The 121,896-nt window shown below is 31.4% G+C and overlaps 7 protein-coding genes, 2 long non-coding RNA genes and 1 other non-coding gene across 19 annotated transcripts in view; 6 read left to right on the forward strand and 4 right to left on the reverse strand.

Annotated features, from left to right (window-relative positions):
- Positions 1–1,486, reverse strand: part of LOC126742811 (uncharacterized) — a 9,760-nt gene extending 8,274 nt beyond the window's left edge. The window contains exon 1 of the long non-coding RNA XR_007662728.1: positions 1,360–1,486. This is a non-coding gene — a long non-coding RNA (uncharacterized LOC126742811). The remainder of the gene's footprint in view (positions 1–1,359) is intronic.
- The window catches only part of LOC126742806 (sodium/potassium/calcium exchanger Nckx30C), a 151,971-nt gene extending 142,817 nt beyond the window's left edge, over positions 1–9,154 (forward strand). For 2 of the 5 annotated variants that reach the window (XM_050449608.1, XM_050449610.1), the window contains exons 4-7: positions 2,086–2,332; positions 4,781–5,033; positions 7,093–7,243; positions 7,626–9,097. In XM_050449608.1, the coding sequence (XP_050305565.1) occupies positions 2,086–2,332; positions 4,781–5,033; positions 7,093–7,243; positions 7,626–7,715 (741 nt within the window). In that variant the 3' untranslated portion in view covers positions 7,716–9,097. Of the gene's footprint in view, positions 1–2,085; positions 2,333–4,780; positions 5,034–7,092; positions 7,244–7,625 lie in introns of all 5 variants that reach the window. The other 3 variants (XM_050449611.1, XM_050449606.1, XM_050449607.1) reach the window with 3 other exon arrangements.
- Positions 9,155–20,352: 11,198 nt separating this feature from the next.
- LOC126742782 (abscission/NoCut checkpoint regulator) lies at positions 20,353–25,628 on the forward strand. The gene is made up of 5 exons (XM_050449573.1): positions 20,353–20,500; positions 20,559–20,734; positions 20,822–21,053; positions 22,360–22,575; positions 25,188–25,628. The coding sequence occupies exons 1-5, from the start codon at positions 20,453–20,455 to the stop codon at positions 25,434–25,436; spliced, it is 921 nt and encodes a 306-aa protein (XP_050305530.1). The 5' UTR covers positions 20,353–20,452; the 3' UTR covers positions 25,437–25,628.
- Positions 25,629–25,690: 62 nt separating this feature from the next.
- LOC126742780 (uncharacterized) lies at positions 25,691–33,202 on the forward strand. Of its 2 annotated transcripts, none has more exons than XM_050449568.1 (6): positions 25,691–25,937; positions 26,177–26,498; positions 29,120–29,366; positions 32,256–32,438; positions 32,687–32,931; positions 32,988–33,202. In XM_050449568.1, the coding sequence occupies exons 1-6, from the start codon at positions 25,720–25,722 to the stop codon at positions 33,153–33,155; spliced, it is 1,383 nt and encodes a 460-aa protein (XP_050305525.1). In that variant the 5' UTR covers positions 25,691–25,719; the 3' UTR covers positions 33,156–33,202. The 2 variants fall into 2 exon arrangements, with proteins under 2 accessions (XP_050305525.1, XP_050305526.1); XM_050449569.1 differs by lacking the exon at positions 25,691–25,937 and adding an exon at positions 25,944–26,120.
- A 43-nt stretch (positions 33,203–33,245) lies between these two features.
- Positions 33,246–73,210, reverse strand: LOC126742781 (uncharacterized). Of its 5 annotated transcripts, XR_007662718.1 has the most exons (10): positions 73,043–73,210; positions 72,602–72,980; positions 65,870–66,071; positions 65,584–65,652; positions 59,531–59,878; positions 52,847–52,972; positions 38,292–38,364; positions 37,092–38,237; positions 36,668–36,773; positions 33,246–33,348 (listed from the first exon to the last, which is right to left on the reverse strand). XR_007662718.1 is itself a non-coding variant. In XM_050449570.1 (7 exons), the coding sequence occupies exons 1-7, from the start codon at positions 73,043–73,045 to the stop codon at positions 41,834–41,836; spliced, it is 1,191 nt and encodes a 396-aa protein (XP_050305527.1). In that variant the 5' UTR covers positions 73,046–73,210; the 3' UTR covers positions 41,286–41,833. The 5 variants fall into 5 exon arrangements, 3 of the variants coding, with proteins under 3 accessions (XP_050305527.1, XP_050305529.1, XP_050305528.1); XR_007662719.1 differs by lacking the exons at positions 37,092–38,237; positions 38,292–38,364; XM_050449570.1 differs by lacking the exons at positions 33,246–33,348; positions 36,668–36,773; positions 37,092–38,237; positions 38,292–38,364 and adding an exon at positions 41,286–41,897.
- Positions 73,211–74,624: 1,414 nt separating this feature from the next.
- Positions 74,625–78,084, forward strand: LOC126742789 (protein FAM166C-like). Its single transcript, XM_050449580.1, has 4 exons — positions 74,625–74,897; positions 75,821–75,976; positions 76,030–76,139; positions 77,866–78,084. Exons 1-4 carry the CDS (start codon positions 74,736–74,738, stop codon positions 78,014–78,016), a joined length of 579 nt encoding a protein of 192 aa, XP_050305537.1. The 5' UTR covers positions 74,625–74,735; the 3' UTR covers positions 78,017–78,084.
- LOC126742790 (uncharacterized) lies at positions 78,024–85,990 on the reverse strand. Its single transcript, XR_007662721.1, has 2 exons — positions 85,158–85,990; positions 78,024–78,203 (listed from the first exon to the last, which is right to left on the reverse strand). It is a non-coding gene; the product is annotated as an uncharacterized LOC126742790 (long non-coding RNA).
- LOC126742788 (alpha-mannosidase 2) lies at positions 78,653–116,075 on the forward strand. The gene is made up of 16 exons (XM_050449579.1): positions 78,653–79,262; positions 79,319–79,512; positions 80,061–80,429; positions 83,131–83,432; positions 84,399–84,585; positions 84,650–84,827; positions 84,880–85,064; positions 85,127–85,312; positions 91,812–92,082; positions 92,157–92,323; positions 92,379–92,582; positions 92,645–92,826; positions 102,811–102,944; positions 103,232–103,510; positions 106,062–106,355; positions 108,437–116,075. Exons 1-16 carry the CDS (start codon positions 79,131–79,133, stop codon positions 108,578–108,580), a joined length of 3,408 nt encoding a protein of 1,135 aa, XP_050305536.1. The 5' UTR covers positions 78,653–79,130; the 3' UTR covers positions 108,581–116,075.
- Positions 98,915–98,996, forward strand: Trnas-uga (transfer RNA serine (anticodon UGA)). The gene has a single exon. It is a non-coding gene; the product is annotated as a tRNA-Ser (tRNA).
- A 2,382-nt stretch (positions 116,076–118,457) lies between the features above and the next one.
- On the reverse strand, positions 118,458–121,326 carry LOC126743264 (HSPB1-associated protein 1). The gene is made up of 7 exons (XM_050450264.1): positions 120,955–121,326; positions 119,606–119,752; positions 119,413–119,549; positions 119,235–119,353; positions 119,039–119,160; positions 118,870–118,983; positions 118,458–118,817 (listed from the first exon to the last, which is right to left on the reverse strand). Exons 1-7 carry the CDS (start codon positions 121,132–121,134, stop codon positions 118,497–118,499), a joined length of 1,140 nt encoding a protein of 379 aa, XP_050306221.1. The 5' UTR covers positions 121,135–121,326; the 3' UTR covers positions 118,458–118,496.
- Positions 121,327–121,896: the final 570 nt, after the last annotated feature.

The raw sequence follows: 121,896 nt of genomic DNA on the forward strand, positions 1-121,896 counted from the left end.
AAACTTCCTCTCCCTGGGTTTTGAATATTTTAAGTACGAGTTCTACTCATTGAAGAAGAGAAATAATAAACGTAAAAAACATTTTAGTTGGTTTATCTAAGTCACTTCAATCAACCATCGTCGACTTACGTCTATACTCTCTTCCTTAGTTTACCTGGGAGAGACCAATGATAATCGTCCTGGACGTTCTAGCACATCAACAACAGATGAAAATATTGAATAAATGAAATAATGATTCTTCCTCAAACATCACCATACATACGACTTTTTTTTATTTCCGTTACCGAAAAGTTTCCTTAAAGAACAGACGTTAAAAACGGAATTGCTAAAGAAATTAGTCTATGCCATCGCCTATAAATAACTTCAAGAAAAATAACTCGAGAAGATTAACATAAATAAATATTTTTTAACGTACCAAAACAGACTTTATTTAACAAACCTCGTTTGTTAAACTTGTGGCAATTTTAATTTATTACCTGAAATAAACTACAGTTTGTTAATGAAAAATGTTGGTTACAACTCAAAACCATTCAACAGCCAAAAGTGTTATTTAAATTTAATTTTATCAACAATCATTGAGTGAACATTTTTAAAATGGACGTGCATTAACTTGAGTCATTTGAACAATAAAAGCACACCCCAAAAATACAATAACGAAAGATAATTACAATAATTAATTTGTATTAGAATACTGTTAAAAATTAATATTTAAAATTTCATTTGTTTATCTTCATGGGAACCTGCTGATGATTTTCCATATCTATCTAGATTTACCTTGCATAATAGTAATTAGATTAAAATTATGATGTTTAAATAGAATTATCGTTTTATTACAATAACTTCAGAATTTTTAGAAATTTATTTTTTACATAGTTGGATTAGTCCAATGGTACCAAATAAACAAAAGAAATCTAATAATTATTAATGTCAAGTGATATAAACGTATTACGAATTAAAAATTTTTCTATCGGTAATTACCTGAAAAAAAAAGTTAAAGCTAAGTACTATAATTACCGAAAAAAAAGATGCGGTTTTTAGGTTTTTTCTAGTAAATTTATTCTAGTTTTCGATTCTGCTATCGAAATTATACCGTGCCGTTTAAACATTTGCGGAAAAATCAAAGTAACAGTTTTTAATTCAAATGACGCCTCCTACCAATTTCACAATCACAAAAATATTTCACTTCTTAACAAGCCCAAATTGAAGAAAATCGGATAAGTCTTTTAAGAGTTATAGCCATTTAAACGAATAGATTTTCACTACTTTCCTTTACTTTATGAAGGTCGAAACGCCAATGAGCTTTTGACCAAAATGATGGAAAATATTTGAAGGTTTTTAATTATGTTAAAAAAAAAGTACCTTAAGCTGACATTTTCCGGAGAAGATTGAATTTCATTATTAACCTTCCAGTTATGTCTCCTAGTGGGCAAATTTTGAACTGTAAAATAATTTCCGGTATTTTCTCTTGGACACTTTTATAATGTCAAAGAAAATCCAATGATGTCAGATTGACAGTTCCCGAGATTTAGGCGCGATCCACGCTTAGTAAAACACCCTATACAAAGGTTTGCTTCTTCTTTGAGATTTTCTAGTTTTTAATTTTTCTGATACAAATTTTGCTCACAATTTTTAATGCATTTTCGTCTCTGGAAAACTACTGCAAATTTCCAAGATACTTTATACAGAGCAATTCCGATAGTGAATTTTTAAAGTAGGGGCTGTCGAGAAGGAATTCATAATTTAAATGGTTGATAAATTGTAGTGTTTTTGTTTCTTGGTAGTTTTAAGTACAAATAAAGGACTACCTTAAGTTTTAAGACTTTATTAGCGATGGTCAAACATTTTTCAAAATTTATTAGTTACTTGCTTGTTTGCTTTACATTTTGTAATATTTAGTAGCATTCTATTGTAAATTTTAACAACCTCCTTCTAAACACGCTAAACCAAAAGTACACTCCTATTTTCTCTCCTTTCAACACCTACACCCCACAAAACTAGGCTTTTCTCACCCAGTGGTTCACCCACACATACACACTCACACAACAAACCAAACTGAAACCAGGAACCCTCTCTTTCTATTTCTAGAGACGTATGTCCGCTGTGCGCGCGCGCGCCTCGCGTAAATCCCTCAGCACTCACGCAGTCGTCTCTCTGCAGGTGGCGGACGGATCGACGGCAGGGGGCGCAGGCGTGAACGACAACGATGACCCTCAAACCGAGGCCATGGACATGAGCTGGCCCCAGGGTGCACGCAAACGCATCACCTACGTACTGCTAGCTCCGATTGTCTTCCCGCTCTGGTTGACCTTACCGGACACGAGAGCACCTAGAGGTAAAAGCAGAGCATTCAGTTAGCATTCTTAGTTGTCAGTAGTAGTTACAAGAATTAGTATCAACCAAGTTAGTTAGAACCTAGATCGAGCCCAAGGAGAATCAACTTTTGGATATATCATGAAGGTCAAATAGACCACCATTTTCTTATTACGCCCTCTCCTCACGAAGGTTGGTGATTTATATGGCTAACATTGTCCTGCATACAGCAGCTCTAAAAATCTCAGTCGAAGTGTACCCCAACTATCTTTTAATGTCTTTCAACCAGGAGTATACTGACGTCCTCCAACAAATCTTCTTTCCTGAATCTTTCCTTCAATTAGCCCCAATAATTTGTATTTTTCGCCTCTCATGATATGACCTATGTATCTTGTTTTTCTCTCTTTAATGATGTCTAATAACTCTTTTCACTTTTTCATCCTTTTTAATACCTCTTCGTTTGTAACTCGGGGAATCCATAAGATACGAAGCATCCGGCGATGTATAGACATCTCAAAAGCCTCAATCCTTCTCTCAATGAACGGATTGAGAGTCCAGCCTTCACAACCATACAATAATACACTAAATATGTAGTACCTGACCATGCGAATTCTAAACTCTAAGCTCAATTCGAGACTGGTAAAGAACTAATTCATTCTGGTGAAAATTTTCCTGGCTTGCTCTATTCCAGAATGTGTCTCCCACTTCGGGTCATACAGCGAGTTGATTATGGTGTTAAGATATTTGAAGAGTGATACAAATTCGATATATCTGTCATTGATTAAAACCGTTTCGGTGATCTGTACCTTAGACAAAACGGTTAATTTGGTCTTGGAAGTGTTTATGTATAATCCAAATCGTTCAGTGTGTTGTGTAATCCGGTCCATAATTTTTTGAAAGCGATTTGTTATCTGCTAGGATTTCGGTGTAGTCTGCGTATCTCATATTGGTGATGCAGACTCCATTACCTTTAATACCTCCCATATCTTGTACTAGACTTTGTCTGAAAATAGCTTCCGATAAATAAATATTAAAGAGGATAAATGTTAAACATGAGCGTAGACAAAATAGACCGGACCACTGCCCTACTCTTTTCCTTACTGACATGACATTCGAAGTTTCCCTGTCTATTCTCACCTCCCCAATTCGATTACAGTAGAGCTGTGCTATGATTATAATATCTCTCTTGTTAATGCTGATTGCTGATAATATCTCTACCATCTTCAATCAACTGTTTTACGATAGTCAATGAGACAAACGTATACATCTATGTTCATATCTCTACATCTCTAAATTAGCACTCTTTGTAACAGTAGATCCTTTCTCTCTGTCAACATCCACCTTCGTGAGACACATCGGCCGGTCATCATCGAACAGTTCCTCTACGTACTTCTTCCATCTTTTTAATTTTTCTTCAAACTCATTTATAATCTCATTATTCGTATTTCTAAGGACTCCCAACTGCTTTTTTCTCTTGATTCCTGTAACTCCTGTTACTTTCTTGTGCATGTTGAAGCAATCATGGAGGGAATCAAATCTCGACATTTCTCGAACAGATGCAACTCTCTTGCTTTTCTACACGTCCTGTTTATCTCTTATACTTTAGCGGTACTCCTTTGCACTTTCTGTTCTCCGTCATAAGTTCCAGAATTTCCTCTGTCATCCATTCCTTTCTTTTTGTTTTCTTTAAACCCAATGTCCTATTCCTAAACTTTCACTATCTTTCACTATCTTTATTTCATCGTACGTATCGTCTGTATCTAGTAGTTCTAGTATAGCAATTGCTTTTAAGTTCTTCTCAGGTTTTAGGCCTACTCTTGTTTGAAATTATATGCCGTTAAGTTTTATTTATTTATTTAAGGTGTTGTCTTTCACTTTTGTGAAACGTTTGATTCTGAAGTCTATAACAACATGGCTCTGATCACTACTGACATCTGTTTTAGGATATGTTTTTACTGATTTACCTTACGTTTTGATTTCGAGGCTAGTCATTATGTAATCTATCTGATTGACTAGAGATGATAGGATTATACTCATCGCAAAACTGTGCAAGCCAATCACTTCTTGCGTTTCTTTTATCGAGACCAAAAGCACCAACAGCCTATCTGCACCATATCCTACTTTATTATTTAGATCTTAGGAGTATCATTACTTCATGGATCGTGCTGTAAAGTTCGTCAGTGTCTGCATCTGACTTGTCATTGGTTGGCGCCTATAATTGAATGACGTTCCTAATACGATGAGATGCCTGAACTCTCTATCTCGTCTCTAATGAGTATTGCCGTGACTATAAAAAAAAAGACCATAGACTCACCTAAATCAAGCTATAACCTCTCTCTTGGTGAGAGTGAGTTTCACCCCCAAAATATAAAACTAATAATGGTGTTAAAGGTATTTTAAAGATCCTCCATACTGCTTTACTTCTAGATACAATATTTAGAGATAGCTGCTCCTTATTTGAATATTCCAGGTAAAAAGTTCTTCCCGCTGACGTTTCTGGGTAGCATCGCATGGATAGCGATCTACTCGTACCTGATGGTCTGGTGGGCAAACCGAGCGGGCCAGACCTTCGGGATCTCCCCGGAGGTGATGGGTTTGACCTTCCTGGCAGCGGGTACCTCCATTCCAGACCTGATCACGAGCGTCATCGTAGCGCGAAAGGGTTTCGGGGATATGGCTGTGTCGTCTTCTGTCGGCAGCAATATTTTCGACGTTACAGTCGGGTAAGAATCTTTATATTTTTATATACACGAACGGCCAACTCAGGGCTTGGATGCACAACTCGCTATAGTTTAAAACAAAAGTTGCAAGGTTTCGTGCAAATCACAAGGTCTATTAAAACGGTTTTTAAAAGTACGAAGCCTGTAATTACAACCAGAAGAAACTCAATGTACACTGTAAAGTATGACGAACTGTGGTTAAAAAATATATCATTGTGTCTCATTTAGTAAAAGTCGTAAAGCCTGATAATAAAATCGGTAGTAAAGCTTTTAAACTTGAAATACTCGCAGTACTAAAACTGTATACAGCCTTCGTAAAATATATCATGGAGCTTCTAATCACGTAAAGTTTTCCTATTTTTACACCGTCAAAACAAAGAAACTTCTTTAATAGGCTTCTACTGTGTACCTTTAAGACTCAGCTTTAAGTATGTTTTTATTAAAGCTTCAAACAGCTCCTTATCAATTTTTCTGACGTAAGAATTAACATTAATCCATAAGGAATGATTATAAATTATTAATCATCTCATACATTATGCACTCGAGCCCCAAATGGCGTTTGAAAGATTGATCGGTCCAGAGTATGAAATTTCGAGGCTCTTTATAGTCAAAACGGCGGCGCTTTAGAGTAGCCCTATTGTCGAGAGCCAGTTATTTATGAAATGACCATCCATTTATTATATGTTGGAAATTGATTAGAGGCAGCTAATGTTAAAGTCTTTTTGGTTAAGACAGACTGGCGCCCAATATTTTGCTTACTAATAATGTATGCTCAGAGTAGTTTGCGAAAACTGTTAAAACTAAGGGTTATAGTCACGAATATCAGAAAAATCAATAGCCAAAAAGAAACAGCAAAAGTACAATTAGAGGAACTAACCAGGAGCTCCTACGCTGTATTCCTCTGCAGTCATCTTCCATTTAAATGAAAATTAGTCGACCTGAAAAGCTACAGACTTGTTAGTCTCTTGTCAGGTATGATGAAGATAATGAAACTCTATCACGCTAATGGTCAGTTTTCTCAGGTCAATCGAAGTGCATTCAATCACTCACTTATCGACAGATCAAAAAGGTTGTTCCTTAAAAATTGCACTACCCACTTACCAGATGTCTTAGTTTACAATCGCACAGCACCATAGCTTCTAAATGAACTTCGATCAGATCCAAATATCAAGAAAATTATAAGAAGAAAATGGTGTCTACAAATAAATCCTACGAAGCAGTGACGATTATCAACACTATTGGAATTTATCATGGAAATATGTAGTTTAAATTGACAAATTAAAAGAGAAATAATAAAAATTAAACTAAAACACGTGAGATAATTAAAAAACTCTGTATCGATCAGCAGATGTGGCAATCTTACGTGGACTAGAAACTAGCAAAATGTGGATGCTTTAGATAAAAAGGAAATATGGTGTTCTTTTGAAAAGAAATGGTTGGGCGAAAAAAATTTAGATGAAATCTATATTTCTTTACAGGCATTTTCCATTTAAATGGATATAAGTAATGAATTTAAAAAGCTGATGGTCTAGTAGTCTCTTATCAGCCAGGGTAAAGATGATCGAATATTTGATGTTGCATGCTTTATATTTTAAGGATTCATTTGGATTCAGGTTCAAACATTAGTATCCACCTGAGCGTAAATTTTTGAATTATTTTAAGATCCTTGGACCCTAACCGATGAAAATATTACATCGAATAAGATCTCTCGACACATCAGCCGTATTAAAATTCGTATTAACCATATCTGCATTTTTGATATTCTTACCAGGTCTGTCTCCTTAAAGTTCAATAGCTACAAATTGAATAAACATGACACATCTTCGAGTTTGCAAATGACAACACCAGCACTATAGTTTCCAAACGGATTTAGATCCAGGTTTCTAGATCGACCAGCGGCGTTAACTTTTCAGCAGCAAAAATCATGTTTAGATCTATTTGTATTAATGCATGGAACACTATCCTATGAATTATTGCCTAAAATATGAAACACTAATTTTGTACATTGTTACGAATTATGATACATTAAAAGAACTATATTATGAATGTTATAATATTTCAGATTACCAGTGCCTTGGTTGCTGTATGGCATCATTTATAGCGAACCGGTAGAAGTCAATTCATCTGGTATGGTTTGCTCCATAACCATTCTGTTCATGATGCTGCTGTTTGTCATTATGTCGATCGCATTCTTCCGGTGGCGAATGAACAAGGTAGTGCTCTATAATAATTTATATTTTAACAATATTTCTGCTTGTTCATGGAAGTGCTTTATTTGTCCAAAGTTTGATACAAGTAAACAAATCTTATTGACAATTTTTGATGCCTTTCAAGCATCATTGTTCTTATATTTAAGAGTTTAATTTAATATCTTATAACGTTATCCAAGGCGATTGTGAACATGCATTTTTAAATTGGGGCAGTCATGTAGGATTTTATAGAAGTATCAGTTTACATCAATTTAAATACTAACTTAAATTAAGGTATATCCTAAGATTTGAAAGTTTATTAGCGATAGTTAAAACTGCACTTCTGCAAACCAATATTAAATAATAATGTTTTGATCATAATCAATATTTTATTTTTTGTTTTCAGGGCCTCGGATTCACAATGTTTCTTCTATACTTCGTGTTTGTAGCTGTTTCGCTTATGTTCGAATACCATTATATAACATGTCCGGTATAAGACAAATGCGCGTTGCTTTATTTAAAAAGACTTAGTACATTTAACAAAACAAATAATAATTTATTTAAATAGCAGTTTAAAATATGTTTGCGCGGATATAAATACAGAAACAAGCAAGAAATAATGATATAATTTGAATGTTAAATTAATATGAAATACTATTATCACATATTTAGGGGTAGAAAATAGATTTTGCTTGTTAAAATGTTTAAAAAACTAAATAATAAATAACAAAGGCTGACAAAGATCCACTGAAATTAAGCTTTTAAAAACTTTTAGTTTTAAATTCCTTCATTTTGTAATTTATTTAACACAGTAAGTTCCGAGTTCTCGTTTATTTTATAATTTTAATAACTATTGTTAAATCTATATTTTATATGTATTCATATATACCCTGTTGGGTTACCTAAAAATTTCATTTTTTTTCAGATTTATTCGTTAAGCTTATGATTGATTTTTACAAAATTAATATAAAAAAATTTAAAAAACGAAAGAAGTTAAAATTTACGTTTTTAATTGATGCGATGTTCTACCAAAAATGTGACTTTTTTTGAGTTTAGATTTCATTCATTTGAACAGAAGCAAAAACTACTTCCTCAATATATTTCGTTGCAATAAGTTTTTTTTTTTAAGAAAAATAAATAGTATAAATTAGCAACAAATTAGTAAATAGTAAAGTCTAGAATGCTCCCCTGACCATGAAGCAATAACTACATAATCCACCTAATATTCTGATTTTGCAGTAGGAGACATTCTTCTCGAAAAATTTTTAAAAAGCAGCAAATAAAAAAAACGAAATAGGCGACGAGCGTTTCTTTTTTACTTTAATACTTGATGGTAGATCGGTAGCTTAGATGAAAAAAATAGCGTTTTTTAATGAAAATACATTGTAATATTTATAAAAATATAGTGCGTTGGTTAAATCGTCTTGGACATCCAGAATTTGATTGTTGAACTTTACCAATTACGGGGCGTATTAAGCTTTTCATGGATTCAATCAAGAAGTAGGTGTCGTAACCATTTAAGTTATGCATAATTTCTAACTTTAAAGTTAATAAGGTTGTAAACGTCGTGTAAAATGAAAAACCAAAATGTTTTTAATATTTTAAACGTTTTACATAAAAGAAATGATATCAATACAAAAGTTAAAGTCATATGTTCAAAAATTGTTATGCAAAGTGTTCGTAAATTAAATAAGTAAATGGGAATTGTATCTATGTAAGATATACATTATTTCTTAATCTTATTTTAGTTTTGCAGTTTTTAGGAGTAATCAAGCGGTGAAAGTGATATTTCTATTAAGTTTGGGAATATTTACTAATAGTTTTACACAAATCTATTTAAAAACAGTATTTCCTCGGTTTTACCATATTAAACAATTATCAGATCTCTAAACTATTTTATTTTAATATTTAATCGATTTTGTGGTATCTACGTCGGTTCTGGTAAATTTTTAATAAAGTTCGTAGAAAAGTTTTTATGGAAAACACAGGTTTCTCTATTCTCTTATGGGAAATTCTTTTTATATCCTTATGCTGTACAACCAAACCTGTACAAGCAAAAAATTAGATAGATTATCTTTAAAATTTTAAAAATTCCAGATTTATTTGTTCAACACAAGATTTTCGATTAGGCTAATTTTTAAATTTTCCAGCCAACAACAATAAATGCCAATAACTTCCTTCTTGTTTATTGCTGGCAAAATTTGACGAAAACTTTCCCATTTTGTACTTACCGATTTTTTTTACTTTTTAAGAAAACTTCCTATTTTGCATCAAAGTTCTCATTATTTCGAGTAATTTTAAAATAAATCATTTTCTTCCAGGCTTTTAGTGAAAACAATTTTGTAAAAAAATTTACTTCTTACTGTAATGGAATATCCATTACGCGTACATCTTTACATATACGTGCATATAAGTAAAATTTGTATGTATATTTATATATTCCGTGACATGAATTCGTAATATTTCATTTTTCAAAGGTTTTAATTATGATAATAATATTCTTGATTATGTTTCTGAAAAGTGCTAAGATATAAATGGCAATGGAATCATGTCTATATAATATGAATAATTCGAATATACCATGAAAATTCTTGTAATATGACATTTGTGTAAATTCCATGATTAGTGAAAGACAGATCAGAGGATTATTTAATATAATTTGTAAATTATAATTTAGATAATAAATGCTGGGACTTATTAAAGAAGGAAAAATCCCCAATTAAATTCTGGATAAGCCGTAAAAAACTTCCCGAAAAACCTGAATGAGAATATAATAAAAAAAAACAATCTAGAAGTTTTAGCTGAAATATACATACATATCTAGCTGTAGATATTGATAGTGATTTAGATGATATAGATCTAGAAGCAAAACTTGTATATATAAATAAAATATTTGATGGCACTTGGACTTGACGTTCACGCTGAAAAGTGCCTATTGTTACTTTGTTTTAAATATGTGATAAGGTTCTTATATCGCGTATCATATAGCATAATCATTTTAATAAACGTATTACTAATCCAATTACTAAATTAATCTGGATTTTTTTAAAAATACATATTAGTATAATAAATTAGATGAAAATGCCTTATAATGTGTGTGTAATTGGAGAAATTACATTAAATTAGACATAAGCATTGTATCGGGTTAATATAGGTAATGGATTTGTACGTTTATTAATTATTTGTTAGGGTAATTAGGTAGTAGGCAATTTTGTCTTGGTTCTCATAGATTTTTTTAGAGAAATTTTAGGGAGAGGAAAAATCAGTTTAGAAGGTGGAGGGTTAATAGATAGACCTCGCTGGAACTGACAGAAATGTTATTAAACTTTACTTTACTTAAGATCACTTATATACTTAAAAAAGTACAATTTTCTATTTGGATGCAGGATGTCTGAATTAAGTCTGCACTATGAATAAGCAAAAATTTTACAAATTTAACCATCCTCATAGCTTCAAAAAGTCAACAATACGCTGTTGAAATATCGCTAGTGTCGCGCCCTCACAACCTTGGTTCGAAACATCTACAGTCAGGTGCTGTTATGTAAATGCCTTCTTTGACTCACAAGTCGCTGCTTTTTGCCTTTTAATAATTGAAACAAACTTTTAAAAGCCTTAAGCAAGAGACCTGTGATAATCAAAAAACAACTCTCAAGCCGTGAAATTCGATTTGTTTCGACCAAAGTCTATTAAGAAATATGTGTGAAAATCGCAACATATAGAGAACGTAGCATATGTCGGTTGCTAGCGACCTATTTATTTATCCGCACCCGCTGGTATTTGATCATTATAATGCCCCTATCTCCTAAGACCTCCAAGGGATTTTAATAAATTAATCATCTCGATTCATAGGGGTTCAACCGAAGGTTGTTTTTCGTGAGAATTTATTAAATATCAAAATGTTAATGAAATTAAAACAACGCTTCGTTTCACAACTTCCAATCATAATTATCTGAGTTAATTTCTGACATTAAAAACCTCTATAAACGAAGTTTTTTTGTAAAAACATCATTAATAAAACAAGCTTAAAATTGGTTTTTTAAATAACACACGTCTCTTGGTAAAGATGATTGAATGCGAATAAAATGCGTTTTTTTTAAGTCTCTCTAAGTTTTTTAAGAAGTTGCGCACCGACCGTGAGGGAGCGCACGAATCAATATGCATCAAAAGCGTCAGACTTAATTTAGATTCCCACCAAGATTCGATAACCCTTCACCAATTAACTTATATTTAATTATTTTATAATTATTATAATCAAATGAATAGAGGTGAAACGGTATGTTTTTTTATTAAATAGTTTTTACTTAACACCTCAATAAAATTGTCCAGTGCATAGAGGAGAAGAAATAGACAATTATTAAGCTTTTTAAAAGGCATTGTTACAAGACAATTATATAATTTTGTAATAATTTAATTTTATAGCGATTTACAGTTGTTAATGTACAATTTTTATAGAGCCACTGATAACCAATAATTTTCGTACAAATTTCTATTTCTATTTGTTGAATTATTGTTAGAAATTTATTTTCCGACTTCTCTTGATTTTTATAAAATACCTTTCTTAAATTTGCACAATTGTTTATTACACTTTTACTAATAAATTCTTTATCTTATTTACTTAAACAATAATAATACATTATATGTACTTATTGCTACAGTTATATAAATAATATAAAAGTGTGTATTTAAATAGCTGAAAGGCTTGACTTACATACAAATAGAGAATGTTACTAGAATTGTTTTAAAGTAGTATATCTTTATTTTACTTATAAAACGTTTTGTTTATAGCCTTTTGCAAAATATTACTCATATTGAGTGGTGTAAATTTTGTAAAAAAATGCTGAGTACTAGAAAAACTATGTTTTAAAAAATTGTTTTCATAGAAAAATGTTATTTCTTGTTAAAAATTATACTATATTATAAATATACCCTTACGAAATATCATCATATCAGGAATGACCCTACCTTTTGACATGCTTGGTGCTATTCCATGGTGGCCATCAATATGCGAACCTAAAACAAAACGGTGGCATTTCGAAAATTATCGATCTCATAATGGTAATGGCGCCAAACCATCATTTTTAAATTTTATTTTTACGCCAAAAGTCTACAATTATCACTATGATCCGCGTCCAAATTTAAAAGAAAAAGCGAATCAAAGGTAAGAAGGGAGTATTGGTGAATGAGTTGCCTTAATGTTTATTGTTAATTAAAGTAATTAATATTGTTTTACTCACTCTTATTGACTTAATCATTCTTTTCTTATTTCCACTGCTACTTATAAGAATAATTCCCGAAAAGAGTGACTGTTCAAGAGTTCCTAAATACGTCACTAAAGCGCTGCATTTGCGATAAGTAAAAAAATAGTTAAAATTTCTTTATTGGCAACTTCTGTAAGGTTGTTTGTGTTAAAGTCATATGTCATTATTGTTTGATTCCTGCTAACAATCAAATTAGAGGAACATTACTTTTATCTCACTAACAATGTGATGTGCACAGGACCATTTCGGTAGAAAATGACAGAGTAGACTTTATCCTTCTTCCAGCTATATTCCTTTTATATTATTTTCTGAACAATCTTTATCTTAAGCAGTGGCATTAAAATCACTTTAGGCAAATGTTTGCAACACTTTCTGAAGGTTCCAAAAGATTTTAGTTGGGTCTTCCACATCTGAAAATATCGGACTGTTTACTTTATAAAATGATATTACGTATCTTGATTTAACTGGGAGGTTCCTTATTTGCAGAAGAGACGACAATGGCTTTACTCTGACCAACCAAATCTTAAAGAAGCTGTTCTCAAAGACGTTCAAAAGCTCAAGTCCTCATGTGATTATAATCTCCTATAAGAAAATTTTTCCAAAACAAATATTTTGAAGAATTTTTTTCAAATGTCAGTCACTGTTAATATTAAATTTCGATAGAAGATATCATTTAGTGTAATGGCAAAATTAGTCTATTATGCCTTGATAGAATCAGGGTTGTGATATGGTCTTTGTTTTTAAGGGCCATCTAATCAAAACTTCAAAAAGTCAATTTTGGTGTTGTAGAAAAGAACAATAACCACATTTGTGGTCACCACAATGTCACATTTGTGACATTGTGGTGTGATCATCAAAAATTTTGCCCTGTGCGTGTGTATAACTAATGTTGAAAAATTGTTTGCTACACAATTTAAAGGGGTATTAAAAGCATTTCACGTTATTGTATTTTTGACTAAAGAATCATAAGCAAATAATAATATAATATAAATAACGTCTAACTTCTTTAAGTGCAGTACGCATGAAAGTGAATCATTTCGTCATCGAATAAGAGCTCAAGATATGAAGTACCAGTTTTCCTCAAATGTTCCTATCTTTTACGAATTTCACTTGAATCAATGTTGACAGTAATTAGTGAAAATGATTGTAGACCCTTTCAAAGGCTAGACGCCTTTGTCTTAATTCAAAATCGACGTTGCCAAGGATGACGTTAAAAGTATTCACCCGAAAATTATCACTACTTGACAACTAAGCTTCGCTATATTATCAGCCTGTAACTTTCTTTTTCTTCTTCTAGAAACAGTCGTCTTGACACTTTTGTTAACAGCATGCAATCTTAATAACAAGAAGTGCCAAAGGATCTGCATGAATACTGTTATGAGTGAGTAGTTAAATTCGAAGTCCTCAAGCTTCTTGTCGAGTAACAGAATCTTCTTCAAATAAGATCAAAGTTTAAATAATTTTCTCCAGCTTGAGTCTGTGTAGAGTTGTAAATGATTAACGAAAAATGAACGCTTGAACTATATTAAATATAGAAGCTGCTTCGGTACAACTTTTAAGAAATTCGAATTCTCTCTTGGGACGATCATTCAAACGTTCTTCAAGAAATGATACTTTAACATTTTATTGACTTTGAAAAATCAAACACGAATTCATTCAAATGAATATAAGTAAAAACGCTCCCAAGATCCATACATTACACTACATATTTAATACATAAGTCAAGAAATTCACTTAAGCGTTATAAAAATTTCCCAAATGTTATGGTTCAAATTTCGCCATCCTTACGATATCTGTCGTCCTATGCGCGCGCAACAGAAGCACTTAGTGTGAATCTTCTATTATTTATAGCGCAACCAATAGAGATCACTATATCCAATGTGTTTTAACCCTTTATGGCTTCCTTAACAGCTAGAATCAACCTAACAATGTCACTCATATGACTCGAAATGCTTCTGAATTGAAATTACCGATACCTCATTCATCATTGGTAAAAAGGTCCATTGTTTACGCGAGCACTAAAATCTGAAATCATCTAGCCCATGATTTGTGTACCATACCTTCCCTCAAAATAAGTAAAGTTAGGGGATTGCTAGCTGGTACATCCTTTTTCAAACATATTAATAAGTTTTATTGACAATTGTGTGGTATCATGTTGCGTCCATGTTTCACATACTTTTACTTCTGTTTTTATATTATATTTTAACCCATATTTTAATTTTTTGTCTAGTTGTTTTATATTTTTTATTTATATCTATATGTTAAGTTAACTTTTATGTAAGTACCTAGTGCTGTTATGATATAAAAATTTGAACACATACAACACACTTAAGATAACAAAGCTTATTTTCACTTGACTTACAATTAGTATCTCTTTGTTAAAGTCATTTGCTGTTATTGTTTCAATTGTGGCAACTACATAATTTTATCGAGAAAACAGAGAATGAATGACTCAAAATGCATTTTTATTTTAACTTCAAATTTCTTAGATTTTTGTTCTCACTGAGGTGACTACTTAACTTATCATTTCTTGGTCTACTCATTCAGAAAAGAAGTGGCCTGTCATTTTTATATTGCGTTGCATATACCATTTATGCCTGTCACATTCGGTTTGAGAGGTTTTGAGAATTAATTTAAAATTAGTCGAATGTATCTGAGATAAGTTTACACAAATTCTCATCTTAACCCCCGTAGTTAATTTTATTCTATTTATCTTAAAATAAGTAAGTTTTTCTTCTTTGTAAAGATCAACGTACTTCTAAAAAAAGTAATTTTTATTAGAAGAAAAAAAATATTTTTCCACCTTGCCATCATAGTAATCAGCAAATCTCACCAACGACTTTTCAACCTTATATTCCAACAACCAGTCGCCCATTTAAACTAACCGTAGTAAAAATTAATAAACATGATGACTTTTATATTAGTCGACATTAAACATCTTTCCATACATTTAATCCAAAAACAACGTTGGTATACCTTGGTTTTAGATTAAGCCATCAAAACGTCTTATTAAGATAAAAATGGTTACTTTAGTTATAATTCCTTACAGTACCTTTAAAACCAATGGGTTAACCGTAGATAAATATTTGGATTAAAGTGTATTGAAAGATCTCTAATACAGACTAACGTAATATAGGTCATGTCTCTTAATTTTTACTACGGTTAGTTCTAATGGGTGACTGGTTGTTAGAATATAAGGTCGACAAGTCGTTGGTTCTTGGTCAAATTTGCTGATTACTATGATTAGATGGTAATTTTTGTGCAATTATCACTAAAAGTCATATAAAAAAGTGGGGTCAGTTTTGTAAAAATTCGTTGTAAATGTAGTTGTTTCCAAAATCTACCATATATTACGTTTAACAAAGTCTTTTACCGAATGTATAATTCTTAATAGATCATTTGGATCCTTAAGGAAGGCAGAACAAAATTGTGCATGTCCTGCGGAAACTTTCTTTTTCAATTTTTTATATTAGAAACAATTTTTCTATGACTTTTACATAAATACTTCATGTCAAATTCAAGCTAAATTAATTTTAGTCGTAAAACCAACATTGGTGTTACCTCGAAACTCGGTCCTTGTCCTTGCCTTGGCTCACCGTTGTTCACCATCAATGCAAATGCTACTATGTTCTTATATTTTGTAATGGTATATTTGTAGACAAGGTAAACAAATTTTTTGAAAAGTATCAAGATACTTTATGTTGCACCAAATTAAGTGATAAACTCTTAAGATAGCTAATTGTAATAATATCGTATCAAATAATGGAAAACTAGTCCAGTAGAATAGGCATATTATTGTATTACTGAGAAAAAATCTGCTTGCGGTACCTTTATCTACCACATATGTGTAACTTTTTATCTTTAAAGAGTTCGAACAACAGTTTTCAAAGAAAAAATATCTGATCTCAATCTCTGTTACTTATAACGTCTTAATGAAGAAAGATTATGGCTGTTGTTGAACTCTACATTTAAAATATGAAACTTTTCTAGAAAGTTTTAGGTTACTTTCTAGTTTATTATCCATTTTCAACATGTTAAATTAAACTATTCTAGTGTTATTCATTTTTAGAACTTTAGTTGTTTCGACATTTTATCGTCAGTTTTAAACATATCTCGGTATCTATCACGTTGTTATGAAGCATATCTTTTAATCTGTGTTATAACATTATTGGTCCATGCTTTTATTAAATGTAATATTTAATAGAATATAAAAGTAACTTGTATTATTATTGTTATGTTGGCACCCAATTTACTTTTTTTTTTAATGTCTGTATAAATATATTAGGGTATTACATCTCCAATACATTTTATTTATTATATTCGACCCTTATATACATACCTTCTCATATCCGTTACATATTTATATATACTTATGTAATTAATTGTCGAAAATATTGTAATTTTAGCTCAATTTTCTAAGCATATTTGTTAGGTGTTTTTTGTCTTACATGTTTTATTATTTTCTACTTTTATTTGCTTTGTTTTGTATTAAATATTAACATACTGATATGATTAAAAATGTAAATGAAATTAAAATAATATAAACATTGTTAATGATGTATCCCTATAGATTGTTATTGCTAGAAAATTTTTATTATATCATAAAAATGTATTTACAGCCATTTTAAGTAATGGTATGTTACTTTTGCCGACAATATACTTATTCAAAAGTACTTGTGGTGGATTTTATTCTCTAAAAATTTCCAATGGTATATTAGTTAATGTGAATACAATTATTCAAATTCAAATTGTTTATTCATGTTAATTTTAGTACTTACACACGTCCTAGAAGATTAACAATGTACAAAGTGAAGCTTTTGGTTAGTAATAAAAACTATTTGAATTACTTATACAATAAAACCTGGCTACACATAATTAAAATACGATATAGTCCATAATTGAACTGAGATTTTAAGGCCTGTGACACAAAAATGTATCATATGAAGAAAATGATTGGGTAGTCAACAGATCAACCTGATTACCATTTTGAATTTTAAATAGGGCAGTGATCTTATTGGATTTATTGGATGGACATTCCAAAGTTTGAAACTCTGGTACCTATATCTCCTGTATCCACTATAGATCTCGATGTTGTACATCCTGATTGCTCTCAAAATTGTTTTCATTTCTTTTTATATACAGTAAATGTTCAAGAATAAACACGGATGGAAGAGTGGATATATTTAATGTTTGCGCTGGAGGCCAAATTTACGAGATGCCTGAGTAGCATGTCCGGTATAGGACAACAACAAGCAAGAACCGTATAGAACATGAGAGACTGAAAGCCTGCAAAGTAGACTGAGCCGACTGCGACCTATAAAATGCAATTCTTGAAATTGCGTTTTATAGATCGCTATAGGTGTATTGCGAAAGTTCTTTGTAAGTCGACCCGCCAGAATCTCCACATGCTCCTTCCATAGAAATGAAGGTCAAGAACGACCCCAAAAATTTATTTTTGAGAAACTATTGCAGTCTTCCAGGTTCCGCACGGAAAACACAATCCTATTTATCTTCTCTTTATTAGTTTGTTTGCTATGAACCATTCCTCAGTCAGTCGAATCTCCGGAGTAAAGATTGCAGAGATAAACGAACCATGATGCTGATGATATAAGCAAACAGTGTGAATTTGCTTTTCTTTATTATCAAAGGAAGATCTTTAATATATGCAGAAATACGAGGGCGGGTCAATAAGTCCGTGAGTTTTTGGATAAAAGACAGGTTTTTATATAAAAAGTTATTTTATTATTTAACATAGTCTCCTTTGAGTTCTATACACTTAGTCCAACGTTTCTTCAATTTTTTTATCCCTTCGGAAAAATATGATTTGTCGAGTTCATCAAAATAGGCATTTGTTTAAGAGATGATTTCGTCGTTGGAGTCAAATCTCTTTCCGCCGAGCCATTTCTTTAAGTTTGGGAATAGGAAATAGTCACTGGGGGCTAAATCTGGAGAATAGGGCGGATGAGGAAGTAATTCGTAACCTAATTCATGGATTTTTGCCATGGAAACTGCACATGTGTGGACCCTTGCATTGTCCTGGTGAAAAAGAACTTTTTTTTTTGCCAAATTTTTGCGTTCTTGTGACACCTTAATACACACTGCTTGCCAAAGTAATATTGAAATGTTGGTTAGTACCTTTACTTTGACATATGTTGGTTAATAATTTTCCACATTATTTTAGGAGAGTTTTGTGACAATTTGATTACTCAATTACCTTTTAGTAATTAGCCTCAATATAAAATTCTTTACACTCTCTATCCAAAATGTTATTCCTATCTTGCTTTTTGGCATCACCAACAAAATTATGATCTCTTTATTATCAAAGATCAATAATTTGTTAAAACCCTGGTCTAAGCGCACTACATATTGTTTATCTGAAAAAATGTTAGAACTTACTTTTTTGAGGAGGCATCCTCAAAAAAGTAAGCAAATTTAATAAATTTATCGGCCACTTTATAATTGGTATTATTAATAAGCTTGAAACTACTAGATTTAATTTTATTTTAAAATTAAATAAACCGTGCTAATTTATTGACCTAAAATCTTTTTAGATTTAATATTTTTATTCGAAGGTATATCTATGTTGATTTAGACCATTTGCGCTTCATATGGTCAGGTAAATTTGCATTAACGACTTCTGAAGCTAATACGTGAGATTCCTCATTCACAAAAATATTATCAAGGTTTTATTATAACTTACCACAAGAAATCCAAGGCGTTCCTGTCACCTTCACCAAAACGTAAATGAAAATTTCCCGCTATTAGAAGGTTTGAGTCCTGCTTAAGTTTATTTAAAATGGATTCTATTTCTGATAAAAATTTATTAACATTCTCAGAAGGTGATCTGTATATTACTAAAATATGCAAATCTAAATTAATTAAGTACACACAAGAACATTCAATCTATTTTTCTAACATAGGGTCATGGACATTTAAAATTTGAAAACTTGAGCGATACAATTCTTAATAAAAACAGCTGTACTATCTGAAAAAAACTCTTGCCTAAATGAAAAACCTAGTAAAGTGCAAACCTGTTGTTAAAAAATATATTTCCTGTTTTATGAGCCAGTGCTCAATTACACAAATTAAGTCACGGTTTTTAACTGATAAAAATGCTTCTAGTAAAGGAATTATATTTCGTTATATATTTAACACGCCATTAAATCTTTCATATTTAAGGATTTTTTAAAGATGAAGTTACGTTTTTGGCTTGAAAGCGCAATTATAGTAAAGTAGCTGCTTTAACTTACTTGTAACCAAACCAAAACCAAATTTAAACTTTCTAGCACATATGGAATTCTAAATATCCGCTTTTACGCGTTGCAATTTTTTAACTTAGATATTAGAAAAAAATAAAGTCAAATAACGTGTAGGCCACAGAAAAAATAATTTATTGCCCTACCCTTTTGTTTAAAAATACTGGGTTTTAAATTTAAAAATTTACCACTATTAAAACCTATATTTTATTTCAAAGCCCTGCATACCAAATGCCAGTTTTTTAACTCAATTGATTTCTCAATTATCGGATTTAGTTGGCCCTTGAGCAACCATGTATATTAGAAGAAAAATTAAGATCAAACACCTTGAAAACGACTTTGGTGTTTTTAAGAAAACCATTTAATGTTAAGCTCGTTACTTTAATTTATTCCCCTACGTATAGTTAAAATTTATTTTTTCTTAATAATTATCGGCAAAAAATTAAATCTTTACATATAAAAAGTCGACAAGACGTGCCAATAAGCGGTCAATATTTGAGCCAATAGAAACGATTCGTACTAGTCGTACAATCTTATAACGGATCTATGAAAATCCAGCCTTACGCTGCTGAAATTAATCAGCTGATCTATGTCAAAGTTCGTTAAAACCTAACCTAACTTCACTTTATTGTTTACTTATCTGGAAGGCTAAAATAATAAAATTTTTCACTTTCCATTTAATTATTTCTAGAAGTTCTAAAGACGCATTTTCCTTTTAAATGTCTTGCAACCACTGTTACTCAAAGTTCGGTTTCTTTAATAAGGAGGTATGTCGTAAGTATGTAAGAAAAACTTGAAAAGAAATTATCCTGGAAATTTTTATAGCTGGGCTGCACCAATTGTGGGCTTTCTCTATGCAGCAAATGTCTGCAGCAAAAAAGTAAAATTCCCAACAAAGGCCACGAAGAACATAAAGTGTGCCGAACGTGCTTCTTAACGATATCAAATGCATCTAAAAACAGTTATGAGACTTGCATTGTACCTCCGGACCGATTTCTAAAGTATGTAGTTCGTTAATTAGGCCCATTTTAGCTTGTCGTTTGATTATGTTTTATCGAAACATCGATTTTATATTTAATTACAACTAGGAGACTGGAAAATTTGGAAAATCCAGCTGCTCGACCCATCACTGTATACAAACACAATCAAAAAATGGATGCTTTACGCACAGGCTTATCAGAACAAGATCGAGAGTTGGTTGATAGGCTTGAAAAGCTAAAAGAAAAACAACCACCAGCTCCTGCAGATAGTGAAATAAGAGAAAGATTGGCTAAGCTAAAAGGGGAAACTTTTGCTAGTGGATCAGATTCAAATAAGCCCGTAAGTATTTTACTTATTTGTTAAATGTATCAACAGCTATGAAGCTTCTTACCGATACTAACTTGATAACTAAGATATAATGAAATGTACTGATGAAATAAATAGCAATAAAAATACAATGCATATAATAACCCAGAAATTACCTAGACCAATAAAATAGAATAATAAATATCTAACATATTTTTGGTCAGTTCAGTTCTATTTCAGTTAATATAGTATTATTGTCTTAAACTAACTCAAACTAGCTGAATGAATGTCAGAAGCATGTTAAAATATCCACAAAGTTTATAAATGGGAGAGCTTTTATAAAGGTTGGTTCATGTGTAAGCATGATAAAATACTTTTGGATGGCAAGTGTTCATTCTGTTTAAAACATAAGGTAACTGACTAAGATCCTCAGGACAATCTATTTTGGTTTTCAGCATTTTGAAAATAGTGCACAGAAATATTTTAATTCTTTTTTTACTCAAAGACAGTCTATCGAAAAATCCTAACAAATGATCATTATCACAGCCTCTCTAGGGATAAACACCTGATATTTATTATTATTTCCTGAAATACATGCACTTCAAAAACTTCCTTTGAACCCTTTCAATCATTGCTATCCACACACAGTACTGGGGGAACTAAATCTTAGACCCATTTTCCAGGTTTGGCAAAATAAAACTTCAAAAAGATGAACACACTTCAACACTTATGTAGCTCCTTGGTGGTTCTAGTAATAAATCCAGAGATTTTTTGGGCATTTTCTACTTTAGATAAAATGTATTTCAAAAATGAAAAAGGGGGGTAAAAAATTACTTATTCTGCTCTCTTGCTATGCTTCAAAGAGCACTCTTTGAAGTTGTGCACCATTTAAGGTGTAATTAAAAATTTTAAGATTAGGATTTAGGTTGAATATCAGCACACTTACTGACATTTAATCCAGATGACTCCAGATAAATGTACAAATTGTGATACTTAGCTATTTAATTTGTAGGTATGTACATTTAAGTAGAGTAGCAATTATTATTTATACATTAAATGGCAAATATTCCTTGATTGAGACTGTAAGTAGAGATCAATCAACTAAAATATGTCTGAGCATTTTGTGTTTAAACTGGTATGGTTTCCTCCAAATGTAAATATTTTTTAGTTAATTTTTGTGTATTAATAAGGAATTTTTGATTAAAGTAAATACTTTTGAGCAGAAAAAACATTTATCTTACAAATTTTGGGCATAGGTTTTTCATTCAACTCACTTTTCTTTAACACTCCTCAAGAAATGTTTACTTACCTTGTTATAACTCAAATTCCTGTATTATAGTTCTTCATACCACCAGATACAAGATCTGAACAAGAAAAAGTAGATTCACTCTTGGAGCAGTTCTCATCTCAACAAGGCATCGATGCAGCATATAAGCCACATGATGATCTTGCTCAGAGATTAGCTACTTTAAAAGGAGAGGAGCACAAAGAGAACAAGATAGATTATATGGAGGAGTCAGATTCTGAAGATGAAGTAGACAGAATCACTCAAAAGGTATGAATTTAATCATGGTTATAGATCATCCTTTTCATTTATTTACTTTTTTATTATTATCATTACTCCAAGTATAGAAATTCACAGAGTTCAGCACTCTAAATAGTACCTATAATTAGAAGGTCCATGAAAAACCACCTATATTTATTATTAACTTTATCTCTAAATAAATTTAGGTTGTACCTAAAAATGCATTTTAATCAAATAATGACAAACTTAAGTACACTCAACTTGTACTTAACTTACATAGAATAAAATAATTGTAATTCTTTGCTTTTTTTAAGGAACTTTGTAAAAAAGTTTACTTACTAATTAATACACTTAATTTTGTGCATGAATTACTTTATATTGATAAATTGCTAGGGCTTTCTCCCATCTTACTTTAAGGCTTTTAAGACCAGCCAATTGAATGTGGCCTGATATGTCCTGATATATATAAGTTAAGGTTGTTAATAACAATTATATGAAGGACACTATATGAGCCTCAACCTCAACAGTACGTTAATATGTACAACAATTATACAATGATTTTATTGCTTTTATATCACAAATATTGAAAAGTACGAATTATTACTTCCCTGATGTTTAGAAGATTTTTCGGTGGATTTCCTTCTCTCAGGATCAATTGATGCTTCAGAGAGATATACTCGAAAACATACTGTTTGCCTGGTGTAAGTATGATGAAACGTCATTAATGTTTTGGTATTACATAGACTGGAATACAGTAGTATTGTATGTTCTTGTCATACAACATTTTTGTAATACATGTTTTATAAAAAATTTGGACTATGTCCACCACCATTTACTTTTAAAGAAGTTTAATAGATTATCCTTAGAAAACTTGTCTTGTTTATAAAAATATAAGTATTAATATATAAAATCAATTCCGCAGAGCTTCATTCAGTACTCTCTTGGTTTGTAAATAATAGAAGTGTAAGGCAAAAAAAAAGACTTCTCACCTGGAATTTCCTAGAATGAGTTTATAAAATAAGTAAATATTTATAAAATATGTAATACTTTTGTTAGTTAATTTGGTTTGAATACCTTTGTAAAAATAATTGGGGATAGACTTTTTACTTCCTAGAATCAGACCCATTGGGCAGTGGAATTAGTCGATATTTGACACTTATGTAAAATACATACTAATTCCTAACCTATTTTGTTCTTATGTTTAGTTAATATGTATTAAAGATCTCTAGCTGTTGATATTGGTAAATAAATTAAGTATTGTGGGTTTATAAAGTTTACTCTTTAAGGGTCTCCCCTTCTTGTCAATGTATTATTGATGGTATTCCCTTTAAGCAGATTGGCCCAATTAAGGATTCAATGGTATCTTTTTGGACCCAAGCCTTACTCTTCTCCCATCAATTTGAACATACTATAAAGAGCTCATAAGCTGCTAAAACGTAACAGATCTCTTTTTAAATTCTCCAATATAATTTGGTCACCTCATTTTCTGATCCATATGTCCTATTTAAATATTGACTCCTTATTATGCAAAAGGCAGTTCTTTGATGTTTGCTTTGCATTTAAAGTTCTGAATGGTATTGTTAGAAATCCAAAAAGTGTGTACCTTTTTTCTTTACATAATATATTCTCTTATACAACACGAGGCACTTCTCCATATTTCCTTTTGTAGAACAACCTATTTACTAAAGATCTTGAGTTTTTGGTACAGCTTCAAATGTTAACTATTAATATGTACTTAAAATATTATATACGTGGACAAATAAAGTAATAATTTAATTTAATTCAATTCAAGTTAATAGCATGGGCTATAAAGGCAAGTATTCTCGATGACTTTAAAATATTTATGTTAATATGGAAAAAGCTTAAAGTTCTCAAAGAACACTTCATTAAAATGATATGCCACACGATTAAAAAAGGTTAGGAACAACACTGGGCCAAGGACGCATCCTCTGGGTAGTAAAAGAAGAAATTACTTATTCACAAAATTCCCAAACTACCCTCTGACACTGGCCATTTGACTCGTCGTGTAAATGATGTTCCCCTACCTATTCCTACGTCTTCCCTTACCAAAAACTCATTAATTTACATAAGTAAAAAAATTTACAATCATGTTCCTCTGTGTGTTAGACATATATCGGATGTTAAGAAATTTAAAAGAGAATTAAAGTCGCTTTTATTGGCTAAGGCATATTATAACCTGGATGACTTTTTTAATGATAAGTTTTAACCTTGGACATGTTGGAAAGTTTTCTTTTTTTTCTTTTTTCTTCTCTAGTTTTGTCAACATGTTTACCTTTATTTAGTAATTGATTGTTTTATTTAGTTATCTTTAATTCAAGTATGTTCAAAAAGTTTTGTCTTCTTGTGTTTAATTTTGTTCATTGTTTTGTCAATTTTTGAAATTGTATTTGTGTACATTTTCTTTCTTTCTTTCTTATAATTCTAGGAGAATATTTTTATAAAGAGACTATTCGTTTTATGTTAAGTGGCATTGTCATTGACTCTAAAATCATCTATCAAGTGTATAACTTATATTGTTTTCAATAAAATAGATGTAATATTGATTTTACTATTTTTATCATGTTGCTAATACATACTTCATTATGCTTGTACAGAAAATACAACCGTCGAAACATTTTCAGATCGTATCTCAAGTATCAATAGACGAGCGCTGTCCAATAGATCCATCCAAAACCCTACCAAACGATGATGACGAAGAAGAGTTCAAAAGAACCTCCCCAGAACTACCATGGTGTGTCCTCTGCAACAATGACGCAAAGTTTAAATGTTACGATTGCGGGGGAGACTTATACTGCGGCTCTTGTAACACTGAAGTGCACAAAAACTGGGGTGATACTGACCATAGGGTCGTTGCTTACAAACCGGAATAATTCCGACTAATTTTTAATTCACTATTCCTAATATAAATTTAAGAAAATATTCCTTATACTGTAAGATGCTATGTTGTATTGTTGTGCCTTTTTCATATTTAATAATAAACTTCATTAGTTATATTTATATTATAAAGCATAAATGTAATATATTATATTATTTTGCAAAATATATAAGGTATGATAGTTTAATATTTTTTTTAATGCTTAATTTACGTGGCAGGTAAAAATAAAACACCAGTTTATTTTTATTTTAAACATTATATGAATAAATTTTTCGAAAATGGAACGTTCCGTTCTCACCAAAAAAATTCAAAAGTTAAAAGACCAAATCGACGAAGTGAACGAGGGAATCAAAATCCTCTGTAACATCAAGAACGAGATAATTTTAAAGATCGAGGAATACAAGCAAAAAATTCGGAATTATCGACCTAAGAAACCCCGACGTAAAAACCATTTACCTCTTGTCTTAAAAGAAAAGTCGCTGTCATTGTTAGACAGGTGAGAATTGACATATTTATATAAGTTAAAATCGTTAAATATTGAACTTTAAAAAATGGCAATCATGATGACGGTACAAGAAGTGGTTCCTATTATGAGGGAGATTAAAAAGGATTTCGATAGTAGTTTATCCACGATAAATTTAAGAATTCTGGATAGTCAAATAAAGTTTGAAGTGCCCGAGTAAACAAAGGTCTTAATTTAGTAACTTAAAACACTAAACTAGCGCTTATTTGCAGAGATATAAGCCAAATCCAAAATTTGCACGATGTAATTATCCAGGACCTTGAAGAGTTAAAAAAAACCATATACACCCACTGTGGCATAGTCGAAAAAACCGAGCTCATCATGAATATTTTAAACTACAAACTTTACGAGATCCAGTACAATTTCAGGACCGAAGTGGACCGACTAAAGGCCAAAAAAGAAAGTTTATCTCTGGCTTCTTCGGAAAAAGAGGATCCGACTATAGCGCTGAAAATCGTCGAGATTGACGATGAGGTTTCTAGGATCGAAGAAACTCATCAAACCAATTTGGATTGTATAAAAGAACAAAAAATTGTAAGTATTTTCTACACTTGTGCATTCAATTATAAATATTAAAGAATAGGTTCTTCGGTGTTTATCCTGTATATAATCTGGTGTCTTCCTTGCATATAATAAGTCGTAACCATTTACCTAATATCTTTTATGCATCATGTATTTTTTTTGAGGTTTGTATGTATTAGTGAGTTTGTGATTTGCTCGAATGTGCTATTGTTCTTGAGTGCTGCTAGAGAGTTTTCTCTAGGCCTTCTCTTCGGAGATTTCGCGCACCTCTGAACTAACGTGCGCCATTTGTTTAGTTGCGAATTTTGCATATTAAACCTCCGTTCCTAATTGTTTCTTAAAAGATTGTTAAGTAGCAGGTAAGAGTTACGAGATATTAACCTTGCTACATTTTCCCCACTAAAAGGTGGCGCTTTGAATTTTTGATCGCGATTTCGCCTTCAGTTTTGCAATCAAAATATACACCGTTTCGTTAGTTACTTTACTGAAATTTAGTTTGTTCTGCCGCCAGGGTTATGCCATATACAGGCTGGTCCAGTTTAAACGTCATTAATTTTTATATGTGAAGTTTTATATGTGAGAATTTAAAAAGAAATGGATTGTCATTATAACATTTTTCTCAGAAATGTTTAGTTACAAAGATGTTAAAGTTAAGAATAATTGTTTATTGATCATAATTTTTAAGCTACCAGCTCAATTTTAATTAAATTTCGTATGCAGGTTATTGTAATGAATTATCAATTACTGATGAAGCCAATTTTTAAAAAAATTGCCAGTGGCTTAACATACGACTTGGTCCTTTTTTGTCTCAAATCTGCGAGGCGATAAAATATCAACTGAAAGTCAACTGTTAGAGTCTGCATTTAATTTGGAAAAAAAAGTTACTTCTGCAAAGTTATGATAAAAAGCACTGTTTTTTAAAATATCTTAGTTTAATTGTACAGAAGCGCCAGTTAAAATGGTGCAAAAACTTAAAAAAAAGAAAATTAGGCTCGAATCTTAAATTAAACCTGTCAAATAAAATAACTTTTATCAATATCTTTTATATTATCTTTTTTACAAATCCAAGTCCGGTTTCCTTTTTTTTTATAAATGTTTGCAACATTTTAGCACATATTTCTGAACAATTAAAGTAAGATATTTTAAAAATAGTGCGTTAAATCATAATTTTGCAAGAGTAACTTTTTTTTCAAATTAAATGGAGAATCTTTGATATGAACAGTTGACTTCATATAAAAAAATATTTTATCACCTCGCAGATTTCAGACAAAAAAGTTCCTCAGTATGTTACGCCTCTGGCAATTTTTTTAAAAATTGAACTTGTAGTTTAAAAGTTATGATAAATAAACAAATAGTTATTAACTTTAACACCCTGTATCTTTGTTATTAAACATTTCTGAGACAACTTTTATAATGAAAGTCTATTTCTTTTTCACGTATTATCACGATTCTCTATCACGTATTAAAATTAACGACGTTTAAACTGGACCACCCTGTATTTCTGTTTGAAGCACAATTGGAATAGCCCTAAATGCTTCCATTATGTTAGTGATCTTTAGAGTGTACGCCACAGCCCTCACCTGTCTTTTTTGAGTTTGCCGTTTGAGTAGTAAGTCGACACGTGTAGAATCTAAATTGTCGCTCCTATCTGTCGATACCTACATAAGTATTATTGCTGCGTAAACTGTTCACATTTATTCCATCGTAGTTGTTTGGACTTCAGAGATCATGCTAAATTAAGTGAAAAATATATCGCTTAACTTAGTGTAATGAGGCATATGAAGATGATCAAAGGCCAAGTCCTTTCTTTGATGAACTGGAAAATATGAGACAGAAAATAAATTATTGAAGATCTAGCTTGCTTAGAAAATTGACCAACTTAAAAGTTTATGTGCAGAAAAAGATTAAACCATCCTTGATTTCAAGAACAGATAGATGAAATGAAATCCTCTTATAATGAGGTACAAATTGCAATGAGAAGGGAATAAGGATACAGGATTTTAAAGAAGTTTCTGCCTCTAAGAAACAGTTATGAAGTGCATTAAATTCCGAAAGAGAAGAAGTCGTCGCTATTAGAAAAAGCACTGCTGATAATAATGATAAAAAATAGTTATAACAAGTGTATAAAATGATCCTTTTTCTATGAATGGAAAATTTGACAATTCCCATAAATAAAAAAAAAGATTCTGCACATGTGTAACATACAAACATTTTTTTACTATTGAAAAAACACTAAAGAACATTAAAAAAATCAAAAATACCAAATTACTTTACGCATTAGTGGGTAAAAAAACGTCAAATTTTTTTTTGATAAATTATTAATTAAATGTGAAATAAACGTCAAATTACTTATTAATTACGTATAATCTGTCGCGTTGTAAACGCTAATATACATATTTTACATACGCTACTATACTACCTTATAAACATATAACTTAGCGTTATAAATATGTAATAGCGTTATTATATGTTTATAACGCTATACGATTTGTTTTTAGGGGCACGCACGGTTCAGCTTTGTTTTACCGAGATTTACTATAATAACGACTCTTTTCTTTGGTTTCAAAAAAATAAGGTTTCTTCTTATTTATATTAATCCTTGCAAATAAATAATTATTTTAAATATTTATTAGGAAGCTCAAAAGGCATATGAAGATGCGGTCCAAGAACTAGACCAAAACTTAAATAAAATGACAGATGGTTTAAACAAATTGTTAATCCTTATTGAAGCTGAAAAGGCAACAGTTGGAGAATCACAAAGCGACTTGGTAGACGCAAAATTTGACCAAGAAGTGGAAGAGCTGAAAACTCAAATTGACAAATTTGCCGAGCTCCAAACGACCGGGTGGAAGGTGCTGTATCCAGAAGAGAAGATTTCAGGTAGCTTACGAAACCTAATTACTTCTTTTAAAGTTATTTGTGTTTGTTTGATGCAGAAACATGTAAGATTTTTAAAAGTTCGGGCCTCGTAATAAATTGTTTGTTGCTTTTTGTAATATTTTTGTTTTATTTAACAGGTTGACCCTTAATAAATAGAATAATCGCAAAAATGCCATTGAGATTAAACTTTTAGTTGTACTTAAACTAGAATCATCTTTCAAAAACTGCATTAAGCCAGTTTCAAATTCATGCTTTTTCACACTTAGTTACTTTCAGACACAATAAATTGATGAAAGTGCTTACTAGAAATAAAATTATATAAACAAATATAAATTTAACTAAGCAAACCTATAGGAACATCGATCAGAAAAGTCTGCGTTATCAACTAAGAATTCTTGCATCGAGTTATATGATTTCTATATTAAATAATGTATTTTGATTTGAAAGTTCAATATTGTTGCTGATCGAAAATTTTAGTTGCATTGTATTGAGAAATAAAAAAATTTCTCCAGAGGGTGCCTCAAATAGAAACTATGGCGTCAATGTTCATTTTTTTAAATAGAACGCCCTGTATATTATGACGTTTTACAATATTGTATGGTATATTCTGAATATGCTTTGTATAGCAAACCATATGCCTAAACTCAATGCTTTGTCGAGTATGACTTAACAGACTAACGAAACTTATCAAATTAAAACATAAAAATATATTCTAGATTTATTGCAACTAATGCTTAATTTGTTGACCATTTGATTCAATGCGTTGTTTGCAATGAAAATTTTGGTTATAGTGTCTTAGGTAGAAACTATGACGCCAACATTAATTTTTTTTTGTGATTTCTTAGAAAGTAAAAAGAGCTTATTATTTTCGAACCGTTTTCAATTTTAGAACCTACTTGATAACGGTTTGTCATATTAGTTGTCATTTCACGCATAATTTTTTTATTAAAATACATTTATCTGAGAAAGAACGAATTGAAATACTCATGATAATTGGTTTTGGAGACCGGTTGAGTACACAACAAGAGCGCTACTTGGACTTTCTACAGTTTGAGCTTATCCCTACTTTTTTTTATTCCCTGATCCACAAGAGGCTGACATACGAGCCTGATACATCGATGGGACCTGTATCGCTATTACCAATAATGTTTCTTTGAATATTGGTAAATTTTTGTATGCATCTAATTTTCGATTATTAACTAGTTTTACCAATTTTAACAATTTAAAACATGTAGAGCGAAACTTGATTTTACAACTTTTTCATATTTCCATAAGCTACAATGATGTTCTTTATATTAAATTCTAACCTATTATTAATGCAACTAATATTAATAATTATTGCAACTTTACCGAACAGATGGATGGGACAAAGAGAACCGATTGAATGACCACCAAGAACACCGGATATAACCCCATTAGATTTTTTCTTATGGGGCAATTTGAGATCCAAAGTGTATGTGAATAGGCCAAATAATGTCGATGATTTAAAGCAAATAATTCGACAAGAAATTAGACTAATCGATCCGCAAGTGATTGAACATGTGGAATTGGAAGTTATTTACCGGCTTCAAAAATGCATTGAAGTAAATTGACAACAAATTGAACATCAGTTGCAATAAATATTGTATACATTTTTATTTTTTAATGTAGTATGTTTCATTAGTTTATTAGGTCAAATTTGACAAACCGCTGACTTTAGGCATATGGTATTATGCTATACAAAAAGTATTCAGAATATACAAAAAATGTCGTATACAGGGTGTGCCATTAAAAAAAATAGGTTAACGCCATAGCCTCTACTTGAGGTACCCTGTATAAAAAACGTTTATTGCAAAAAACGCGCAAGTAAGAATGCTAATCGTGTCCGAAAAATAAACCTGAATTTGAAATTTATTTGTTCCTTCATCGTGAATGCACTGTATATTATATACATATAATTGTTATAATAACTAGTATTCAGTAGTATCTCAAAAACAGCTTTACTGATGCAAAACCATTTTTTTTTTACAGGAGTTAATAAACGCACCCCTAATTAATTTGTGTGTATGTGATAAAGAAAGGGGAAGTTTGTGAATGGTGAAGTGGTTCTGGAGAAATCTATTAAATTTCTGAACATAATTATGTTGGACAATTTAAGATTTTCTAGCCTTAGAGCATTAGAAAAAGTGTTTCTATGATCAAGTTATAAACCTTAGACTAAAATTAGAAAGGATTTTAGCCAATAAAAGAAATAGCATATAAGCAAAGTCTTAAGCTGTTACTAAAATGCATTTTATTCATGAATTATAAACGTTATGACTACAACAGGTTAAATTGTGCTATAATCTTTGGAATGCTTCACAACTCTTATTCTAGGAATCTGAGATAATTGGAAGAGTCCTCTAAACTCTTGAACTAAAACTCTCAATCCTCTTTTAGGCAATTGAAGATGAGTGAGCCAAGGTATTTCCTAATTTAAACAATGAGTAATTTGATAGCCTTATTCCAGGAACCTGAAACAACTAGCATGCTTGGAAGAGTCTTCTAAGTATTTTTACTTTTTAGTGCTCTTCTAGACAATTAAAATTAAACTTCTTAGTCTTAAAATTTTACTAAAATACATTACTACAAATTTTACTGAATACCTACCTAACTATAGTACCCAAGTACATCTGTAACATAGTGGTTAGCTGTCAGTTTACACTTGATGTACGTATATACCAGAACGTCTCTTTCATTCTTTAATATTTTCAATTAAAATATTTTCCTACCCGATTGACTCTAATCAGGTGTTATTTAATACAATTCAAAAAGTTATACTGTATATTTTTTGCTGAAAAGATTACCCTTGCTAGCCCTGTTATTATTTATTATTGTTTTAGAATGTTTTTATTACTATTATTCTTTTAGAGATGCTTCAGGAACGCGGCTTAAAAATCCTCCAAACCGGACATCTAATAACTGACGACGGTTTGCCAATTACATATCGAGAAGCAAAAGAATCGAAAATGCTAGAAAATCTTTCTCCGGACGTCTTAAAAGAATTGAGAACTCATATTCTAGGCGGCGGCGACGATTCTACAATCAGATCAAGTAAGTATTCAATTTTTAGTCAAAATATTGGTTACAGGTCATACCCTATTATAATTTTTATGTTTAGATTAAAGTAATAAAAACCTAAATCTTTTTTTAAAGAACACAGCACAAAATATATGCAGGGTGGCAATTTGAAAACTCACAATCTATATCCGAGCAACCCAAAAACTATCCAAGTTTTCAAATTGTCTCCCTGTAAAGATTCATGCAACCAATTTGTCTTACAATATTATTCTGTATATCAGCACTCTCCACGTTGTCAATCGGAAGTAGAATTTCCTCCGAAGACGTCAATTACTTAAAACAAAGCTTAGGCAAAGCGTTAACGCTTGCCATAGCAGAAATCACCGCGGTACAACCCAGAGATCCAATTCACTATTTGGGACATTGGTTGTTTAAGTACAGGTACAACCAACAAATGGAAGACGTCAATAGTGCAGAATTTGAGATTCTAAATGAGAAGAGGAACAAGATTGCTAAAGAAAGATGGGTAAGGCGGGCGGATATTTAACATCTGTCTAAAGTGTTTGAAATAAATTCTTTCAGCATAAATTTGTGGAGGAGGAGGCGAGAGCTGCCGTTATCGACATGATCATTCGAGCGGAGCAAATAGCGATTTTGAATGAATTGAGGAGGATTCAAGAAGAGGAAGAGAATGAAGAGCAAGTTGAAAATTACGATGATGAGGCGAGGGATATATTAGGGCCATTATAATGAAAACAAATGTAAATATTATATTATTATACAATTTTATTGGGAAATGGCTTTTCTTTTAAAAAATTGGAAAAGTTATAAAAACACGAGTAAGTTAAAATTCATTTATTTAGTAACCTGGTTAATATCAATAATTTCAATTTAAAAATTATCTGTAATTTATCCGATTGCTTGTTCCCTGATGATTGGTAAACTGAAATGAAAGAGAAAATTATATTACAAATCTATATATTTGTTTCTTCTCAGTTTGCTGGGCTGATACAGAAATATATAAATATAAGCCTATTTTTAGTTCAAATGTTATAAAATTTGGTGCAGAAATATGGTATATTTATATTTGAGCTTGAGTCTAAAATGAGATGCAAACTAGCTTATATAATTTTTAATAGGGCTGTTAATCAAGCAGCAGCTCCTAATGCTTTAGCAGGCAAATAAAAAGTTCCTATTTTAAGCTGGAATCAAATATATTTGCATCGCGTTGTTTTGTGAGCTTATGGATTTAATGTATATAAGGTTTTCTTGAGGGTTACACATTATGCAAGAGAGATGGTATAAAACGCCTATAATTTGTTTACGTACCAATGTACTTATGATACTCGTATTATAAATTGTTGTAAATAGAATCTAAAAAGCTACACACAATTTCATGTAAAACAATCCTATGTCCAGTTAATCTGGACCCAAGATACTACTGCACAAAAAATGTCGCGAATTATTGTTTCCTTACAAAGCTAGATACTGGGTGATCCAGAAAGTTGTTAATTTTCTAAAATAAAATAAAAAAAAACCCCATTTCTTTCCTGGCACTCCATCAAGCCGAGCCCTAAAATTTTCAATAACGCGTTGGCAAGTTTCTGGAGTTATCGCTTCAATTTCTTGCTGGATATTGGCCTTTAGATCATTAAGGGTGGCGGGTCGGTTGCTGTACACCTTACTCTTAAGGTATCCCCACAAAAAAAAAATCGCAGGGAGTCAGGTCCGGGCTTCGGGCGGGCCACTGAATGTCCCCTCTTCGGGAGATAATTTATTGGGAAAAAGCGCCTAAACGACTGAGGCAAAGACAGGTTGGAGGTGTGGCAGGTGGCACCGTCCTGCTGAAACCAAGTGTTTCGATTATATCCCTCCTCAAACTCCTGAAGGGCGGGAGCGAAAAATGTTTGAAGCATGTCTATGTAACGCTGCGAATTTACGGTAATTGCGTTGCCTCGAGCGTCTTCGAAAAAATAGGGATCGATTATTCCTGATCCCGACATTGCAGCCTAAACTGTGACCTTTGGGCTATGCAGGGGCCTTTGATGTTTTTGCTGCGGGTTTGTTGCACACCAGTAGCGACAATTTTGGGTGTTCACATGGCCATTTAGGTGAAAATGAGCCTCATCGGAGAAAAAAATGTTGTTGAATAGCTGAAATCGATTCATTACTTCGTTGGCGAACAAAAGTCTTGCAGGAGGGTCATTTTCCTGTAATTCCTGCACTAATTGAATTTTGTAATGCATGTTTAAATCTTTGTGAAGAATTTGCAGCACCGACGATCTGGAGACATTTAATGCCGCTGCGCGCTTGCGAGAAGACAAGGTCGATTCTCGGCGTATAGACGCTCTCACCCGAGCAACCGTTTCGGGAACTCTCGTTGTCCTTGGCCGACCCAAATTTCGTTTATTTAACGTCGAACCGGTGTCGTTAAACTTACGTTTACGTTACATTTTACGATCAGCTGTGGGCTTGGGCACTGGTTAATGTCATGCAAATCAAAATGTGCCCGATATCTACGGCGCACAATAGTGGCCTAATTGTTGTTACGGAAATACTCTCGTACACAAAAAGAGCGTTGCTCTCCCGTATAGCGCTGCATGGTGACTAAATTTCCCTGAACCAAGCTATCGATTGAGCACGCGCGCACGATTCTAGCCCCCCTACCAAATTTTATATGAAGCGTCAAAAAATGAACAACTTACTGAACCACCCGTTATATTAGATTTTATTTGCGTGTTATCTTGCGTTTGTTTGTTTGCGTCTTTACAAAAAGTTTTGTGAAATTATTAACATTTCACACGTTTTCAATTCAGCGATATACCTGCAAATATTTAGTTGTGAATTTAACATATCATTTCTAGTACCAAAAACAGACCAGTGTGATGTTTGTAACCGATATGAACATTCTACAGCTGATCAAAAAACTGAACTTCAAAATGAGTATAATAAATTCTATATTACGACTAAGATACGATATATTTACCGGACGAATAGTATACCTTGGTTCGCACTGTCAAAAGAAGTAATCCTCAATGTAAGGTTCAGGAAATGGCAAGAGTTTATATATTTAATTTAAAAGACTTGCAACTACAGACTTATAATAACGAAAAAGTAAAAGGGCAGAAACAGAAACTTAATCGTTCAAGTATGAGTTTAAAGCTTCAGAATATAATACAATAAATTTACTACAAAAAAAAAGGAAAACAATGCAGAAAACTTACTTAGAAAGCGATTACTTAATGAAACCCTTGCTTCAAACTTCACTTCCTATCAAAAAATAAAAAAAAAGTATGAACATCTCAATTTTTTGCAACAAACTGGTTACACCTTTTCAATACCAGAACTTTTTTCAGAGATTTCTTTACAGTGAAAATAAAAGCGATGAAGTAGATTCAGATTCTGAATAATTATACTTTTTCATCATTCCAGTTTACTATTTTCACTAAGGATTTTTGTTTGTTTGTTCATTTTACTTTGTTTTCAGTGAACACTTTGTTGATTTTTTTGTTTTTATTAGGAAAATAAGCTCTTTTCCTAATAACGTTACATACATTTTATGGTCCCTGTTTTTTTACACAATTTTTTACATAGACTATAATTGTTACAAAATCAGTCACTGAAAAAAGACATATTATTATGATACCATTTTGAATACAAAACTATGCTACGTTCCATATTTTAGATTTTATATACAATAAGGTATTCTATTATTAGGAGAATATTCAGCACTAAAAATAAAACAAATTGATGGTATTCAAAAATTTGAATATTAAACTTTGGCTAGTTATTTACTTTTTCTTGTCCTGTAAAAAGTACCAAAAGTGACAGAATACTTCTGCATTAACCCAGCGAATTAACTTTTTTTTAAGTTTCAGTCATATTCTAAGAATCGAAGACACTTGCAATGCCTGGTATTGTCTCCTGAGTACTCTTAATCATCTTCCAGGAAATTGAAGTGAGTTAGGCGAGTTAAGAACTATTGTTTCTCTTTAATTCAATATTCTGATCGGCTTGAGTTTTATGCTAGAAATTTGGTAATAGGAATGCCTGGAAGAGTATTCTTACTAATAATTATCATCCACTTTCCAGACAATTTCATCTTAATCAATCTTCCAGGCTTTTTTCCAATTCCACGCGTTTTTTTTGTCAGTTGAAAAAATATGCTTTCGGATAAACCCAGAGGAAATTGAATAATTTCAATTTATAAATGAACAAATATATATTAACAATAAATACTCACTATGGTACTGTATACTCACCATGGTTTCTGAAAAAAGCTTTTCACTAGCGGCAAACCAAACCATTCCCTAAGCGATACATTTTCTTTGTCTCACCCCCACATATTCAAAGCCTCAAGTAGGAAACCTAAGAAACCAATTAAAAGACTTATAAGAAATACTGTGTGCCAATAAGAAACATTAAAAATAAAGGCATTTAACATTAAAATAAGCGTTTAAATAAATTACAATTACTCATTATCTTCGCCGCATATGTATGTCCGCTTTACATGTATATTGACGGTTGTGCGCAGAACATCGCATTTTTTTCCTGAAGGTATATTAGCCGAATATATGTTTATATTAACAATAATAATAAAACCGAGACGTATGCCTTTATTTCAATGTTATAAAACGTTTACCCTCCAAAACCCTACAAAAATGTATCATTTCAAATCATCATTACCTTTTTTAATTCGTTGGTATGCCACGTATACCTGCGCAATGGGGCCAAAGTCGTACGCATAAGCATGTATTCGTTGGCTAAGTAGGCGAACGCCGCACATTATACGCATCATGTCTTCTTAACCTTCACGTGAGATGGCGCAATGTTAAAACGCTATTTTCTTCGCTGATTTTTCTTCGGCGGGGTGGCTTTCTTTATATATATCGGCAATAATTAATTCGCTTCGGGCTCGGTCTATCTATTGTGCCTACTTGTTTGCGGTCTTCTACTACGTTCCGTGACTTACGATTTTAAAATGAACTTGGAATAAACGGCATAGATCTATTTAGCGAAACGGCTTCATATTTTCAACGTTTACATAAAATATATGGTAATCTACCACTAGGGGATGCAAATAGGTACAGAAAAAAAACTTGTTAAAAATAAATCATTTTGGTATCTTTCCTGGTTATAAATTTACCCGAAAATCTGTTTAAAACTCAAAAATTATTTTAAGCATTTTCTTCACTTATAATACATTTTCGGAATGATAAAAGAGTACCGAGTTATAACCGAAGGACGAACTTACCGAGAGTGTTATCAAAATACAGGCGCATTTTATTAACACACAGGAGTAGGTAAACAAGTTTTATTATTGAAGAAAATGTTCGAAAACAGAATTTGTAGAAATATTAGTGACCAATACAATGGTAACACCAAAGAAAACTATTGAAATATAATATAATTAGGTCATTTTCAGGCTACTAGAATTGGAAACGGATCGTTTAAGGGGTTCAATGGGATTTCAGATAATAAGGAACATATTTATTACTACAAAAAATTGTATTATTTTATGTTTTTTTTGCGACTCCAATGCTATTTGCATTATTTTTTTTTGTAGGACTTAAATTAAATTAAAAATTTGTGTTCAATCATACGTCTGACCTATTTTATTCCCAGATTATTCCTATTTTACTATCACTTTTTACACACTCTTTTATCGATACAATTATAATGTTTATACACGCGCATGAACCTATTCTACGCACCGACACTTATGCGGGTCAAGAGGTGAGAATATGGACTGGATGAATAAGAATTTTTGGCAGTACAGACAGATCGCATAGTATCGGTACTGAGATATTTCGCTTTTCCCTGACACCTCTCCTGCAACAATGTTAAGTCAGAGTTTTCCTTTTTTCCTTCACTGATGAAATTTACCGTTTTTACGTTCACTGAATGCGGTGAAGAGGCGTATTAGACAATTGGAATAGATGTCAGGAACCGGCTTCTCCTAAAATTGAATAAGTTCTCTTTTTCTTGCCTTTAATGAAAATTGGGTAATACTAAAAACTCACTACTACCTATCAGTCAATAAGTCACCGTTATAATATTGTTTTTCTTTAAATCCCTTAGTCTATTTTATGCAAAATTGAGCTTTACATCAGTTTTAAACATTTTCGACCCTTCCCATCGAGTATTGTAGTCGGTCTCTTCAAACCTTGTTCTAGTTTCCCGTTATGCAGACGTTAGAAACCAAATAGGTTTTGCAAAAGTCGCGTATTCCCGGCTATGGGATAAATCAAATCTCGCTTATGCTACATCGTTCAGGGTGTTTTTTTAATATTGCGAAAAAATTCAGGAACGTGTTCCTTGGATAAAACGAACCAAAAAATCCTTATAAACCAATTTTCTTAAAAGAGCGGTATCAAATTTATCGAAAAAAACAACTTTACCACTCTGTACTTCCAAGATCTAAGACGTTTTAGGGGGAAGGAACTTTTTGGCTTCATGAACCAAGGAATCCCTGTATTTAGTCGCAATATTAAAAAAAAACACCATGTATACTGGTAGGAATAATATAATTTTTTCTACTTGGTATAAATTATATCTATACAACGTTCAATATTGCCGACTAGGCTCTCAGTGAAGCAAACATCAGATTTGACAAAAAGACCAGTGAGCACAGTGTGGAAAATTATTAGTCAACCAGTAGTCCCAAGGCGAAAGAGGATAGATTCCTTTCTGAAAACATGGAGAATGGAATACAGCAGTTGATGAATGGCAGGGATATTGTTTATTAAGATGAGACGTGGTATGACACTCACAAGTTCCAGATAAAGGCGGCGTAGATTCATTGGGCAAGTGCACAACCAAAGCTCCATCAAATAAACATAAGCGAATTAAGATAATTTAGAAAAATCTGGACAGATAGGTACATATACATTTTTGCATGTTTTCCAATAAAATATAGTAGCACCACATATATTTTTATTAATTCTATTACCAACGACGAGACGAGTCCGTCTCTGCCACCATTTTGTCAAAGCAAGCCTAACCTTATCAGTACTGAATATTAATGACTTTCTTAGATCTATTGTACGAATATGTGAAGCATGGAGGCGGCAACTGCATGGTTTAAGGCGCATTTTCTGGATTTAGCATGGGTCCCATTTATAAAATAGATGGTATAGTGGCCAGATTTAAATATCTAAAGATTCTGTCTAATATCATGCTTCCATCTGGAGAGGAGAATATGCTACTAAAATGGAGATATCAGTGATCGGAAGCGCACTGCCCAAATAGTAAAACAAATTCTTAATAAGCATACAATTGAAGTGATTAAGTGGCCATCCAAGAGCCCCGATCTCAATCCAATTGAGAACCTATGGGATATAGTAGGTAATAAACCAGAAATGTAATAAGAAACAACGGTTATGCAACTAACTATTGACATTGGAATAAGAATGATATTTTTTCTGTTTCTCTACTGTTGCTGCTTTAAATTAGTATAATGTAATGTAATTTTTTAAGAAATATGCCAATATATGTTTTGATGTGGGTAAAAAGGTGTAAAATTCTCTACTTTTGCCCCCCACTGTATATTCGAGATACAACAGGAGTATTGGAAAAAAAAGGTATATCGTTAAAAATATTAGGCAAAGCATTAGAAGCTTCATATGATACCATGTGCATGTACCGGCATGTGCCGTACCTAAAATAATAAAGCACATTGAAAATTCAAAAGATGATGTTTATAAGGACCTTTTAGGAACTACTCAGTAAAACCTACAGAGATGACTATGCTTAAACGTGGAAATATGAATGAGAATGAAGAGCAATAAATAAGGACAAGACTATAGAATCCAATTCGTTTTAACTTAAGCAATACATTGAAAGTAGTTGTCCATTTTATTTTAGTTTAAGTTTTTTTTTAAGAGACCTACTTATGACAAAAAAAAATTTTTGTCAAAAGTCTCGACCTTAAATTCAAATTGAGAATCGGTTACACGTGTTTCGCCTCTAAAGGCATTATCAGAGCCGATCAACATTTTCTCAGAATTACGAGTATCTGTAATATAGTACTATATAACGTTTTAAATTAGCTGTCTTTTTAAGAATGCAATTCTTAAAAGCTGTTGATTGGGTCTGATGTAACATTTGTACCAAATTGCGCTTTTCTAACTTTTTTAGTTTCCGAGATATTTGCATTGAAAGTTTTCAAATTGACATCCTGTATCGAAACCTCGCCAGTACTAAGTGCTTTGGGTGGCATTTGACGTTTCTATCTGAATATTTGACATTTTCAACTATTACCTTCTTTAGAACTAATAACTAACGTGGATTATCATGACATGAGAGTATGGATCAACTTACTTCCACTTTTGAAAATGAATTTCTATACTCACCGCTCTTAATGAATTCTGAATGGAGCATTTGTGTGCTAGAAATGCTTAGTAAAGTACGGAAAAATGCAACGAAGGATCGTTGAGACTCTCACATATTAACTAAAACAGCTAACTACCTATTTGATTAATTAAAATGTTGAGTTAATAGTTCATCCTCCGTACAGTCCTGATGTAGCACCAAATAACTTATTATTATTCCCGTGTATCAAGAACAAATTGCGTGGCCGTGTTTTCAAGGTACCTCAATCGGAATGGAAAGTGTTACGAAAATATATAAAAACAAAGTTGTTCCTTCCTCTACCTGAAATATTTGTACCCGAAATCGTGAGGTCTTACGAGTTAAATAAAACAGTGCTAGAAAAATCAATAATTCGGTTTTAACAACATCATAACAATTTCATAATAATGGCTACGAGAACTTGTTAAGGTGTAAACTATTAGTTTTGGCATTCGGAAAAATAATAGTTCGAGAAAGACAAAAACGACGGCATAAAAAGGAAAAGGGAACATACATACAACGCAGACGTAATTATTTACTAGTTTATTTAGAAACTGTAATTTTTCAATTAATTATCAAACTCATGTCACAATACGACGAAACACAATTTTAAAATAAGAAAAAAATGACACGCTTTACACAATGCGACGTACATGTATGTATTGAAAGTGAGTGGATACGCGGATTAAAACACTTAAAACATTATATTACTGCGAGAATCTAATAAGTATATATCCGCACAAATTCTAACTACGGTCCTGTCAATTTTTTTTTTGCGACCTTACGGCTAATTTGGTTTGGCACCCAATGCGGCGTTGCGTTTGGCAGTCGGAGTTTTAGCGCAAAACGTTTAAATTTCGCAATGTAGCCGTCCAGTTCTATTCCACTCTATTTGAAAATTGACATGATCGATACCAAAAGAAAATAAAAAAAAAAAACGCTACGCTTATCAAAGATTAATAATACTAAGGTAAGAAACTTGTTAAATGGATAAATATAACGGTAGTACAGCGCTTGGAATTTTTGTTTATCCAGATAGATTTTTTTTTTATTTGAGTGCGGCACGGTACGTTCGTTTAGTATCGTCTTCCGGCACCGCCGCCTCGGCCTGCACCGCCACCACCGCCGCCGCCTCCGTAGCTATAAATATAAAAAGGGGACGTGTTATTAATATTTTAACGGTTTGGACCCAAAGACAAATTTCTTTTTACATAGACCGAGAGATCGTGACAAAGTTGTTACCGTTTTAGTGCCTATTTATTTATTATTCTTTACATATTATTGAAATATTGTATATGCTTAAGACAGTTACACTATCTATATGTTTAACACCTTGATGACCTAAGATTTGTATGCGTTAAAAACAATTTAAATAATTCTTAATTTTTAACAAAGATAGATATGATTTTCTTTCATAAAATTGGTATCTCTTTATTACTGTCTTGTCTCTTCTTATCTGGAACGATTTGTCATTATTAAACGATTTATTGCTTCTTGAAAAAATGTCAAAGCCCGTTAATTTTTATATCGAAGAAGTCTTTTATATACTTCGTCACTAACCTCACGCAGGGGTGAACTTCATTCCTTAAATGAAAATGGCGTTAAACTTCATGTGATGCCTCCATTTAATAGTCATCAATTCTTTTTTTAACATATCCAACATCAACCAACATACTCGTAAAAATTAATGTTTTCTAGATTTATCGCTTAAAACTGTTAATATAAATTCTAACTTTATCATTTGAAGAAAAAATTAATACGTGCAAGTTTTTTTTTTCTGAAAATTGAGGGAAATCATAACTAACAAAATTTAAATATCGAATTAACAGAGTTTATTACACGAAACCATAATAGTTTTAAAAAGTTACACTGATAAAGTAATTCGTTAATTATTTTTGATTATCAGTTTACATAGTTGCGATTTTTCACAAAATTATAATACCCTGATAATTGACTCTCTTGTTTTGCAACTTTTTTAAGTTTTTAATTGCTTTTTTATTACTTATTGTGCCTCTTCTGCTCCTTATAGTAGAATAATATATTTATTTATTTACAAAAGAAAAAACCTTTTTTTCTGTATGGTAAAAATGCAAAAACTATTATGCAAAGCAGAAACTATAAAGAAAAAAAAAATTTTGAACACAGGCCCAATTTGTGGTCTTGAAAATTTTTTCGTTTCACTAGACAATTAATTATTATTCAAATGTTTACAATTAGTTCTATACATTATATATAACTTTTAAGTTTTTATGTATTCGTAAAAATGTCGGTAATATATTGTATCAAATTATTTATTTCAGTTTAGTATCGCGAAGTGTTTAATAATAATAATAATAATAATAATAATAATAATAATAAAGGTCTTTTATTGATTATAAATATAAAAAAATATACATTAATTGGGCGAGATTCAGGTCATTTGCTTATAGAGAAATAAATAATCTGTTCTTCCACCTAACCCAATAAACCGAACTGAACCTAAGTATACCAATAAAGTACATTAAGATAGAAAAATATTTAGTTATACACTTTTAGCACCTATGAATATTAATTTAAATATTACTTATAGAGAAAAAAAAGCAATAAAATCTATATGTAAAACGATGACGTTGTGATAAAAATAATAAAAGATGGTTATGTAGGTACATACATAAAGTTAATAAAAATATAATAAAGATTAAGGACTTGTGAAACTAATTAATAACTGTATAATATGTTTTGTTCTGCACAAAGATCATTACATATATTGGAAAGTAATTTTTATAATCTATTGTGGTAGCTTGTTCCATACACTAGCAATTTCGTAAGAAAATGACCGTTCAAAATGATGGATATAGTATCTTGGCATTGTTAGTCTTCCTTTGGACCAAAGGTTCAAATGGTTATGTCCGTCCTAAAGCCTATTTTCTTTTACAGGTATATCGGTAACTTTTTATTAATAACGTTAAAAAATAAGACCATGAGAACATATTGAGGCAGTTGGTCAATTTTAAAATATCACCTATGATCGCATTTACGTACTCCGTGTATAAGTCTTAAACAGGAATTTTGTAACGTCTGGATTCTACGCATTCTGACTTTTTTAAGCAAGGACCATAAATTGTATCACAATAGTTTATATGCGTCTAAATACTAAAATGGTTTATTCAATTGTAGAAAGAATATCGCTGATTGAACTGCATTGTAAATATAGGTAGATGTTCTAATGTTGCAGGCTCAGATATTTATTCAAATAAATCCAGATAAACATGTTCGCCGAAAATAAACTAAGGTTTAGGGAGACAGGATCAGTTGCAAACCGAAAACCAATCCCAACTAGCAATTTTAGTTACGGCTACAACATTGTTTGACTATATTACTTTATTCAAGTAATAAATCGGTAACTGGTACCAAAAAAAATCTTATAAGTTTAAATAACTGCCAAGTAAAAAATAGTAGTAAGAAATACGTAATATTAACTTAATACTTGACTATATAGTAATTATTACTTTGCGGTAACTCTGATGGTAGCTAATACCGCTTAGCGACCTGACCTAATTACCTTTACAACGTCGTTACTATAAAGTAGAAAATATTGGTCGGTGGGACGATTAAATGGGAACTTTTAAATAAGCGCGATTACAAAGTTAAATTTCAAGTTCTTGCGACTATATTCAAAATATTACCACGCAGTAATACACTTTGAAGTAATATTATCAGTAACAAGACCGAAATAGTTACCCTTATTTCTTCTTTAAAGTAATATTTACCACCTTGGCTATTAAAGCAAATTACCTTTAAGTAATTATTTCTACTAGGCAGTAAAATATACTTTATAGTAGCATTTTTTTTAAATAATTTACTTATTCCTAAGTCATTTTTACTTTGAAGTAACAAAAGAAACTTCTTGGTAACTTTAACAACAATTCGCCATATTTTTTTTAATTATTTGACTCCATTTTGTGAAAAGGTATTGCACGATTTTATGAATTTGCTAAAATCGGAATACTTTTACATTTTATGCAATTTTTATTAAATTATGGACTTCTTACATTCATAGGAGTAACGAGGAGTAAAAAAAATTATCTACCTTCTTTAAAAAATTAAATTTAAATATTTAGACTTGGTATATTTTTTTGTTAAAAGTCATTATTTTAATGAGGCGTTCTAAATTATTAGAACGCCTCATTAAGTCATGGCAATAGGCACTCATAGGCAATATAGGACGAAATTATTTTCGTCCTATATTGCCTATGTTTAACAGTAAAATTTGCTTCGTTTACATTTTTCCACTCCGGTAAGCGATAATATCAGCTATATTAAATACAATATGAAGTAGATTAACCCCGATACGACGCCATCACTTAAGAGATCAGAATCAGAATAAAGACGGACATATAAAATTATTTGTGTGACAAAAAAAGAGAATCAAAATGTTTGCATAATATTGTCTCAGTAACTTCTTAGTAACTAGCACTGCACAATTACTACTTTATGACATCCCGAAATCCACTATGGGACGTTAAAAAGAAGTTCTCGGGACGATAGAATTACGTATTTGCTACTGCAAAATCATTCCCAATTTTGGTAAAAAAGTGGTAACAGAACGGTGCCTAAACGGATCCCGCGACTAGTAACCACAACTTTAAAGTATTCTTTATAGTCGCGATTACGTAGCTGTTGCCAAAAATGCTAGTTGGGATGGCTCCAAATCGATGGATAGTTCGAAATGAACCTATGGAAATTACTAATTTGGGCCACGTCAATATAGACCGTACATTAAGCACCAGGCAATTACCTTTAATGTGTCGCATATCTCGTATGAACATTCGCAGAGTTTTTAAGATACATACATTTCACCCCTACAAAATTCATCTTACAACAATTAAACGAAGATGATTTTGATAGACGTTTAGAATTTTGCGACATTATGACCGAACAAATAATAAATAATTGAAATTTGATAGTAAAGAGTGACTAAACAGAACTGTTAGCCGTCATAATTGTCGATACTGGTCTGACGAAAATCCCCATCTAGTCCATGAGGTTCACACTCAACATCCTGGGGAATTACACGTCAAGGTTGGAATTTATGGCGATTGTTTAGTTGCTCCTTTCTTAATTCAAGGAAATCTTAATGAAGAACTATATCTACAATTATTAGAACACGCGTTCGATCCTGCATGGATAGAAACGTTTAAAAATATTAATAATTACATTGCCGAAGAGTTCAACAAGGTGGTGCTCCTTCTCATTATAGCCTTCGAGAATATTTAAATTGGACGTATCACCTGATTTGACCCCCCCTTAGATTTTGTTCACTTAAAAAGGAAAATTTAAAAAACTCAGCCAGAATTAATGAGAATTATACCAGCCTATCATTGATTAATGACGGGCCATTACACAAGAAATGTTTCATAATGTCCGAGGCCGTTTTAAACAAAATCTTTATTATTGTATGGATGCAGGAGGCCAACACTTAAGAGCACTTATTGTCGTATATAATGAATTATAAATAAAATTTATTAGTAACCTATCTTCGGTAATAAATGTAATGAGGAATGAAGAACATATTTCTTTATTTTGTTGTTGGACTTGTTCAAAAGAAAGCTTAGTAACAAAGTTATTTTTCAAATAAAGCACTAAAGACTTCTCCGATAAAAAAAAAATTAACGGGTTTTAACATTTTTGCAAAAAGCAGTAAATCGTTTAATAAAAAGAAATCGTTATTAAATTATTCTGTTTTCCATATTTTCTCAAAAATGGCGGCATATAATTAAAAAAAAGATGCGTTGAAAATATAATTCAATTATCTTTAAAATAAGGTATTTCTTGAGCCCTAATCCAATTTAAGACTTTGGGGTTGGAGCTCACCTTCGCGAGGTGCAAACGTTTTCCCCCTCGAAATAACAAAATGTAATTTTGGTAGTGCTTTGAATACAGCCAGAAAGTAAACCAGATTGATTGTTTTTCTGACTATAATATCCACATTTTGATTAGTTTTGCTATGTGTTGATAGCATTTAACGTTACTATACATTGAAGATATTTTAAGTGTATAAAGTTTGCAGTTGGAAAGAGCTTGATTGGAAAAAAACTTTAAATATGAAAGTTGTAGGGCTTATCCTAAGTCGCCAGAAAAAATCGTAATATATAATACAGGGAAATAATTTTTTTCTCAAATTCTTTGGTAGTGTCCTGAGGATAACATTTAAATAAAAAAGCTTCTATTTCATTCGGACCACTTTCCAACAATTCCTTTCATAAATCTGATATTGGGATACAAAAAAACATAAAAAAACTTAAGTATTTTCCTTTCCTTAAAGTTCAAAACAAACCAATACTTAAAAAACTCTATTTCTTATCCTGAAATACAATATCCCTAGCCTTTCTGTGAATTCTTATTATATTACAAAAACAAAACTGTTAAAATTATTATAATAAAACCTCAATTTTTAAAGTTGAAATTTACCAGAAAATGCCCCCTAAAAATGTAAATTTGCCATGTAGTAAGCAATAGATTTAAATAAATTTAGTTTTTTCTTATTCGCTATATGAAATTTGTTCAAATTATTGGTATTTTTCATAAATAGTTTAGTTACTAAAACACTATTGATGGGATATTTGTCTTGCCTTGCTCTAAATTTGATTTCTTTGTAGAAACTATAGCTAACAGGCGCTAAATTAAATCAATTTTTCATTAACACTATTCTGTCACGCGCTCTCTCTATTACCACTTTAAATATTGTTTGATAGGGGTGAAGGCTTGTCTTTGAAGTGAAGTTTTATCACTAACTATAAAGAATAAATATGCAATCATAAGACGCAATTTATAAAAACGTATAATTTAAACAAAAGGCGTTCGATGTTGCAAGCGCAATTTACGTTTAAACGGTGATGTTTATTACGTTTGATGTGCTTGTTTGCCTAACGTTCCGTACGCAGCATTTCTCACGCAATATTTGACATCGTGCTTCTTTACCACAACCAAACAACACAAAAAGCAACCAGATAATTTATTTTTGGGTCCAATTAATACACATTTTGTTAGGGCAACAACGATCGCTACGTTACCTAAAATTGAAGAAAGCTATTAAAAGTAAATGTTACGCCTGGAGAATTATGCTACTTAAAAAATTTAGCGTGGCCCTCAAAAACATTTCTAAAGGTATTTATGATTTACGGAAAGAAAAAAATATTTTAAAGACGATTCTTCTTATACACGGCGTTGGTTAAGTACATGGCAAAACTTCAAAAGGTGAGTGAAAAAGTTAAGTTAAAAAAGTTTCTAAAAGTCCGGTAATGCGTCCTTTTCAAAATAATCATTCATGGTGAAAATATTAATAAATTTGACAATTTGGCTGTATTATTTACGATTGAGAGTGGCTTATTTAGAATTAATTTGAATTGAACATACTGAATTCGGTTAAAATTGTTTTTTTTAAAGAAATATGTGCTCCACCACCTATATTTGTATCTTTCTTTTTGCAATATCAAACAAACCCAGAGCAAGTGTTTCCTTAGAAAATTTATAATATTAAAAAAACATGGACGTTCATGTTATGTGTGTAAAGATAGTCCATCCCATTCGCTTAGCTTTTTTGGTGTAAATAGTGCAATATATTAAGTTGAACGTATATGCTTCGGGATACTTGTTTGCAAAAACTTGATGATACGAAATTGAATCAATGTGCGTTTGAACTACTAAAATATGCGCTTTATTTCAGAAAAAGACTAACTTTGTCTGAAGCTTTGGATATGATTTATAACATTATAAATTGTATCGAAAGCTTCAGATCAACAGCATCTGCTGTTTTTCATCTAACTTAATTTTTTTGTTGGTTATAGGTTAAAAAAACTACTTCAGACAATCGATGTATATATTTTTGTCGACGTTTCGATCTCTATGACTCAGGACTATATATCGTAGATCGTCTTCGTTAACATTAAATCGATCTAAAGTCGTTTTTTTGACCTATATCCAACAAAAAAATTAAGCAAGATGAGCGTTTATGTAAGTGATACCAAGTTATCTTTCATTAGCTCTGCTTGCAACTTAAGAGTCCATAAAATATGAGAATGACTTAAAATGCCAATGACTTAAAATGCGCATAAACCTAATTTAAAACAAAGAATTAATAAAAAGGAGGACCCTTTCCTGATTAGGTTTACTTGACAGTGAATTTGTGCATCCCGCTCTTTCACATGTAAAAAAGATAAAGTCGTTTTAATAGTTATACCCGTCCACTTACGACGCACTTGGGAAAGTGTTGAGACTGTATAAAGTGAGTTTAATTTGTGTTTACTTACTTTTTTTTCCAATTTTGGTGTGTTTTAATTTAAAGACTATTGTAATTATAATGAGTAAAAAGGGTAAGGAAATTTAGTAGCTTTTTAAAAGATATCTTACAGTGAAAATAAATAAAATGGTTTTGTTAAAGACAGTCTACTTATATAGTCCTCAGGTAAGATATGAAAAAAGTAAACTGTGTTTAAATTTATTAATCATAACATATTTAAGGTTCTAAAAGTGGCAATTATCATGTGAAAACCCAAATACTTCCAAATTTGCCGCCAAATTCAATCATAGTTTTCGACAACGCTGCATAACATAATGTACAAGTAAAAAAGAATATTATCTCAGGAGTAAGAAAAAATTCGTGACTGGCTTACGGAGCATAATTTCGAACATGACGAGAAAGTGACAAAAACTGAACTTTATGAATCTTATAAATCTTCAAAATAAAAGATTTTATCTAATAAAGTGCAAACTTGATGAACTAATGGAAAGTCACAGACATTCAACTTGCGGTTGCCTCCATACCACACAAATTGAACCCCATTAAAACAATCTGAGGCACTGCTAAAAACTATGTAGCTAACAGAAATACAACTTTTAAGTTGGCAGATTTAGAAACTTTGACAAGGCAAAAATATGCAGTATCTGACAATGAGTGGAAAAGGATTTGTGAGCCTATAAACAAAATTGAAGAATAATATATAAAGGTCATCATTTTTTTTGATGAAACGTTAGATTCACTAAAATTTACTGTAAATACTAGTTCATCAGATGAAGATCTGGAAACGATTTCCGACGAATCAATGACCAGCCAATCAAGATTAATTTAATAATATGTAAATTATCTACTATATTATATAGGATTTTATGAGCAGTAAAATTTATATAGCTTTATTTGGAGTATTTGCTAAAGAAGGAAAAGAAATGGATGTTTTAAAACATACAGTAGTGGCCATAATTATAGCAACAAGTACATTTTTCCTTCAAATTATATTATGTTTATTTTTTTGTTACTTTATAAAAGAAATAAAAAATGGGAATTTTTTTTAGGAAACGGGTTGGACAAAATTATAGCAACACATTTTAGAAAAATCAATTTATTTATTCTCCAAAGTCAAAATAAGATTACAATACAATAATATTTTTCAGTATTTAGTATAGTACCCTTTAGCCCTTATAACAGCAATGCATCTTTTTGGCATGGATAAAATAAGTTTGTTTATAACATCATGATCGATTGACAACCAAGTATCCTGAAGAGCTTCGAAAAGTTCTCCAGCATTTTTGAAATTCCTGGTTCTACACCTGTTATCCACAATTTCCCAAAGATTTTCTATTGGATTTAAATCCGGAGATTGGGAGGGCCACTTCATAACATTAATTTTTTCATCATGGAGAAACTCTTTTATTAGCCTTGAAGAATGTTTTGGATCATTGCCATATTGAAATTGATATAACAGCGGCATATTTTCTTCAGAATAGGGTAACATAACATTCTATAATATATCCTTGTACATAAATCGATCCATAATCCCTTCTATTCTGTGAAGAGGTCCCATACCATACCCCGAAAAACAGCCCCACACTAAAACTGAACCACCACCATGCTTAACTGTAGGAGAAGTGTACCGAGGATTAAATCTTTTGCCTACAGGACGTCGAACGTATGTAGCACCATCACTTTTAAATAAATTGAATTTTGATTCATCGCTAAAAATAACTCTGCGCCACTGATCAATAGTCCAGCCCTGGTGTTCTCGAGCAAATTCAAGTCGGGCCTTCACGTTCTTCTTGGAAAGAAGAGGCTTTTTTGCTGGTCTGCGTCCAAACAACTTATTTTCAAATAGACGCCGCCTTATGGATCGTTCACTAAGATCGGAACACCCACTGCCATCCAAAAGCCCTTTAATTTTTGAAGAGGACAAAAATGGGTTTTGCCTGGAAATCCGAACAATCATTTTGTCACTTTTTTTTTAAGTTTTCCGGGGACGTCCCGAATTTTTTTTGGGTACTACCAGCCCTGTGTTATTGTATCTTTTCACTATACATGATACAACTGATCTGTGAAGAGCAAAATTTTTTGCAATGGATGACTGTTTGATGCCTGACTTATACTGATTAATTATAAGTTGCCTCACTTCAACAGACACGGTTTTACCACGACTGTTATTTAAATAAGTTAATAACTAACAAGAAATCACAATATAAATTGTTTCAATATTGCACTTCAACAGATTGAAAGAGCACTAAATTTCAAATGTTGCTATAATTATGACCAGGTGAAATATTTGCAATTACAAATATTTATTGTCAGCAAAAAAACAGGTAGGCTTTTTTTATTTGAATAAGAAATTTTGTTTAAATATTAAGAGGCCATCTAAACCAGTGGCGTACTTTTACGATTAAAACATACATATAATAGTTATTATTAAATATTAGTAAAATTCAGATTTGTTGCTATAATTTTGGCCACTACTGTATTTATATTATTATATTTACATACTTATTTTAGTTTAACATTTTTATTATAAGATTTCAACAGGTTTTTAAAAAATAAATCTTAAAGGATATATTATTAAATGATGAATAGATTAATGAATATCAAATAATGTTTGCCTCATAATGGGTATCAAAAAACATATTTCTTTAATACGTATTCTAAACGTTATTTTGTCGATCTACCTAAAGTGAACACCTATATCCACATTACTTTATTATGTTTATATTATTTATCACACTTATATTTATGCGTAAATGAAGCAAACAAAAGTATAAATTTATTTAAAAGTATTTTAAAGCCCATTTATTTAATAAGATTTTAACACAATACACCCTCCCAACACTGATTCTACCGTCATAAAGTCCCACATTATTATGTCGATTTTTAAAGTCAAAAGTAAGCTTATTCATAGAAGTGCATGAAAAGCACGGAAATTAGCAGAGACCACTCTGGACAATTCGCCTCCATAAACAATTGCAACAAATAGTAAAAATTTATTATGAGTTACTTATAGCAAAAATCAAATTAGGAATTACTCTCGCACGTTCAAAAATTGAAAAGAAGAAGAATAGACTTATTCACGTATTTAAAAGAAATATGAACTCAAATCTATAATGATACCGTTCGATAAATTAACGTAATTTAAATCTACTGAAATACAAATCAGCTTTAATAAAAAGCTATTGAAATTTATAAATCCATTCCACTGTAGTTCCTGTTTCTTAATGCAGCTCAATTTAAAAGAATGTTTATGTTTAAAACTACCCTATTTGAAAATCAATTTTCAGGTTCAATTACTAAAGAATTCTCAAGAAATAAATATTTCCTGTTCTTATTTCTGCATATCAGCTAATTTATCTTTGTAATGCGTGATAATATTTTCATACATGTTTCATTAAGCTTTTGTTAAACCATTGTTTGCTTTAGAGTAGAGTAGTTTGTTGACTAGACTTTGCGATGCCTTGGCTTTATTTATTTAATCATCCCTTGTAGTTTGGCCACGTACTTAACTGACACGATCTATAAAACGTGACTAAGTGGAATAAAATTGTGCATAATCCATCACGTCAATAATATATCTTATTTTCTTCGTGATAAAATGCAGTAATTTCATATACAATATTGACACTTGATAAACGGCAATATCTGTAACAACAGATCTTGGTACTACGCAAAATAAACTTCCTAAATAACATAGATGACCGCAAGTATTATAACCGTAAAAGTTTAAAAAATTTTAGTAAGTTTTGAATCCGCCCAAGTTAATAAAAATACATTAAAAATAAAATAAACTCAGTGTAATTTTACTTACCCTCTTTGTGCTGGTAATGGAGGATAGGCAGAGTCGTAGCCGCCTGCGGCAGCGCCGCCGCCACCGCCGTAACCGTCGTCGTAACCGCCTCCGCCGTATCCGCCAGCCGCGCTACCATATCCACTACTATTTAAATAAATTCGTTTTGTTAGTTTCCACAAGAAAAATTGTGAAAAAGGGTATTTGTCTTATTGAGCTGCTTAAAAAAGGTTTTTTTACCTAATGATTTCCGTCCTTACGGTTCAAGAAATAAATCATTGAGTGAAAGTATTGGATACGTAAAAGTGCGTACAGGAAATAGTTTTAATCATGATTAAAATCAACTGAGTTTTTCAATTTAAATCATATGAGTGAAGTTTCCAGTGTTTGTTCTTTTCTACCAGGCAAAAGAGTAATAGGCTTTAACAGCATTCTTTTTAGACATATTTTAAATACTTAATAGAAGATCGGTTTTTACAGGCAAGAAAATTATTGATTCTTTATGTGTGGATGAAGCAAGACGAAGACAGACAAAGTCCTATGGTTCCTGCTTGGCTACCCAGAAATCCCATTGATAAATGAAGATTGATATTTAAAAATGATGGAAGTGGCTTCAGGAACGTACAAAGAGAATGGTAAATATTCTCTCCTAAAGAAATAGTGGGCGGCATGAGTCCCGGGGATTGTTCTTAAATAGGTAAAGGAGGGCTCTTTTTTGGAAGACATGCAACACTTCAATCAAATCAAATTTTATTCAAATTTAAATATTCATACAATACATTTCAGTTCTTCATAGACATTGTTTTTTTTTATAATTTTTTTTTATTTTATTTAAAATTATTGAAGCATATAAGAATTTGTATTTCCCTAGAATAGAATGCCAGCTAAAGATAATAAGGAATTATTCAGTGGGTACTTAGAAGATCCAATAAATTTTAATAAAGCAGTAAGAAATTTTTGATCAAAAAGATATTTATAATCTGGTAATTTTTTTAGGTCGGAACTTATCAAAATAAAGCCTAAAGCTTTATGCCTTTTGTGTAAGAGTTGCAAAGTTAATTACAACTCAACCATATCCAAGTGACAATAAAATTTGGATGCTCAGTGGCAAAACCCTTTGACGAAGACCGTAGCTTATTTAAAGAACTCCGGTCGTAGAGGCCTGCGAGCGAACTCTCTAACTCAATAGAAAGAAAATTTCTTTCTATTATAGAAAAAAAGTCTAAACTCTATTCTCAATCTCAACTGGCTTCGATCGGGTAGAGAATAGATTTCGGAATAGAAATATAGAAAGAGGTTGTATGGTGTTGCTATTACTTTCGTTTCTTTTTAGTACATTGAAAAAACAATGTATTTATCTTTGTTGTGGGGATGTTTTTGTAGCAGATTTGAAAATCAACGAATTCTCATATTAGACCATTAAGCCCCATTGTGCAAGGACCAACGTTTTTAAGAAGTGATAAAGGGAATAGGTCGGCTTGAAAGTGATTCTAAATGAAACTTACTAATTAAATAAAGAATAGTATTTTATTAGAAAATGTTAAACCATAAAAGTCCACAAAAAAATAACTTACTTAAATCACTTGGTTACAACAGAGAATTAGGGTTTTATCGCGATCAAAAGATCAAACTACTTTTTCAGGTTTAAAACGGCCATTAAGTTTATGAGGTCATATAGTTTATCCACGCTTATTTACGCCCGAAATTGGGAAATTCCCAGTGATTCCACAGAAGGGAATAAAATGGGTTTTATTACTCTTCACAAATTTTCTGATATTTTATTGATTATTATCTTAAATCTATATTTTAAGACAAATATTAAAATATAAATTTAATAGTAAATATATTTAAATTTAAAAAAAAAGAAACTATATTAAGCTATTATAAATACACACTAGGAAAGAGATAAGATAAAATTAGGAGGATCCATCATAAAATTCGCCGTCTTATTGATACCTAAAAATACTTTAAAAATCTATAAGAAAACTTTTCCCTTATCGGCATCCCTTATGGATATAGGATGAAAACAGAAACAACAACAAAGCATACTTATTACTTAAAAGATCGATAATGTCGAATGACATTTCAGTAATTGACATTGTGGGCTGTGAAAAATCCCATTAGCTATAAAAATAGGCTAATGTTTGTAGATTGGATAGTATAAGAATGTCTAAAGCCGAACGATGCCGAGTGACATAGAGAAAAGGTTAGCGAGTGCTAATCGCGCATAGAAAGATATTTTCTTTCTATATTTTGTTCTTTTCTACTTCTGTTTATCGAGTTAGAGAGTACCACTTCTGTTACTTTTTGTGCATTTCGGAAACTTAAATGTCTTTTAAAACTACAATAAAAAGTGATGACCACTAGAAAAAGCACCAACAACCTTGTCAAGGAAAGTGAAAATGCAAGAATGGTTATGGCTTAGAGGAATTACATACGATGAATCTATGTTACAGCCACAAATATATAATATAATAAAGCTTCATAAACCAAAGTATAAAAGTTATGAAATATATGAACTCTTTAATGCAACAAGTCATCCAGATCCAAACCCAATTGAGTTGGGTTGAGCTGAATTGAAGGGACACGTAGCAAACAAAAACGTAAACTTTAATTTTAATCATCTTATTAATATAGACGGAACTGATAGCGAATCAGAAAGTGAGACAGATTTTGAAGAAAATAGTGAATTCTCTGGAATAGAGGAATTACAAGAGGAGAATTATGCACCACAAAACTGTCAAAGAGGACAAAATATATCTTAATTTGTAAATTTGTTTTTAAAATATATATAATATTTGTAAATAATCAGTGGCGGCTCGTGACATTTGACTATGGAGGGGCGCGCAAATCCAAATAAATATATACTTACTAATAAATAAAAAAATATAACTGGACGTACCTAAGTATATGTTATAATATCTGAGACATGACGGTTTGCAGTCATCATGGTACAATCACAAAAAGTTTGCACATAAATGTCTTAATTTGGCAATTAAAAATAAAGAACATTATTTCAAAACAATCGCATTTACACATCGCGGAACCTCGCACGAAAATATTTTTGCCACCTCTCTGCGGTTTTAAAAACAATAACAAGTAACTTTAAAACGTGAAGAAAAATTATACTTATTAATAAATGTTCAATAGGTACTTAAGCTACTTCTTAAAAGTAAAATCTGCTCGACGGTCTTTCATATTTATAAATCTTTCCATTACTTTTTCATCAAAATTGTTTATTTCCATCACTAAATTTCTATTGATGGACATCATGGCTAGTACATTAAGTCTTTTATTAAGCATAGTACTTCGCAGGAAGGTTTTTATTCGCTTAAGGGTGGAAAAATTGCGCTCGGCCTCTGCAGTTGTCATTGGGGTAGTCACAATGATATTTAATAATTTCATAGTTTCGGCAAATGTTTCGCCAAGATTATTTTCTAAAATAAATGAAAGCAAGATCATAGCTCCAATATTTTGTGAGAAATCTGGTCTTGAGTAAATGACTTCTAGTTCAGTTCTTAATCTAATTTTACATAACATTGGTGTAAAACATATTTGATTTTTATCATTTTATTATATTATATACTTTTTTTTTTTTTTTATAATGTATGTATTCTCATTTAAAACAAAACTCTTTTAATGATCTATAATAATTCTATCTCAATTTAATTAATTCCATAATCAATTAATAACTTCATATATTTAAAATAACGTATATTGCTAAAGATCTCTAATATTCATTGAGTTAAGGGGACACCCAAAAATATTAATTGGGAGGCAGTCAGAAAGCAACGTTTGAGAGAAATGTGTGTAAGGTGGTGTGTTGGAAAAAGAGTTGTGTTTACTGGTTAAACCAGGCTGCTAAATTTAATAGTGGTGAATATGTGAGAAATAGTTGATCTTGAGTAGATATGTGGCCATTATGAGAAGTTTGTACAGATCTGTTTGCGCATCTTGAAGATGCCCGCACAAGTAGGTGTGAAAGCCTCTGTTCGATTAGGAACGAATGCGCAATTCCTCGAGTGCTGTCTGGTAAGACTGGGGGCCTTACCTGGGGCTCGATTGACACGAATAAACAGAAGGATATAGTAGAAATATATCCTTTGTCTAATTCGTTGAGATGCTTACTGTTTAGCGGCAGTGGAGCGTCTGGGGAAGCCCTTACTATTTTAGGTGACACTAGCTAGTCGTCAAATAAAGGAAGATAACACGTTTGACATATGTATATATTGAAATGTGACATTGTGTAAATTGATGTTGACTGAGATGATGCAAGGGAACGGAAGTTCCCCGGTGAGTATATTTTATTATTGTCAAAAGTTGACAGAACAGTAAATATTGTTTTTTTTTTATTATTTTTATGTGATGTTCGAGTTTATGTCTAACAATATGAGAAGGATGACTGTTGAGTGATTTTGCATTGTAGAGACCCATTGGTTAAGAACAACTTAGACAGGTAATAAACCACATTTTAAAGCGTATTTTACATTGGATAAAAAGTAACTACATTATCTAAAATATCCACTGGAAAGGTCTTGTTATATTTTGGATACGCTTCTTTATCGAACAAGTTAGCTGCTTGAAGATAACCGCGATAGGAAAATCTGTCCTTCGCTTGGGTAACAACTGTATCACATACCTCTTTTGCAATAATACTTCTCAAGTTATCATAGTAATCAGTTCTTCTTCTTTTGACACTTTCAAAGTTTAATTCTACATTAGCCTTAATATTATCGGTGTCGTTTCTTATTTTGGCAATGCATGATTCAAATATCGACAGATCTTAGAGAGTAATATTTAAATCCAGCAAAGGTCTGCCTAAAGTCTTAATGTTTACTTTTTCTTCCAGTGAAAGATTTGAAAAATTACAGTTAATTAAAAAGCTTACACGATTCATTATTAAATTTCAATAATAATTATTGTATTGTTCACTCTCGAAATACTCAGACACACACAAACCACCGATCACGGAACCGATTAAAAACAAAATTTTGCCGAATAAACAACAAAAAACGTCTTCCTGCCGCCTGCGGTCCGATTTACAAAACATTAAAACAAAAGCCGAATCCACCATAAAACTGGGGCGCTAAATTTTTGCGCGCCTCGCTATCGGTAACGAGCGTGATAAAAGCCGAGAAGATGGGTCGTCGAGAGTAGCTTTTCGGTCAAATTATGGACGCGGATGTGAGCGCGCCCCACGACAAATAGAGGAAGATAGATGAGCTGTACCTTGCGCGAGACAGAGAGCGGTATACGTAGGATGCCAGGAGCACTTTGGTTGTTGATTTGAATATCGCATTATCTCCTATAGTACGGGCGCTTGTGTTAAACGTTTAAACGCGGGTTGATAAAAAATATATCTAATATAATTAATAATTACTGCACACGAGTTTTAAATTTAAAATAAGTAATTTTTAATGAAATTACTGGGGGGGCGCGCGCCCTTGCGCCCCTATTAGCAAGCCGCCAATGTAAATAATATTATTTTGTCTTTTATTGACCATTGTGTAACTTTAAAATATTATATGGATTTGTAAATATTATTTTATATTTTATTTATTAAAAAAGTTTATTACCACCAGGTTAAGACATTTTTACTTTGGAAAATATTATGTTATAGAATAAACTGCAAAAATAGAACGAAAAGATTTTATAAATTTTTGTAAAAAAAATTGTTATAATAATTAAAAATCGTTTCTATTTTTAGCATATCTCGTAATTGGGAAATTATAACTTATTTAATTTTCTTAAAAAAAAAAAGTAAAAATCGTTTTGACCTGAGGCCTAAAAAAAAATTAAAATTTTCAAAAAGAATAAAAACTAAAAAACATTTATTTTATTTCAATATAACATTACAATCATAAATAAAACATCACCTCTGTTTATGTATTATGAATGTTTTTTATTCAAAATGTAATGCCAAGCAATTCCTTTTTTTTTTAAGTTTATTTACTACAAAAAAAACTATATTTTAAAATATTAGTAAAAGTTACGCAAACTCGTAAATTTCACAGGTAAAATGTACCGAGTGTAAATTCAGTAAAAACATGAGAATTTACTATTTTGTATCAAGTTTATCGTTTTCTGTCCCTCTTCCACACTAATTGTTTCGTCTACTCATCTCATTGGCCACTTGGATATGATGGAATTGTAGTTCCAATGAATAAACTTTAAAGTAAATCTGATTGGAGCAAAACAATTATGAAGGCTTTGTGAAGTTGCAAATTTGCATATTGGTAAGTGAGTCACTCTTTTAAATTTAAGTTATTGTTTTTTAGACCCCCTCAACTTCAAAGTTGTGTAAAAATAATATTATAAATAGTATTTTATTTTTTGTTTTGTGTTCAAATTTCTTTGGATAACTTCTATCTAGAAGGACATTGGACATACTATTTTATTTATCCCTCGGCCGCCCTATAGGCCGTCCACTTTTGTGACATCCTATGCATATTTATTGGATTTGCTGAAGAAATTAACGGATGTCGTTGGATCGGATCTTTATATCCAAAAAGAGGAAACCTTTAATATCCATAGGACACATTTGTGCTGCCTGGGATCTTCTCGTGGCAAAAGTGAGCTAGCAAAAACATTTTACATACAGTACATGTTCTTACTTTTTTTTTGTTTTCTTGGCGAATTGCACGTTTAACATAATTCGAACATTTAATATAATTATTTAAGTAATCTAGAAGTTAGAAAAATTACCTGTCTCCATATCCACCAGCCGCTCCACCACCGGAAGCATATCCGTCGTTGCCGCCATATCCGCCCGCGCCGGTGTTAGCCGCGTAACCGCCGGCTGCTGAACCTGCACCGTAGCCACCGCTGGCGGCACCTCCGTAACCGCCGCCGGCACTTTGGGCCGCATATCCGCCACCGGCACCTCCTCCGTAGCCACCGGAGGCGGCACCGCCGTAACCACCAGACGCGGCACCTCCGTAACCACCGGAGGCAGCACCTCCGTAACCGCCGGCGGCAGCGCTGCCGTAACCGTTAGAGCCGCCACCGCCGGCAGCTCCGTATCTGTCGTAGCCTCCGCCTCCACCGCCACCCCTTAAAAAAGAAATAATACATTTGAGGTGATTATTTTGAAGAAAACCAGAACTGTGTGAGATAATTCAGAATTCTGAGGTGATCCAGACCAAAGTTTTTGACATGTACGGTTAGACGTACCATTTTATTAAAGGCCTATATCTTTTCTCAGAATCTACAGGGTGTGCAAAAAAATTTCTTACAAAATGTTTTCGTTTTAAGTGAATTTTTAAATTATTTGAGTTTTATCAATACAGGGTGTTCAAAAAGTGCTACACCGACCTATAAAATATTTAGATTTTTAGAGTGATATAATTTCAACTCTCTACAATAATAACACTCTGAACAAATTTTGCTAAATTAGTATTTTACCGTAGTAGGCTATGAAATAACAATAGTTAATATCCGCGTTTGTTGTCTTCAAAGCTGTAGAATATTTAAACCACTTCTGTGATTGTGTGAAGATCTGGACTTCAGGCTGGCCAAGGGATTGTTCCATTTTGTCCTATCCAATGGTTGTACTGTTCATTTAGGAAGTTACTTATATTGTGGCTTCTGTGATATGGAGCAACATCTTGTTGACATATTAATTCATCACGTTGGTGGGTCGGTATTTAAATTTCTATCTTCTTGAATTCAAATTTTCATTTAAGAAAATCGTTCCTATAATTTTTGATCGATAAATTCCGCACCACACCTTTACGGATCGTCTTCCCTGCTTTCTTACTTCCAAAATCTTTTTCTTATTATTATCACTTCAGTAACGCGTATTGTTCCTATTGAAAATTAGTATTAATGTGTGAAAAATTGACTTATCAGTCCAAATAATTTTATTAAAGACATTTTCATCGAAATTCATGTTCATTAGCCTAGCACAAAAGTTTAATTTTTCATCATAGTCTCTTTCTTTTAAATGTTGAACAGGTAAAAATTCAAATGATTTTCGGTTATTAATTTTTAAACAATCTTGAATCACGCTTCTTGTGGTATTTAACTCTAACGCGGCTTGCCTGGCGGTTTCGAGTATATATACGAAATGTAGAAGAATTTATAGCTGCTTATTTTCTGTTACAGCTCTTCGGGGTCTGTTCTTAGGTCTTGGGAGTAAACTACTATCTTGCTTGACTTTTGCATAGATTTTGCCAAAAAATTTCTTTTTCCGGAATTTGCCGAAACGGAAATTTTCTTCTATACTCTCTGAGCACCAAAGCTAGACTTTTCGAATTTGTTAAAAAACATTCAAGCATATCTACTTTTTCCTCCACTGTACATTTTTAAGAGAGATTTCAATTATTGTTATGAAATTGTTATTTCACAGCCTACTACAGTCAAATACTAAATTAGCAAAATTTGTTCAAAAACTGTTATTATTGTAGAGTTGAAATTATATCACTCTAATAAAATTCTAAAAATTTTCTTAACTATTTTGGTATAGGACATAATATATTGATAAATAGCTTTTTTTACTCTTTTTAAAAATACTATATAAAATAAATGGTATTCCATTTAAAAAACCTGAAATATTGCGAATTGAAAATATAATTTAAAAATTCACTTAAAACGAACACTTTCCTGTAAGAATTTTTTTTCACACCCTGTAAACTCTGAAAAAAGGTATAGGCCTCTAATAAAATAGCCAACCTCTACATACAGGTGTCCCACTTAAGATGGAAACAAGCCAATATTTTGGTTGTTTATTGAGGGATATTTTTCATTTTTGGTAGGAGGTTGTATGGCTATAAGGCGAACATTTTGGCCAGGGTAAGAAATGCGATACATCATAGACGTACGTTCTAATGAGATCTGATATTTTTCGATTTAAAAGTAAACTGCCTTTAGGACACTATTTATTTCAAATCCGTTAAACTATACTGAATCCTCCATAGTCAAGATACTTAAGTTCTAGTTTTGATAAATATTGATACGGGGTGTCTCATTAAAATAGGACATTTTTATTTTCATTATTTTCTTAAGTATGTACATAATTACAACGACACTGCATAAAAAACAACTAAAAGTCAACATCTTTGACCAAACCCCCATAATTTTTAATGCGTCTTTCATAAATTTTTCTATCTCATAAGCAAAGTTTTCACATGCTTGTCTTCTAATGTTCATGGATGAATGGGTTTTACAAACTTTTATTTTGATAGCATCCCAGATAGAACCTGATTTGGAGACCTAAGGGGCCATGCTACAAAAAGACCAATCCATTTATCGTGAAAATCATCATTTTCATACAGGGGAGCATTATGAATCTGAGTGCCCTCTAGCTGAATATACAAATCCTCTCCATTTTGCAAGAAAAAAAAAAATAAAGCAATATTTTTACCAACAGGTCAATATCATCTCCGAATATTAGATATATAGTCATAATTAATTGCAAATATCAATATTATAAGAAATTATGGAGTTTTCAACAATAAGAGGTGTTATTTTGAACAGCCTGCTGTTTTGGTAGATGTCACTTTTTGATATTTGACAAGTGAAAACTACTCTATTAATAAAAATGTCATTATACCATATTTTGCCTAAGGCTTATAAAGTTCAGTTAACATAAGAACTTAAGCCACCCGATCATCAACATCGTGTCTTTGGTGATTGGATCCTTGAAATGCAAAAAAATATCATCGAAAAATCATCTTGAGTGATGAGGCCCATTTTCACCTCGGTGGCTTCGTTAATAAGCAAAATTGTCGTATCTGGGGCTCTGAAAACTCAAGAGTTATTGTTGAAAAGCCTCTCTATCCTATCCTCAACGTGTGCTATCGAGAGATGATTAATGCTTTTTTATGGTCGGGATTGGATTGTATTGGTCTGGACAACGTTTACTTTCAACAAGACGGCGCTACAAGCCACACATGCAACGAAACCATTGATCTTTAATTCAGCAGTCATCAGTATTAAGAATTTTTCATTGCAAACAACTTTATCCATACCATTTCGCGTTTGTACAAAATCTTGTAGATGCAGATCTTCTAGCTAGATTTCACCCACTATATCCAGGCTCAATCAAATCAAGATTCCTTATTTATAAATAAAGCTATGCATACGGATGAAGCGAGGTATACACGACGAAGAATTTTTCATATTAGAAACAATCATTCATGAGATATTGCAAATTAACACCTCATTACTGAAAGACACTTTTAGCACGAATTTAAAATTAATATTTGGTGTGGTGTAATAGGCAATTTTTTTTGGGGCCACACGAGTTACTTTCAAGCTTTTTAAATATGCGCCGAGATATGGTTTTTATGCAAGATGGTGCTCCTGCGCATTTTGCTAAACCAATGAGAGTATCTTATTTATTTATTTATTTATTTATTTATTCATGCCAAAAAGTATAAAGCTTTTACACAAGTCAGTCAAAAATATAACTCCAAAAAAGTATTAAACTGTAAAATTCGTTTTACCTAAGAACAATAATAAAACACATATAAGCCTAAAAAGTAATGCTTAAAAACACTTAACACTAAAAGTCAAGAGACCCAGCCTATGCAATAGCACTGAAATTTGAGCTCAGGAATTCCTCAAATGAATAAAAAGCATTGGTGACTAAAAAATGTTTTACCCTTGTCTTATAAGCATTAAGAGGCAAATCCTTAACGGAGACCGGCAGGACATTAAAGAACTTAATTCCATAATAAGACACGCCATTACGGGTACGCTCGAGTCTCCTAAATGGTGCCACCAAGGAGCCGCTATTTCTGGTGTCATGACTGTGAGTGCTAGCATGAGTCGCAAACCTGGGTAGGTTTTCCCTAATGAATACAAGGCACAGAAGTATGAAGGCGCTTGGTAAGGTGAGAACTCTCAGAAGCCTGAAGTGGACCCTACAACAATCCCTGTATCCAATCTGCGCAATCACTCGCAGACATCGACGTTGCAATGCAAAAATCCTGGGCATATGCGCTGAATGACCCCAGTTTAGTAAGTTATACGTCATTAGAGAGTGAAAATATCCAAAGTAAGCTGTCCTGAGAGTACCTGCGGAGACAGACCCAGACAAATTGCGAATCAGGAAAGTACACCTTGATAATCTGGTTGACAATTCATCTATGTGACCTTGCCACGTCAAACCACTATCCAATCTAACACCCAGAAAATCCACAGACACACCTAAAGATTGTTGCTGGGAATCAACGTCCCGAAGGGAAAAAATTATATTTTGAGTTTTGGACTCATTTAAGCACAATCTATTGGAAACGGCCCAGTCTCTAAACTGAGAACAAGATTCTTGAGCCTTGAGCGAAATGTTTGCGCAACTCCTATTAGTACACAGGGATGTAGTATCATCAGCATACAAATAGAAAGTGCAATCAGGGTGACAAGTTGGTAGGTCATTAACAAATTTAAGAAACAGGATAGGCCCGAGAACGGATCCCTGAGGCACTCCATGCTCAATCGACAAACTCTGAGACCTACATCTCCCAAAACAAACAAACTGACTTCGGTCACTCAAGTAGGACTGTAGCAGTGACAGACTTCTCGAACAAAATTTGTAGTGGTTGAGCTTTTGAAGAAGAATATTATGCTCCACACAATCAAAAGCCCTAGATAAATCGTAAAATGAGGCTTGGGAGTACAGAGCACTTTCAAATCCGTCAAGCACCGCGTCACACAGGTTCTGGACCGCACCAGTGGTGGAGTGTTTCTTTCTAAACCCATGTTCACATAAAATAAAGAATTTTGTTCAAAATACTCCTCTATTTGAGTCTTGAGTAAAGACTCAAAAATCTTTCCAAGACATTACAGACTTTACATGATAATTTTAACTGAAGAGGATGTGGAAGTCCTTGGTCCGAACGAAGTCTAGACTTTAACTCATTAGATTTTTGCATATGGAGATCCACCCAAATAATTTGCTTACGAAATTTTAATAAATACAAGAGCCATTAATGTTAATATTTTATTAATTTAAATAGTTTATGAATGTAATTTTTTTTGTGCATTAAAAACATTAGATGTGAATATCCCAAAAAGGGAGAATCGTTGTAAAATTTTTAAAGTATAATTTTTTTAAGCAAAACTGTTTGCGCCATGAGTATTTTAAATAAAAAATTATATTGTGTCAAAAGTAAATGTTGCTGATTTTAAGATTTGACAAAAAGAAAACTATATTCCAAATTTTGTAAAAAACAAAAAATAAATGCGAAATTTATGTCCAAAATTTAAAAAAAATTACATTACATTTATCATCCTGTATCTTTGACTTTTGAACTAGGAAAATTTAACTTAACCTCTTTCCATTTTTCAATATTTTACTGCAAGCAGTAACTAAGCTGACCATGATGGTGCCAAAAAAAGCAGGCTTTTTTACTCCAGCTGTATAAATGCCAAAAAATATTGGGAATGAAACTAGTGTTTGGAAGTATACACATAAATAATTGTTGCTATTACTATATTTTAATAGTCACTTTATATTTGTATATTTTTCCTTTAGTTTGCTTGGCAATAAGAATAATTTAGTGAAATAAAGAACTTTTGATTTAACTTGATTGCTACCAACCAAAAAAAAGTGAATAACTCTTATAGTTAAAAAAACACCAAATATCAATTTTATAAGAAATCATCAAGTTACTAAAACAAATTAAAACTTGAAAATTAAACAGAACCAGTAATACTAATATGTAAGAAGTAGTTTTTTTCTTACTAATTGTCAGCATTAGGCACACATCAGTCATATCTTTATTTTCTCTTTTCTAAAAAAAACTAATGCTTACATTGGTTTCCCCATGTCACGTCTGCTGTAAAGGTCCCCTCCTTCTGGAACCCTAACATGCGGTGCTACCCTAATATAAAACATTAGATATAAGGTAAAGGAAACACCCGGTTAAAGTTATTATATTTCACTGCTATCGCATGATCATAAATTATAATTATCTAAAACTCAATTCTCACTCACTATTCAACTAGTTCAAAAATAGTGCCACATTTTTGGCCCATTTCTTAAGCAGAATATCAATTATAAAATTATAAAAACAGACAATAAGAAAAAAAAATAAATACCTTCTATCTTCATAACCTCCACCACCACCTCTGGGTCCATCTCCATATGCCCCTCTGTCATCATAGCCTCCTCTGGCACCACCTCCATATGAGTCATAACCTCCTCTGTCTTGCCCATATCCACCACCACCACCACCACCTCCTCTTCTGTCATCATAGCCACCACCTCCTCGACCTCTGCCTCCAAAACCACCTCTACCACCTAGAGGTAGAAAAAAACTTGGAAAATGCTTTTTTTAATAATTACTGAGAAATAAAGTATACCTTTATTAAGTAGGTATTTACAAATAACATGCCCTACATAAATACTTGATTATTACCTAATTATGTTAAAAAAAGCCAAAAATCAAATTTCAATACAATTGCTATTACTACTGTTGCATCATTAAGTACTTTATATTCCATATAGGAATTTATAACAAACTAATTCCTCCTATACACATGAATCATCAAATTGTTTATGTATTGCTTTTAGTAAAACTAAAAATAAAAATGTCAGACACACATTATTTTAGGTGGAGAATCATGAATATTTCTATTAAAACTATTGCATAAATTAGGATGGTGAGTGTATGAAAGATATTCTTAACATTAATATATTAATCTAAGACATATTATAGACTTTATGAATTTTTTTAACAATATCTTTTGACCTGTGCATGCAACATCATTTTCATATTTTTAAATATTTTGTTATACTTTATATATACTGTTCTATACTTCTTCTAACTTCTGTTTTTGGCAGCAGTTTTACTTATTTTTAAGCCTGTTTTGTGTTTTTGAAAAAATTTTACAGTTTAGAAATACAGTGCCGGCCAAAAGTAGAGAAACTTTTAATTTATTTTCTAATTTAAAAAATTTTTGTGACAACATGTATTAAAAATGTTTATCTTAGCCTAAGCCATAAATTCATATCAAAACAGTTTGAATATTTATAACAGGAATGTAAATAGTAAACAATGTTTTTTTTACTTGAGGACATAAATAGAGAAACTTTTTGTATTAAATATTTTAAATTAAATAGGTCTCGTTTGAAGCAGTTCGTTTCCGATTGTGAAGAAGCCTATTTAGTATTAAAATGTCTCGAGGTATAAATTTATCTGAACAAATAAAAAAACTTATAATTGAGAAGCACAATGCGGGAGTCAAACAAGTAACAATCGCTAGAGAACTTGATCTTCATAAAAGTGTCATTTGTAAACAAATCAAATTGTGGCAAACTATAGAGGCACTACTGCCAGCATCTCTAAGTCAGGTAGACCCAAAAAAACAACATCTGCAACTGACAAGCTAATTAGACGATGTTCTATAAGAAATCCAGTTTTCTCCGCCGAAGATATAAAAAAGGCATATCCCAGCATTCCCCTTTCAGTTCGATCTATTCGAAGACGTTTATGTGACGCCAACTTAAAAGCCAGGAGACCGGTAAAAAAAACCTTTCATTTCAACGAAAAATAGACAAATTCGTTTAAGATTCGCAAAAGAACACTTACATTGGGCCTTTAATCAATGGAAAAACGTTTTATGGTCAGATGGTATGAGATGGGTTAGACGTCCCGAGAATGAAAAATTCAACCCAAAGTACACTATTCCCACAATCAAACATGGAGGCGGTAATGTGTTGGTGTGGGGATGTTTTTCCGGGCATGGCGTTGGTCCACTGGTGAGAATAGATGGGCTCATGAATAGCCAATATTATCTAAACATCTTAAGGAATAATATGCTTCCCTACGCCGAGGATAATTTGCCGTTAATTTGGAAATTCCAGCATGATAACGACCCCAAGCACACTTCTAAAATTGTTAAAAATTTCCTAACCTCTCAACAAATTCAAGTTCTGAAGTGGCCAGCTCAAAGTCCAGATTTAAATCCCATCGAGAACTTGTGGGAGCACCTAGACAAAAAGTTCGACAAAAAAATCCGAATAAGTTCCGAAATAAAGACGAATTATTCCAAGTCCTCTTTTCAACTTCCAGAGATATTATACACAATCTTGAATCTATGCCAAGACAGTGTAGTGAAGTTGTGAAGAATAACGGTTATGCCACAAAGTATTAGTGTGCTTTTATCCACATTTTGTATTATAACATAATTATGTCATAAAAATAAGAAGTTTCTCCATTTTTGTCCTTAGAGAAAATAAATTTTGTTTGCATATTTTGTAATAAATTATTTGTTTTCAATTTTTTTTTCTAATTATTTTCGTCACTACTAGATATAACCATAAACATTATTTACAATTACTTCGAATTTGTTTTAATAAGAAAAAAATAAAAATATTAAAAGTTTCTCCACTTTTGGCCGGCACTGTAGGTATTGGTTTTACTGTGTGAGATTTACTTTAATACATTTGAAATTTTTTTAGTTTTTAGTATGCATGAAGTTTTATATGTGTGAATTTTTAGTTGTGCTGAAGGCTTGGTTGACATAATATAGCACATTTTCTTCATATATTGTAGTTATACAGATAAAATTTCCAAATGTTTATTTATTTATTAAGTATCAAGAGCCTGAGAGCCAATTACAGACACCAATATATGTAAAGAAAAATATGTATATGCAAATGAAACAAAAACAATTGAACCTAACACTACAGAAAATAAATAACACCAAGTGTTATATTTTATGCTAACAATAGGAGGTGACTTAAAATTAAAATGTATAGGCCTGAGCCTAAGAAGCAAAAAATTGATTGTCAATAATTTTGGTAAATTTATTTAAATCTAAAAGGTCTATTATATTAATTCATCAGACATAAATATTAAAATGATTGCCTATTTTGTCAACAGGTGAGTTTTTATAGGTATTAGTTCTAAGGTGGCTTAAATGAAACATGTCTCTGTCTTATAACAATATTTCTATATAGTATAGTATATAGTATTCAATAGTATTTCTAACAATTACAAAGAATGGCAGCATTAAAAGAATTTCAGAGGAATCAATTTTGTTGGTTAAAATTTTAAAGATATATATATATATATAAGACCAGTTCTAATGCGCTGATTTTCCAAAGTTAATCTATGAAATTTCTGTAAAAGTAAATAGTGGTCAGAAATTTTGTTTGTATGCGCTCAATGGTTTTAATCCAAACCTCATATTGAAGGGAACAAATTATACAAGCATAATCCAACTTTGGTAATACCAGAGTGTTGAACAACTTCAGCCAACACTCCACATTAAAATTCCTAGTAGATCTGACAATGAAGCTCATTGTTTTGTGATATGTAGATGATTTGATACCTCCAATTTTACTGTTATGTAGACTGATTAGTCTTTGCCTTGTGATCTTGTTGTTATTGTTTTACTCTGTTAATATTGCATCATTTTATATATGAATATTTGTTTTTTATTGTGTTAATAATAAGTTTTATTATATTTTTTCTTTTTTAGGGTAATGGTTTTTATGTATTTTCTTTTTTGACTTGTGTAAAAGTAATTTTATTGCTTAACACTATTAGATTAAATAAATATTGACCATTTGGTCTGTAAAAGGCAGATTGCAGTCAACCACAATACCCAAATCCTTTCATCCCCCTCCCTTATTTGTAAATTTCTGAAGAGAAATACCATTAATATTGTAATAATATGCTAAAATATCACAATTCAGGGTTATAGACATAGTGGAACATTTTTTGTTATTGAAGAAGAGTGCATTTCTACACCAGTCTACCGTATCATCAAAGTTTCTCTGCAGACATGAGCAGTCCTCCACAGACCCAATCCCAATGTATAACTTAAAATCATCAGTAAAAAGCAAAGCTTCTGAGTTACCCCTTGCAGTGCACAGGTTATAGATGGCGATCAAAAATAATAAAGGTCCCAAATTAGAGCCTTGTTAGAAAATATGGAGGCTCTGAAACTCTGCATAAGGTATGAATTTTTCAGCACTGGGTACAAATAGTGAAACCTATTTGCTATTATAAAGTGACAACACTGCTATCATTTTGGCAAATAGATTTAGATGTTTTCCCTGTTTTCTCATCTTATATATATGATACGCCCTTTAGACAACTTTGTGTCTTATTCTTTATCTTGGGCTTTAGCATAATGATTATTACATTTAATAGAAAACACACTATTTGGCAACTATATGGTGTATTGTCATTATGTCAAAAGTTTGACAATGTAATTATCAATATAACAAGTTGCAACCATCAAATATACTAGACCCATATTTTAAATAAATTAAATATTTTTTTTAGCATCCTATGAATTATTTGCATATTATTTTCTCTTAATTTACTATCTTCAAAAAATGGTGATTAGGACCCAACATTTTTAGATTTTTTTTGGTACGTTTAGGAAGCTTACCTTAAATCTACTATATTAAAACAAAAAATTTTTTGAATGAGCCATTTTTCAACAAAAAAAAAACAAAATGTTATGTTGTATATGGATGACAATTTTACTATGCTCCTATTTACTTATGGACACAAATATTGTAAATATACTATGGTATTATTGCAGGCTAATCACTGTTATATTGATCTAAAGTCCTGCAAGAAAAAGGTAAAAATGACTAAACTCTATCCGACAAAAATTCTGTTATTTCATAATAGCCCTTTGCAACTAAGAGTTTTTTAACATGTTTTCTAAAAAGTTTCCAGCTACCTATACCTTTCAAATCTGCAGGAAGATGATTAAAGAGTGTTTTACCATCAAATATAAAAGTTCTTTTGATCAGTGAACTTGTAGGCATAGGCAAGAGCACATCATTAGCTCATCGGCTGCTATATTCATGCCTATTAGTTGTGTTCACATTTCTAAATTTCTAACGAGGCAAACAGATTCATAGCTGTTTGCAAGACTCTCTCATACTCACATTACACAGACGTTGGATCTCTCTCTTTTGCATAACAAAAACACTATTAAATAAGTAATGTGTGCATGCACCCCAGAAACACAAACCATACCTTAAATGGGACTCAATTAAAGAAAAATAAACATTTCTCGCCATGTCAAAATCAACCTCTCTTGCGGCCACTTTAAGAGCATAACAATTTGCTGATATTTTTCTACACAATTGCGTGATATGGCCCTCAAATTTTAGTTTATTATATTATAAATAAATAAACCTAAAAATTTTTCATCTAAGTTGTTTAGAATGTGATTCTCCAAAAACCCATTATTTAAATTGCATTTAAAATTCATAACACTAGTTTTTGAAATATTTAGACACAGTTTGTTGGAATCACACCATTTCTTGATTTCAACAATATCTCTGTTAACTGTGGTATTTAGATTCATCGCACTCATGTCACACCAAAAAATTGTTGAATCATCCGCAAGCTGAATGAATTTACCTGAGATCCTAAGATTGGCCATGTCATTAATATAAATGAGGAATAGAAGTGGCCCAAGAACTGAACCCTGAGGAACACCATGAGTCACAAGCTGCTCCCTTGAAAGGGCACCATCCACAGAAACACTCTGCATTCTAGTATGCAAATAAGCCCCAAACCACTGAAGAGCCAGACCTCTGAATCCATACCTCTCAAGCTTTCACAGCAGTATTTCGTGACTAACACAGTCAAATGCTTTGGTCAAGTCACAAAACACTGCTGCAGCAATATCACCACTGTTCAAGCTCAAAAATAAGGACTCAAAGAATGAAAAGATTGCATCTAATGTTCCCTTGGCACTTTGAAACCCAAATTGCTCCGATCTTATAATTTGCTTTTCAGCTAAATATGACATAAGTCAATTTTATTTATTTTTTTTCAAAGCTTTTTAACCAATTTCTTGATGATTTTTGAGAGGGAGAAGCAAACTAATCACTACAGTATTGCCGGATTGTAAAGCTATTTTCTTATGTCTCACTCTTTAGATAATATTTTATGACATAAAGATGTCAGGTAAGGGAGTTAAATTTAAAGTTATATTTCATGTAAATTTTTTTAAATAAGCACTTTATAGTACACACATATACCTCTCATCTAACATTATGTATAATAATAATTCATTAGGTTAGGTTGGGCTGGGTTTAGTTTAGTTGGGTTGAACACATACCAGCCCTTACACTCTTCAATTTTACATATTAAATGAGGAATCCTTACCATTTTTAATTAAAATAATATATATATTCCATAGATGCATGTTAAAATAGAGTAAATATTTTTATATTAGTAATATGAAGATTGAACAATAGGAAATAAAGGAACTAAGGAAATAAAAAGAAATTTCAAGAGAAAACCAGAATTTATCAACAGCTTTGTTTTTTAACTTTTAACTATTTAACTAGTTTTTCACCTATTTAACTGCCAACTTCTACCTAGACTTTATGGACTTTTCCTTGTAAAAAATTGACAGTTTTTGCATAACAATGTTTTGAAATAGACATCATTTTGTAAGAAGTTTTTTGATTGTTTGAGTACAAAATATGGTTCATCCAAAAAATTTGTTGTTTTAAAATGTTCTAATGTACAGGCTATAATCTAACAAAAAGTTCCTTGAAAAATCATTGGCTCTGAAATTTCTTAAGTACCTAAAATATTCCTTCAAATTTTGAAATACTACAAAATCTGAAGCAAAAGATAATAAGACCCTTATAAATGTACTATTTGAGTTGAAAAATTTAGAAAAATACCTAAAGTGTTTCTTAACTAATTTTAAACTAGTATGTAATATTTTAATTTTAACATTTACCTACATAATTTTATATAAATAAGCGTGATGTAAATTGGAAGATTTTTACTTTTACTAAACTTTACTAAAAGCAAAGAAGGGGCTTACCTCCTCGGCCACCGAAACCACCTCTGCCTCCTCGTCCACCACCAAAGTCTCTGCCACCACCTCTAGAATATGGGCCACCTCCCCTGTCTCTACCGCCGCCCGGACGCATAGGGCCGCCGCCACCTCCACCACGTCTCATTTTAACGCGTCCTTTTTCAACGGAAATGCGAGACCCCATAAAATCTGTACCATTCAGATCATTAATCGCCTTCATGGCCAGGTCGGCATCGTCCAAATGCAAGAAACCGCATTTATTGGAAATATCGCACTCGGCGATATTACCGTAGGGCTCGAAAAGCTTCCGAAGATCATCGGTTGTGGCTGCCGCCGGGAGGCTACCAACAAACACTTTGGTGGTCGTGTCAGAGCGGCCACGCTGCTGTAGAAATAATAGAATTTATGAAATTTAATATGAGAAATTTAAAAGATTCTGGTTCTTACCATTTTGATTTGGCTTTTTAAGGTAATTTCAACACAATAATGGATTTTAAATGACACCGCACCGGAGACCAAACGCTCTAAACAAAGACGAAATTCAAAGAAAATAAGAAAAGAAAATGGCCAAGTTTGACTGCTCTGACGCGTATCCGGTCAATATGACATATGTCAATGTCATATGTCATTGCATAAAACTTTATCTTGTTTAAGGCTGTGTCCTCACTTAACGTAAGTTATAGAACGCTGGGTTTTAGAATTTGTTTTTGGAATGTTAAAAAAATAGAACAGAATAGTAGTGCTATATTACATAAGATAAAGGTCTTCGATACAAGCATTGGAATTACAGGGTGGTAAAGTCTTAAGAAAAACAAATTTTAGTCATGACTTTTTTATTAGTTGAGGTATTTTTACGAAATTTGATACACTGCTTTGGAGTAATAGAGCATTTTTGATCTGAAATTTTTTTGTAAATTTGTTATCAGTGATGTACTTACTTGATTTTTAATTGAATATCTTTAAAAAAAAAGTACGCTACTTCTTTTTCGTCGAATATACTATAATAATATTAATAACAATAAATTTAGTAAGTAGATATATTTCATACACGCAAACAAATTATGAGCTATAATAATTATGGTATGATCTTGGTAACAAATATAGCACACCTAGGTAATACCTATCTATGCAAAGCTATAATACTTGAAATTCTACAATATGATGACAAACAAATTAGTTTGTATAATTACAAAAAAAAAAACAAAACTTTATTGACAAACAACAAAACGAAACTAGACTAATTTTATAATTTAAGAAAAACTTTACCCAGCAAAAATATCTCTACATTTAGTACTAAATATATGTAATTTATTTATTTGTGGTAAATAATAATGTCGTAAATGTGAGGCGGTAGTAAATTGTATATTATAGGTGCAAGATAACAAAATGATCCTGATTTTTGTGTAGTAGAAGGAGCAGGTGTAACCGAGTTTCTTTTGACATTAATTCTTGTCTAGTATGCATGGATAATGAAATTTTTAAGTTCGTTTGATTTGTAAAGATATATACAGGTGAACAAATAGTAGAGAGCAAACAATTCTCTTGAAAAGAATAACGAGGTGGAATAGCGTTTGTTCTTTTAGATCGGTTTTAATGTAATTATATAATTTTAAACTATGGTAAGGCTGTGCATTATGGTAGAGTCACTCCAGACAACCACACCTTAAGCAATGCCCCTATAAACCAGAATTAATAACTGTTTCCCTAAAATTTACTTAAGAGTATAAAACTTATATATTAACTTTCTTATATTTTTTGTCAATTTTAAGATGTGATGATGCCACTTAAGGTGTTGGCCTATGCCTATCCCTAAATACTTGTTAATATTATGTTTTGCAATCCTGATCGCGAAAAAGTCATGAAAATTAAATACAACCTGATATTTTTCCGATCCGGCCTTGATATGGCTGGATCACAATTTCCATCCAATACCTAGCTTTCTGGTATTGCAGATTTCCTATAAGCCTCAAATTAAAGAAAATTCGAACGCATTTGTCGTGTACAATATCAACGACGTTATCAAAATCAAACATCAGTTATTCAGAAACGCCAAATATTTTAGGCCAAAGTCAAAATTTGTAGTAAGACTTTTTCAAGTAAACCAACAAAATTGTCCGTGTTTTAATAGTACTAAAATAAAATGGGAGATGTACGTTTCTCTGACATCAGCGCCTCTTATTACCCACCTTCGCTCAAGATGGGGTTTATAGGAGCGCATCCGCCCTTGAAATCGGAGGGTTACGATCCGGGACGCGTAAGCTATTTTCAGAATTTCCGAAATGAAAATATTTCAAAAATGCAGGTAAAGTGTCTCAACTAATTTGCTCTTGCTTTATTTCTTCTTCTTATAATAGGACGTGGTCTTAATTAGTCCGTCTGTCAGCCAGTCTTCGCTTTTTGTACTCTTGTTGCTTTTATGACTTGTGTTCGTCCTTCTTCAGTAAGGTTTCTTTCGTTTGATCTTTTAAGGAGTTGACTCTTCCTACCTGCTGAATTATTTTGTTGTTCGACTGCCAGTTTGCACCTTATGGGTTCTTTAGCGATAACCATTGACTGTGTTGTTTATGTTGCGATGTTCATGCTACATTTGTCTGCTGTTACTTTCGTTTTGTATAACAGGCGTTGTCGGTCGCCTTCATTTTCTGCTATGAGGAATGCATCGTCTGCTTAGCATAATACTTTAATATGGCCATTGCCCATCCTTGTCAGTCCTCCGTCACCTTGCCTCAGAATGCCTTGGTTAAATCCATAAAACAGATAAATAGGAGCTTGTTAAATTCTATCGATTTTCCTATCAGTTGTATGAAATAGTATGAATGTATGTATATATAGTATGAAATATATGAATATAGTGTCCACCGTTGATCTTGTTGATGCTGAACTTGTTGATAGGAGCTAAATCTGTGAGGTTCTTCGGATATTGGCTTCATGAGCCTATTAGCGATGATTTTAGTAAAGAGCTTAAGGACCGAGCTCAGTAGCGTAACTTACGTTTATGTACTATTCTCTTTTTTTGTATAGGTATAGATATACTTACTCCCCATTCGTTTGGTATGGTTCCAGATCTAGTTATCTTTTTTAAAAAGTTTGGTGAGTTCATTATTGAGATTATCGACCTCAGGAGTTTATCGGTTAATGAACTTCTGTGTTGTCACTAGAACTTTCTCTATTGTATTTTTTTGCTCCTCTATGCTCTATTTCATTATAATCAAAAATAATTTCTAGATGCCTCCGCAAGAATGGGGAGTTATAACGTCCCCATATACTCCCCATCCTGATATATCAATTTTTAAGAAACCTTGCAAATATAACAGGTTTCCACTATCTGAAATTTCAATGTTGGATAAGGCACGGCAACAAGAAGTGGACGATTTTTATATGGTAATTCCAATTTTGTAATCAATAAATAATGTTTAAAATATATATATTTAAAGGCTTGTCAGCTACATAGAGACCAATATAAGGACCATACAGGCTCACTACACCCTTTGGACTACTTTAAAACGTCGGAAGTTACGTATCAATGTCCTAAAGATCCTTCCAGGTATGTAATTGATTGTAAACAACACCAAAAATTACACGTTTCTTGCCCGCAAAGCAGAAAAACAATACACTTACCAAGGGAAGAAATAAATAGTATAATCAATAGTCATTTGATATTTTTACCATAAGTTATTATTAACAATTTTTTTATTTTGCGTGAAGAAAGTAATACTTGGGTAACATCGCGTCAAACAGAAATCCTATTTTCTGGAAAAAGTAAAAAATAGTTTGGTTTTTGCCGCACTCGCAGGAGAGGCTTGAACTATTGCCCCATTTGTGTAAGGTATTATAGGGGCATCTGCTATGCTGTGATCTGATTCTAGTTAGCGTGCACCTGGTTTTCTTTAGTAAATCGAAGCCTGGTCAAGTCCATTTCTAAGGGTCGATGATGCTCCATTCGTCTTGTATTGCGTTTAGTGCAATCTTGGTTGGTGGTTTTTTAAATCAGACGAGGTTATGGTTAGCGTCCTCGATGTCTTTATAGATCGATAGTTCTCTGTTGTCCAATATCTTATTTATGCGGCGCAGACTGAGGGTGAAATGTGACTCAGTACAAGGGGCAGCCATTCTGTAAGAATCGAATTAATACCGCCAGTAATTATTTTATTTGTGTTATTGAGCTGTGCATCTATATCATCAGTATTAATTCTACATTAACAATACTATAGTTACGTAAAATCGAGTAAAATATTTTGGTTAAGATCTAAAAATGTATTTAAGCTGTAAAATGTCATAGTCAACCAATATTTTTTAACACGGCTTCATTCATTCTTCTAATATGTCTAGGCAATTGATTAAAAAATGTAGGTCCAAAATAATTGGTACTTAGACTTAATTAATCAACTCTTAAGTGTTCCTATTGATTAAGATTCTGTTTAATATAAACCAGACACCTTAATATATATAATGAGAGAAGAGTTAGACTAGATAGGATTGTTTTGGTTTTATTGTTGTTTAACATTCGTATTGAACCAATTTTGCATCATTAAGATCAATGATCCATTATTCATTTCACTATCCAGAGACCCCAGACTTTTTTAAAATGGCTGTTGTATCATCAGAAAAAAGCACAAGATAATTGTCGACAAATGATTCTATGTCATTTATATAAATTGTGAACTTGTGTCAGACACCATTACGACTTTGAACATTCTTTCGTTCAGCATGTTGTCAAGGCTTTGCATGGAATCACTCGCACAAAACTTATAGATCATGCTCTCTTACGACACCGTGTCGTAAACTGCTGATAGGTCAATGGCGGTCATAAAAATTAATGAGCTAAGGTCAAAAAGTTTTACAGATGAACAAACCACTCAACTATTTGGTTTCGGTTTACTAAATAAGACTGATGTAGTAACTAGGTTCTATGTGTCGGCACTTCAAATGCTATTTATTTATTGAAGTACAAGGCTCTCCTACAGATAGACTAAGCAATCCAATAACAGGGAAGCACAAATTATCTTAGTGAATTTAATTACAAGTAAGCGCTTTGCCAATTTTTACACTTTTGCTAAGCCTAACTTATATATTAAAACAGTAAAATGGTTAAAACTGGTTTAGAATGATAGAACATAAAATTTTTTATTCCAAGTAAACAACATTTTGTAATGAAAAGTTAGTTAATATTATAAGGTAATTTAACTTGCTCACATAATTATATGCTGCATGCTGTACTGAGCACAACTAGTTACATATTTGTGTTATAAATTATTTTTGTTTTATTTCAGTGTTTACTTTAAGTATCCTGAGTTTTATACGAAATATAAAGATCCCCTAGTGATGCCGCTTACGTTGGAAAGATCTTACCGTGCCCCGATATTACCAGAGCGAGCGCTCACTGGCGTTTATAATCGTACAAGCTTCATAGGAAGAAAATAAAACAATATTGTTAAGTATTAAATTTTTTATAATGTTAATAACTATTAATAAAAAATTATTTTTTATTAGTTTGACTCATATACAATTTTCTCTTTTCATTTCGTTATTCTTGCTTCACTCTTTCGGATATTGTATAATAGTTTCGGTACACTTTGTATTTTGTTTTTCTAACGTCCATCAATGAAACCTAGAAATACAAATTAAATATAACAGTAAATAAACTTTTTCTATAAATTGTAAGAGTAAAGTTTGTTGAAGACTCGAGTTATACGATTATTGAAACTTAATATTCTAGTTTGTATTTTTTGTTATGTGTGTAATCACAAATAAGTGCGTGCTCTAGTGATTTATTTATTGCGGTAGAATAATATCCAATCTTTGTGGCTATGAGTAAAAGAAATAGAGTCACTTTTTGTATTAACCAAGTTTACATTTAGTAATTTTTGATTAAGACTTTGATTGGATGGTGTGAACATAATTAAAATTGTACTCCTGAAGAAAATCACTACCACTTGTTGCGCGACTAAATGTTCGCGAGAATTTGCATGTGCGAAAGTTGCTTAAAAGAGCCACTTGGGCCTAATGACAGATTGTCATGTGTCAACGTCAAAATAAAAATGTAAAACGTCAACTCATGTCAAAATAAAAATATAAAATGTCAACATTTCTAAAAATTTAAAAACAAAACATACTATATATAGAATTTATTTTTCAAATCAAAAAAAGGAAATAATCAGAAATCCTTATCGGCCTTATCTAGACGATAATATTATTTAAATTCGCAGAAGTTTTGGGGATTTACATAAGTTCCATATCGAGCTTCTTCTTTGCAATCCACTATCCAAATTGCACTACACACATTTAGTATCTCCTATTTAAATTAATATTTTTTGTTTAAAAAATTTATTATAGCAGGTACTATTTTTTCCATTATAATATAAAGTTTAACTACTACATTACTTGTCATTTTAATTTAAAAAAAAAAATCAGATAAGCCAAAACATATTTTTTATTCACTTAAGCACTGAAAATCATAAGATAAGAAAAAGTGGAATTAATAATTATCTGGTATTAATGCCACAATACTTCTCCCTAAAAAATAGCATTCAATAAAATGAAATTAAAAAGGGCAGTTGTCATATTTGGAACCCTTACAACATTAGTAATATTTTTTACAATTTATTCTGCCAAAGATCTTACTCTTTCCATAAAAAAGTCATCTAGCATCAACCAAGAGTACAAAGATGTAAGTACATATAAAAAATATTTTTGTATAAAGAAAATTAAATAATACATTTTTAGAACCAATGGCTGCATTTTGAGGATAGAATAAAGCAACTAGAAGATGACTTAAGTAAGCACCATAATGCTGTTGCTGAAATCAAAGTTGCAATGCAAAACATGTTAAGCTCTAGTACAAATGGAATACAAAAACGAACTATAGTTGTTCAACCAGATGATCCTCCACTGTTTGAGGTATCTGATATGATATTCAAGTAAGTGTTTATTTTTAAATTTAGAAGAACAAAAACTCTATAAACTTAAGGAATCAAAAATCAGGTTAAATCCCCTATATAAAAATTCATTCTTTTAAAAATGTAAGTATTTATTTTTTTAGTGTATAAAGTCTGAATGCTATGTTATCTAATGTTGTGTTAGTTATTATAAACCGAGTAATGCTATAAAACAGTTCTCTGCAATTAATTAACAAGTTAAGATGGTTGAATCTTTTTAGTATGCCAATTTCTTGATAAGCAAGAGCCCCACTTTTTTGAAATTCACTTATTTAAAGAATATTTCTATTAATATTATAACATATCCAAATATTTGAGCAAGTGTAAAAGTGATTAAAAATATATAAAAAAATTTAGTTATAAAAATATTCTCTAGCATTAAGGTCTCCCTTACTATATATAAAAAAAAAAATTTAAATATATGCATAAGTGAAATGAATCTTATCACAAGGTTATTAAAACAACCAATTTTTTACCATTTTTTTCAAGTATAATTTTCATGTTTACACTTTTTATTTATTTCTTTTTAGTCCAACTTGTCCCTTTCAAATATCATACAAACCAAAAACAGATATACAAATGTTAGACAAGTATAAAATTCTTACATTTGACAATCCAGACGGAGGAGCATGGAAACAAGGGTGGAGAATTGAGGTGGACGAAAAAGATTGGAACAAACAAAACAAATTAAAAGTCTTTGTGGTGCCCCATTCACATAATGACCCTGGTTGGATAAGGACTTTGGATGAATATTATACCACTCAAACAAAGCATATTCTGAATAACATGTTACAAAAGTTACCAGAAGATCCAAGAAGAAAGTTTATATGGGCAGAGATTTCTTTCTTTTCTATGTGGTGGGATGAGCTGGAAGAAGATAATAGGGAGATTGTTAGGCGGTAAGAACTTTTTAATATACATAGTAACTTTTTGCTTACATTGTCAATTTTATTCTCAATTGCATTACTTGAGTCAATTTCTAAACACACTTTGGGCAATTAGAATTTTATTGGTAAAAATAATCTATCAAGATTTCTCAAAATTAAGCCAGTCAAATATTTATCAATAATCGAAGCCAGATTATGAAAGCTTTATCATGTTATCACTAAACAGTATGCAATTAATCACTAAATAAACAGGTTTGTTGTATTAGGCAATCACTCGACAGTAGCACCTGCTTTATCAAAAGATTGCAATATGTTTTTTAATTTTTTTGACTTGGTGTAGGCAAATGTGTAATTTAAGGTTTTTCAAACTTTTTTGACAAATATTGTATTTGTAAACCACTTTAAAAGTCATTTAGTTATATTATGCCTCATAATCCCTATGTATTAGAAAAATTTTATGATTGATTTGACTGTAATTTTTTGAGGTGTGGTTAATTGGTTGTTAATATGTGAAGTTGTACTAGTTTTTTCTGTTAACAGAAAATTAAGTTGATTTTATATATGCACTTTTTAGTTATTATTTGTCTGCCCCATGTTTCTTGTAAAGATATATTTTTTAAGCTCATTGCAAAAACAAAGATAAGTTTGAAATATTTTAAAATTTTCTTATATAGTTTTATTAAAATTCATTTAAACCCCGAAACGAAAATGCTCCCAATATTATCAAAAAAGGCCTTTTATCTGTAATGTATACTTAGTCAGATTTTAGGCAATTTTATTTGAGATAGAGTGTGCTTATTTTACAAATTTATCTCCCAGAGTAAAAATTATCCAACATTGTAAATGTAATGACTTAATAAACAGAAAAGAAAATATTAAATACTTGGCAATATGCCTCAATCAATGCATACCCATACAATTTATGTAAACACAAAATTGAAAATTTACTCTACAAGTTTTATGAACCCAGGGTTCATTCAATAAGTTATAAGTCATTCTATAAGAAACTATAATTGCTGTATTTAACACCTCGGTTGAGTCAGTTATAACTGATGGTATTGTTTAAAGTCTCTGGACCCCTTAACATTGCATAGCTGTACATATAAGAAATGTCATCCAATTTTTTTGCAAAAATCTTACTTTCAGTAGACAGATTAATCTTCCCCCTAATATGAGGTCAAAAAACAAATAACATATTAATTATTACATTATAAAGGATTATATGGATATGTGCTAAAATACCTTGGCTTAATAAATAAAAATAAACTCTATATTGTATGTTTGCTTCTCAGGAATTAATTTTATTTTATTTATTTATTTATTTATTAAAGGAATCCTCTTGTATTATAGTTATAAAAATATATAATATTTTTTATATAAATCATTACAATTGAAGAAAAAATAATTTACAAAACTACTAAATTTAGCCGGCCACTAGCCGATATTTCAAGAAGGAATTTTAAAGTTTAAAAAGTGACAAAAACTGAGGACAGTCTATAGCAGTATTTATTAATTTATATAGAAAATATAGATCTAGTACAGATATTCTTTATTTAAAAAAAGCAACCAAATTTAACAAAAAAAATGTTGCTTGAATAACTAGTGTCAAAAAAAAATTACAAACAAAACTTGTGCTAAAATACTACGACAACTACTTATTAATACTCAATACTCAATAATTTATTCATGTTATCACATATACAGTTTACAATAATTATTAAAAATGTGTGTTTAAGATTTTCTTTTTACATATTATGTATTTTTTTTGACACATTTTTCTTAAAATTTTGTTTTAACACAAACAACAAATTGACCAAGATTGCCTGTTCTCATATTATGTTCTTGATTTAGAAACTAGGAAAGAAAATTATGAAACTGTTTGTGTACAAAATATAAGGCATTCAAATATAAATATTGCCGGCAATTGCCGTTACCTCTACATGTTTCTCTTGCAGCCAGCTTTGACATTTATCTAATGATGGTCTATAATCTATAAAGTCTTTTGCAAAACAAAAGGACTCCCTTCACCCCTTGCCCATCCGGAAAAAGTTTACTATACCTTAAAGCAGAGTAAACTATTGCATAGTATATGGAGAGTAGTACCTTTTGGTCAAGATATTGGTTTAGTACCCTGAGAGTGCAGCATATGCTACTTAACCTTCCCAAGAGCATCTAAACATGTTTCTCCCATTTCAGATGTTCATCAGTATGCAAGCGAAGAAGTTTAACACTTTCTGAAAATTGTGTATTTTGTGTAGCAATAACCATACTGTTTGGTTGATTTTAATGTGAGAAAGTTTGCAAGTTAGTAGAATTCTTCTTGAATATCGTGTAGGCAAATTAAGACTATCCGTCACCCACTGACAGTTATATTCGTCCCTATGATATCCACTTCTAAATGCAGAAAGTCTGGAGACAAAACAACTGACCCATAGCCCAAAATTATTAATTATAAAAAGGGAGCAATGAAGAAATGAAAAGCAATAAAACCAATCACCTTCATTGCTTTATTTGTTACATGACTGCTGATTTGAATACAAAAAGTTCTAAATTATGTTAAAAAAAAAATTAACACAAGAGATAAAATTGCAAACTAAATGTCATTTATTTCAAGATGCAATTGCCAAAACTCTTCCCATTTCACTGTTTTCCTCTCTAACTGTTTACGAGATTTGTTTACAATATAATTAATTATACGGTCTTTTTTTCTCAGTCTTATCAAAAACAACCAGCTTGAAATTGTAACTGGAGGCTGGGTAATGAACGATGAAGCGAATTCTCACTACATCTCAATAATCCATCAACTCTCTGAGGGTCATGAGTGGCTTAAAAAACATCTAAATTACACTCCAGTTAGCCATTGGTCCATTGATCCTTTTGGCATGGGCCTAACTCAGCCCCACATTTTAAAAGCTAGCGGATTTCAAAATATGTTGATACAAAGGGTTCACTATTCTGTCAAGAAAGACCTGGCAAGGAACCAACAGCTGGAGTTTAGATGGAGACAACTTTGGGGTAAGATATTTTATGTGTATTTAATTTAATTATTTATTAGCATGTGGGATACAAACAAATATTCATCCATATTTTTCTAAACTAAGTATATTTTTAAATAATATGTATATAAAAAAGTAGAAATTCCAAACCAGTAAAAGACTGGTTGATTGTGGCATTAAATGATGCCAAAGACATAATGTTTAAGTAAATTATGCTTAAATTGTAATTATAGGAGAATTATGACCCAGATTTGTACATTATTTATCCAATTTTATATGGTACTACCAAAAGATTTTGTTCGCGAAATTGTCTAATAGGTACATAAAATTTACTTTCTATCAACAGCTCTGGTAAACCCATAAGAATATTTAATGTTTTTAATAGTACTACAAAATCTGATATTATAAATACAGTGTAGAAAATTATATACCCAACAATTCTTTTTAAAATTGATTTCCCAAAAAATATAATATTTGAGAATTGGATCTGCCCTACAGGATATGCAGACACATGTTCCTCTGAATGTTAATTATTTCTAGTTAGGAATAGAACCATAAAGCTTTAAAAGTCATTACAAAGCAACAAATTTTGCTATTTTTAAAAATACTAGTTTCAAAGTTTAAAGAATTTTTCAATGTAGTTAAGTAAATATTCCTGACTGATGATGAATTGGTACTTATGCTTTAGCGTTTTCCACTTATGACTTAAATGAAAAATGACTATGAATCAAAAACTATTCGAAGTACATACTTGTAAATAATCAAGTTTTTATTTATAACTCAAATTACTTCATATTAAATTGAAATTAAAAAAAGATATGTATTTGTCTTTTCAGTTTTGCAATTTCTATACATAAGTTAAAGATTTTTCTATTAAATAGGGAGATTTTTTTATAGTTTAAAATAGTATACATATTTTTTTGGAATATTGTCAAAGTCATATAATGTCAATATTCGATAATATGTATTATAATAATATCTTTAGATGATACTGGTGATACAGAAATATTCTGTCACATGATGCCTTTCTATGGTTATGATGTACCACACACTTGTGGTCCAGATCCAAAAATATGTTGCCAGTTTGACTTTAAGAGGCTGCCTAATCACGGGTTGCATTGTCCTTGGAGGGTACCTCCTCAAAAAATTACTGACCAAAATGTGGCAGAAAGGTATTAAAAATAATCACTTTTTGTTGGCAATATTTTGAGTATTGAGGAAAAAACTGTTTTTTAGAGCGGAATTGTTATTGGATCAGTACCGAAAAAAATCTAAATTATTTAAAACAAATGTTGTGATAGCACCACTTGGGGATGATTTTAGATATGATCATATAACCGAGTGGGATGTGCAGTATGAGAATTACCAAAAACTATTTGATTACATGAACAAAAACTTGAACCTACACGTTCAGGTGATGTGTCATGCTTTTGACAAAATTGCGATCTGATTTAGTAAATTTTTAGGCCCAGTTTGGCACTCTTTCTGACTATTTTAAAGCGGTAAAAAAAGAGAAGGAAATATCTGAATTTCCGACTTTATCTGGTGATTTCTTTACTTATTCAGACCGGGATGATCATTATTGGAGCGGATATTACACTTCTAGGCCTTTTTATAAAAGAATGGACCGGGTACTACTCAGTTATATAAGGTACAAATAATATCACATAAAAAACAAAAGATGGTTTTACTAAGAGTTAAGTTCCTTTTTAGAGCTGCTGAAACTCTTCATGCATTAACTTACCACAGCGACAAACGTGGAGCAAACTGGATAACTGACAAAACCAATGGGTTGGAACACCTATTGGTTAGTGCCAGACAGGCCTTGTCGTTATTTCAGCATCATGATGGTATCACTGGAACTGCTAAAGATCATGTTGTAATTGATTATGGAAAAAGGTATCGATCATTATTTAATATCGTTTACTGCAAAATGCATCGTTAACATACCGGTAATAATTTTAAGTTTAATTGTTTGAATTACCTTTTCGTATTTCAAACATTATCTTGTTTTACTTAATTTTTTCTGACAACAAAAACATATCCTATCTGAGTGTATTACAAAAATGCAATATTTTCTCCCACTAGGTTTGGTTTTTAACTTTTATGATTTTTGTCCTTTTATGATTTTTGATAGGACGTTTCGTTTCGAAGATATGGGGCGAAAAAGAATTTCAACCATCCAATTTTGCTAGCTTTAAAATTATTAAAGTAGCCGAAATAAAAATATACCGTACTACACTGGACCTACCAAGTAATAAAAAAAATCTAACAATTCCGTTGGTATCTTTTAAAAACATTCCGATTAACGTAGCTAAAAAAACTTGAGTTTGTCAAAATTTTAGAAAAATGTAGACGTGTATTTTTTATGTTTAATACTTAAAGTCTTGTTAGTGAAGTCGTCTATGGCTATACGAACGCCCAGATGACTGACATGCATTATATTTATGGACTTGCTAATTGACATTCATTAGAAACTATTCGGTTATTCCGTGCACGATTTTCTAATCTTAATGTGCCTAATAGAAAAACTTTCCAAAGTATACATCAACGACTTCGGGAAGCAGGAGCATTGAAGCGAAGAAGAGGACCTGGAAGGCAAATGACAGTAAGAACAGTTTACCGTTCTTACTGTCATTCAGTCAGAAGGGAATGCGCTGGCCATAGTAAAAGAGGATCCGGCTACCTCTACTCGAAAAATTGCAAATACTTTAATATAAGTAACAGGACAATTTGGAATATTCTTAGAGAATATTTGTTGTACCCATACCATATACAACGCGTTCAGGCACTTCTTCCTGTAGATTTTCTTCCACGTATTGCATTCTGTTAATCGATTTTCCACACATTGATTCAAATCCTCAACTACTGACTCTTACTCTTTTTACCGATGAAGCCAATTTCTCAAGAAATGCAATAAGGAATTTTCACAAAAACCATGTTTGGACAGAAGAAAATCGACATGAGGAGCTCGAAGATCGCTTTCAACATCACTTCTCGTTAAACGTTTGGGTGGGAACTATAGGTAACTTTCTAATTGGACCAGTATTTCTGCCAGGAAGATTTACCGGCGAGGTGTACTGCAACTTTTTGTAACAAACGCCACCTCAGTGTCTGGAGGATGTACCATTGGCTACAAGATATACAATATAGTTTATGCACGATGGTGCACCAGCGCATTTTACCATTTTGGCTCGACAGTTTTTGACAGTAACATACGGAGATCGCTGGATTGGTCGAGGTGGACTTACGTATGGCCTGCTCGATCTCCGGACTTAAACTCCCTGGATTATTTCCTAGGGGGGGCAGTATAAACTAATGACTTTAATTAGTTATACAGGGTGAGTTTTTCAAAGCGCGGAGTAGTATTATGCATTGATGATATTATTTATCGATGACGTGCTCCTGGACTATTATTTGGTTAAGCATTCTTCACATTTTAAAAATATTTTGGACTATACAGGGTGTTCCGAAAAAGCAGGGCACTACAAAAGTTAATTTTTTAAAATGGAACACCCTGTATTGCAAAACATTTTTGAATTCTTTGCGTAATTACCAATCTTTTTTGATAATGGTTTAATTTGCCAAAAATTAATTTAGTTTAGGAGATAAATGAAATTTTGTTAAAAATTTAGAATTTGCACGCATCTCTTTAATATTAAAATTTAGCACCTAAATTTTGAATACAGACTTAATTTTTATCATCAGAAGTAAAATAAAGTTACTTTGATATGCGTGCTATGTAAAATTATTCATTTTGTTATACAGGGTTTTTTTTTGAAAGGCCAAACTTGCCCAACTTTCAATATAAAAATCTCTCTTATTTTAAATGAAACACCCTGTATATTTTCATGTCATCTAATAGCTTACTTAAGAGCCTATAAATTTTATTAATAATGTCCTATCTCTATATCTAACAGTTTTTGAGATATCAGGGATTTTTCTGTTTTTCTCCTGTAAAAACTGACAATGCCGACTTAAAGTTTTGAAGCACCTCGTATTTTTTATGTATCCATCAAGGCGCCGTGGAAACAAATGAAAAAAATCTCAATAACAAAAAGACAGTTACATTAGTTAATTAGAGATTAATAGTTAGATTTGTTTTAAGGTGTTTTTTAGATATTTGTTTTCAATATTAAAAATGAATTATTCAAGAAATGAATTTATTGATATGATTTTTGTTTTGGGTGAAGCAAATAAAAATTGTCTGCTAGCTCAAAGGCTATATAGAGAAAAATATCCTCAACGGCGCACACCCGATTCCCGCAGTTTTCGCGTTGTTATGGACCGATTTATGACGACTGGTAGCGTGGATCCGCCAAAACGTAATGTTGCTAATAGGGTGGCAAATGAAGGTAAAGAACTTGAAATTCTTTTGCAAATTGAGGAGGATCCCCACATTGGTAGCCGTAGGTTAGCCTTACTTTCTGATGTTTCGCAGACAACGGTAAACCGGACAACACGGAAATATAAATACCACCCATATCACATTAAGTTGCATCAAGAACTTCACAATCAAGATTTTCAGCTACGTGTAACTTTTTGTGAATGGTTACTTCGCAAAATTGAAATTAATCCAAATTTTGTTAACTATATTATGTATTCCGACGAGGCGACATTTAAAAGCAATGGTGCTGTCAATAGGCATAATATGCACTATTATGCAACAGAGAACCCTCATTGGGTACGTGAGGTTCAGCACCAGAATCATTGGTCCCTTAATGTATGGTGCGGCATCCATAATAACCGTATAATTGGACCATATTTTTTTAATGAACCTTTGAATGGGCATTCATATCGAGTATTTTTACAGCAGCAATTGCCTGAATTATTAGAAGAAGTCAATCTCCAGGAACGGCAAAGTCTGTGGTTTCAACAAGATGGTGCGCCTCCCCATTTTCATCGTGCAGTAAGGGAATATTTGGATCAAGAATATCCTCAAAGATGGATTGGTCGCGGAGGATTTGTTGCATGGCCGCCAAGGTCTTGCGATCTTACGCCGCTAGATTTCTTTCTGTGGGGTTATCTCAAAGATAAAGTCTATGCAACAAAACCAACTACAAGGGAGGATATGATTATTAGAATTAGGGATGCGACAAAATGTAATTAAAAGAATTAATATTTGTATCGAACAAGGAGGACATATCTTTGAACATTTGTTGAACAGAAATTAACTTTTATTATATAAAAATAAGTGAATTTAATAAAAAGAAACGTCCATAAATTTGTTTCATTTTATAAGAAAAAAATAACACGAAATGAAGAAATATAAATATATTTCAAAAACTATTAGAGATAGGGATAGAATATTATTAATAAAATTTATAGGCTCTTAAGTAAGCTATTAGATGACATGAAAATATACAGGGTGTTTCATTTAAAATAAGAGAGATTTTTATATTTAAAGTTGGGCAAGTTTGGCCTTTCAAAAAAAACACCCTGTATAACAAAATGAATAATTTTACATAGCACGCATATCAAAGTAACTTTATTTTACTTCTGATGATAAAAATTAAGTCTGTATTCAAAATTTAGGTGCTAAATTTTAATATTAAAGAGATGCGTGCAAATTCTAAATTTTTAACAAAATTTGATTTATCTCCTAAACTATTAGTTTTTGGCATATTAAACCATTATCAAAAAAGATTGGTAATTACGCAAAGAATTCAAAAATGTTTTGCAATACAGGGTGTTCCATTTAAAAAAATTAACTTTTGTAGTGCCCTGCTTTTTCGGAGCACTCTGTATAGTCCAAAATATTTTTAAAATGTGAAGAATGCTTAACCAAATAATAGTCCAGGAGCACGTCATCGATAAATAATATCATCAATGCATAATACTACTCCGCGCTTTGAAAAACTCACCCTGTACTACTTCAGTGGAAGATGTAGAAGATTTGACAAATCGGATAAGTGCTGGATGTAACGCAATCAGAAACGATCCTAGTATTTCTGAAAGGGTTAGGGAGTCGATAAGGAGAAGATTGGATTCTTGCATCTGAGCGGGGGTGGGGGGTCATTTTAAACAGTTCTTGTAGATTACGAAATCAAAAATAATAAAAGGATCAAATATCCTTAGAATAATTCAAAAAATAAACCTTTAAATGTCCGCCGCATGTTTAGTAAACACCCTGTATAGTAGATAAAAGCTTTCCTTTCCTTGAAGTATAAAATTAAAAGACCAAATAGAAGATTAAACCGTGAGGCAAAATTATCAAAAAAGAGAGAGAACAAACCAAAAAGGTGTCTGTTACTATAGGGATTAGAAATAAATTAAAAAAATCTCAATGAGAATTGCATAAAGTAAAAAATAAAGATAAGATATGTAAATGTTATATCTTGCTTAATTCCCTTATATAATTAAGTATGAATGTATTTTGCATTGAAAAAACGAAGCTCAAAATGTCATGTAAGCTTAATGCTATTAAATAAAATGACAATTAAAATCACAAAAAAATATTATTTAACTATATGTAGGATTAAAGATAAATTAAATTTTTTTTCTCGTCAATAGAAACATAGTCAACAAGAAAATACATGTTACATCTTGGGTTCAAATTATGTGTATGACAACGCTTCATTACAGTTGAACAGGTCTTGTCAAAGAATTCTGGGTGTGGCTGGACAGCATTAAATGGCTCTTCAATTCTTGTTTTCAAATGTCAATATCATGTAAGGGGGTGGCAATTTATTGATTAATATATTTAATTTATTAATTAATATTAAACTAAAATCACATAGCGTCAGGTCTGGAGACCGTGCCGGCCAGTTCTTCCTATCTCCCAATCCACATGTCAAACTCAGTATTCGGATATTCACAAACTTGTAGTCCTAAGTGAGGAGGTGCGCGCCATCTAATACATGCTAGCTCTGGGTTAATATCAAATCCACCCTTTAAATCCATAAACCGTTCTAGATAATTATCTGCGTTAACGATCCCCTTAAAGAAATACTGTTATTCCAGGAAGATTCAATTCTTGCGCAATGGTCACATGGCGGTTTTGAGATGCTAGGAAAAGCTTTATCGGTTATAAAATTGTGCGTCATCTTTCGAACAACCAGTAAGACACCTGCAAAATTCCAGTCGGCAATCACGGTGGTCTTCCGTTAGCGCATTAAAAGAAGGACGATAATACCGATTTTTAAGTTTTTCCAACTTGCGACGTGAACTGCGGTTCGATATGCCTAAATGAAGCGATAACTGCAGACTGGTTGGGTGTTTCGACAAACGTTTGGGCAATAAGATGCATGTTCTCTCCTGTCACTACTGCATTTGGAATTCATTGAAGATCGTCTCGTAATCAGAGAGAGTCAACAGAAAAATCCGTTCTTTATACGGACTGCCATGGCGAAATGAACACAGCAACAGACAATCGTAAACTGCAATTACTCATGAGCATTGAGCACGGTGCACCTTGTTTTTGGACAGATCAAAAGTCGGATATGTGCCGAGCCCGCACACTTTTCTGTCAGAATTAATTGACTTGTGATCACCAATAATCATATCATATTTGTTTGCTAACAGTTATTGTTTCTATACTGTAACATTGTTTCTATATATCACATAGACTTGTACTACTATATGTTCCAGTGTGTGTATGTGTATTTTTTACTTTTTCTTCTAAGACTTCACATTTTTCTTATATCTGGTTCTCGTATTTTTAACTTGCATTTATGTAATGAGCATTCATTTACTAAATTACTGATAAGTAGTAAATAACAATACAAAGAACAAAAGAAAAACAGAGAACGAAAAAAATAGATAAATGTCTATCGCTAGTTCTAGGGCATCATCATTTCTAGTGTAAGAAAGAAACAGAAATAATAAGCCTTACATACACTAATTAATTAAACGTAATTTACACTAAAATTACAAGCTAGTAACTTCCTGTCTTGTGTATTTACTAGTAAAAAAGAAAAAAGCACACATGATACAAGTCAAAGTGTAGGAATTAAAAGCAAAATGACTGGTGATGCCTGGTATGGACAAAAAACGTGTAAACCTTTGACCTTATATTAAAATATTATATGTGCGGGCCGTGACTTTTTGTGAAATTTATTACAACTTAATTTAAGCCAGTCTATTTGAGAAAAAAGGACTATTTATTTAAGCAAGTTAAAATTGTTTTATCGTATTCTTTTCATAGTATTGGTGCATGCCTTGGTAAAGTAAAATATTCTTATTTGAAAATGTATGTATATGATTTTCGAAGAGTTGTTTGATGACTAAATTTACTTGAGAGTTTTGATTGAGAATATGTGCCTTTACATTTAAATTTGTGAATCATATTTAATTTGGGTAATGAACAGATTTATAAGACTCAAAGTTTCAAAAAAAAAATCAACAATTACCAGATTACTACAAAAATACTCATTTAACCCAAAAAAAAATTGTTTAGAATGTTACGATCAATCCATAATTGCCAACGCGTCATCCAACTTTGCGCCAACATCCTTCTAGAAGGATCTGGATCTCAAGAGCCTTATGAACAGGACGTTACTTACTATAATTTTGAGGATGTTTGGCATTCCCATAACAGCCTACCAGAGAAGATGCAAATAACTATTGGCCTACCCGATTTACCTTCCAAGAAGGTTGTAATCTATAATTCGTTGGCATTTTCAAGGCATGAGGCTGTTACTTTTAATGTTAATACACCGTTTGTTGAGGTAAGCTGAATTTGAACAATTTTCGTATATTTATTTTATGTCAGAAAGTTTGTAAAAGTTCCTATTGGTTTTAGGTTTTTGATTTTAGCGGCAAGAGATTACCGTGCCAAGTTTCCCCTATTTTCGAATATGGTTCCTCAATGTCCCAAACAAAATATGAATTATCCTTTATTGCAAATATTCCAGCATTTGGCACGGTTAGTTATACTATCAACACTGTTTATGAAGAAAATCTCTCAAAGTAAGTATATTTATAGAAGGAATGTTTGAGCATTTAATCTTTTAAATTTTCTTAGGGAAACTACATTTGCAAAAATAAAAATATACAACCAATACGGAGAAGTAAACACCCCTAAAGGCTTTACCGTGGAAGTTTCTGAAAGTGCAGGGGAATTTAGCCTTCAAAATGCCAGGGTCTCTGCCTCTTTTAATAAACTGGGTTTGTTAAAAGCAGTTAAGACCGGAACGACTATTGTTCCGGTTCATTTGGACTTTGCAAAGTAGGGACAAAAGTGATTTTAATATAATTACAAGAGTTTAAATGCCCAATCATTCTTTTTAGGTACGGGGTGGCAAACAGACCATCGGACCGCAGTGGGGCATATTTATTCTTACCGGATGGCGATGCGGTTGAGCTTAAAATTGAAAATACAATAGTTAACGTCGTTGAAGGGCCCATATTGTCTTCAGTAACTGTACAGTTGCCTTATGTGCTACACCGAGCTGTACTTTACAATACGCCAGGTAAGAATATCTTTTATTTTCATTATTTCAATTATTAAATGCAGGTTTTATAGAGGGTTTTCAGATATGAAAGTTATAATTTTTTTCTCGTTGGGTCATACAGTATCAGTGAGCCATTTAGTATAACATTTTATTAATATATTTTTAATCAATTTTCTGGCTATAAATGAATGAGTTTGTATAAGTTTCTGAGAGTATTTTCGCTATTTCACTCAATATTTTGCAACACTGTTTTGTAGAGAAGAAAGCGCTTTAACGTTGTTGCCACATAAAGGGAAAAATTATGTAACTTTTGACATTTCTTGGCATTTCGGTTTTACAATAAAATACGTTTCTTAAAAAAGATTAAATACCAAGTTTTGTGCATTTCTTTAAAAATTTCAATTTATTTTAAGAGCATCGTACTATTCACGATTAACATATGGCTGCTATTTAGGACGCCACTAAAGTTTTGACTTTATCTTAGAATTAATTGGAATTTTGTGTTTTAATTGTTTCAAAGAAGAAATTATTGAAAAAATAACTAAACAGCTTCCTTGCTATAAATATTTAAACTTCTTAAAATTATATTATATGTATATAAATTTATATAATATATAACTAAAAATGCCTAGGAATAGTTAAAAATTTAATCAATATACCTTAATATTATGATGTATGGCAAAACCGCTTTACGATAAAGTGTGATACTACCGATGGCGAATCAGCGTATAATCAAATCAAAACAGTTTTATTACCATCTAGAAATACAAAAAATTACACAAATACGAGGGTGGTCCAGAAGTACCCGGCCTGACCTAGAGATGTTGGTAGTAGTTTGAAAAATATCAGTGTATTAGAAAGTATACAATCTATAAAGCATATGTTTCAAGTTTGAAGACGCCACGTTGTTTAGTATTTGTTTGGCAGCCATCAATAGTGAACGTTTTCAGTGAATTTCTGAAAATGGAGAAAATTGGTCATCGTTATGTGATACAATACTTTTATTTGAAAGGCCTCAGCCCAACCAATATAAAAGCTGAACTGGATTCTACTCTGGGTGAGTCTGCTCCTTCGTTAACAACAGTAAAATATTGGGTAGCAGAGTTTAAACGAGGCCGTACGAGCTGCCAAGATGAGCATCGTAGTGGTCGACCAAATGAGCTGACGACTCCAAAAATCTTAAAGAAAATTCACAAAGCGGTACTGGATGATCGTCGACTGAAGTGCGCCAGCTAGCGGACATAGTAGTCATTTCAAAAAGTGCGATACATCGCATATTAACTGAAAGTTTTTACGTGAGAAAGCTGTGTGCCAGATGGGTGCCGCGTTTGCTCACACTCGAGCAAAAACAGTGTCGTAAAGATGTTTCAATTGAGTGTTTAGCGAAATTTAATAGCAAGAAAGCAGAATTTTTGCGTCGTTTTATAACCATGGATGAAACATGGGTCCATCACTTCACACCTGAGACAAAAGAACAATAAAAAAAATGGACTCAAAAGGGAGAACCGGCTCCAAAGAACGCGAAAACCGTTTCATCTGCAGGCAAGGTCATGGCGTCGGTTATTTGGGATGTGCGCGGGATAATTTTCATTGACTATCTTGAAAAAGGTAAAACTATCAACGGCGAGTATTAAGCGAACTTATTGCAACGTTTGAGCGAAGAAATCAGGCGAAAACGGCCGCGTTTGGTTAAGAAGAAAGTGTTGTATCATCAAGACAACGCACCATCTCACAAATCCGTTATTGCAATGGCCAAAATTAACGAATTAAAGTTTGAATTGCTACCTCATGCACCCTATTCGCCAGATTTAGTCCCCTCAGATTATTTTCTGTTTCCAAACTTAAAAAACTGGCTCAGTGGTCAAAGATTTTCCAACGGTGAAGAAGTGATGTCTGCAGTTAATGGCTATTTCGAGGCGCAAGACAGTTCTTATTATAAAAAGGGGATCGAACTTATAAAACATCGCTGGGAAAAGTGTATAGAGCTGAAAGTAGATTATGTTGAAAAATATATAAATATTTTTCCAAAATTTTCGTGTTTTCTTTCTTAGGTCGGGTACTTCTGGGACCACCCTCGTAGTATGCTTTTAATAAAGATTAAGTAATAATTAACTCTTACTGTTTATCATGAATATATTTTTCTGATAGTCAGAGTGTACTGCAATTTTAAAACCGATACTTTTATGACTCAGCGTATGTGTCGTACAACCCGTTTAATGAGAAAGTAGTAAAATAACAGTATGTGTGCACCAGTAAAATGAATATTGTCACTGACATTATAGCCTAAAATAAGCGCAAGGGCGAGCTAGAACTATAGGGGAGGAAAGAGGTAAGACTAAAACTAACACCGCCCTGTCTTTTATCTTAAAAAAAAGTTCTGCATTGGTTCCAGGATGAGAGGTGTAAGATCCCTCGTATTAATCAGTCTTCCGCAATGTTTCCCTTTTATTCTTTGTTTGGAACTTAGAGAGGGTACAGAATACATGTATTCTGCCCGATATTATAATTGGTTGAATGTTTTTATTGCAATTTTTTTTTGTTATGGATGTTTTCCTATACTGGAACAAGTGGCTAAATCTGTCAAGCACAATAGCAAAAAACGAAAAACTGAAGAAAGAATAAGCGACGAAACTTCTCCGAAAACTTTATAGTAAATTGTGTTCTATATCATTGGAATTATCTGCGTCAAGAAACTATGGTAGCACCAAATACAAATCTTTTAAAAAATAGAGTAGATACATAATTAAAAGAAAATGATATATTATAATGTAAAACACAATGATTTTAAAAAATCAAAAATTACACAACATGCATTCGACAATAACTATAGAATCAACTGGGTTGCTTCTTCAATTTTAGCAAAGGAACCAATTTCAAAATTACGCATATTAAAGGAAAGTGCATTTATAATGATAAATGAAGATAAATGCATAGCTGCTTGTTCAGTAGATTTTAATAATACATGGATTCATTTGCTAAAGAGAGAGGTGGAACAGGGCGTTCTGAAAATTAATTTATAATTTGAAATATATTTTATTCATGTATTTTTTATTATTAAATATTAAATATATTGCAATTACACCCTTTAACTATTAAAAAAGTTACCTTTGTATTTTCTTTATGACTTTTCGAAACAGCTTATCGAATTCAACAAATTTCAATTTATACAAAAAGGCATTTGACGTTAATTGAACGTCAATTGTTGAAGTGTTGATTGAACACAATGATTTTATCGAATAAATATTTAATTGATATATACATTAAGATAATATATATATAGGAGTAAAAATTCAGCCCCAAAGAAAAATTCTTTTAGATTTATAAATATATACAGGGTGTTACAGACTAAGATGCTAATCCTTAAGGGTGATTTAAAACAAAAGTTCAAATAAAGCTATATCCTAAAGCCCTTAACTTTTGAGCTACAGACTGTTAAAATCTTAAGAAAAAAATTGGTTCTTCATCTTAACTTTATTAACTTCTTAGATATGTTTATGAAATTTAGCACACACCCTCTGAGTACCAACAGCCGTTTTTTAATATAGAAGATATTTTTTAAAGCTTGACCAGTTCGTACAGGAACTAAGACTTGCTTTTCCGCAAAATAATAACTATTATTATAATCACGATTCATTTTAGGGCAACTTTGATTTCTTTACTTTTTTCGTCCGTGATTAGGACATAGCTTTATTTGAACTTTTCTTAAAATTACCTAAGGATCAGCATATTATTCTGTAACACCCTGTATAATATATATCGAAGCATATTGACTCCTCAAAAAAAGCAACCTCATTAAAAGCAAAATAAATCATGAAACCGTAAAAATTATCAAGCAACCTCTTAAATGATTTCAGCATAACAGATGTATCGAAACTTACAGTTTATAATAAAGGAACTTACAATTTATCGTTAATAATCCCAAAACTACACTAGATATTGGTTTCAGATATTTCACTTAGAAGATAATCCACTGTGTTTCAGACTTAATTTGCACTTCTTTATTATCGTGAACAATATAAACAAAACCAATATATAATATTCTTTATTATTAAATAGTGTATTAATAGTAACATAAAGTCCGCATGCTTAAAACTTACCTCCAGAACTAACAGTTAAACGAAACAAATATGGTATCACAAAACAAACAACAATTTATCATTGGTCTAATTCTTATACCGCTTATCGGTTACTCTTTTATTACATTATGTGTTGTAAAATAATAGTTTTACTTCACACGCACCTTACAAATCTTAAATACTATAATGGTTCCGCTCCAACGTTTTAACCATATGAAAATTTAAAACTAACAAGGCATTAAAATTATCAGCGTTATCAAGGCATTTTTTGTCAGGTACTGATACTCGCACCTATATTTTCCTAACAAAATAAGCCGCAAGAATTCGACATTTAGAAAGCCATTTGTTTGTTGTACTGGTAACACTAAATTCTACTCGCATAATATTTGGTTTTCGTATGTCCTATTTATTTTGTTGCACAATAGTCGAACACGTGAAGTATATTTAAGGCATAAATAATTATCTGTAAAATTGTCAAAATACATTTAAAAATACAGTTAAAATGTATTATGCAACATAATTATTTAAAAATCTGCTATTAATTTCTAATTTATTTCATGTATAATATTATTTTATATTTAATATTTATTAAATGTATAATAGAAACCATTTCGTCACCGTCATATCAAAACTGCGAAGTCCATCCTGCTTTTTTCAGAAATCGAGATATTAGCGCCATCTTTTTAAGCACTCAAATATGTACACTTTGGTGTCAATAGGTGGAGCAACACACAACACTCACAAATGAAACGTGCGCAAGTCCACCGGTTTCTGCGTTCAGATAAATATTGCCTAAGTCCGTGCTTCATTGTTTATATCTTAAGGTTTGCTTCAATTATAATTTTTTAAGCACAAAAATTTTGCCCACTCTTGATACAGATAATAAATCTAATATAATTCTTTATAGTGATGGCTGTGGTGCACAAAGTCGCAACTCCATTTTGGCTAATGCACTTTTAAAGTTGGCACTTCAAAATAATATCTGCATTATTAAAAAATACTTAGAAAAAGGCCATAATATGCACTGCTCTATTGAAAGAAAGATTTCTGGTAGAGTTTTAAACATACCAGCAGACTCCGTTTATTATTTACTGCTAAAAGAATACCAAAACCCTATGAGGTTTAATATTTGAATCACAGATATTTAAAAGATTTTTCTAAATTGATTTTTTTTATAAACTCCGCCCTGGATATAAATAAAGAGCGATCCCGAGTTTCGGGACATAAGAGCCCTAAAATATAAACCTATAAAGGATGAAATGAATTTAAATTTCGACATTCTGAAAACTTCTTCTGTTTTTTGTTAGAATAAACCAAAACTTAAAATTTGCATCAATGGAAAATATTCCAAGACTATACCAAAATAAAATTATTATAAAACGAGAAAAATTTGATTATCTTCAATCCCTAAAATGTACCTTGGAACACGATTTTCTTGCATTTTATGAGTCCCTTGAACATGAATAGATTAGAGTATACCCGTCCTTTGAAAATGGAGTTTTTACTTGTTGCAATAAATATTATAATAGTTTTTTTTAATATTCCTCTTATTTTGATCTTTATTTAAATAAAAAAGGAAATATTTTTAAAAATTCGTCGTAGGAAATGGATTCTCAAGTAGTTTTTTATTTCTCGGTATTTTTTATGCTATTAATCAGGTATTATTAATTTAAACAAAAAATATGGTGAACATCAAAAAAAAAAATTAAATTGCCTAAGATCAAATAACGTGACGAAATAACGAGTGAAATTCGCCAAAGTCCATTGATTTCACTAAAAATCCAAATTTGTTTTTGTTGCTGATTTTGTAACACTTATATTAAGGACTCATTGCGCAAAGTTAGAGAAGAGTAAATCGAACAGCAAAAATATCTTAGTTTTAAATGGTTTTTCTTGTCTCCTGTAAAATTTACATTTTTGGACCTAAGCACTTTTCATATGACGGTAACGATTTTTATAACAACACGTTATTAAGCGGTTAATATCGTCACAATAACATCACTTGCGCAAATTAATACAAACCGTTACGAGCTGCGGTGTCCGAGTGGTTAAGGAGATGGACTTGAAATCTATTGGGCTCTGCCCGCGCAGGTTCGAATCCTGTCCGCAGCGAAACTTTTTATTTAACTTTTTCCAATAAATTGATATTTTATAATTTTAATATTGATTTGATGCTTAATAATAAATTTATGACTTTTTTATGCTGATATTGCATTTACCCTACTTATTACCTTTACAATGTCTAATTTAGACATGAATATTACCAATCGTTATCACTAACTCATTCATTACAATAGGAAAAAGATTACCAATATAAAAAAAAATATTTATTATAAAGATAAGGAATGCTAAATATGGAAAACTTTTTTTACATATTTTGCATAGGTGTATAATAGAATAGCTTCTATTTAAGGTATTGCTGTAACGCGTATGACTGCTCACATTGTCTCTATGAAAATGGTGAATGGGCTTTATGTACCTTAAAATATATCACAGAATTGGATGTTATACACAGTAAAACAAATTAAACTAAATAATACAGATCCTAATGAAATATCCCGGAAAAGGCCTGGTAGAAGTCTTGGCTAAACCCTTGACATTCTTGTTTAATATATCGATTGAACAAGAATATTTTCCTGATATCTTAAAAATGGCAGCAACTTATCCAGTGCATAAACAAGACAAATAAACTTTAAAAATTATAGGCTCATTAAAATTCATGAGGAAGTTTTTATACTTTAGGTACATATTCAGGACCTAAAAATAAACATATAAGTCTATACAAGTTTTTATTTAATGTTTCTATTTTTTACATAAAATCTATAGTAATGTAAATATTGGAGCAAAAATTGGAATCCAACGGTTTTAAAATTACGTAATTTTAAATTACGACGCATCTGATTTTTTAAAAATGATTTTTTTTATCAAACAAGGGCCCATGCATTTGTTATAAAAAATAGAAGTGTACCTTGCCTTCCAGAAGTTAGTTATGCTGCCTGGTACTTAGCAATAAGAGTTATAATATAAATAAGATCAAATTTTGTTACTGTCAAATTCTGTTCATAACTTTTATTATCTTATCATTCAAGAAATTTTAGATCTAAGTACGTTCTTATGCCTGCGAAATTCTCACATCATGAATCTGCAGATATAATATTCGTTTATGGCTTCTGCAATGGGATCTTAATTCAAGTACCAGCGTCGTTTTCCAGATAAAGGAGTATCGAATAGAATAGTTTTTCAATAAGTTTATGCTACTGCTGTAGTATCTGGGATGTTTCCAAGTTTGAAAATTGTATTTAAAAGCGAAGCAGGACCTAACGTTGAATTAGAAGAGCGTATTTCAGTGCCGTTAAAAATGATCTAAGCATAAGCATTAGACGGATTGCAGACTTATCAAGTTATGCCATATACTCTTTTCATTTACAACGAATTCATCAATTGCAGGAGGGTAATTTTGAGTTGAGAATGCAATTCTGTATTTGGATTCATGAAAATCGAAGGTTGTCTTGAAGGATCTTTTGTTCACTAGGTTCACTGTTGGGTTTATTAAAAGGTCTCACGCTACGGTATTTCCAACATAAATTTAGCATTAATGTGTTAATGTGTGACGATAGTCTTACAGGAGAAAAATATTTAGACTTTCTTGAAAATCACTCGTATGTATTAGGAAAGGCTCCCTTTAATATAATACCAAACATTTATTTGTAGCATGATGGAGCCCCTGCACACTACAGTCTACGTGTAAGAGATTTTTTTAAACCAAAACTTTCCAAACCGATGGATTGGTCGGGTATAATCTGTATAATTGGCCACCTTTATCGCCAGACCTTAATCCGTTGGCTTATTGCCTTAGATTATCTGTTGATCAATAATCAGGTGGTCCAAATCCCTGATATATTTCACGAAAGCCCAGCCGAAATTTACCCAAAATAGCTATTCACCTCAGCAGAAAATGGTGCAATTCCTGAAAATCATAAAACCTAGCGTATGTTCTGTTAAACATAATTTAAGAACAATAATTTAATTGAACATTAAAGTACATATTTTTTAGTTATACATCTTGTTTAATTTTTTAAAATTTAGCTATTATAAAATTCGATGCGTCATAATTTTTTAAATCCAGAAAAAATATATTTAATTTACTTAAAAATGTAATACAGGGCTATACCAAAAAATTGTGATCGTTCAAAATTGTAAAAAGATGTATAGGTCGCGTCTCCTACAAGTAAGAGCCATATTAAGATTAGATTAGAATTCGTCATACCAAAAAACCCGCGGGTACCAATTTTTACTGCATTGTTTACATTATCATAGATTTGTAAACGAAGGCCTTGCCGACCCATATTTGTATAGGCTTTTATGTTTATTTATGGGCCCTGAATAAATACCTAAAGTATTGACATTTCGTTATGAATTATCCTGTATATGATCATGACTTTATAGAAGTTACATACATTAACAAACCTCTAGCTATTCTCTGAACACATTTCTAGAGGTTTTCAGGCTAATTATATCATTTGAGGTTCACAGGGGCGTGACAGAAACCATTGCTTTTCATTTTACTTATTAAGGAATTGCCAGATTGTGTTAAATTTAGTAAGATTAATGTAAGCTGGTTGTTTTAAGATCTCTGATAGCGAAGATATAATGAGGCTGGAAGATGATTAAGGATTAAAAAATTAGTCTCAATGTTAAGAAGTACGCAATAGTGTCATATGCCGGACAAACTAACAGCTTTATGGGGGATTATTACATAAATGAGGCTCAGGTTGAACGAGTGTGTGTTGAAGTTTAATGTACACTATTGTGAAATCACTAACAAGACACCTAGCCTAGGGGATGTTATTTCAAATAGCAATGGTTTCAGGATAAGCACAGTTATAAAAAAAATTAATTCCTGTTTAGATCACACGTCAAATTAAAAGATTCCTGGTTTGTCACAACTAATGGTATCACAACAGGTTAAAGGAGTAAAAAAACACTCAGTTTTTACTAGCAAAACATTTTATTTAAGAATTTAATCTATATAGGGATGTTATGGTTAGTATTGTATTTTGTTGTTATTGTTATTGGAAACTTTTAAAAGGTGATTACTACTATTTTCTAGCGTTTGTCTAAAATTTTCAAAATAAATAAATAAAAACAAAACACTGGTCTAATCGGAACGGCAGGGTAGTAATATATAACGCCAAACATACAGGAAAATTTAAAGTTCCTAAAGCTGTCGATTTGCCAAATGCACAAATTTAATTGAATTTTGTTTTAAATATTTCATCAACATTATCCCAAGATTATTGACAGTCATATCAACTTTGCCAATCCGTTTATAAAGCAAGACGAACGTTGGTTTATTCAATGCGAACATTCAATGATTAAGATCATCTACAGTTGAGTTGATAAAAATAGAAATTTATGCCTGGAAACTGTGCTGATTATTATAAACCATTATTATAAGTCATGCTTTGAAAGCAATTTATCTCCGTTATTATTTCTTATTAAAAAATATACTTAGGCTCCCTCAAAAGGCTTAACATGATAAAGCATAATTTTCATGTACTATCTTATTTCCCAATACAAATACTGGAAACCACTTTGAAATATAAATAAAACGACTAAAAATAAGTTATATTCTAGTAAAAGTTAAGCAAGTCTTCAATAGAGAATTGTTCATTCATAAGGTTCAATGAAATTGTTAACGTACTATTAAAAAAAAAGTTGTATCAAAAACTAATTGAAACCGTTAAATTCTTCTCGACGTATGCACTGGTACTTTAATTTTACAATTACCTTGTCTTTTCATTACAGATTCTTGAAAGTTAAAATTTCATTCGCTTCTGCTTGAATCTATAATTGCTATGCTTGCATGCAATTTTCTCTTTATTTTTTTTTAATTTAACTTTCCATGAATTTCTGATTTCCGTAGGTGCCGATAGTCTGGGTCTTGAAATCCAAAACACAGTTGATATCCAACATACTCATAACTCTGAACTAGTCATGCGTCTCGCTACTAACATAGATAGTAAGGAAGAGTTTTTTACGGATGATAACGGATACCAGGTAAAAAATCCTTTACTTTTTGTTATTCTCTAAAACTAGCTTCTTAATGCAATGAAGTTGTGATATGAGGTGAATAAAAGTCTCCTTCGGCTTATATTTTAATTAATTTATATGGTACCCAAACGTGTTTCGAACATTGAGTTGTTTGTCATTAGGGATTCAAAGTTAGAATATTTACATCTAGTCGCTCAAACACTATGTAAACTAATTAAAATATTATATTTAAGTGCGGGAAGACATATTTATTGTCTGATTCTATTTTTAAATTTTTTCATGAATATTTACAGGTTGTAAGACGTCAAAGATTCAAAAAACTTCCCCTCCAAGCCAACTACTATCCAATGCCAACTAAAGCATTCATAGAAGATAAATCAACGCGTCTCACAGTTCTTACTAGCACCCCATTAGGCTGTAGCTCTTTAAGTTCGGGAAAGTTAGAGGTGATGATGGACCGGAGACTTAACCAAGATGACAATTTGGGAGTGGGGCAGGGAGTGTTAGATAATCATCCTACGAAGCATATTTTAAGGATACTCATTGAAAAAAGAACCCAACAAAATTGTCATGTAAGAATGTATAATTTCTGAACTGATATGGTTGAATATTTTTAAACGGGAGAAACTGTACTTCTTTACAATTTGTCCCAAACTGAAAGCTCTTCATATCTGTTTGAAAAAAAAACTTTTATACATCGAAAAAATCACTCGACTTTTTATTTTTAAACCCAGCTATTGATATATTTATTTTTAGTAAAAAACTTTTATGTATTTAGATTGTTTGTAGCGTTCATTCATTTACGGGTAGGGAAGAAAATCACTCCTCCAAATTAAAAGTTAGCCCAGCTTTCGATGTTTATTTTTACGCCTTCAAGGCTAAAACAAGAGATGTATACAAAATCTGTTATAAATCAGAAATGTATATTTTTTAGTTTTTGTTTTTTTGAATATAATTCTATATGTTTCGTTTTTTGTGTTTATTGGTTGAAAAAAATACTCGTTTTAATTCTCAGGAACATGTAAAAATAAACGTGAACCAATTTTTAGTTTTGAGGTTTGATGTACTGTCCCTAACCTGCTCTTTGTAAATCTAAAAGTTTTAACATTTAAAAAGTAATTTTCCTTTGTTTATTCTCTACAGTTATATTTTTTTTGTTATTTTGTCAGTTTAATCTTCTAATATATATACTAACAAAAAATAACTTCAAATAATAAACTATGAAAAGTTCATTCAACAATTAAACATCGAAAATTGGCATGAGACTCTTGAGGAACGTTGCAGCAACAAATGTGTTAATAATTTAACAGTAACAGTAACAAAGTATCTTTATTCATCAATAATCTCTAAGTAAATAAAGTATAACTAATACAAGATTAATCCATGGATTACTTATAGAATACTATGCGGTATTCGAATAAGAAATAAGCTTATAAATACACTTAATCAATATCTAATACTGTGCTTAATATCCCAATTTAACAAATATTGGAACAAATTAAGTTAATTTATAAAATTAACCAAGAATAATTATCATTCAGATTTGCTAAATAGCAATAAATTTAATTTAAAAAAAAAACAGAAAAATTATTATTGAAGTAACGAATCGCAACTCCAGTAATAAATTTAAGCTAATGCATGAAAGCAATAACTAACAATATTATCATAGCTAACGCTTTTAATAAATATTTCTGTACTCTAGGTGAATGTCTCGCTGCAAACATTCCAACAACCTCTCAGTCTTTTGGTGAGACAAATACTGATAACAGCATGTTTCTTACGCCTGTATGATAAATTATCTAAAAATCATCATATACCTGTAAAAGTACTAAAAAACAGTGGCTAAAACGTCTAAAAACGCTTCTTACTATATTAAAAATATTATATTTACAACTGGTTGTGTTCCTTTGAGCCTTAAGACGTCTATTGTAAGACCTATTCACAAAGGCGATCCGAAATCAGAATTATCCAACTACAGGCCTCTATCACAAATAAATCATTTTGCAAACATTTTTGAGGAAAGTTTAAGAACAAGATGTAAAGTTCACATCTCAAAATCAATATGCATTTCGTCCAAGCTTGTCTACAATTGATGCAGTACGCAAACTTATCTTTTTAATACATAAAAATAAAAAAGTTTAGCCATCTTCCTGGATCTAGCTAGGGCCTTCGATAGAATACCACATCAGAGATTGCAGTGAGGGGTTTGGTGTTCCGTCTTTTTGCTGGCCATCTCAGCAATAGAGAGCAAATGGAACAAAATGGCAAAAGCACTAGTATAAAAGGGCAAATCTCAATCCGAGTATGTCAGAGGACAGTTCTTGCACGATTATTATTTATTATACGTACATTCATAATATATCTCATTAAATTATCATTAATCACAGACAAGCTTCGCAAATTAAGAAATAGATTCTATTCACTTTAAGATGCGATATCTACTTAGCTTTTATCGAATCAATTTTAAATTACAGTATACTTGTCTGGGACATATGCTAAAGCATTATATCCTGTAACAATAACTAAGATTTTTTTATTCGAATCATGTTTCCTAAAGTTAAATCATAATCTATTAATGAACTTTTTAAACGCGTTACATTACTCAATTTTAGGGATTTATATATATTTGACAGTATTGCTTTCACTAAAAAAGATATTGAGAAATAAGAAATTCCCACTCACAATTGTGTCAAAAGGTCTGTCATAAACAGCAACATAAAAATACTCAAAAACCCACCTTACAATTTCTTTGAGTTTTTAGGTCCATTCTACTACAATAATATTCCAAATATTCTAAAGGCTATAAATAATATTAAATTCTTTAAACAAAAATTGAAACACCTAATCTTAAACCAGTTTCTATCTTTTGTATATTATGTATTGTTTTGTTCTTCTTTTAAGACAATGATACACCTTTAACAATTTGGGATTAGTTTTCATTCTATATTAAGCAAAATGTGTTATAATTAATTGCTCTAAGCGCGATTCAATTACTTACTTAGGCGTTAACATAAATTTTTGTATTTAATATTAAGTTGCAAAAAAGTAATTGTATATATATATAATTTTATAATTTCAATTTTATATAACACCTTGCGACTATTTTATTATTTTAATTTTTAGGCCACATCTCACGATCACCCCGCTGCTTTTCCAACGTTATCAGCTGGCGTCAGTTCAGAATCTCTTCTTAACCCGTTGCTTAAGCTTATTAAGGCTCAGGATGAGGAGGAAAACAAATCGGAAGTTTACGCTCCCGAATTTCAACTGGGAGTTGATATTATTATGCCGACATTTAAAACGAATATTTTCGTAAAAGGCTCCGATCATACAGGGCTAGTTTTGCACAGGCAATTTTTGGATACTTGCTTTTCAGATCAGGTGTTGATTAAGCAGTTTCCTTTGAGTAACGGAAAGGTAAGATATGTTTTTTTTATTATTTAATATTTTTAATTATATCTAGCATCTTTGCTTTGTTTGTATTGAGTACGTTCATCAGATGATGATAACGTAGTTATTTGAGTAGCAATGTTTCGAGCACATATTTGATTTTCCTCAGGCTAAATAAGAGACAATATAATAGCATGGGATATTAAATAAGTCACTATATTATTAGTCACATTAAATATTAAATATCAATTAGAGTGTTACCACATCCGAATAAAAGAAGTCCATATAAAAAAGTCTTTTTTAGGCACTAGTGCGTAAAAAGTGAAACTTTACACACCCTGGGAAGTGTGTAAATTGAGCACTTTACGCACGGTAGTAGAAAAAATATTTATTTTCATCATTTTTAACTGTTAACCTGTAACAATAGTTACATGGATGCTTCACCACTCAATTCTATTGTTAATGGTCTTCAATGCAATAAAGCTTATAAAAGGAACCCTAACCACTGAAGAGTAAAACTAGTGTAAATTGCTAAAAATTAAAAGGCTATAGAAATCAAATCTCTCGTTAATACAGAGCAAGTCAGAACGTTTAAAAGCTTGGCCAACCTCCATCGTTAAGATATGACATTTGTTAACTTTGAAATATTTTAATTGGATAAAATATAAGCTACGTCCAATGAATGCGAAAACTTTACATCGGACTTTTCGATGACAAACTCTGATGAATTCATCAAGCATTCAAAAACTTCCTGACTCACAAATTATTTTATTTGATATAAAAAACTTATTTCCTTGTGCTCGTTAAAAACATACATAAAAGAAGCTTGGTTACAGAGAATATAGAAAAGTTGTGTTCACTTCTTTAAACCGTTGTTCGCTAAATCTTTGTATCAGGAATTTTTCCAATTTAATAATAGGTTATTTAGGTATAAAGATGGTTTCGAAATGGGTTCTTGTTTTTCTATAAAGAGGCGATAAAACGTAAATTCTGGCTATAAAACGATTTGTCACTTAGTTTGACTACTATAAAATTTGACTACTATAAAACAAATTCTGTATATTCGTGCAAACATTTTCTGGCTTTTCAGATTGCTAAAAAAATGAAGTATAAGATCTTAAATTCTATTTTAATTGTGAAAATAAACATAATACAAAATATTAAAACATAATAAAGGCCAACAATTTAAAAATATTTACCTTTTTGCTTCTTCTAAGCTAGTCTTTGTAGTCAATTTTTCGAAAAGCTGTTGCATTTTCTAGAATAAATAATAAAACTTGCTATATAACAAAATGCTCCAATAGGGCGTCTTCGCCTATTAAAGATGCGGTCATCTATTAGAAAATTACTTAATACGTAATATCGAACGGATTTACACGGGCGAACCCTCTACAATTACAAATTTGCTTCAATGTCTTAATCACTTGTCATCTACCTTAACTTTGCTAAGGCATTTGATAGAGTACTAATGAAACGACTGTTGCATAAGCTAGAACATCTTTGCATAATAGATTTGTTGAATTGGTTTGGAGACATATAGTTCAGTGTAAGTTCAACGTATGGTTTGCGTATGCTAAGGCCTACCTACAGCGAGAGACTTTCAAATGCTAAATTAATAACTTTTTAAAAACGAAAACTTCGTGGTGATTTGATTTTTAATTTTAGAGTTCTTTATTTGGGCTGTGATCTAAATGAATTATTTGACAGAAATCGCCATATTAGACTTCGCGGTCACACAAGAAAAAAACAGAATTAGAAAATACAAACACGGCAGTTTTTGCCAAATAAGTGTTCGATGTTTGGAATTTGCCACCCGTAGATGCTATAACTAACTGCTCCTTCTGTAAACTGTTTTAAAAGTCGTCTGGAGAAAATGGAAATATTTAGTTTCTTTAGATTGTAAATTCTTAAAAAATAAAAATAAAAACGGGTTATGTAATGTCCCATACTATACTATACTATTGTGTTTCTTTTTTAAGGAATATGAAACACCTATATTATCGTAACGTTGCTACTTAAATAACGTATGTTTTTTACTGGCCTCGCGACGATAAACGTACTCAGTACTTCGCTATAATATTAAAGTAATTTGTTTAATGGCATTTTAGGTGAATCTGCGGCGATTATTCCCACATAAAAAATCTAATACTCTGTACAAAGCTAGTCTGTCGTTCCTGAAAACTGAAAGGCAACTGGATATTACAGATGATATTAATCTGTGTCCGATGGAAATGAAAGCGTTCTATATATAAATCGTTGAATAGGGTAGTGAGATTAATTTAGGATTTATATAATTATGCCCAGGCTTTAGATAATGGGGTTTGTAGGCACTGACATAATAGAATGGACGGGCCCCCACTTATTACGCGCCATGTCATCGTTTGGCTCCGACATATGAGAGAGAGGTCCGAGAAAGAGTAGGAGCTAATTTGGGCAAAAAAAAGCAGGTTGAGAGATAAAAGAGACTTTTATCGTTCATTCCTTGTTTGTATCTCGTTATTTTTCAAGTGGAAAATTTGTTTTTTAAGATTTTTGGTTGTTTTTAACGTTTCGTTTAAGCTTAAAGACCTTTCTTATTTTTGGAAATTCCTGAGGATGGATGTGGCTTGACGAAACGTCCTTCTGGGTTAAAAATTTTCCGAGCTAAAAATTTCCCTGCAAATTTACATTTGTTTTTAAACCTATATTTTTGGTTCACAAAAGTATTTTTACGTCTAAGCTATTTTCCTCCCTTGAATCATTGGATACGTAGCTTTTTTTGAGTTATAGCATTTATTGAGTAATTATAATTTTGAAATTTTTTTTGTGTCGTTATTATGGGACCTAGAAAAAATGCTATAAGAATTTTTTGATGCTAATGTTACACCCTACCATGTGGTAATTTTGTTTTTTGATTTTCTAAAAATTTGAATTTTTCGAAATTTTTAAGCTCAAAATTTGGGCTTTTTTCAAGCAATCGCCTATAGCTCTAGGAATTTATGCCAGTTTGTCTACTTGGGAATCTTATATAATAAATAATATTCCCAATAATAAAATACACTTTCGATCTAAATAATAGACCCTTGTATTTTTCTTTTAATTTTTTTCCGTATTTTATTTCTGTTCTTAAAAATTATTGCGAATTAATTAAATCTGGCACTTTCTATCTTCTTAACAAACAATTTTTTATTACATTTTTTATTATTAAATATTATTTTAATATCACTTCCTAAATATCTTTTATCTTTTAAATGTCCATGGGGAGCAATAAAAATTAGCTCCATCCTTCACATTCAATGTGAAAGAGTCACATTTCGATGGAAACGATATAGTCGTGCGACGGCCGATTCATTCTATTATGTCAGTTTGTAGCTGACTCTCCAAAGGTGCAAAAAATATTTCCCTATGGTCTTTAAGGGAGTCTATTTGTATAAAACGTTATTTATTTTATACAGTCTCTAAATTATTAGGAAGATACTAGATTAGTTGCCAATATAAGAGATTTTTTTCTCTTTGTGAGTGTGAGAAAACAGATCTGAGATTATAAAAAATATTTTTTCTGTTAAATTAATTTTTAAGTGCTCTTATATGTATGTAGAGGGTGCTTAAGGTAAACTGCGGCTCGAAAAGTAGCCTTTGAACATTTTACGAAAAGTTAGATTTTTACACTTAATCGTTTCAAATATTGTGAACGCTTATTTTTCAAGTAGTCGCAGTTTGTCGTGGGACACCACTATATTTTGCAAAATTTCATGTTCTCTGTATTTGTGATATTTCTAAAGTTGTTTATTATCTATATTTTATTTTTTAAATTATGTTCTATTTATGTAGTATTTATAATTTTCTCTTATTACCGTGCAAAATATTTAAATTTAAATGGGCGCTTTAAGATTTTTTTTTAAAAATTTCGGTAATTATATACATAACTGGCCTCTTATGAGTTAAAAAGAGGGATTTTTTTTAATAGATGAAAAACAGCAAAATCGTGTCTTCGGATCTATCTACAGCGTTGTATATGTAGCCCAATATGACACTCACAACTCACTGCGATACATCTGAAGACCGTAGTTAACGCTCGACATCTTGAGCTAAACTAAATCTAAAAGATAATCATAAGTATGGAGAAGACATTTGGTAAACTCAACCCAACAATAGTCTTCAAATGGACGTTTGCGAATTCGATGTTTTTTGTTGTTTTTTATATAACAAACATGCTTTCCGCGACCTAATTTTTATTGGAGACTCTGAAATGTCTTTACAACGCTTTGCCAGATTTAACATAAGTACATTTAAATTATTGTGCATATTAGGAAAATACATATATGACTTGCTATGTTGCTATCAAATTTGGTAAAAATTCAATAATTCAATAGTTTTAAAATTCGAAGGCAATGGATTTTATATTTGAACTGAGTTAACAAAATGTCTTATATAAAAAGAGTATATTTGTGATATCCCACAATTTCCTTTCAAAAAATGAACTAGTTTTTCTAAATTTGTTTTTATTCTAAAAAATTATAATCAAAAAGGATGGTTATTTTTGCTTCTTTAGTGCCAAAATACTTCATTTACTCCACGTATTTCGTTAACTATGATAACATCTTCAGGATTTCAACTATTGCTTCTGCTATCTGCAGGTCTATTAAAACTGAGCTATATAACAGCAATCTTTTTAAAATCCGAAAAATGGACAATTTTTAATTTTATGCAAATTTCTTTGGTAGTTCACAGGTCACTTAGTTTCTTTGTATATGTAACATAGCTGTTTTTCATACCGTTAAAAAGGGTGATATTATTGATATTTTCTTGTAAAACTATCAAAGACAATTAAAATTTAGGGGAAAGTGGCCGTAGTCAATACTGCTGAAATATGTACTGGATAAATTAATTCATTAAAAAAAAAATAATATGGGGTGTCCCAATTGACCCCGTCTTGGATCGTATCGGGACATGCTATATCAAACCATGCCATATGCATGTCGCCTCGGTATGGACTTAATCCGGACAAAAATATAATTTTTTAATATAAAAGCCAAAAAAATAACAGAAATTTGGAAAAAACCCTTATTTTAAAGTTCAAACATAACTTTTTGCATCTTATATCTAAATAAAAAAATATTGCTTTAGAAAAATCGATAACAAAAATATTTTTTTATTCCTGTGAAGGAAACTAGAAGATTCAATATAAATTGATAAAAGCAAACATAAAAAAAGACATTAGACAGCATAGGATTTTAATCTTTTCCACTGTAAGAAATAGAGAGCAATTATTTACCTTTCTGTTTGATCTAAAAACTTCATCGAACAAAGTTTCATCAAAGAGTCCCTTAAATTGCCCGATGAAATACTTGTTCACTTTGTTTGTTTTAAATTCAACCTCTACAAAGTGGTCAGTGGCAATATTTTCCATAGTAGGCTGCACATCTTCAAAGCACTCTGCCTGTTCCATTCCGGTTCTGACTTTCTCTTTCAATCTGTCGTTGAAACGCTTTTGCCTGGACCCACTTGAATTTTCTTTTTCCTTGCTACTGTTGGTTTGCACGTATTCCTGCTTTCGTTAAGCAATTCTACAACAGACTCCGCCCAGGTATTATCATCGTCCTCTTCGAGATTTCTTTCTTATGGCAATCGTTTTAAAGCACGAGTTCTATCAAGTCGAATAATCCCCGTCCCTCAAAATCCGTTTTTAATATTAGAGTCCCTCTAATACTCCTTCGGCACAGAACCGTTGTAGTCTTTTTTTCCAATCTTGCAAAGTTGACCTCCAAACCTTTTTTTACGTCAAGGGGCTGTGTTAAATGGGTTGAATTCGGCAGCAAAAAACAAAATCTAATCTCATTTTCTTCACATTCAATTCAGACAGGTGACTACATAAGTCATCGCCAATGATGTCAAACCCTTGGTGTCGAACGCCTTTTCAAGAAAGGTAGAGCAATACAAATAATGGCTGGCCCCCATTATTGTCTAAGATGCTCGCTCCTATAGACAATAATGGGGGGTAATAGCTGGCAATCACCACTTGCGGCAAACATTAGTGATGTCTATGTTTTTGTTGCATCGATTTTGCGTTCTAGGCGTCTTGGTTTTCGTTTTACGATGACTTTTTCCATCCGGAATTATCTATGAAATAGGTCTCATCATAGTTGATGATGGATTCAGGTTCAACGTTTTGTAAGATTTTTTGGAGGTGCTCAAAATATTTATTAACACTGCTGTCCGAGCCCGTTTAATATCTTCACAGTCTTTCAGTGAGTAGTTCTTTATGACGTAAAAAAAAGACAATTTCGCCGGGAATATTCTTATTAAATTTTGCCACTCTTTCATCATATCCCTTTTTCATCAAGATAGGACTTAACGATATATCGAATACCTATCAATTTTTTCCAATGGGTATCCTCAATCTCTCGCCAACACTATCAAATGCAATAGCTTACTTTCCTCACCTCATGACAAAATAGTTTCCCACCATGTTTCTTTGACTTCCTTTGAGCATGTCATTGTAGCGTCGATCTTGGTATATTATATAACTTTGCTTCTCAAAGGGCTATTTAGCATCCTATAAACTGCCTTAAAGTCGTTTCAAGCTTTTGTTTACCATAATTTTAATAAATCTTAGGCTCTCTTTTGTATTTTTGGACTATCGTCCCGATTATCCTCTAAAAGTGATTTGTTTTTTCTTTAATTAATAAAGAAACTTTACAAACTAATTGAATCAAAATCTACTTAGCATCTAGAGAAAACCCACAGTTATACCGTTGATTGAATATTTGGGAAGATACGCAACCTTATGGGCTAAAACGTGACCGCAAATATGCGTGAAAAATAGATGGCGATTCTCTCCAGTATGCGCGAAAATAATTTCGTCCGTCGCTTCTCATTAGTAATCGGCCGATCATCCGAGTCGTGTGGGAGAGTTTTTGCACAGGTTCGTGTTTGCCGTATTGCAATTTGGTAGTTGTTAAAAATTTTTCTTGGATATCATAATCACAAATAGATATATATATGTAAATGTGTTTAGTTTGTGAGACGATGGCTTCTTTAGGCAAAATTAATCAGTGTGCGTATATTAATTAAGACTTTGATTTATAACAACCTAATATGGGAATCTCAAAATCTTATTAGAAAATCTTTAAAAAAATCTAATTATAAACCTCACAGAAAATTATCTATTTTATCTACAAAAATCAATCCGAACTCTTAAAAATACTGTCTCTTCATGTCTATGAGAGCCATTTTCTCTTTTTCTTTTTTTTACTTTAAGAAAATTTTAAATCAATATATTATGTTTATGGTCTTTAGTGTTTTAAGTATTTTCAATAATTGTTTTCATGATGAAATTCATTCATGAAAAAGATAAAAATAAAGCCTAAAAAGCCTTTAAAGTTATTGAGAAACTGGTTATAGTACGAATGGTAGCTTTCCTAATTAAAAAAAAATAACATATTAAATGAATGTCGAGTAATGTTTTCATTCCTGGAGAGATTATATTTGAGCTTGAAGAAGGTCACTTTGCTGCAGCGGTATTCTGCGACTTCATTCTTCGAACACTTTGACTGTGTCAACCATGGAATATTGCTCGGTAAGCTTTCTAGATATGGGTTTAGGGGAGTTGCTCTAGAATGGTTAAAATTTTGTTTTGTTAGACAGAAAAAAGTTTGTTTGGCCAAATGGCAGTTTGTCTGAACTTTGTGTAGTAAGCAGGGTTCATTTCTCGGTCCTATTTTATTTCTATTGTATATAAATGACCTGGGGTCTCTCCAGATAAGAGGATTCTTCACTATTTTTGCAGATGACACCACTATCTTATGAACAATAATAAAAGCACATTAACCTAGAACAATTTCTAAAGATTTATTAATGATTAAACAGTGGTTTGATGCTAATTTGATGTCTTTAAACATAGATAAGACTAAATTGTTAAGTTTTTATGCTCAGAGCAGTTCATGATTCACAACAAAGAATTGGAAGTGAATAATTTTAACAGATTTCTTGGAATTGTTATCGATCATAAACCTAAGTTTTATGGAGATATGTCAGGAGGCAAAAACTGGCTAGACGATGTTATGCTGTTAGAATGGTTTTAAATGAACTGAGATTGATATTTTTTTTGTCGAAAGTTGGAACTTACTTTCATACAAAAATACCTACAGTATGGAATAACATTTTGGAGTTGCATTAGTAAACGGCTTTTTGACTCGATGTTTGTTTTTAAAAAACAAGCCATTAAATATATGTGTCATAAATCTCCACGGGACATGCAGACCCCTATTTAAAGATACTTTCCTTGTTACGTTTGACGTTTCCTTGTTTCCTAAGATACCTACTTGCTTGTTTATTGTTGAGTCTGCTTGACTAATATACAAAAAATATAAATTGTATCTTCAAAATAATGGCTCCTTAAAACATTATAATATCAGAAAAAAATACAATATTCCAATGCCCATCCCGAAAAGTGAACTAAGAATTCTCTTATTTACTTGAGCATAAAAATTTTTAATCATTTTCCAAATGTCATAAAAGTCTCCTCGCTTTAAAAAGTCCTTAACGAAACTTCTTAAAAGCAAATATTTTTATAGCATTAGAATTTTTTGAAGATAGTTAGGAATAGGCCAATAGTATATAATTAGTTTTTAGTAAAGATGTAAAGGTTAGAATTTGTGATGTTACTCTAAAAAAATTTTAAGTCGTCTTGCTTTGAAATTGAAAATACATTTTGTGTTTATACTAGTATGTTGAACCCACTATTGTGTATTGTTTTTAAATTATGTGTTAGTAATATGTCGATTAATGTGCCTATTTTATATCATAAAAGTACCATGTCAACAAGTAGGTACCATGTATTTATGAATAAAGTATGTTTTGAATTTTTTGAAATTCGAAATTGTATTTAAAAGAGAGAGAGGTATATAATATTTAATAGGGATGATTCCAACTACTAGCTAGAAATTACCTCGTTGATAAAGTAATTAAAAGGGTTATTCAAAACTGCAAGTGGCCAACATGGCGTCGACAAGAAGAAACAAAGTTGATTATGACTCTCTAAAGAAGGAACGTCGTATTTAAAAGTTAAAGATGTTAACTTGTAAATGAGAGAAAGTGTTTACAACAATGTATAAATGATTTTATTTTATATTTTCAAATAACGCCAGAAAAAAATAAAAAAACCATTTTGCCAAATTTCACCTTTTTCCTGAATATTAGGAAGTATTTGGCATTTTTCCAATTTTTAGATTGCATTTATTCAATCCTGTATAATCGCAGACATCCTGTATAATCGCGATGAGACCCTTCATACTGTTAAACAAAATATTTCTAGTTTTAACTTTTTCTAGTTTTAAGAATTAGTAATTAAGTGTTTGCCTGTATTGCAAATTAAAATGTGGCCTATTTTCTATATTTTATAGTGTTGTTACACCCTTATTCAAAACCTTTTAAATTTTGCGATTTTATTTTTATATTAATTTCAGTTAAAGGTATCTATTTTTCAATATTTTTGTTCAAAAAAAGTGTACTTCACAGATCTCACTACCCTACACAGTTTTTGAGATATTGGCTGGTTTCACAAACCCGTATTGTCAAAAATCACATTACGGGCTACTTTTTGCAATAAATTATTCACTCTAAAAAACTATAGTATCGTATATAGATATTAAATCTTTAATTATTTAATTTACTCTTTATATTTACGTGAAACCTACCTATATCATCACCTTTATTTAATATTTTTGTTAATTTTCTAATTAATAAATAAAAGCTTATTGAATTTTTCTTTTGTTTTTATTTATTTATTTTTGTCTCAAAAAAGGATTTTGGTAAGTAATTTATTATTTGTTAATAAAATTTAAGTTGTAAGAGATAGCACCTTCCAATACATTACTTGACCACCACATTTATCTAGTTATTTATGCGAGATCACAGCGCATTTAAATATCGGCAATAACAAAATAAATAAAAGCGCTGTTATCATCATCGCCCTTGTCTTAAAAAAATAACAAAACGGCCGGGCGCCCAAAGATTCCCGCGTCGTTAAACTGCAAATGGTCAATATAGCGCCGACAAAGAAAAACAAAGTTGATGATGGCTCTTTAAAGACAGAACGTCGTATTTTAAATTTAAAGGTGTCATCGTATAGGCGAGAAAAAGTGGTCACAATAATTTATTCATTTAATAAATACTTTTGTCATATATTTTGAAATAACGCCAGAAAAAAAATAAAATGATTTTGCCAAATTTCAGTTTTTTGCAAAATTTAGGAAGTATTTAGATTTTATTATAAAAGGACACTATATTGCTCAACTTTCCTCTAATTGACCACCTCTATTGACGTCCTGTATAACCGTGATGCGGGGTCTTTAAACAAAATGTTTTTTTTTGTTACTAGGTATCTTTTTATAGTTTTAAGTATAGTTGTAACAACTGGTAATTGAGAATTTTCATGTGTCGCTTAAAACTTAAAATGTGGCCTATTTTCTATTTTTATTAACATCCTCACTCACAACCCCTTACTTTACAGATCTCACTAGGCTGCACAATTTTTCAGATATTGAATCACATGACAAAATGGGTTACTTTTTACAAAAAATTATTAATCAAGAAGTTATATTACCATCGGTATTAAGTCTTATGAATTATTTAAATTATTCTTTATAATATTTACGTGAAACCTACTTATATCTTAAAATTTGTTCCACATATTTTTTGTATATTAGTTTTTAGTTAATTAAGTGCAACAGGCTTTTTATTTAAAAACTTGACCCTCTTGAACACAAAATGAAGGAAACATAATGTTTGTTGGAATTATAACTTGTATTAAACTTTTTTGGTAATATTGTAAAAATAGCTTTTTATATATTTTTGTATAAATTTTTGTCTCAAAAACATATTTTGGTAAGTAATTATTTGTTTATAAAATTTAACTTTTAAGAAATTTCAATATGCCTCCACCCTTAAGTATATCACTTATCACTTGACCACTACATAAATGACACTGTGTTGTATGTTCAAAAAAAATAATAAAAACATAGTTGGCAGCATCATCCCATATCTTAAAAAAATATCCAACACGGCCGCGTAACCGGAGATTCCATCGTCGTTGAAAACCTAAATCAAAGAAGCCAAAAGCCAGGTCCACGCAGCTAAAATAAATCGTTCCTAGATTTGACGCTTTGCGGCAGCACCACACGGTGCACGAAACTGAACGGCAATCCGATAGTCGACCGGGTACACTTTTTAACACAGGATTGCGTATCTTCCCAAATATTCAATCAACGATATTACCCATTCTAAAAGCATGGCTACAAGCGTGAAAATCACGTGTTTATAAATAAACGTCATACCGGACTGACCTCTTAGTCCTGATGCACCCCGTTTGACGGTATTTAATATATGATCCTTTGTACTAGATGAGTTATTTCTTTTATTTAATTCGGCTTTTTAATGAAATTTTGGTACCCAGTATATTGAAAATACAAAAAAAAAGCAATGAAATTAGCAGCTTTATTTTAGGTAATTTTTTTAGAAAAATCCATGTGCTTCCATTTATTTATAAATAAAGCCAAAGTTCTTAAAGCGTCTTTTAAATTGCCCCATTTGTAAAAAGTGCTCTTTTAACTTAAAAAAGCACTTTTATATTATAAAAAGGTAAAAGTACGGTTCTTATTTATTTAATATTCTAATTATTATTACATAGAAAGGAATCTCTTTGAGAATAAATATTAAACTAAATAATCCATTATTTTAGTTTATAGAGTAGCACTAAACTTAATACTGCACATAATATATGAAATTAAAGTGTTACTATAGACAATTTAGATAAATACCCGTTTCCCTCATCAAATGCTAGTTTTAAATAATATTTTTTAACTAAATAGTGCTTTTAAAAATCATTTAGAGCACTTTATTTTACCATTAAAATAGGTTTATGATATAAAATAGTATACTTGCGTCCTTTAATTGCTCCAGCCAACTTTTGCTTTTAAGTTAACATTATCTAAGTCTCAAGCTCAAACAAATAAAACTGTTACTACTGGAGAATAGAAGCCACCACAAAATTTAACTACTAATTTTAGAGGGAGGCCAAATGTGTATAGTCAGTTTTTAGGAAATGTAATGTTTTATATGCACTGAAATTAGAAAATATAATGACAAGGGTTTTATAATAAAATATATTTGTTTTATTTACAAGTTTTATCATTTCTGAATTAACTTTTTAGCTATTAGGTCTAACACTTTATTATCTGTAACAACTTCTAAAAAATCCAGCATATTTTGGTGATGTGTCAAGTTTTTTAAAGCTTTTGTTTCCTCTGCTTGCTTAAACCTCTCAGATTGGCTTGTTAAAAATTGTTTGAATTCCATATCACTTAATGTTGGAACTTTTGAAATATTCTTGTGTTTGCTTAAAATAATTTCCAAACTACCACCGCAGCTAGATTTTTTTGCCAGGTCTTCCCTCAATTTGTCTTTATAACTTTTTATAATGTTTAATGCTTCATCACAAGTAATCATATCCTAAAATTTAATTTAATTAAAGTATATAATACCCACTTAAATTTCTTATTACATTAGCCATGTTAGGGTTTAAAACCAAACTCTGTAATGTCCTCTCTCCATGTATAGTATTCCTGACCAAAATTGTAGCAATTGATTCTTTCACTCTTTCATAGTCGTCTTGGGGCTAAAGATCCTTTATTTTAACCTTTTCTATTTTAAAAATAGTTCATTATACTTACTAAAGGCAGCCAGGCATTAATACTTATTGCCATCTCTAAATTTTCTACATAATGCCACCATTTATGTGGGACAATCAAAATATCGCCTGGATTTAGAATTAGTTTATGGCAATTAGTAATATCTGAAAAAGAATATAAATTAAACATTTTACAAGATACTGTAAATGAAATAAACAAATAATCAACATTTACGGACCTTTAAAGTTCTCTATATCTGGACTAAAAAAATTTAGTTGTGAATATATGCTACTTTCCTCAAAAGGAATCCTGGTCTGTTTTAAATTTTGCTCTGGTGAAAATAAAAGCCACATTTTCCTAAAATGAGTAAATCAACTAATAGACCTAAGTGAGAATCTCAAAATTAGTTAAAAGACCTTCCATAAAGCTGCATTACCATATTGCATCCATATGTATCTACATGGCATGGAGTGTGAGCTCCTTTTGAACCTATCCAAATAGTTGACTCATTTGCAGTTATTTCTGGAAATCCCAAAGAAGACCAGTTTATTTTCTGCAATAATCATAAGGTCAATAGTAAATTGTGTACCTTTATATAAATAACATTACCTCTTTAAAAGCTTCTTTATTAGTAAACCATTCACATAGATATTTGTAATCAAAATACCACCAATCATTTTCATTAGACTTTGTTTCATTTAAAAAATCTTGAAATTTGCCAGTTCTTATTTGACACAATGATTCCCATTGGGGTTCCTATAAACAAAAACATTATTGATAGGATATTTGGTAAAATAATAATTCAATATTTATTATTTGTAAAAAACAGTCATCAGTTGTGTATTTTGAGACTTATATGGCTAAAAAATTGTCAGCTAACTTGGGAGCTGATTACTTAATTTGCCTCAATCATATGACATTTACAGTTTTGACCATTAGAACATTTTATGGAAAACTGTGATTATTTCCTCCTTTGAAAACAATAAATTACTTCTTTCATTCAGGTATTTTTCCTGATTCATTGAAGTTTGCAAAGGTTGTTCATCAAAGGTGCAATCATCATGTATAAAGCACTAATGATGGACATGTTCAGTTTTCTTAAACAGCTCTATTTATATCTGAATAATGGTAATGTGACCTATTTTGTAATTTAGCAAAAGTCTTTGACTGAATTAAATTATATGGTTTTGTTATGTCATCATAGCTGACAGACTTAAATCATTATGTACTCAAATTCATAATCTTTGCAGATGACTGGAAGTTATAAAGCAAATCTTTTGACATTAAATACATGTGTCCAAAAACAATATTGTACTGTTTAAAGCCAGCTTCCTCTTTGCACTCTGAAAAGTCCAGAATTATAACAAGTTTTTGAAAATCTTATAAAATAAAAGGCAATTTATAGCAAGTTACTGACTTAATTACAAGAAATATTAAAAGTAAAACTGAAATAATTGTAAATCCAAACACCATGTAAATTATAAATAATCAAGCCATTCAGAAAGTCTGTTGAAAGTAAATCAAAAAAGATCCAAACACTTTACTTCACTAAGCACACCCTAAAGCAAATTTTAAACTCTCAATAACCAAATCACAGCTACCATATTTACATAATCTTTTTTTGTTGAATTTTGACAAATAATATTTGTTGGGGATCTAAAACAGTTCCAGCAGTTGTATAAAACATTATAGCATGACTAAAACCCAGGTAAAAATAGTATAAAATCTAGGTAAAAAGTTCGGTCTGGCCAGAGGAGTCCATGTCCTATCTAGTTATTAAACTTAGTGAATCACTGTGGGTTTATATTAAAATCTAGGTACAGAGATGAACTATTACTTGCCAATCTGGCTAATGTAGCTATAAAACTATTGTATCTAATACTTTTTCTACAGAAAAGTAACAAGTAAAATAAGTGTAAAAATTTGGATATTTACCAAGTCTAGGGTCTAGTACTTACCTTTGTGTGGGCATTTGTCCCGCATCTGAATTGTAGGTTATCATTCTTCAATAAATCAGTCCATTGTTCTAAAGTCCAAGATGTGAGTTCGCATTGTACAAGATTTTTTATTAGAAGGGGCTTTTTGCTATTTAATATTAGCTCCCTAAATTCTAATAAATTATCAGAGTTTGAGCTCATCAGACTGGTTTTTGAATGAGGTTTCTATTAAAAACTTGTCTTTGTTATTTATATAATGATCTCATAAAGGTTTATATTTTATAGTTACAATATTAGGAAAATAGTAAGAATATTACTTAAATAAAAAAATTAAAAGCCCCCATTATTTTGTTGTGTTGTTGTTTTGGTTGGTTAATCAGCTGATGTCTATTTGCGTCAAAATTGTAAAATTTTAAATGTCAACTATGCTTAAGGTGCGACCAGCGACATTCGTCCTACAACTCTGTATCGATCGGCTAATTAGGAAGATTTTCTAGAAATACGCAAACAATTTAAGATTAAAATTAAACAAACTCTACTTTTTAAAAATTTCCATTTATTACAAGTTGTTTGTACTTTACATATGTACTGTTGTTTGTTATTTAGCCAAAAGTAGATCTTCTCTCTTCTATTCTATAGTGCGTACAATTATAGAAGAAAAGTAGTATTTCAAGGGAATTCAGATATTGATTGAACGAAAAATTAAAACTGTTTATTCCTTCTTTTAAATTTAAGTATATTGGTAAATTATTGTTTTTGGTAAATTAAGTTAACTTCAGTCACCTTAATAGTACCATACTATTTGAACAGAAAGTTACTGTGATTAGATTTAGTTTGTTTCAGACTGTAGAATATATATAAGGCACATTCTTAGTGTAATAAAATTGGAATAACGATTATCCTCAAACAGTTCATGTATTACTTTCCCACCTCAATAAAAAAAAACATCAGAACATGACCATT

Source organism: Anthonomus grandis, chromosome 12 (assembly GCF_022605725.1).
Source record: "Anthonomus grandis grandis chromosome 12, icAntGran1.3, whole genome shotgun sequence".
NCBI lineage: Eukaryota > Metazoa > Arthropoda > Insecta > Coleoptera > Curculionidae > Anthonomus > Anthonomus grandis.

What these genes read in the sequence shown, in the direction of transcription:
- LOC126742789 (XM_050449580.1), top strand. Translation starts at nt 74,736, where the DNA reads ATGGGAGATGTACGTTTCTCTGACATCAGCGCCTCTTATTACCCACCT. An exon ending in AAAATATTTCAAAAATGCAG is followed by an intron (nt 74,898 to 75,820) that starts GTAAAGTGTCTC and finishes AATAATTTCTAG; the next exon opens with ATGCCTCCGCAAGAATGGGG. An exon ending in TGTCCTAAAGATCCTTCCAG is followed by an intron (nt 76,140 to 77,865) that starts GTATGTAATTGA and finishes GTTTTATTTCAG; the next exon opens with TGTTTACTTTAAGTATCCTG.
- LOC126742781 (XM_050449570.1), bottom strand. An exon ending in TGGTTTCGGTGGCCGAGGAG is followed by an intron (nt 66,072 to 72,601) that starts GTAAGCCCCTTC and finishes TTCTACCTCTAG; the next exon opens with GTGGTAGAGGTGGTTTTGGA. An exon ending in CCATTACCAGCACAAAGAGG is followed by an intron (nt 41,898 to 52,846) that starts GTAAGTAAAATT and finishes TTATATTTATAG; the next exon opens with CTACGGAGGCGGCGGCGGTG.
- LOC126742782 (XM_050449573.1), top strand. Translation starts at nt 20,453, where the DNA reads ATGTCTTGCAACCACTGTTACTCAAAGTTCGGTTTCTTTAATAAGGAG. An exon ending in TCGGTTTCTTTAATAAGGAG is followed by an intron (nt 20,501 to 20,558) that starts GTATGTCGTAAG and finishes AAATTTTTATAG; the next exon opens with CTGGGCTGCACCAATTGTGG. An exon ending in CCTCCGGACCGATTTCTAAA is followed by an intron (nt 20,735 to 20,821) that starts GTATGTAGTTCG and finishes AATTACAACTAG; the next exon opens with GAGACTGGAAAATTTGGAAA.
- LOC126743264 (XM_050450264.1), bottom strand. Translation starts at nt 121,134, where the DNA reads ATGAGCTCAAACTCTGATAATTTATTAGAATTTAGGGAGCTAATATTA. An exon ending in GTAATGCAGCTTTATGGAAG is followed by an intron (nt 119,354 to 119,412) that starts GTCTTTTAACTA and finishes TACTCATTTTAG; the next exon opens with GAAAATGTGGCTTTTATTTT. An exon ending in TTAATGCCTGGCTGCCTTTA is followed by an intron (nt 118,984 to 119,038) that starts GTAAGTATAATG and finishes AAGGATCTTTAG; the next exon opens with CCCCAAGACGACTATGAAAG.
- LOC126742780 (XM_050449568.1), top strand. Translation starts at nt 25,720, where the DNA reads ATGGAACGTTCCGTTCTCACCAAAAAAATTCAAAAGTTAAAAGACCAA. An exon ending in TCCAGAAGAGAAGATTTCAG is followed by an intron (nt 29,367 to 32,255) that starts GTAGCTTACGAA and finishes TTATTCTTTTAG; the next exon opens with AGATGCTTCAGGAACGCGGC. An exon ending in AGATTGCTAAAGAAAGATGG is followed by an intron (nt 32,932 to 32,987) that starts GTAAGGCGGGCG and finishes AAATTCTTTCAG; the next exon opens with CATAAATTTGTGGAGGAGGA.
- LOC126742788 (XM_050449579.1), top strand. Translation starts at nt 79,131, where the DNA reads ATGAAATTAAAAAGGGCAGTTGTCATATTTGGAACCCTTACAACATTA. An exon ending in GTATCTGATATGATATTCAA is followed by an intron (nt 79,513 to 80,060) that starts GTAAGTGTTTAT and finishes ATTTCTTTTTAG; the next exon opens with TCCAACTTGTCCCTTTCAAA. An exon ending in CGGATGATAACGGATACCAG is followed by an intron (nt 102,945 to 103,231) that starts GTAAAAAATCCT and finishes GAATATTTACAG; the next exon opens with GTTGTAAGACGTCAAAGATT.